Source organism: Octopus bimaculoides, chromosome 6 (assembly GCF_046866305.1).
Source record: "Octopus bimaculoides isolate indiv1 chromosome 6, ASM4686630v1, whole genome shotgun sequence".
In the NCBI taxonomy this organism is placed as follows: domain Eukaryota; kingdom Metazoa; phylum Mollusca; class Cephalopoda; order Octopoda; family Octopodidae; genus Octopus; species Octopus bimaculoides.
Window position 1 is genome coordinate 93,024,764 of NC_142933.1, and position 144,179 is coordinate 93,168,942.

At 36.0% G+C, this 144,179-nt stretch overlaps 2 protein-coding genes across 11 annotated transcripts in view; one reads left to right on the forward strand and one right to left on the reverse strand.

The window, feature by feature from the left end:
* LOC106881821 (nonsense-mediated mRNA decay factor SMG5) overlaps window positions 1–41,496 on the reverse strand; it is a 1,052,345-nt gene extending 1,010,849 nt beyond the window's left edge. For all 6 annotated transcript variants that reach the window (XR_016242357.1, XR_016242356.1, XM_089354248.1 and 3 more), the window contains exons 1-9: window positions 41,257–41,496; window positions 15,817–15,915; window positions 13,925–14,048; window positions 12,561–12,717; window positions 12,050–12,157; window positions 8,641–8,730; window positions 6,611–6,689; window positions 4,631–4,756; window positions 1,071–1,142 (exon numbers count right to left, since the gene is read on the reverse strand). Coding sequence is in view for 4 of the 6 variants with exons in the window: in XM_089354248.1 (XP_089210374.1) it covers window positions 1,071–1,142; window positions 4,631–4,756; window positions 6,611–6,689; window positions 8,641–8,730; window positions 12,050–12,157; window positions 12,561–12,717; window positions 13,925–14,048; window positions 15,817–15,915; window positions 41,257–41,324 (923 nt within the window). In the remaining 2 variants the exon portion in view is untranslated. The remainder of the gene's footprint in view (window positions 1–1,070; window positions 1,143–4,630; window positions 4,757–6,610; window positions 6,690–8,640; window positions 8,731–12,049; window positions 12,158–12,560; window positions 12,718–13,924; window positions 14,049–15,816; window positions 15,916–41,256) is intronic.
* A 19,758-nt stretch (window positions 41,497–61,254) lies between these two features.
* LOC106881822 (uncharacterized) lies at window positions 61,255–114,741 on the forward strand. Of its 5 annotated transcripts, none has more exons than XM_052968665.2 (23): window positions 61,255–61,295; window positions 68,262–68,326; window positions 77,918–77,992; window positions 78,450–78,557; window positions 80,062–80,120; window positions 80,337–80,424; window positions 85,167–85,196; window positions 85,884–86,029; window positions 86,561–86,738; window positions 88,403–88,531; window positions 89,485–89,596; window positions 90,416–91,008; window positions 95,914–95,955; window positions 96,643–97,299; window positions 98,379–98,507; window positions 99,628–99,726; window positions 101,551–101,995; window positions 103,229–103,303; window positions 106,677–106,945; window positions 110,494–111,360; window positions 111,489–111,569; window positions 112,943–112,990; window positions 114,378–114,741. In XM_052968665.2, exons 6-23 carry the CDS (start codon window positions 80,381–80,383, stop codon window positions 114,592–114,594), a joined length of 4,161 nt encoding a protein of 1,386 aa, XP_052824625.1. In that variant the 5' UTR covers window positions 61,255–61,295; window positions 68,262–68,326; window positions 77,918–77,992; window positions 78,450–78,557; window positions 80,062–80,120; window positions 80,337–80,380; the 3' UTR covers window positions 114,595–114,741. The 5 variants fall into 5 exon arrangements, with proteins under 5 accessions (XP_052824625.1, XP_014787820.1, XP_089210379.1 ...); XM_014932334.3 differs by having other exon boundaries at window positions 80,062–80,106; XM_089354253.1 differs by lacking the exon at window positions 95,914–95,955.
* The last annotated feature ends 29,438 nt before the right edge of the window (window positions 114,742–144,179 follow it).

Below are 144,179 nucleotides of genomic sequence, written 5' to 3' on the forward strand. Positions count from 1 at the left end.
TACACACATGTATACATATCATCATGTCTACTTTTTCGTGCTTGCATGAGTCAAACAAGAGGGTGCTGGGAAACTGTTTTCCAACTGGATGCCTTTCCCTTTGCCGACCTCCACTTGTTTCCAAGTGAAGTAATAATCTCCCAGTCTACTGAACAACAAACAGCCCAGAAATGTGTATGTGGAGAACTGGAAACAAATGACACTGGATGAACAATCCTTTTATTTACAAAGATCATACATGTCAAGAGGCCCAGACATGTTTTTGTGTTGAACTAAAGCTAAATGACACACAAGTGAAGCCATTGTTTACAATCAGCAAACCAACACATGTGAACAAGGAAATGCACACATATACAATGGGGTTCTTTCAGTTTCCCCTCAACCACATGCACTCACAAGGCTTTGGTTGGTCTAGGGTTATGATAAAAGACATTTGCTCATGATGCCATGTAGTGAGACTGAACCCCAAACCATGTCGTTGAGAAACAAACTTCTTAGACATACAGCCATGCCTGTGCATACACCTCTTCCTCATTTATGTATACACTTGTGCATACATCCTCTTCTTCATTTAACATCCATCTTCCATGTTGGCATCAGATGTATGATTCAACAAGAGCTGACAGAGGTCAGGCGATTGTGTCAATGTTCCAATGGCTGCATGCCCTTCCTAATGCCAACCACTTTGCTTTTCTTGAGACACCAGCACTAGTGAGGTCATCATGCAACTCACTAAAGAGCCCCTTCAACAGAGTGGGAATATGACAGCGAGGTAAGCAGCTTTATGGTAGATGTTGAGAGATTAAAGTATGACCATGCATGCAAATCTTTCCCTCTCTACACCACAACATCATAGTTGCCTAAAGGGAAGCCCACCAAATTAAAAGCCAATACAGCTTGGCATTGGAGCTGTATCAGACATCATTTTCATAACACAAAGCGCTGGAACAGATAAGGTAAGGCAGACTGTCCAACACTAACATTTCCACCAATCTACCAACTTGGATTGGTACATTTATAATTAATAACAATATGAATAGTAAACAATATGAAAAATATTCAGAACTTACTTTCGAGAATTGTTGTAAAAGATATCCAACAAATAAAGAAAGTAGACAAAGAATCTTTTGATGTCTCGTGGTCTGTAAAGAAAGAAAGAAAGAAATTATAAAATTTACTGAAAACTAATTATGTCAGCCAGAATGGACAAAGGAATAATATTATATCAGATTTACATGGAGGATCAAGAAATTCTATCTTTTCTAACCTGAAGCACTGGTTGTACTTTTATAATTAAATACTTAAGGCTTAACCTTTTTAATATCAACCCACCAGAGACCACCACAGGTTCTATGGATACAAACTTCTTGGTTTAAAGATATCTTAATTAAAACCTTCCATCAAAATTCCATACAAATTTATAATCTAACCATCAGCTTATCATTTAAAGTCCATTTTCCATGCTGGTATGGGTTGGACGGTTTGAGAGGAGCTGTCCAGACTCCAACTGACTGTTGTAGCATTGTTTCTACAGCTGGATGCCCTTCCTAACGCCAACCACTTTACAGAGTGTGCTAGATGCTTTCATCATTTTAAAAATTAACTGAAACAAAGGTAGTAAATTTCAAGAGAAATATGGTAACATAAGAGTTAAATAAACATTCGATTAGATTTGTAGTCAGTAATCCTGGTACTAGATTCCAGAATATTAATTACTTTAATACAATTAAAAAGAGGAAATGGGCTGAAACAACTGACTCGATCCAATATATAACTGGTACTTATTTTACAAAGTCCAAAGATGGCTTTCACATAAGGTAATCCAGCCTGAGATAAATGTATAAATAAGTAGATCATACTGACCCCTGTACCTTGAGAGTATGCCCTGGCACTTTGCCACCATCTATCTCTCTCTTGGTCTACTCTACCATCCCATTTATATTATAATCCCCATTTCATGAGAGTATGCTCCAGCACATTGCAACCATCTCCCTCCTGCTCTCTCTCTCTCTCTCTCTCTCTCTCTCTCTCTCTCTCTCTCTCTGACTGGTTAACCATGTATCTCCTCCTCAGCAATACACCTGTTTTTGTTCTCAATCTTGATCACTCTCTTTCTTTCTCTGACAAGGTAATCATGTATCTCTTCTACAGCAAGACAACTGTTTCTGTCTCTCTGTCACACTCTGACCATTCATCACCTGACCCAAGATCCCCTCTTCCAATGCTCCCTCCCCTCTCAATGGATCTTGTCTTACAAGTTACTTGGTGACCCTGCCAGGGTAAAAATCATCCAGTCCACACTGCAAAGCAGTTGGTATTTGAAAGGGCATCCAGCTGCAAAAAAAAAAAAACATACCAAAACTGACCTCACTTGCTGGTGCCATGTAAAAAGCATTCAGTCCACTTTGTGGGCTGGTTGGTGTCAGGAAAGGCATCCAGTTGTAAAAACTATGCCAAAACAGACAGTGAAGCTTAGTGCAGTCTTTTGCCTAGCCAGCTCCTGTCAAACTGTTCAACCTATGCCAGCATGGAAAGCAGACATCAAATGATGATGATGAATTGTTACTGTGGTAGTAATATTTACTTTCAGATATACCCTATACCTCAACATCTGTAGATTATGTCTCAAGAAAAAGATTTACTCTATTGACTCAAGAGGGTAGAAATGGAGAGAATAGTCAAGCTTAGCAAGATTTAAACCACAAAGCTTGGAAACCAAATGAAATACTGCAAAGTATCTACTTTGATTTTCTATTGTTTGTGTGATATCCAACACATGCCATGGCATTGAAGTATTATCAAACAGTAGTTATTTTACTTAATATACAATACTATATTTTCTCTATTTTAATATTTAACTAACACCTACAACATAAATTTTTTTTAATAATAATTAATTATTGATATGAAACTTATATTTAATAAACCAAAATAGCTTTAGGGAAAAGAAAGAAAATTTGCTTTTGGAAAATGATTACAGAATTAAAAATTATATATATATAGAAGTAAAAATACCAAGCAATATGTCATCTTGTTTCTTAATAGAAAATTTCTTTTAAAATGTAAATAAGACAGAATGACTGTTGTAAAACCAGATTTAAATATTTCTAGTGTCAATGTTAACAATACAGAGAATAAATAAATAAAACATTCTTATAAACTGAGAAACTATTTACAAACAGATGCACACTAAATTAATCCTTTAACATTTAGATCACTGTCAAATGTAACACTTATTTATTCATAGTTTTGAATTACGCATGCATTATCTCACAGCTTTGAGATTTCAGTGATGTGATTGTTTATTTTTAAAATGTCATTGTTGGGTATGTGTGAGAGGCCAGGTCTGGTTGGTTTGAATATAAAAACCTGAAGAATATTTTTGGCCAGATATGACCAATTTAAATGCTAAAGGGTTAACTATTAACTATGTGAAATAATTAAGCATTACATTTGACTGAGTAATCTGAATGCTAAAGGGTTAAAGTAAATATTCAAGATTGATACAACATTTGTTTAATGACTGTTTGTTTTACCATGCTAGAATGGATTGGACAGGACTTTATTTGGAGAAGTATTTTACAACTAGATCCCATACCTGTCACCAACCCTCACATATCTTTAAATTATAGGTTTTTTTTTATTCCACAGGTCTTTGAAAGAGTGTAGAGTAACTAGTTATAATGTCACCATCAAATGCAAACATCATATCATCATTTCACTGCAGACATGAGCACATAAGACAAACTTCCCTATAGTTTCAGTCTATCAATGCCAATCACAAGGAATTGGTTGACCCAAGGTTTTATAGTAAAAGACACTTTCCCAAGGCGTCACACAATGAGATAGAGCTCAAAACCATGTGGTTACAAAGTGAATAACTCAGATAACAGGTGCCAGTATGGTACCTGTTATCTAAGTTAATGAAATAAAATTGTTATCTGATCATTAAAATATTTACTGAGTTTTCTAACATTTTACAAACTGCTTTATGAACGAGTGTCTTAGTTAAAGAACACACACACACATATATATATATATATATATATATATAAAAAATATATATTTTAATTTTTTAGAAATTGATTTTAATTGAGTTTTTTGCCTGTAATTTTGGATTTTGTCCCTAATATTATTATTATATATATATATATATATATATATATATATATATATATATATATATATATATATATATATATATATATATATATATATATATGCAGGGATATAAAAGTTCTTGACAGTGTACAGGATAGTATGTTATTAATGATACAAAGAAAAATTAGTCAAAAGAAATTCAGGTTTATTTATTTATATACAAAGATAAAACGTCTAAATTTTTCCTAAGGAAATTCAAAGATATTTTATAGCAATATATAAAAATATCTCTATTACTTCTGGCTAATTTTTTTCTTGCTATCATTAATACACATACACAGTTCCAAACTATTTATTCCTGTAGAAAATAAGTGTTTGTATCACCAAGGCTGACAGTTTCTAGAGGGAAATGATTATTCAAGAATAGACTTGTCTCTTCTGATATTAAATATTCTCTCAGTTAAACATAAAAGTAAGTATCTCAAGTTGACTGAACAGTTCTGTTTCAGAAAACAAATTTCTTACTTACCTCTGTTGTTCAGGTGGCAGATCACGGGGAGATTTTTGAGATAATTCAGTGAATCTTTTAAGATTTTTCTCCAATAGACGTTTTAAATTCCCATGGGCACCATCAAATGGCTTTTGGCTTACCAAACTGTTTTGGTAAATAAGATATAAAATAAGTGTTAGAGTCATTAAAGTATATATGAAAACATTAAAGCACATATATATATGGAAACATTAAAGAATGGGTTACATAAGCTCTTGATAATTATTCAGGTTGTGATGGTAAGTTAAAACCTAGCACCAGCCTAAGTCCAATCCTGCCTCTTAAACGAGAAATGAAATTGTTTACTGCAAGATCAACCTTGATTAAATGAACCTATGATTAGATGTCCCAACACCTCTCTTTTTTACATATATCTACAACAACCTTGCCTAATGCATCCTTTCTGTTTTTAAGATGATAGGGTGAGATTTGAGGAAGATTTGACTACTATTTTTAAGAATGTCACAAGAGATGGTAGACTTGATCTATCATCTATTTGAAAAGAATCTGGGATATCTTCAACAGAATTCACTCTAAAGCAAGCATTCAGACCAGGTCTTCAGTCAGAATGCTTTGTCTCCAATCAGAATACTTGAGATATCTTTCTCTCTCCTTCCCGCCCTCCCACCAGTCTCAGATACCCTGTAAAGAGTCATAGGCATCCTGACTAAATTTAGAATAAAAGATGTAAAATTCTGTCTGTCCAGGACCCCTGTGTCTCAGTCTACATTTACTCTACACAGACATACTTTTTTGAAATTAGGATGATCCCAGGATTGAAAATGAGCCTTTCATTTGGTTCTTGAGCAAGCATTGGGATCAGCTCTGGATGAGGATTTGTTATATGCTAACAGTTGAAAATTCAGATTTTAAAAGAACTCCCAAAATTTGTGAACTTAGAAGTTTTTCATTTAAATTGAATTTAAAGTAATTCTATATTGGTAGGGTAATACCATATTGGTAGGGTACCAATAAATGCTTTATTGTTATTGCTCTCTTTAGTTTTAGGCCACAGACCCAATTAGCCCTCCACAAGAGCCAGCTTAAAAGTCTGCACAGAGTGCAGCTTTTAAGCACTTGTGATCAAGGAAGATTACTCTGCTTACCTTAGATGTAGTACCTACACCATACAATTTTGTGGTAAAGTGTAAAAGAACAGTTCTAAAGACACATAATTAAATGAGTTGTATAAAAAGCATCTAAATTAATTTTCTATCTTGTGAAATATTCCTTACCTATAATATGAACTAGTTCACCATATACACACACACACACACACATACATATGCATGCATGCCGCTTATATAGAGACAGTGTAGAAATTTTAAAATAAAAGATGAAGTTATTTTATCAATGGGTCAATCTTGATCAAGTGCACCAATGATTAGAGGTATTCCAACCATGACAAAACCATATTTTAAGGGGTTATGTGTCCTTCCCCTTTTTGAAAATAGTAGGGGGAGATCTGAGGGATATTTGGCTGTTATTTCTAAGAACACTGCTAAAATAACAATTCATTTGTTCTATAGTCTCAGGTCAGCAATGACTGAGTGAACATATGATGAAAGGCATTCCAGTTGTGATTATCGCATCTAATTTTCAGCATATCCAGCACCACATTATCCAATGTGTCCTCTCTTCTTTTTAGACAGTTGGGTATGATTTATGGCAAATTTGGCTGTTATTTCTAGCATGCTGCTGTAGAGGATCCCTCATTAGTTTGCAAGAGATTGCTTAAAATTTAGAAGCAGTGGGATAATTTTATAACACCCCACCGTTTTATCATAAATTATATAAATAATATAATAAAATTATAACAATTAAAATTTATCTTTAATATGACAACAACATGCGAAGGTGCTAATATATATTCTACAGACAGGTAATTAATCTTAAGCGAAAGGTTAATGAAAAAGATAAAATATAACCAGTATAATCAACTCCTAATCATTAACTTACCATCTTATATAATGGTAAGCTGCTTCTGTGTGGAAATAACGTGACGCAACCAAACTTCCCAACTGGTTGTGAGGTATACCTTAAAAATAAAAAAATGGAAAAATAGATTACATAAATCACAGATTATCCTCAAACAACTATTAAAAATGTCTTTCTTTTTTTTTCTTAATTCCAGGCATTAACAACATTTGTGAACAGATTTACTTGTAAGCATTAAAGATTTGTAGGCACGTGGTACTTTGTTATGCAAACACAATATACTATGAAGTATACTAAACGTTTTTATAAGTCAGTATCACGTTCTACTGCGTCAGCAGTGCTTCTTATATTATTTTTGTTAAGGCTGTTTCTACAGATATTCTATAGAACTTATAGCTAGCACTGTTTTTTGCTACAACAATTTTTGCATTTCTGTTGACAAGTAAAGGCATTTATCGCGTTACAAAACATACAAATATACCAAGGGAGATAACTGCTGACTATGTTATGATGCCATGTTATCTATTATAAAAATTGCTAATACTTCAGAAAAAAAGCTATGAACTTCACAGCACCATATTCCTCCTCCGCAAGTTCGAGAATATATGCATAATATGACACATCGTTGTTAGAATTAAAACAGCTTATGCCATAGCAACAACAATGAGCTCTCGGTAAAGAGATTCCCTCTGAAACTCAATTTCAATTCCAATTTAACATAAGGCTTTTTCATTTATTTAAGCAATTCATAATACACCTTTCCTGTAAAAATTTTCATAACTATGTCATCATCATCATCATCATTTAACGTCCATTGTCCATGCTGGCATGGGTTGGACGGTTTGACTGTGCTGGTAAGCTGGAAGGCTGCACCAGACTCCAGTCTTGGCATGATTTTTTATGGCTGGGTACCTTTCCTAATGCCAACCACTTAGAGTGTAATAGCTGCTTTTACATGCCACCGGCACAGGTGCTATTTGCATGACACCAGCATGGGTGCCAATTTGTGTGACACCAGTATCTGCCACAACTGCAATTTTGCTCAGCTTGATGGGTTTTCATCTCAAGCACAACATAATGCTATGAAAATACTTTTGCTTAAAAATTCCTCAAAGGTGCAGGCATGGCTGTGTGGTAACAAGTATGTCGCCCAACCACATGGTCCCTGGTTCAGTCCCACTGCATGACACCATGGGTAATCAAAGCCTTGTGAGTGGATTTGGTAGACAGTAACAAAAAAAAGTCTGTTGTATGTGTCTGTCTCTCGCACCGCAGCTGGACAACTGCTACTGGTGTGCTTAAATCCCTCATAACTTAGCAGTTCAGCAAAAGAGAACAATAGAATAAGTACCAAGCTTTACAAAAAGTTACTGGGGTCAGTTCATTCAATTAAAATTCTTCAATGTGGTGTCCCAGCATGGCCAGTCTAATGAGTGAAACAAGTAAAACGGGGGCGGGGAGACTTCAAATCATCTCTGGTGTCTTTAACAAAGATGGAAGATGAAATTCTACCACATGTTTTAGTCTTTGAGGAGTGGTGACTTGTGCACTTCCATGACCCTAAAAAGCTATGCCAGTAAAGTGCAAGCTCTTGGTAGGACCTTCCATGATGGACAGGTCAAAGGATAGAAGCCAGACAAATAAAGATCACCTCCATGTAGAAGTTAAAGATGGGTTGGTGTAAGGTCAACACCCCTACCTAAAAGAAAAATCAAAGTTACGGAGGCATTGATGACAATTCAGAACCAAAAGGACCTGAAAGAGGAAGGCACCTTCATGATGCCCCATAATCCAAAAGGAGGAACCAAGATCCTGCATTACCTGTCAGGTTCTGACCCATAACTCACAAAGGAGGGAGGGGAGAGGATGCCTTAAAAATAACTGGAGGCAGGATACCAAGGTAGAGCTGAAAAGAAGAGGATTCAGCTAAAGAGAAGCAGAGTCGTGAGCAGTGGAGGAAGGTCATCAACAGCCAATGCTGCATAGGGAGTGAAGGGCTTCGGTAAATAAAGAAGATGAAGTTACTAAGAAATGAAGAGTTCAAAACTTACCAACATCAGGAAGGAGGCAAAGGGCTTGGTAATAAAAACGTTCAGCTGTGCTATTACTCAGACTATGGTCAAAGTCTTGTTGGTACCGGGCTGAAAATATAAATACATTTCATAATTATTTATAAAGAAATTATTTCATATTGAGAAATAATAAAGGATAGAAACTGAGTGTCTAAATAACAAAGGTTAATGTCTTAACCAGTTTTACATCCTATGTTCCAAAAGACTAATAGGATTGGTGTTTCTTATAGAGTCCATTAGGATCCCTTCAAGGATGAGCTGTGAGAATTTGGGCAAATAAATTGTTGTGTTTAACTCTTTAGCAATCAGATTATTCTGTCAAATGTAATGCTTGTTTATTCACATTACTTTGTATTAATCATGCATTACCATGAAGCTTCAAAGTTTCAATGTTGTGGTTGTTTATTTCTAGAATAACAATGTAGCTTTTCAGGGTAGATAAAATAGATACCAGTTGCGTACTGGGGTCAATGTAATCGAAAATGCTAGCTTTGTGCCAAAATTTGAAACACGAAATTGAGTGATTGCGTATGGAAGTTGATTTGTTGACATAAATTTGCCCAAGTTGTTATATAGTTCAAAGTTCTTTTTACACCAAGCATTCAACCCGAATGAGAGAAGGGATATCGTTGTTAAAACTAAGCCTCTGATTTACGTGACATAAGGTTAGTGCCTGACTGTATATTAAATTAGCAATAAATAGTAACAAGAATTCAATTAAGTCTCTAAACCATCAATCAATAAACAATTCCCAGCAATCGACATAAGTAGATTAATTTTTTTTCTTTTACTAACACCATTTTTAGTTCTATAAAAAGTTGCCTCCCTTGCTTTAGAAACCGTGTTACAGCTTTGTGCGCGCGCGCACGTGCGTCTGTGTCTGTGCGTGCGCGGTTGTGGATGTGAGAAGAGATTTTCTTTTTTTGTATTCCTTGTAGTAATTGACAGAAACAAATTGAAAATTGCAACATTTTGTTTACAGGCAAACATTTCTTCAATAAAGACCTTGTATACTACCTCTACGCTACCGTTGCAAAATACAATTTTCCCATCTACTGCAAACTAATGACCAATGTCGCTCTCTTAAATTATGTCCAGGGTGAGTCTAATTGTCTTATGTTGTTATTTAGTATGTCCCAAGACAAAATAAATTATTTCAATAAAAGACCAAAATGAAAGACTTGAGTCAGTTAAATAAACTGCTCTCTCTCTCTCTCTCTCTCTCTCACACACACACACATCAATAGAAATCAATATCTGGGAAATTCCTTTAAATGATGTATTAAAAAATGTTACGGCAGCAAATTAATAGAATCTTTAGAATAATGCCTATCATTCATTCCATCTTTCCAAGAGTTTTCTCTGAGTTCAAATCCCATGGCAGACGACTTTGCCTTTCATCCATTGGAAGTCAATAAAGTACTAAAAGAGCACTGAAGGCAAATATCTCTCTCTCTCTCTCTCTTTCTTTCTTTCTCTCTCTCTCTCTCTCTCTCTCTCTCTGGTTTGTTTGTAACTTGTGATTAAAAGGTCCAGGCTTGTCACATCATCATGTTGGTTCAGCCAGAGAATTGCACTAAGCTCATACATGTCTGTGGAATACTCAGCCGTTTACATGTTAACTTCATGAGTAGGAATTCAGTTGGTCGAACAACTGAAAGCTCCTTGTCAAGAACAATGAATAATCCACCATCAAAAGGATGTATTTTATCATATTTATATTTATTTATTTTATATAAATTTTTAACGGAAAGAAAATGAGATGAACAATATTCATGCCTTACTCAAAAGGAAAGAAAGTATGAGTGTCACATCTTTATTTTCCTTTTTCTATAAAAGCTAAAATGCTGTGGCTATGATCTTCACCCATCAAAAAACTGAAGCTAAAAAGCTTTTAGCTGACTGAAGATTCTAATCAAAGATACTGTGTGATAATGAGGACACATAGAATAACACTTACACACGTTTGTACACACACACACAATGATCTGTGGGATTTTTCTTAGTATGTAGCTGCCAGTTCTACACACAGGGCACTGTGTTGGCCTAAAGCCAAATCTGATGGAGCCCTACTCTCTTACATCATTGTGGGTGACATCTAGCCATAGATAATCTCCTTCTATACACTCCATCTAGTGGATGTTACAACAATTATAAAATGAAATTTGAAAATTCAGATATTTTACTATTTCTTGAAATGTATATTTTTAACTTTTCCATCACTACATTTTTGTTGAAATCCACTGCTTATATATTTCAACTAGCAGAGAAACCCGGCCTTGCTCGAGATTAAAATAGCTTATTATTGTTTCCCCTGTTTCGGTATTATAACCAGATTTCATTCAGTTCTACTCAGGCCACATTTTAAAAGATGAGGAATTTTGCCCAAGAGGGTTTTGTTGCCCTAGTAACCACAGCTTCTGAGATGGACATTTCTAACCCAGTCCAGTCACTTCCTCGCCTCATTTTACATGTCCCTGTAAATTTTCACCACAATCCAAGCACGCCTACTGCCACTGAATCCTGCATAACCACTAAATGAGACACGCAAACATACAACTTTCAGCTGTTTCACTTTTATATATAGAGATAAATTTTGAAAATAACCAACAATTTCAAGGGATTTACAAAAATAAACAATCTTATCCTTATTAAGCTTATGTCTAGAACAAAACAAAATATTTCCTAAAGGAGATTATGCTGAAAGGTTTGACTTTATGAGCACATATCTTTTTAAATAAGGTTACCTCAGCCAGGACGGTATCAAAAGGGTTTACACCAATTTACATTAAGAACTCTATGATATGTATTTTCCAGGGAGATTACAAAGCACAGTAGTATCATTTAATGTGCGTTTTTCATGCTGGCATGGGTTGGACAGTTTGACAGGAACTGCCAAGTCAGAAGAAGGTAACTGTCAAGTTAGAAGCCCTGCTGTCTGCTTTGACATGGTTTCTACAGCTGGATACCCCTCCTAATGCCAACCACTTTACAGAGTGTACTGGGTGCTTTTTGATGGCACCTGCAGCAAAAGTCACCAAGTATCTTGCAGGACTAGACCCCTCAACTAGGCTGAATAGTATTGGGTGACAGAAAACGGTGTCTTGTGCAAAATTCAGTGCCAGTACTTGACTACATAATTTTAATTTCAAATTTTGTTACAGAGATCGAGTTCCTTTGCTAACAACAGGCTACCCATATTTTACGGCAACGTATTTATTTAACAGTATGAAAAGAATCCACAGTAAAAATAAATCTGCCTACATTAACCAAAAAAGAAAATAAAACATCTCCATATGTGTATGATAGAAAAAAAGTCCTGAAAACTGCAATTTAAGGGATATAAGGTTACCTAATGATTCAAGCAAATTAGATGTCTTTCACTTACCAATATCTCCAAGGTAAACCAGACAACGATGGCACGCTCCTAATGCCCACTCTTGAACAGTAATGCTCACCTCTTTCTTCTTTGAGTTATGTAATTGACTCTTTTTCCCTGTTAAAAAAAAGTGGACATTCAGCTGATGATGATTCCTAACAAATCAAAAATTAAACTAATGGCTCTTAAAGACTATGAGCTACATAGAAGGTACATTTAAAGATTAAACAAATTTATTTAACCCCTTAGTATTTAAGCCAACCATATCCGGCCCAAATATTCCACTGGTCTTATGTTGGAACTGGCCATAGTCAGCCTCTCACACCTACCCTATAATGTCGTTCTAAAAATAATCACAACACTAAGATTTAAAAGCTAAGAGATAATGCATGGGGAATTCATAACAATGCAAATAAATAAGCATTACATTGGATAGAATAATCTGAATACTAAAAGGTTAAATAACAATTTACAAAAATTAAATTCCAGTATTAGAAATGCTTAGTATAGTTATTTATACCTGTGCTGTGATCAGGTACAACAGGGAAATCCAACTTTCCATCCAACTGTAGACAGAACTCAGTCTGTAGGCGTAAAAGGAGGTGGTAATAGTATCCAGTAGCAGCAGCAAGGTGAGTGCGGAATGCTGTCTCAAGGGAGCCATGAGGGCGAATATGCTGAAATTGAAGGAAGGCAAAAAAAAATTTTAAGTTATATTGTAATCATTCGTAATTGTTTCTTTTGTAAAATTCTTCAAACTTTGATATGAGAAATAAAACAAAATAATGGAGGCATAGGAGTGGCTGTGTGGTAAGTAGCTTGCTTACAAACCACATGGTTCCGGGTTCAGTCCCACTGCGTGGCACCTTGGGCAAGTGTCTTCTACTATAGCCTCGGGCCGACCAAAGCCTTGTGAGTAGATTTAGTAGACGGAAACTGAAAGAAGCCCATCGTATATATGTATATATATATATATATATGTATGTGTGTGTGTGTGTTTGTCCCCCCAACATCGCTTGACAACGATGCTGTTGTGTTTACGTCCCCGTAACTTAGCGGTTCGGCAAAAGAGACCGATAGAATAAGTACTAGGCTTACAAAGAATAAGTCCTGGGGTCGATTCATTCAACTAAAGGCGGTGCTCCAGCATGGCCACAGTCAAATGACTGAAACAAGTAAAAGAGTAAAAGAGAGACATATGTTTGAAGAACTAATAAAAAGACAGAAAAGACTATTGACCCTTTTGATGAAATAATTAATAACTAGAGTCATTGAGCTCGATATTTTGACTCAATACATTTGAGCGAGATCGTTGCCAGTGCCGCTGGACTGGCTCCTGTGCAGGTAGCACGTAAAATACACCATTTTGAGCGAGATCCTTGCCAGTGCCGCTGGACTGGCTCCTGTGCAGGTGGTACGTAAAATACACCATTTTGAGAGTAGCCATTGCCAGTACCGCCTGAATGGCCTTCATGCCGGTGGCACGTAAAAGCACCCACTATATTCTCAGAGTGGTTGGCGGTAGGAAGGGCATCCAGCTGTAGAAATTCTGCCAAATCAGAATGGAGCCTGATGTAGCCATCTGGTTCGCCAGTCCTCAGTCAAATCATCCAACCCATGCTAGTATGGAAGGCAGGCGTTAAACGATGATGATGATGATGAGTACACTAAATGAGAACAGACTGAATACATTAATCTTTTACTAAACTGTCAAAGAATCTAATAATATGAATTTAACATTATGGGTGATAACTGTTGTTTTGCAATTAAGCACAGATTCTTTGAGAATTTGTTTAGATACTTACTATTATTTATGATACTAAGAAATAGAAAACAAATTGGGATTTTGATTTTGTCAATGAATAAAAAATACCAAATGATTACCCGTTTGTTGCGCTTGACAAGTTGGATGATATCGTAAAAGACCTTCCGCCACAGAACTTCTTCTGCCTTACGTCCATAGTCAATAGGGTTGTAGAACATCAAGCGCTCACAGTAGTATTTCAACCTACATCCAGAGAAAGGAAAAGTAAAAACAGAAAAAGGTTGAATAAAAAAAATTCAACATCAGTTTCCCCAACTATTAACATTAAATCTTGCAAATAAAGAAAAAAATACTAATTATCACAAAGTACTAGTACCAAGATGGAAAAAGGAAGAGTTATCAAACAGAAAATATATAAGGGTTGAATGTAAATCCACTCTCCCTGCACCCCCAAAAAATAGCCACAATTAATTTTAAATATTTTGTTTTAATATGTTTATTTTTTAATATTTAATATGCTTATTTTTTAAATGGTGACTTAGAAATCGTACCACAAATTCCAAGCACTAGAAGCCAGAACAGAAATAGAAAATGCTTAAAATATATCAGACCATTTTACTAGTGTTCCAGTACTTGTGTAGATACCAGAGAGCAAGACAAGAGAGCCTCTAGATGACCATTCAACCTGCTAGAAATTATCAGCTAACTCCCCATTAAATAGGAACAATACATTGGAAAATACAGCCATAAACATAAAAAAGACAAGATAGCTACTCAGTAGGATAATGTAATCCTAGATAAAATAAAACAAAGGAATGGTCATCTTTGAAATGTCTGACTGTAGATCTGTTTGGTCAGAGCTAATCTGAGCTAAGCAACAACAACAGCAGCAGCAGCAGCTGCCATCATCATTATTTAATATCTGCTTTATACAATATGAATTACACACGAAACATTTGTTTTACTTCTAGATATCCTTTCTAATGTAATCATTGCATTATAAACATGGCAGTACAATATACAGGTTGTGTGGGCTACATTTGACAGTTTGCATAAAAGGAGGAGAAAACACAATATTCCAACCCAATCTTTTTCTTTTTTTTTTTTAAATCATAAAGTATCAATTAGATTATAGCTGGGAGATAACAGTTTACTCAGCTTCCACCACAGCCTCAGAAGAGTTCCAGAAGATGGCACAGGTGTTCCTTACTGTGTCCCTGTGAAGATCTCCAAACACCTCCAGCTCAGCCTTAGTGTTGCAGGCAGAGCAGTTGATGTCCTTCAACAATGCTCTAGACATAGTAATCAAAGGTACTACAATCAGTAGGAAGTTAGAAAATTAAGGCTGCTGAAGACACGGGAATTCTCTGACAACCATTTCTGACACTTTCCAGGGGTATGGAAAGGAGCCAAATCCTGCTGCAACACACACAGCTTTCCAGTAGCAACCCTCTCGAGCCAGGGTTTGACAATAGTCTCCAGAGCACAAGGCCCTGTTCCCAGATGAGGCGGGGGGGGGGGGGGGGCATGAAGTCACCTTCACCAGAGACACATACAAAGAACCAGTACAGTTTCAAGGAACTTGGTTTTCATGATGCCTGTGTCCCATTATAGAGCCTTTACAGTGTTCAGGGAGCACTGAGCAGCAGTTATGATGTTGGCATTTTAATACCCAACACGAATCACTATGACATTTAGATGGCTTCCAGTCTTCTGTGTCAGCTAACTTTTTCTCAACCATAACTGTAATCTTTAATCTTTATGCTCTCTAATCTTTAATTTTTATGTTCTCTAACATCATTGACTTTTCGCCGAAACATCAAGCTGTTCTTGAAAAATGAAGACATAAAAAATCATCAAGTTTAGTCTGAACACCTTGTACTTTGTCAATTTTTGTCTTTATTATTATTATTATTTACATGGGCTTAATGTTTCCAATCAAAGGCTACAGGAACAAACAATTACTTGAAATAGTGATATGATTAGAAAATATAGTCACAAAGTTGCCTACTTGTTTCGTAATCCAACAGCATCTTGTGTAAATACATTTCTGTAGGCACGTTTTTGCTGGAGGAGATCATCAAGTCTACGAATAGCATCCAAAGCTGCCCTGTAATTTGAAAGAGAAAGTAACATCAACGTTAGTGGAACAATGTTAGAATTCTCAACATAATAAAAAATGGAAACAAGAAAAAGGAATGAAATCTTTGTAGGAGAACAGGATAGATTCAAATTGAAAAGAAAGTTGCCTGGAGCAATGATTTAACTTTTTACTATTCAGACTCCTCTGTCAAATGTAATATTTATTTATTCACACTGTTTTGAATTAATCATACATTATCTCATAGTTCTGAGATTTCAATGTTGTGATTATTTTTAGAATGACATTGTAGGGCAGATGTGAGAGGAGCCAGCCAGTTTGAACAGGTTCAGGCCACATGTGGCCCATTTAAAGGCTAAAGGGTTAAAATTATTATGCCTTCAGCATAAATGTGACAAGTTTCCCTACATTTAAGTAGCTCACCATCAACTTTGAAAAATGGTCTCAGACAAGTTGGTATCAAAAGGGTTAAATAGACAAAAGAGTAGAAAACTTCAACTATTTGGGTTCATGCATAAAAATTACAATTAATTAAAACAAAATTCTGGGCCTAGTTCTACTGTAAGGGACTTTGAGTAGTTGTCTTCTACAATTCCAGATTATCCAACTAGTGGGTGAAATTTTATAGACAAAAAATGTGTGAAAGCCTCTTGTGTATGTATGCATATTGCATTAGGTGTATCTTTTGCCAATGTACAAATCCACAAAAAAAAAAAAACAGCTTGTTCAAGCAAATATGTCACTTTGCCATAAGAAATGCAGTGAACCCTTGACTGACTCATTGGAAGTGTATAACCAACTGCTATTGTTCATAAAACATCTGATGATGAATTTGATGATGAAGATGCTGATGATGATGATGATGATATAAATGTTGACAAGTTTATGAGGTTAAACAATTATCACATATATGACAACTTGTCGTTACTTTGGCAACTATTGACCCATCTTCACTTCCAACACCACAAAGATGGAGAAAAATCATAAACAACCGTTTCCTTCATTACCTTTAGTCTCACTGTCTCTCTCTCTTAAGGACTGCCAATACAGATTCCATAGAGATCAATCAATATATCATAGCCTAGCATTCCTAAGCTATACACTAGCAGTCTCTGAATTTCACAAAATGCAATGGCATTGAGTTCAGTGAAGCCTTCAACCATGTCTGACCCTCCTGAGCTTATCATCTAAAAGCTCCATTCATATAAATCCCTTGGATGGGAATTTCGTTATCAAACCATTCCAATACTGTATGGTGCAGACAGAATTCATTTCAAATCACTCTATCAACTCTAGGTTCAGTTATGTATCCCACACTCCTTTTTTTCCGTATTAACGACAAAATTACTGCTACCTTCTAATAACACACACTCTAATGTATGTCATGCTACCCTTACACCTCCTTAACCTTCTGCATACACGTATCAATCATGATCAATCTAGATCCATGATGTCAGATAATCGCTACCTACATGAACAGACACCTCAAAATATCAAGTGCAGGAGGAGACCTGACAATCTAGAAATGTGCCCTCAGAGAAAGCCTTCAAAATCACTATGAATGTTAACTCTCACAATCTCTGATCTTACATTGTTACCTCACACGCATGACATTACCTATACTGCGTCTTGAAAAATTAACTACCTCTTTAGGACTGAAAAAATACTTCAGCTCTGTTGACCTAACAAAACTTAACTCAAGCAAAAAGTACATGGAAGTACAGCTCATCTACCTGGAATGGTGCTATTACTACACATAAACATCCTACACTATATCCAAAGTAGTTAATTCAGCTCACAGACAGGGATTCATTCATCTCCAAACTATACTCAGTCTTACGCCTGCACTATTTCTTCTCTCTGCTTCAGCTGCCACCACAGTAACAATCTCTACTCTTCTGAACTACCTAGTTATTTGCACCTGCTTTTCTTTCAAGTTCACTTGAAACATTTGTCTCTTCTCTCATCACCTTTGCTCTATCTCACTAACCAGATTCTGTAGGAAACACTTTTGTCAATCAGATCTCCCTAGAACTGCAACTTTCTGAAATTACCTCACTCACCATCCACAGTTTTCCGGCAACCATTAACCTACAAACAAATACATTCTAACTGAACAATCATCATCATCATAATCATCATCGTTTAATGTCCGCTTTCCATGCTAGCATGGGTTGGACGATTTGACTGAGGACTGGTGAAACCAGATGGCTGCACCAGGCTCCAATCTGATTTGGCAGAGTTTCTACAGCTGGATGCCCTTCCTAACGCCAACCACTCAGAGAGTGTAGTGGGTGCTTTTACGTGTCACCCGCACGAAGGCCAGTCAGGCGGTACTGGCAACGGCCACACTCAAAATAGTGTATTTTATGTGCCACCCGCACAAGAGCCAGTTCAAGGACACTGGCAACGATCTCGCTCAAAAATCCTCACACATGTCACGTGCACAAGTGCCAGAAAGGCGACGCTGGGCACAGGTGCTATCCCGATTTCGCTTTCCCCAATAAGTTTTCGTAAGCTGAGTTTTGTGTCCAATGAAGGAGATGACGTTGAATCATGCAACAATAATGAGTAGCACCTATCCCTTATTGTAACGGTTATAAGAAATAAACAGAGTTATGTAACTCTGCCTTATGTAGAGTTTGAACCAGAAGAATTTTGGATAAATATTATTAGTGGTCATCAAGAAGGGCATCCAGCTGTAGACAAAAATCTGCCTCTACAAATTCTGACCACCCCACACAAGCATGGAAAAATGGAGGTTTAACAAAAAAGAGTATGACGATGGTGATGATGATAATGATGATGCCATCATATTTCTCATGCATAAATTCTATAAAAATGTCAGTATTTACTTTTAATTAGATAATGCTCTAAGAGAGAGAGAGATTAGCATCATATTGATCCATTATATACTTGCTAAAGACAAAAAGTGCATATGTCACAGAAATCATGAACTATTTTACAAAACGGTATCATGAGTTACCATTTAACAGGAAGACAATCCAACATGTCATCTTTGATAAGCTCAAAATGTCATAAATTGCAAATTAGCAATATATGTCTGAGAAGGAGAAAAAAAAACCCCACCTAAAACACAGAAAAAAATATAGTAATATGAGATATGATTTGACAGGTCAACTTTAGTAAGCTCAAAATGCCACATATTCTTCACAGAACCATGACAAAACTATAAAACTGAAATATATGTTGGTAAAGGAAGAATAGTAAATAGTAAAGAAAATGGTAAATTAATCAATGTCTTTATTAGTATGCCAAGATGCACTAGTACAGCAATAAAAAACATGATAATTATAATAAGAAATACTAACTGAAGTAGTTTTTATTGTTGAGCCACACTGCAAAAGCACACATATTCATTATTATAAATTTTCTAAATGTTTCATTTCTTCTCACAAAACATAAGAAGAATTGCAGGAGATTCTGAAGTTGTCTAGAGGCCGTGGTTGAAGCCAATGGCAATTTTATTGAATAAATTTACTGTAGTATTTCAGGATGTTTTTATGAAATTTTGGTAAATATATCTGTTAAAATGAGATGTTAGTATTCTTTTCATTTTTGTGTAATTTAGATGACAATTTATTCACCAGACCCTGTACACACACACACACACACACAAATATGCTCTCTTTTTCTCTTTTACCAGCTTCAGCCCAAACATTTTGGCCATGCTGAAACATAACCATTAATACATGTGTATGTATAAACAAATGAAAAGAGTACTCAATACATGAAGTAGAACACTGGCAGTGCTGCACTTCTTTACTCAGATTCTCAAACACACACGTGTACCATTTTTCAGAAGACGTTGCAAAAATAAAGAGAAAAATGGTGAAAGGTAACATGCCCCTCCCCAACACATGCACGCACACGCACACACACACATACAGTATCTACTCCTCTGCCCACTCAATGAATCCTGCCTTTCTGAGCAATCATAAAATCTCCAGATGTCATTGAAGGGAATTATAGACATAACTGCAAACACTTTCAAGGGTCATTGCCTTCAACATTTGTACTCATTCAGGTCAAAGAACAGGAAAAATACCACATCGCTCTCTATAATTCATCTAAGAACTTAGGAACAAGAATGCCCCCCCCCCCCAGTAACAAGGAATATCATTGAAAGTGCAATCCCATACTTTAACAGCTTATGGAACTGTAGTCATTACCTAACCAAAAAGTCCCAAGGCTTGAAGCAACAGCAACCTACAACATCTCTTAACTGGAGATCAGAAGAGCAATCTGATTCCTGCGACTGGAGGAAGTTCCATTTAGAAAATTTCCAACCACCTAATCTTTAATGGATCACTGGACTGGGTTTTATCTTACTGAAAAGTTCCAGATCCTTAAGTTATGTGCAATATTTCTTACCGGAGATCTCAAGTACGATCTAATTACTACTGTCAGGGAAGGATCCTATTAGAAAGAAAAATTTTCATAAAATTCAGCTTTAATAAATTCCAGCAAGTCTTGCGGATAACTTTGAACTATACTGCCTTCCTCTATATCACAATAACACAAGAATATAGAAAGCGCTACCATCTCTAAACTGGCAACATATGCAATCATATGACCAACCGTAAAGAATGATAACTGATGTTACACATGCCCTATGGACATATTACCTTCTGCTAGTTTCACATTTATTCACAATATCATTTAAAAGACTACAAGTATAAATCCCATGTGTGTGAGAAACTGAATAAGAATAATGGAATGAATCACTGTTTTCCTATATATATATATATATCATGTGTACACACTCATTCAAATATGTATGTGCATATGCACTCATCAATATAGTTGTAGTTTACACTGTACAATTTTTATTGTTTTCCCAAATTATTCATGCTTGTTTGGAAGAGAAAATAATGATTGCATTATTATTAATGCCTGAATGACAGCTGAACACTGCTACTTTAACAGTTGGGTGCTGAACGAGAAGAAAGTTATCCAATTATAAAAACATTTGCTCCAATAAATAGGAATATGTGGAGGCTTGCAAAGCCCACTGTACCTAGAAAAATGATGCAAAAGAAAAAAAAACAAAGGATGAGGGATTTTCCTTTTTTTTTTTTTTTTTTTGCTTTTGCCTTTGCTCCTAGTTTAATATATACACTAATACAACTGACAACTATGAAAATATGAAGCAGATTACATAGCAGCTCTTCCTAATTTTAAACACCCACCTTAGCTATAAAGTAGGAGTGGTGCCAATTTTAAATAATTAGTCTTAAGTGATATAAACATTTAAATGTCAGAAGAAAGATTCGATCTAATAAACCTTTTCAGTGGGAAGTAATATCTCAGATTTTTCTTGCAACTTATTTGCACATTGATAAAGTTACATTGCAATACATGGAAACACACACACACACACACACACACACACACAAGTCATGATTCTTGTAAATCATGATTCTTGTAAATCATGATTCTTGTAAATCATGATTCTTGTAAATCATGATTCTTAAAAGACTTCCACTTCAATGAACCATCAATTGCCTGCTATACTAGCAATGTAATGATGTTCTCATGTGTCAACTTGAAACAAATTTCACTGCTTTTGCTCAGGTAATCTATCAAATTTTAAAATATCTCTTTTGTAAGCATCCTACACCTTGTCAAATAATAGATAAGACAGGGGTAACGTACGTAATGCATGAAGCATCAAAAAGCCATATAGAAATAAATATACAGTGTATATGCATAAATTATGCAATGACTAATATTAAAGACATCTTTCCAACAAATATGAGAAACAATTCAGGACATCAGCATACCACAGTTTTTCCAGATACTTGCTGATACAGAGATAGCTGGATTGCTAATTATTTTCCAGGATTTCCTAATTAATTATTAATTTGCTTGATTGCTACCTTTAGCCAAGGTTTCAATGGTCACTTAACCTCCACAAAGACTATTTCATTTCCAAACCTCCCTAGAATCTAGCTATGCCCCAACTACACTTTATATATTTTATCATTCTAAATATGGTACTCCACCCAACCAGACTCAAATATGCAACACACATATTTTCAAGATATTATCCCACCTATGTGCATGCATACAAACATACACACTGTACTGAACCCTTCCTCTAAAACAACATATTTTGAAATTATTTTCTTGTACCTGTTTTCACTAAACTTCCAAGAATATTAATAGTACCTCACCATTCTAATCTTTGTATCCATACAACAGTTAGATTAGCTTTGAATGTAACTCCATAACTGAAGTAACTGATCAATAATAATTCTTTCTAATTTTGGCACTAAGCCAGCAATTTTGAGGTGTGGGGGGGGCAGTTGATTACATCAACCCCAGCACTTAACTGGTATTTTATCTCACTGGCCATGAAAAGATGAAAGTAAAATTGACCTCAGTGGTATTTGAACACAGACTGTAAAGAACTACAAGAATGCTGCTAAGCATTTCATCTGATGTGCTACTGGCATGCACAAGGCCACAACACTGTGAGACTGAGGCACAATTGAGTGAAATGATCTCAATACATGAATAGTGATTTACTTTATTAACCCTGGAAAGGGTGAAAGGAAAAGTCAACCTAAGTGCAGTTGGAACTCAAAATGTAAAAAAGACAAAAACTAATTACTACTGCAAAAACAATTAGTCTGAACTCTATTGCCCTTTTATTAATGGCCTGTCAGCCAGTACACAATTGCCACCCAATACTATAACAAGACTCACACAGCACATACTGAATATAATCACCCAACATGAAATACAACTCAAACAACAAATATAAAAAAACAATAACCACAAATAGAGAGATGACACTAAAATAACAACAGAAACAATAAAACGAAATTGATATACCATACAAATAAAATTCTACACACCCAAAACAATGCTACACACATATCAAGAAAACAAAGGTGAAACATAATAATGGTGATAGTGATAATTTCTTGGACACAAGATCAGAAATTTTTAAGAAAAGGGTATAATCAATTGATTACTACATGACTTGGCATTTATTTTATCAATGCTGGAAGAATGACAGGCAAAGTTGACTGATGAAATTTGAACTCGGAATAAGGAGGGCGAAACTAAATGCTGCATGACATTACTGCTGCAAATTCACAGCTGTAATAAAATAATAATTGCTTCTAATTTAGATAAAAGGCCAGCAATTTTGAGGGAAAGGGGTTAGTCAATTACATCATCATCATCATCATAGATGTAGCATCTGCCTTTCCCTGTTCACATACGTTGGAAGAAATTCATAGAGGCAGATTTTCAACGGTTAGCCACCCTTCCTGTCATCAACCCTCACCTGTCTCCAAGTAAGGTAATAGTTCCCATGGTCTCACACATTTCCATGGAAGACTGGAAATGAAGAACACCACTTACATGATGGTGACTCTCGTTTACAGCTATCATATGATGTCCAGATAAGGAGACTCTAACATACTCACACACAAGCACATACACATGGTGGGCTTCTTTCAGTTTCCATCTACCAAAATTCACTGGAAAGAGTTTGAGCAGCTTGGGGCTATGGTAGAAGACACTTGCCCAAAGTTAATTAGGGAACCAAAGGTAGAAGACAACTTGGCCAAAGTGCTGTGCAATGGGATTGAACCCATAACCACACAGTTACAAAGTAAACATCTTCACCACATACCAATACCTACTTAATGGAGTATTATGACTGAAAATATTCCAAAGAGAGTATAGGTCTCATTTTACACCTTCAAAATATAACTTACATCTTCTCAGTAATGCTATAGTATAAAGGACACAGAGTAGGAAGTGTTAAGTACCCCCAACATCACCAACACAAAGGAGAGAGGGATGAAAAATTTGGGAAACACTCAGTTAAAAAGTTTAGTTTATTCATTATGCATCATCCATTTCCAGCATATGTCCAAACTGCTTTGTTGTGAGTGCATTTGTATTTTTGTTTTGCTTTTGTGCACATTCACCACTTAACACTGGAAAACTAGGCTTCAATATCCATCTGTATGCCAATCCTCCTTCAAGTAAACACAATACTTCATTTCACTACCGAATGTCTTTACAGCTGTAAGGCATCAAACGTCAGGCAAATGCATCAAACAAATTAACGAATTCATTAACAACAAAAGAATTCTCTTTCTCAGTACATGGAAGAGAAAGAATTCTTTTGCTGTTACTAAATGTCTGAGTTCTCTGCACAACTATTTTGAATTGCTATGAATTTAGGCCACTTTGACATTACAGATCTAAAACTGATTACATTGTCATGGTAACCAAACAAGTCTAGTTGTCAAATAAATAAACTTTTGTGACACTTTGAAGCATTGTCAGCAAACCATAAAGCCTTCAACTAATATCATTTCTACCTTTTCTCCCTTCCTTAACACCAGATATGGTCTGTTGCTATTGAGATTGCCGGCTGACACCATCATTACCAGATCCATCTGAAAACCCAGTCTCCATATCATTCTTACTAAGTCTTAAAAATTATTGTACAGCTGGCAGAGAGCTTTTGAATTTAAGAACTAAGTTATCTATAGTCTTAACTCAATATGCTACTAAACTAAAATAAAAATATGCAAACAGACTGTACAGCTAACCGATAAATTTGAAAGCAGAAAAAGTACTGACTATCAACAAGGCATTCTGAGGCCTAAACTATTTAACATGACTCCTGAGCTTCAGTTCTCATTTTGTCCCAGGGTTTCAATAGTTAGTCTGCATTACCTCATAAGGAGCATAGGACAAGTTTCCCAGTTTTTCACAGGAATCTCATTTTTTACCAGCTGAGTGAACTGGAGCAATGTGAAATTAACTTTTTGCTCAAGAACACAACATATTGTCAGGTCCAACAACTGAAACTACAATCTTATGATCATGAGTCTAACACCCTAACCACTAAGCCATATCTTAATTTTGATATGAGAGTCATAATATTTTTTTTTCATTATACATGAGGCAAGATTCACAGTGTTTTTTACTTATGACCCTCTGGTGGATCACTTGGGACTTTCCATTTTGCTAATTATATTTTGTTTGCACAGTCTTCCATTTTACCTCTTTACATGGTGAAATTCAGTATGAAAAGCTACTGTGTAATATCTTGGATTAACTTACATAGCATGGGACACAGATAATGACATTTGCATCAAACTCTCACTGATTCAAACACACACACACATCTGTTATAATCCAAAGGTGTACTCAATACAAATGTAGAGCGTAATAATTTGGGCCACTGGAGTTTCCATGGTGTGTTGCCTCTTTTCTAGACAAGTTAAACTGGGCAAAAAGGGGCATGTTGTATCACCCCCAATAGTGGAAGCATTGTGAAAGGAGAAAAAAGTACAATGGACAAGAACAAAAGTGAAAGTAGAAGTAATGATAACATTGATATCCATAAATTCTAACTAATGAAAGCATGGGAAACTGGACATTAAAATGATGATGATGATGATGATGATGGTGGTGGTGGTGGTGGTGGTGATGATGATGATGATGATGGTGTGTGTGTGTGTGTGTGTGTGTGTGTGTGTATGTGTGTGTGTGTGTGTGTCTCTCATTTTTTATATATATTTGATCATCATCATCTATTGTATGTTGTTTAGCCCCCAAGTCAACCCTAATTAAGCAGACCTACGATCAAAAGCATTCCACCCAGTTATGTTTGTTTTTTATCATTATTATTATTTTTAGGACTACATTACCTAATGTTTCTTTGCTGCTTTTTTTTTAACAGTCGGATGTGATTTGAAAGTTCATCTTCCATTTCTAGCAAGCTGGGTGACCACACAGGTACTCCCTCATTAGGTTGTATGGGTATATGTGCGTGGGTGAATGCACAGGGGGTGTAGAACAAAGATTATCTGTTCACCCACACACTCTCTCTCAGACACTTGGGGGTTTTTTTTTTCAAATGAATACTCTCATTCTTTTACTGCACATACATATATATTATCAATAGTAGAGTTATTTCTGTCCAGATATAGATTTTCTTTTCCAAATATATACAGACAACCATTTTCAGAGTCACGAATGTATCTTCGTAATGTTTAAAATTCATCAAGATTTAGATTTTTAAAAAAAAAAAAAATTTTTTTTCCTTTATTATTTCTTTCGTATGAATAAACATATACAGATAAAAAAATGATTACCTATCAAGTTATGAGACTTTTAAGAGGAGCACACATTGATATAACACACTTTTAATTTGAATGGCAGCATATATTTGATTAAATCTGAAAGTAGGTAGAAAATATTTTCCACCTCCAACAATCCACAAGCTTACTGAAGTATATAGCAGTGCAGTTGCCACAACAACCTGCAGTACAGTCAGTCAAAAGTAAGCCAAGGCCCTCCACAATGATGAGATCAATGAAGTTCATGCTCAGCTTAATATCTGTATTACAAGTCCATATATCCTCTTTTAGCACAGAGTTTTCGTTCAGAGAAAAAAAAAACTCAGTGATAAATGGATCATCTCTACACACTTTATAAATGGAAGGAATGGTAGATTTTTGTATCAAATTCACAGCTTACTGCAGTAAAGCTTCCACCATCACATATTATCCAGATCATCTCTATCTTTTCCTGATCTGCATTGTTTGTTAGGATCAAGCATCTCCATATTTTTTCTGTTCATCGGTCCCATGTTGATGAGTATGAATACATAAAGCCATATAAAAAAATATGTAAACTTTGCAGCATGGTTATATAAACACAAGCAACTGTTAGAGCATTCTGGGTAGCTGAGCCTTGCGGGTGGTTGCTGAGATGTGTTTATGCAGTACAAACAGAATCTTAATTGATCTCCAACTCATGTTATCACAAATTAATCCATAAGTGTAACATTGTTCACAATGGATCATACTGTATGATCGCGGATCAGTGATAAATGAGGCTACATGTGCCAGGACATTATAGTTCTGAAGAGGAAGAATTTGATGATATATTTAGTATGGGATTTGGCGAAATATAACAGAGGACGAGGAAATGAGCATGTCAACTGGGCCCCAGTGGAATAAATGCGCAGATTCCTACTTTAGATAAGCAGAAACCATTGTAGAAATAATGCGAAAAAAGTAAGACTGAGCTAGTGGTTGGTATTGCTTAATTCTGGTTCAGTCAAAGAAACCTATGATTAAAAGGTTCAAACTGTAATCATCACAGTTTCATTTTAAAGTATATTCTAGCTAAGTTAATATTATTCCACATGGCCTTTCCTATGGTGAGATTTGAGGAAGGTTTGGCTGCTATTCCTAGTAGCAGTTCTCTTGTTAGTATGGCTAGTTAGGGATTGAGGCATATCAATCAGTGAGTATTTGTCAATCAGTTGACTGGCATTTTTGGATGTGGTGAAGAATGTTTGTACATGGTAGCCTCAATTAAAAGTCATTCTGTAAAAAAATCAGGACTGAAGTCTTGTGGGCTTCAAGAGGAAGTCCTGTTATACAGTTTGGTAATAGTGAGAGAGAGAGAGAGGTTTCCATGAAAGATCATTTGTAGTAACTTTGACAGTCTTAGCTGGCTGTTTTGTACAGAGAGAAGCTATTTCCTTATACTAAATTTTAATTGCTTTACAAATATCTTCACCAACCATGACGAACAACCATGTTTAAGGATTTCATAACAAATAAATAAAACTTTACATAACTAGTGCACCCGTATCACCAAAGCTGATGACAGTTTTGTTAATTATAGAGAACAGTGCACCTGTTCAAAATGACAGGTGACACTGTCGTTAAAATTCTTCTCTAAAAACTTAGTACTTTTGTATTTAACAGTAAAATATTGCTAATAATTTACAAATGCAATAGTGCATGCCACCTACCAAAAATATAGGTCACCAAAGTACATAAGCACATAGCAACTTTTTTATGACAGGTTTTTTTTTATTTACATTTTTTTTTTTTAATGACCACTAAATTGTTTAACCCTTTAGTATTCAGATTACTTTGTCAAATATAATATTTATTTATTCACATCATTTTGAATTAATCCTGCATTATCTCATAGCTTCAAGATTTCAATGAGATTATATATTTTCGGAATAACATTGTCGGGCAAGTGTGAGAGGCCAGTTATAGCCAGTTTGAACATAAAATAGGTAGAATATTTGGGCCGGACATGGCCGGTTTAAATACTAAACTAATTATAAAAATTTAATTAAAAAATCTATCATATATTTACAAAAATATTACAATATTATTAAACAAACATCAAAAGGTTTACATGGAAATATTATTACAACAGTTCTATTTGTCACAATACTCCATAGTAAAACTGCAAGGTTCATTAAAATTTTGTTATCCATCATTGCCTATTATACTAAGATTCTTCCTGTTTTTCATCGTATCTAAAGCAACATGAAGCTAAACATTTCTCATCCATTCATTTTAATTCTTTCACTCACTTTTCCTGTTTACAATTACAGTTGTATCACATACACCTCATCCTTGTATTCATTTTCATTTTACTTGCACTGTTCTTACCTCTTCATTTGTGTTGTTTTGACAACCTCCTACTTCCAGAATATCTCATGTGTGACAACAAGCAAATGTACATTGCTAATTGGCATATTAGGATTTTAAATAAATAAATGTATGTGTGTGTATATATACTCTACTCTTTTACTCGTTTCAGTCATTTGACTGTGGCCATGCTGGAGCACCGCCTTTTAGTCGAGCAAATTGACCCCAGGACTTATTCTTTGTAAGCCTCATACTTATTCTATCGGTCTCTTTTACCGAACTGCTAAGTCACGGGGATATAAACACACCAGCATCGGTTGTTAAGCAATGTTGGGGGGGACAAACACAGACACACACACACATATAAACCACAGGCTTCTTTCAGTTTTCGTCTACCAAATCCACTCACAAGGCTTTGGTCAGTCCGAGGCTATAGTAGAAGACACTTTGCCCAAGGTGCCACGCAGTGGGACTGAACCTGGAACCATGTCGTTGATAAGCAAGCTACTGCACCTATATATATATATATATATATATATATATATATATATATATATATATATATATATATATATATTATATGGCTGGAACATCATTTCTCCATGTTCCTAAAAGGGTTCACAGTGTGGAAGGGGGGTGTAAACTGTTGTAGTCTAAGGCAGATGAGCAGATGAGCCTGTATTGTTTTTGTAGTTGTGGCTGGTCTAATAGAAGTGCAGCATTGCAATTAGAGTTAAAAGCCCTTCTGCTACTTCCCTTGAGTTGTTCCTTTCATAGGTCGAGTATATTTACGTTAGTAGGTAGGATTAACTATGTAATGGAAGAGATGTGGGATATTATGCAGGTGATATTGCAGTTTGAACATACATTGAAATCACGATCCCACAACTGTGAGTCCGCTACCTTAACCACTGGGCCATTGCGCCTCCACATTTTTCACACACACATGTATGTAAATATATACATATGCACGTACATATGTGCGTTTGTTTACATTTGAGCTTCTCTAAAAGCTGCTAAATTATGGGTTGTGACATAGCCATCATTTTCTCCTGCAAATGGGTCATTTATAGGACTTGTCCCTCAAAAACACATGGTATAAGGTACATCTTGCTTGAAAATCAAGCAGGTAAAAGTTAATGACAAGAAGGGCATCCAAGCGTAAAACACTGCCTCAATAAAATATTTATCTAATAGAAGAAGCAAAAAGCAAAAAAACACAAATGAAAATTATACAAAACGGAAATAAACAGCGGAAGCTATGATGCAATATCTCTTTAAAAGAATCCACGACTAAAGACAAATTTCACAGTGTTTATCCTTTTCGTTTTGTAATGAGCGAAGATAAAATGAAAGGATGTCATTACTTGGAAGAAACATCTGGGATTTCTTTTCAAATCAAATGACATAGAATGGCATTGTTGTTGTATGAGAAACGTCAGTTTAGATTTGATTAATGTCACTTCTTAAGCAAGTCAATTTACAACACGGAATGAGTGAGTGTAGTCAATCAACTGACAAAGAATACTGGCAAACTTCCATGAAATTATATCAACATCTCAACAAGCTGACAAGGCAGCCTCTACATGCTCACTCAACCTGCTAGAAATAGCAACCAAATCTCCTTCAAATTAGGACTTACTTGAGAAAAAAATTAAAGACACACTGGTCAATGTAGCCTTAGATTAGAAGTAAAAATAGGAATGCTACAGCAGAAATAACTAAACGGCTTTGATTAAAAACCTGCTTGTTCAAGGCTGACCTGGGGCCTAAAGAACAACAGCTCAAATGTTATGGGGCTTAAGAAAAAATGTTTTTAAAAGTAAAAAATATCAAACAAATACGATGGTTAATCATTTATGTATTGTTTAATTCCGCTAATGTAAACATGGAAAAATGATTATCTCTCTTGTTCTTTCTTGTCTTACAAGTTACCTGATAACTTCACTAGTGCTAGCGGCAAGAAAAAAGTACCCAGTACACAGGCTAAAGTAGTTGGTGTTGAGAAGGGCATCCAGCCGTAAAGACCATGCCAAGGCTAGCATGATGCAGCCCTGTGGCTCACAAGATCCTATCAAATTGTCCAACCCATGCCTGCATAAAAGAATAGAGATCAAATGATGGTGATGGTGGTGATCAGAATGATGGCACTGATGATGATGATGATGGGGGAGGGGGTAATGGTAATGCTGGTGTTTATGGTGACAGTCGTAGTGATGGTGATCATGATTATAATGCTGGGCATAAGGAAAGCAGCTAAGATTACTGTTTCTATTACCAAAGACTACGTAACCAATTAAAACTTAGTTCTGTTACATCAAGAGATAACAATCTTTATCTCATTACAAAGCAAGAGTCAATAAATCTATGATTTAGTCAATCTGCAGCTGTAACATTACACATTGTTTTCACATTTGTTCCCTCTCGATGGTAGAACAACTAATTTATCAGATCTTCAGAACAAAAACAAAAGAAGAAAAAAAGATGATTGATCAACAGATTCTCATCTGAGATTCTGTGATCAATGGTAATAGAAAATATAGAGAATGATAAGAGCTACTGCACATGAGTGCATTACCTTCATAATTGTAAGAGTATTGCTACTTACATCATCACAATCTCCACTTTTAGAAGCTAACTCAGATAATACTTATTCCATAATAAATAAATTTTCAAAAAGGCAGGATTAATCATTTAACGAAGCTGTTGAAATAAATTGTATACAAGTGCAAGCACGGATATGCGGTTAAGGAGTTTGCTTATACAACCAAGCAATTTCAGGGTCAGTCCCACTATGTGGTACCCTGAGCAAGTGTCTATTGACTGACTAGTACCTTTTGAATGAATCTGATAGATGGCAACTGTATGGAAGCCCATATATATATACATATATATCATCATCATCATCATTGTTTAATGTCCATTTTCCATGGTGGCATGGGTTGGACGGTTTGACTGAGGTCTGGAAAGCCAGAGGCTGCACCAGGTTCCAGTCTGACCTGGCAGAGTTTCTACAGCTGGATGCCCTTCCTAATGCCAACAACTCAGCTGTACCTGTGTTTAACAGCAATACAAAGTCAAAAGAATTTATTGATACCAACCAGAGACAAAGAATAAAGAAACATGAGGAAAGGATTTGTCAGTTGCTGACAAGAAGATTGCATTGTTCTAAACACAAGACTAGTAATTCAGGATTCAATCATTTTTAGGTGTTTACACAAACTTTTCTTCAATTTATTTCTAACTAGCTTTAATTCCCACCACAATCAAACTATAATGCATTTCATGACACACATGGTTACTCCATTTGCTGGAAATAATAACTAAGCCGCCCTGAAAAACCTACCATTAAAAATAAGATGAAAAAAATAATGGATAACGCTGTCTGGACCACTATGCCTTCGTTTTAAAAAAATTGGGAGGTGGGGGTAGAATAATTACAACTGAAATACATTTGATCATACATTTGCTCAATTAGGCTAACCTAGGGCTAAATTGTAGCATTTTAAAGTCTCAGATATTCAGTTAATTTTGTAAGTTTTATTTTGATAAACAACTAAATAAATCTTGAAAATGTTAAGGAAAAAACTATTTTACCAAATGGTTTGTTATATAATAGTTTATACAAATTCATTTGCTCATCTGTATGTATTATTGAAACAATCAATCAAATATTTTGCAGTTTGATCAACAAACGCCAACACAACAGGTGTAAGACATTCTTTCATATTGTTTGATTTTGTATCTAACAATACAGGCCATACGATACCCTTTTTAAGAAACCTACATATGTATGACCTCAATATTTGATAGTGAAAGTAACAGAGACAAGTGAGGACATGGCACTCAGATAGATTATATTTATTCTAGATCTATATGAATGAGTTTGTAACCCAGCAAAAACTTTTCACGATAGTTGTCTTTAATTTTTTTTTTTTTTTTTTTTCGTTAGCCAAGTAATTTCTGATAAGGTTATTTGTATATGTGTGTATGGTTGTTAGGAAATGATAGGACATGAAACTGTATAAGAAGTATTGGGAGTGTGGGGGGTTGAACATTAACTGTTTAACACATTTGATATCAGCTCACTTGAAACTATCTTTGGTTTCAGGATACGGAATCTCCTTTTAAAGTGTGTGTGTGTGTATATATATATATATATATATAGACAGACAAATAGATAGTTGTGCGTGTGTGTATTATATATATATCCAAATTATAACCTTCTGTCATCAATATCATCATTTAAACATCCATTTTTCCATGCTTGCATGTGTGACAAACAGAATTCATTGAGGCAGATTTTTCTATGGTTAGTTGTCCTTGTTACTAACCCTCACCTGTTTGTAAGCAAAGTAATATATCCCCATGGATGGACATGTTCCCAGAAGATTGTAAATGAAAACCACTTGTGTGGCAGTGACATTCATTTACAACTGTGACATGTCAAAACAAAATATATATACACACACACACAAATTTGTTTGTGTCTATACATATATATCATCATCATCATCATTTAAAGTCCACTTTTCATGGTGGCATGGGCTGGACGGTTTGACAGGAGCTGGCCAAGCAGGAGTCTGTATCGGACTTCTGTGTCTGTTTTGGCATGGTTTTTACAGCTGGATGCCCTTCCTAACACCAACCACTCAGCAGAGTGGACTGAGTGCTTTTTACATGGCACAAGCACAGGCAAGGTCAGTTTTGGGAAAGTTTTTTACAACTGGATGCCCTTCCAACATATTTTATACACACACACACATATATATATTATATATATATATATATATATATATATATATATATATATATATATATATATATATATATATATATATACACACACACACACACACAAGCTTCTTTCAGTTTCCACGTACCAAATCCACTCACAAGACTTTGGTCAGCTCTTACTCAAGGTGCCACATCATAGGACTGAATCCCAAACCATGTGATTGAAAAACAAACTTCTTAACCACCCACCCATTTTATGCTTTTATTTTTAATTAATTATGTTCCAAACATCAGTTACTTAATGAAAAGTTAATCACTCAACTAAATCCCTTGATATTCTTGATTATTTTCAAAAGTAGTTGAAACACAAAAGCAGACCATTTCATTAATAGTCATGAAAGCTGAAAATATTTTTGAATGGACTGTATGATAGGAAACACAAATTTTTGATAGGCATTTGCATTAAAACATTTGTGTACAGCGCAATGGTGAAGCACTAGAATAAATTAATAAGTGACAAGTGGTATGGTATTTTACATTTCTCCAGCACAAGAATAAGCAGCAAAGCAAAGAGTAAAAACAAATGACTGTCAATTAAGTCCACTTCCTTGTTAAAATACGACAGATGTGGACGAGATTTTTCTGAGTTAAAATAACATCATAAAAGGAAAAAGGCTGAGATGTGACATCTATTAGCACAGCCAGTGAAATCAACACAATTATATAGGAACAATAGAGGTGGTGAGAATCTATGTGGTGGCTTGACCAGCTAGAAATAGCAAATAAATCTTCCACAAAAATCACACCATATCAGTATCATCAGCATTTTAATATCCCTTTTCCACAGGTCAGATGCCCTCCTGGTTGCCAATTCTTGGAAGGTAATACTTTCCTATGTTCAGATATGTTTTTCATAGAATACTGGAAGTAAACGTATGTATGCATGCATGCATGCACATACACTCAACAGGCTTCCAGACAGTTTCTGTGTTCCCATCTACCAAATTCACTCACAAGGGTTTGGTCAGCCCAAAGCTATAATAGAAAATACTTGCCTAAGGTGTAATACAGTGGGACTGAAACAGTGACCATGTGATTGGGATGCAAATTTCTTTGAAAAAAGACACATTAGACAAAATAGTCTTTGAGATGCAAAAAAAAAAGGAAAAAAGTTAAAAAATGAGGCTCATGATCAGAACACTTCTGATCATAGCTCAATCAAGGCTGACCTGTAGTTAAATAACAACATGGTAAAATATTAGAGAAAAACCATGTGAGACAACAAAAGCAGTTTAGAGTATGAGTCCATTAGAAACTCAAGTAAAAAGGTATCGAATGTATTGACTGATACACATTAGATGATAGCATTGTTTCAGATATTACGTGACATGAATGGCACAAGCATGGCTATTTGGTTAAGAAGCTTGATTCCTAACCATGTGATCTTGGGTACAATCCAACTGTGCAACACCTTGGGCAAGTGTTCTCTACTATAGCCAACCAAAGCCTTGCAACTGGATTTGGTAGACGGAAACTGGAAGAAGCTCCTTGTGTGTGTGTGTGTGTGTGTATGTGTGTGTGCCCTTGTTTTGATATCACATGAAGATTATAAACAAGCACCATAGTCATACAAGCAATGTTGTTTGTTTCCTGTCTTTTGTGAAAAACATGTCTGGCTTCGGGAAATCTTACCTTCCTTAGAAACAAGTGAGGGTTGGTGACATGAAGGGCATCCAGCCAGAGGAAATTTGCTCCAACCAACAAATTCAGTCCAACTCACATGGGTATGGCAAAGTGGATAATGAATGCATAATATATATAGAATGAAAACCTGCCACAATGTTGGTATGTATGGTAGAAGTAGATTCATAAAAAAAACCTAGCTTAGAAATAGCTAAATCAAATTTCAGGACATTGTTCATAATAAACAAGGGATGATTCATGATGTATAAACAAATGCTTGTATTACACGTGTATAATCATTAGCGACAGGCAAACAAGAAGATTAATATAAGAATGATGTAATGACATGGGGAGAGATGAATTAGACTTTGAAAACTGAGAGAAGCAATGAACACAGATCCATATTTTGAATACAATAAAAACGGATGAATGTACAAAATCATAACATAAATACTCAGAAGGATCTGTTTGTAAATAAAAATAACATTTTTCTGTACAACATTCAAATAGTTGTTGGTGATAAGAAGAGCATTCAGCCATAGAAACCAAGTCAAGTGGCATACACAAGCACTAGTCTCTGGAAGCAGTATCTTCCAATAAGAAATAATTTAGACCATAATGATCCATCCATCCATCCATGCCAACATGGAATACAGATGTAAAATGATGATGTAGAAATATCTAATTCTAAATGGGAACTACTTTTTTTTCAGGGTATCCATAAATGGTGGCCAAGAAGGAAGAAGATATGCTCAAACCAGATGCCTCAACCAAATGCTAGCAAGAGAATGGACTCTGTTAAAGGGATCAAAGAGCCATGCAGTAATGTTAAATGGGGCAAGAGATTAAATCTCCCTTACAAGAACAGGAACTTCTCTTGAAACAGACTTTACTAAAACCCTGTGAGGGTTTTGGTCAGCCCAAAGTGCCATACAGTAGGATCAAAATAGAAACCACTTAGTCTGAGAGAATCATATTGAAATGATCACATTACTCTTTTACCCGTTTCAGTCATTTGACTGTGGCCATGCTGGAGCACCACCTTTAGTCGAGCAAATCGACCCCAGGACTTATTCTTTGTAAGCCTAGTACTTATTCTATCGGTCTCTTTTGCCGAACCGCTAAGTTACGGGGACGTAAACACACCAGCAGCGGTTGTCAAGCGATGTTGGGGGGACAAACATAGACACACAAACACATATATATATATATATATATATGACGGGGTTCTTTCAGTTTCCACTTACCAAATCCACTCACAAGGCTTTGGTCGGCCCTGAGGCTATAGTAGAAGACACTTGCCCAAGATGCCACACAGTGGGACTGAACCCGGAACCATGTGGTTGATAAGCAAGCTACTTACCACACAGCCACTCCTATGCTCCTACACCCAAATTGTAAACTATTTGTGAGAATGTTCCACTGAAACATCAGGAAAGCCATGTTAGAATTACTGTATTAGTCCCCTAAGCAACACAGTACAGTACTGGTCTCAAAATTGGCGTGACTCTCATTTTCTGGCTGAAAATGACTGGTCAGAGAAAGGCATGAAGCAGTAAATATTTTTGCTCCAATAATTCATATCAAAATACCTAGAACCATGGTAGCATGCAAGAATGTAATAAATAAATAATATTTTCTTTTGTGCTTGTAAAAAGCAAGTTTTGTAGAGGGGAAGATAATTAAATAAACATCAATATTTCATGTTTTATTGATCTGGGTGAGTTGAGAGACAAAAGTCATTGCCACAGGAATTTATATACGATGAAAAGTAAAACACCTCCCTAATTATATAATCTCTAGTTTGGCCCTCTACATTTGTTTGATAAATAAATAAAAATGAAACTGGGACAGAGTGAGTGGAAAATGTGACATTAAAGAGTTGTGAGATAAAGGATTTGTGGGAATTGGAAAATAAGCAAGTTCAGAATGATCTGTTGGATATACAAGCATGTATTTGTAAATAAAGAGTACAGATGGGTTGTGAAAGTGAGAGAATGCCAAAGGCACCAGGAATTAATGGTATGCAAACCAAATAACTGTGCTAGTGTAGATAGATAAATGTAAATGAATGATTCACATGCTAAGTGAACAGAGCTATAGAATGGAAATAAAAAACAAGACAACTAATAAAAAAGGCACTGAGAAGATTAGATCTCTCTAAAATACATGGAAATATGTTATTGTTCTTATCCAAACAATGATAAACATGGAGAAGGAACAAAAATAAAAATCAATCACTAAACTGCCGAAAGCATTTGGAATAGACCTCCTCACTTACGTACAGCATTTGTTTTAACTACAAACATTGACCTGCAGATGTCTGGGATGGTCATCAACTATATTTGCTTCAACTTCACCAGTTTAATAGGACCTAAAGCGGTTATAGACACTACCCAACTCCTCTTTTACTCTTTTAATTTGTTTCAGTCATTTGACTGCGGCCATGCTGGAGCACCGCCTTTAGTCGAGCAAATCGACCCCGGGACTTATTCTTTGTAAGCCTAGTACTTATTCTATTGGTCTCTTTTTGCCGAACCGCTAAGTTACGGGGACATAAACACACCAGCATCGGTTGTCAAGCAATGCTAGGGGGACAAACACAGACACACATACATATATATATATATACATATATACGAAGGGCTTCTTTCAGTTTCCATCTACCAAATCCACTCACAAGGCTTTGGTCGGCCCGAGGCTATAGTAGAAGACACTTGCCCAAGGTGCCACGCAGTGGGACTGAACCCGGAACCATGTGGTTGGTTAGCAAGCTACTTACCACACAGCCACTCCTGCGCCTATAATGATACTTCCTATGAATAACTTTTCTTTTGTTTTTTTTAATCACTTCGTCATCTGCGAAACTTTACGTCTTTGAACACTCCGTTTCGATCGATCAAAAACGATATACTACCAGGGTTTTGACATACAAATCCCCAATACATTGTGCTATTACAATAAATAATATTTGTAGGCTGATTCCTCCAACTCTTTCACACAACAAATGTAAAGTAAAACGAATGTGTGGACAAAACAATTTCTATAGCTTAGATTTCTAGCTTTTCAAATTTTAACCCTAACACAACAGGTGTGTGATAACACTAACCAGGTCAAATCAATGACTATTATAAATATAATGAATATCAATTCCACAAAGCTGAAGGCACTAAAAGTCCCAATTATAACAATTCGTATATTTTAATTGGAAATTTAATCAGTTTTGATGTAGCTTTCGCAGTTTACGTGCTTTGATAAATGAATTAAATTCCTTCCAGTATGCAGACAACAATTTCATTCCCATTGATAAATCGTCATTTGCCAACTCTAAAGATAGGAAAAGTAATTTAAATATTAATTAATTTTGCATATAGGCGCAAGAGTGGATCTGTGGTAAGTAGCTTGCTTGCCAACCACATGGTTCCGGGTTCAGTCCCACTGCGTGACACCTTGGGCAAGTGTCTTTCTACTATAGCCTCAGGCCAACCAAAGCCTTGTGAGTGGATTTGGTAGACAGAAACTGAAAGAAGCCCGTCGTATATATGTATATATATATATATATATATAATGTGTGTGTGTGTGTGTGTGTGTGTGTGTGTGTGTCTGTGTTTGTCCCCCCCAACATCGCTTGACAACCGATGCTGGTGTGTTTACGTCCCTGTAATTAGCGGTTCGGCAAAAGAGACCGATAGAATAAGTAATAGGCTTCCAAAGAATAAGTGCTGGGGTCGATTTGCTCGACTAAAGGCGGTGCTCCAGCATAGCTGCAGTCAAATGACTGAAACAAGTAAAAGAGTAAAGAGTATATACACCGTTGTCCAGTAATTTTACAAAACATTCTTCAGCAATGTATGTATCATTGTATATATGGTAGACTTCACCCTCCGCATGGAATCCAACCACAAACTGGTACCTTGGGTATCTTTAGCAGAGACAAGTCTCTTGCAAGTACTTGGATCAGGTTTCCCTGTTTGAAAATAGCTCCACACTGGTTTCAGAAGCCTTGCAAGGAGTCATGGGCACTGCCTTGCCCACTGAGTAAAAGGAACATACACCACACGTGCGGGTTTGTGATAGCAGAACAGACGACATAACGTACATGTATTACATATCAAAATTATCACAAATTTAGGGAATAAATGAATTAAGTATCGAAAGGGAAGCATTTATCATGCTATCAACATCATCTCTTGTCCATTCTCACGGTTCCAATAGGTAATCTCCGATTACCTTCCACTGCCAAGTGTCTACATACAACTCAGTACGTAACACGAGTTTTTAATTGCGAGAAACATTATCGAATGAGCTGAGATAATGTGCTTATGTTGCTAGAACAAAATGTGGGGAAAATGAGAAATGTTTTACCCCCCAAAAAAATAAGTCGGATTTCTGAGGTAAATAAGATAACGAGTAAAGAACCGACACGTTGTGAAAAAAAGTTCAGATGTGAACCAGCTTTTGGTACAAACAGCACGCAGAACATTAACAATAATACTGTTAAAACAATATTTGTTTACACAAGATTTCACATTTCAAGAGTGACATTTTAAATAAAATCGAGTTTTAGTGAAACAGGATAGAGCAAGAATATGATAGTGCTAGCTAGAGTGTTTCCATAATATAAAGGTAAATATATATTAGCGGGTTCGAGAACAAATCAGCTACACACCTGTTAGTATAAATTGAATTGTTGACTTCCTTATACAGTAATCTGATTATATACAATATATGGTGTGTGTGTGTTATACATACACACACGAAACGATTTAACTCATGTTGGCAGACGATATATTTTAGATACCAGAAGAAAACGGCGGGACTGAACTGACCGCGAGGGAACAAGACGTCATTCAAGCGAAATGCACACAGACTTCAAAAAAGAACAGACACTGGTTTGTGAGATATAAAGCGAGTACACACACACACATATATATATATATATATATATATATATACATACACACACATATTTGGATGTACAAAAGGGAGAAAGCATATTCAGTACAAGTAGCGGATTTTAATTGTTCGAAGCTAAGGATTCACTCCGTCCTTAATTTCTTGCTATATGCGATCCTTCATGTGACTAAAAGATATATAAGGATATATATGCATGTGTATACACAACACAGAGGCATTAGTAAGCCTTTCCATTTAAATTTATAAAATATTTTGTATAAGAGAAATTAAATGTTTAAAATACAACATACAAGCATATTTCGTTAGGATATATATATATATATATATATATATATATATATATATATATATATATATATATATATGAGTGAGTATCAAAATTGAACTTTCGTTACATAAGTTAATATGAATTCAACAGAAACTAGCCAATGGTCCACTGTATCTCCCATGGGACACTCATACATATGGACAGTTTTAGCCGAAATTAGCCATGTCCGAATTTTGTTTAAATACATCGACTACTTCCTCCAACCTGCACCATATTATAGGGTATATCTTGCACCGACATACATACCATTCCAAAAATACATGCAAAGCCAAAAATAAACAAATGCATCGAAGGTGTGTATATAAAGGTATATTGCAAAATGGTCAGAAACAATACAGAGTTCATCCAATGAAAGATTTTCTGGGATCTTAAAAATAAACACTAACTTATGTTTTCATGTGAATTTGTTTTGGCTGTGGCTGTGTTGCATTGATGCATTCAATGGCGAGCAAGTGGCAAAGCAACAACAAAATACTCTCAGTAACGAAGAAGAATAAAATAACCTGTGGATGGATGGATGTTGGATTGGAGAGATTTAGGGAGAGCAGAGACTCGTATATCCGATTAAGAAATCTTGCAGAAGAAACGGAACGAATATTAAACTTAGCAGCTCGATTTAGTAGCAGTGCCAAAAAAGAAAAACAAGAAAACTCTCCATTTTCGAACTCAACAAATATTCTAGCTTCTTTCGGAATTTATCCAAGAACGGATAAACAAACACTAAGCACATTATTATTTTTTATTAAAGCAAATATATTCTTAGAAATCATTTCAATGTCGATCAGTTGCTCTATCTACCTCTCTATCTACCTATCTATTCCTCAGTTGTGTTTATTCGTTGTCCAGGAGTTCCTTATTTTAAACTACATAAATAGAAACTGGAATTATCCTCGGTAGACTTCTCATTCTCAAGAGCTGCTGGTATCAGCCACGTGGAATAGTAAAGAATAACAGCTGAAGTGGTCAGTGACAAATGTAGAAATGTCTTTGAAAGTGGGGAAAATACAAGACAACCAGAGAACAAACACCTCACTTGTTATATTTATTTCTTTGTTGTTGTGGAAACTACCGAGAACTCAGACGAAAGGAGATAAAAGGAGTGAGGTTAGGGGACTATCCCATGAAATATTTTATTATTATTATTATCAATATTCTTTTAACAGAGAGCGAAAGGGTCGAAGATGATCGGAGAAATTCCTTTTTTACCTGTAGACTCGTCTGGCTTTGTCGACCTCAGGTTTAACTTCATCTTTCTTCTGCCCGGCTTTCTTCATCCCTTTTTCGAGAATTACACACAGAGCCTACCATGTCAATGTGTCAACCAGCTACAGTGCTGCGTGTGTTGGCAGTCATCGACTGTGTACGCTGTCGCGGTGTGAACAATGATGAGATATACCTATCCGACAGACGTTGTGCGACATATTTGTTTCCATAAACTCATGTGTTACTTGTCGCGGGAATCGACGAGATTCGGCGAGATCAACAAAATAAATGCGTGTGTGATGGTTGGAGTGGTTATTGTGTTGGTTCTTTTATATTCTTCCTAATAAATACAAACAACCTTCACTATAACGAAACATTTCTTTCACCAACACCTTTATGTACCCTCACAGATATTGTTGAAGCTTTTTTTTTTTCTTAACTAATTTCTGAGTTTGTTTTAATCTACACTTTGAAGTTTTGTTCAGCATAGGCTAGCTCTTAGACCACTTTTCTTACTTTCATTTTAGTTTCGCGGCTTAAGTAACGTGTGTGAATACACATACCACCCCACCGCACGTATATATATATATATATATATATATATATATATATATATATATATATATATATATATATACTCTTTTACTTGTTTCAGTCATTTGACTGCGGCCATGCTGGGGCACCGCCTTTAGTCGAGCAGATCGACCCCAGGACTTATTCTTTGTAAGCCTAGTTCTTATTCTATCGGACTCTTTTTGCCGAACCGCTAAGTTACGGGGACGTAAACACACCAGCAACGGTTGTCAAGCGAAGTTGGGGGACAAATACAGTCACACAAACATACACACACATACATATATATATACGACGGGCTTCTTTCAGTTTCCGTCTACCAAATCCACTCACAAGACACTTGCCCAAGGTGCGACGCAGTGGGACTGAACCCGGAACCATGTGGTCTGGAATTACAAACAGGGTAAAACTCAAAATATAAATATATATTTATTTAAATGTTTTTTTTAATGGCCAGAAGTTACGAAGTGACTCAAGGGCAGATAGTTCCGTACATAGTACTTATGAAACTAACTTGTCGATTAAAAATATATGTATTATTTATGTGTATATTTGTGCATGTGTATATAATGTATTTGGGTGAAATTTATATACATTTATAACATACAATTGTTTATACATACATATGTATACATGTATATGACGTGTGTGTATATACACATATGGATATAAAGATAATTCTTCGAATACCTGATGAGAATTTTTAAAAAGAATGCAAAGGACATTCAATTCTACATGCAATTATTTAGCTGGGGCTACTTGCTGGAGCCTAGCAGCGGGAAGTTTAGACAGTGTCATGTGACAACTTGCTGGGGCCTAGCAGCAGGTATAAAAAGGGGAATTTGACAAGACAGTCAGTCGGACGCTGATACTCGTTGATGCTGCATAGAAGAGGCCAGGGAATAGAAGAAAGAAAACATACACCCAACACCAGAGCTGAAGACACCTCCGAAAGGGGTGGGGGGCGCCACGTCAAAACGGTAGAGGAGTAGGGGCCGAAATTGGACGTGGTTCCTCCTGATGATGTCTTGAGCTAACTGGATCCGGTGGAGATGGAGTATATGTAATCTGGGTATACCCCCACTTTTAAATTTTGTTTTTTTTACGGAATCCTATGTTTCAGACCATGGAGAATCCGATTCTGGAAAAAAAATTTCAAAAATCTCAATTTCAAAATTTCGATTCCCCCCCCCCGGATTTTTATATAGATCCACAGGGTAAACCTAACCCTAACTCAAACCCTAACTCTAACCCTAACCCTAACCCTGACCCTAACCCTAACCCTAACCCTAACACTAGTTTTGTGAGATTTGGCTGTTATTTCTAGCATGTAAATAGCCTGCTTGGGGGGGGAATTGAAATTTTTCAAAAATTTATTTTTCAGAATCGGAATCTCCATAGCCTAAAACGTGGGATTCCGTAAAAAAAATTAATAAATAAGGGGGGGAAAGGTTCAGATTACATATAGTCCATCTCTACCCTGGATCCTATAAAGGAGCTGTTGTGGTAGCAGACCACGAAACATGGTTGAAATTCCTCAACGAACATGTGTGTTGATTGATGCCAAGTCTAAACAATTTGGCGCTTTAACTGTTTTTTTTTAATCGATGTAGAATATTTAATACGATTAAAAAACAAGAGGTACTTATTAATTTAAGCATGGATTTTCAACTTCTGTTATTTTTGTCTTTTGTTTAAAAAAAAAAATTCTTCAAATATTTGTTTTGAACGAGATTCAGAATCGACATACCAACACGAGTGTGCTACACCGATTTCATTTCAGAAAAATAGATGTTTGTTTAATGTAATTTTCAACAATTATGTTCAGATAATGATTTTGTCGGAAATTGTTGAGAAATTTTTTTTCTTCGGAGGAAGGGGAGAGGAGTTTCGGATAATTCGCAAGAGTTAACTTTATAAGTTTCAGGGGAAAATTAGCATTTTTCAATTATTTTTTCAACAAATTCTTTTCAGAAGGTGTAGATTGTGATTACATCGGAATTTAATGAGAAAGAAAAAAAAAAAACTGGAAGTTCCGAGGAAACAAAATTGATTGGTATATGTGTGTTTGCGTGTGCCTTCTTTCTGTTTGTGATCACCAAATGAAAGTGGAAATACTGACAATTCAGCAATGTCTTGACGAACTTGTCACCCATCATCATTTTTTTTTTTTTTAACTTTCTGAAAATTTCTGCTTTTTACAACGGAGATCACGATTTTGGGACACCCCCACTACAAATAATGGAACTTTTTTTTTTTAATTTTTAATTTTTCAGCCACACCCACAGTCAATTTTTAGGGATTTAAAAAAAAAAACTTTACTCGAAATTTTTGCTGTGGCTTTCACTTTAAAAAACAGAGATTATGATATTACATTCGTGGGGGGGGTGCTATTTTAAAAATAATTATCATTTAAAGCTGATTGCTTACTATTATTCTTTTCCATTTTAACTTTCTTATCATAAACCGAATATATGACAGCAATTTTTAACATTAAAGTACTTTTTCAAAGTGGAGGCGCAATGGCCCAGTGGTTAGGGCAGCGGTTATCCTCACAAGTATTTCAACTCTTCTACTTGACTGGCACCTTATTGACCCTGAAAGGATTAAAGGCAAAGCTGACCTCAGCAGGATATGAACTCACTACTACATAACACTATAGATCTTTCCTGCAATCGGACCTGGACACAATGCAACAAAGGATCACAGACTGGCAACTCAAGCTGATTGTGGACAAGTATACTACCATGCATGTTGGGAGGATAAACCCAACATCCACATACTCTGTCCACAACACTAATATCAAGAAGTGTTCTTGTGAACGTGACCTGGGCATTACTGTCAGCAGTGATCTGAGCTGGACAAAGCACATCTCTAAAATTGTTAAGAAGGCCAAGGGTGTCTTGGCACCACTCAGCAAGACCTTTATCAGCCGCTCTCCAGCAATCTATTTAAGTCTGTATATGGCTATGGTGAATTTGCGTCACCAATCTGGAACCCCTATCTTTCTCAGGACAGTGACCTCCTGAAAACTGTTCAGAGACGTGCAACCAAACAACTGTTAGCCTTGGATCACTCAATGCCTTGTGAGTGAATCTGATAGAATAAAATTGTGTGGAGGTTCAGTGTGTGTATGTGTGTGAGTATACACATACATATGTGTATGTGCATATTGTGGAGTGTGTCCCACACCACTTGACTGCCAGAATTGGTTTGATGCTGTTTCACCAAAAGGAAAAAAATAGAATAAGTGTAGCAGACTCAAAACAGAATAAGTACTTGGGGAAATATGTTCAACTAAACATTTCAAGTCAGAGAACCAACAAGTGGTTCAAGATTATCTACCAGACTCCTCCCTGATCAAAACTCGCACAGCTCTCAAATTCTGAAAGAACCTGAAAACTGTCTTGTTCCATCTTGCCAAATTTCTCTTGAAGACCCCAGTTGTATCATGTATTTCTTTCAAATGTTAACAAGGAATTACATGATACCTGTTTGGAAAATATCATAGCTAAACCTTCACCTAGATAAACTCTTTAATATCTTAGCTGTTAGTCTCATGTTCCAAATTTTATGTTATCAATGACATCGTATAGTCATTGAGAAATAACAAAACATGAAGATTCCCTTTTGAGCAGCAGGATAATGATTCTGTTGTTCCCACTAAGTGATAAGCAATTTTATAGTTTATGAATCTTAGTTCAAATATGGCCAAATTCATTTTAACCCTCCTCTCCTAGGTGTAAAATAGAAGTATTTGCCTATAACATTTAGTGGCAAAATAGTAAAAGAAGTATATAGTTGGACAATATATCAGAGCTGTCCAACTGTATTTCATTGAAACTATGAAAGCACAAAAAACCTTTTCTCTTCTATGACATATACATCTATTAACTCTATAGTTTTCACTGATGAAATATTATAGTGTAGAAACATCAGCCTGGGAACTGATAAGTGTGGAAGACTGCGTACATACCAAACCCGGGAGCTTACTGAGATACCTATCTCAAAGTAAGGAACCCTTGCTAGCGTCAGTTAGGAATAAAGGCATAGTGAAAGCAGAGAAAGAGAGAAAAACAAAGCAAGAAGTACAAAAAGAATATGAAGAAGGTGGTGCACCAGCATGACCGCAGCCACTTGGCTGAAACACATAAATAAATAAATACAACAAGGGGCTACATAATCAATTCCATGTAGAAGTTGCTGGAAAATATAGGTAGGACTGGCTGCACAAGACCAAGCTTTGGCTCACTGTGCCGCATCTGTAATAGAGTGGATGAAACCATTGCCCATATCGTGAACAAATGTCCTAGACTTGCTCGAAACCATTACGAGTTGTGGCAACGATGATGTAGTGAAAGTGTTACATTGGAAACTATGCAAAAAGTGGGGTCTAGAGAGAGAGGCAAGATGTGGTAGGATTAGAAACCGGAGCGTGGTGGAATCAGAGACCTGCAAAATCCTGTAGGATTTTCCAATCCAAACAGATCAGATGCTAGAGCATAACAAACCAGACCTAGTGGTGATGGATAAGGTGCACCACATACGTTATATAATTGATGTTACATGCCCCTTTGACCCACAAATAGTTAAGAAGGAAGGTGAAAAAATATATACAATCCTCTTAAGTATGAAATAGGCTGGCTATGGAAAATAAAGAGGGTGAAGATAGTGCCAATTATTGTTGGATCCTTTAGGATAGCATCATAAGGCATCAAGAGGAATATAAAGGAAATTGGAATAAAATGTCCAGTAGAACTGTTACAAAAGGTGTGCCTTCTTGGCACAGCCAGAATAATCAGGAAAGTATTAGTTGAAAAGAACAGATCGCATGGTACTGAAGGTTGTAGGCAGCAAGCCTGCTACACATACAAGACTCCAGGAGTTCCAATAATAAAATGAAAGTCAATGCAACAATGTAAATAGTTGTTTGTAAAGGAAACGTTTCTTCTGTTTAGAATGTTGTTCTACAAATATGCAACGCTGTTATTTAAACGTATAGCATTAATTCATTAAAGAATATTCCCATGCGTTTCAGTACATTGCTTCTATGCCCACCTGTGTCACTAACTTATCTTTAAAGCTAATCCTGTCATGAATCAGAAAAATACATAGGAGTAATGCGCGTCTTCAGGTTCCTTTGGTTACGTTGATGACAGACAAGTGTCTTTAGCAATGTTACACCTTTTCTCACGAGAAGAATTAGAGTAATTCAGTACTACAAGCCACCGAATTATATTTCCAATCCACAGCACTGCTGCTGCAGTGAATTATACACCCTCGTTCTTCGGCGAAAGTAAAGAATACGCACACCCGGTGTTTAGGGTTAGGGTTTTTGTTACGCCGAAAACGAGTGGTGTACGTATTCTTTACCTCTGCCTCGTCTTTTCCGTATCTCCATTGAGCTATGTCTACATGACAATTTAAAGTTGAATATCTCACAAATCTTTAACATACTCAACAGTATTAAATGCGTGATTGTTTTCCCTAAAAGAATGACCGCCTATCTGAAACGTCTCACGTCTCCTAAACGGAATACGAACTTATTTATACTAGCAAACATTTACTGATTCCACTCCATAAAGTTTTAAAGGATTCTAGTCTTTATATTCCACTCCATAAGTTTAAAAGGATTCTAGTCTTTATATAAAATATAAAACAGTAATATATCGGAATTTATTTATTTTATCTATTATCTTCTTGCAGTTTGTGTTTTCCTGGTGTAAAAAAAAAAACCTTATGCAAATGAGCGCCAAAATTATTGACAAATTTGTATTTCCAAACGCAGAACAATAACATCACGATCACATTTCCATTTCAAAAGCTAACTCAAATACAATTCTATAAATCGAAAATAATTTTCGGCACTGTCATGCTATTAGCTGTCAGAAGTGAAAGTGCTCACTGCTAGTGAAGTATCTGCCTGTCTGCCTGTCTGTTGCTGGCCTGTCGATTCTTTGGCTACTGACAGCTAATACCATGACTGGCCGGAGCGAGCTATATGTCTGTCTGTCTGTCTGACTCTCTCTCTCTCTATCTATCTATTACTCGAAAGTTCGCGCGTCCGCGCTAGCTAGTCGTGAGTAGAAAATACAAATTTAATATAAAAACATATTTCCTGAAATTGCAAATTATTTAAAATATAAAAATATAATTTTCAACAGAGAGAATTTATCAAAATAGAAAACAAATGAAGTTTGAAGTTTTAAAATAATAGGATCGACCACTCACGACTAGCTAGCGCGGACGCGCGAACTTTCGAGTAATAGATAGATAGATAGAGAGAGAGAGAGAGAGACAGACAGATAGCTCGCTCCGGCCAGTCATGGTATTAGCTGTCAGTAGCCAAAGAATCGACAGGCATACAGGCAGACAGACAGACAGATACTTCACTAGCAGTGAGCACTTTCACTTCTGACAGCTAATAGCATGATAGTGCCTAATTTTCTTTTTCATTGTAATCTGAAATTGTTTTCTGATTTCATAAAAGAAAGTAACAAACAAAAGATATTTATTAATCGGCCTTATTAGCGTGTAATTTAGGGTTGTCTCCCCTAAATAAAATAATCTCTAGAGTTAATTCCCTTGCACTATAAACTTATCGTAATTTTGTTTCAGCAACGCAATTGTTTGAATTTGATAAATTTATTGTTTTTACACTGATATTTATCAAATTATTTGTTTGATTTTTAATTTTGGATTTAGAAAGGGGAGCAATATATTAAAAAAATTAGTGGTTAACATGTTTTCTGTGTGATATTCCCAAAAGTCTCCTGAAACATTCATCTCCGTAGCTTGAATTCTTCTTTCTCTTTCTGCTGTCAGTGTCCATGTCTCACAGACGTACAGAAATATTGAGATCATCATCCTAATTTTGGAGCTCAGTGAGATATTTCTGTCTTTCCACAGTCTTCTGAATTTGGTCATTGCTGCGGTTGTTTTGGCAATGCAGGATATTACTTCAGGCTTGGAACCTTGGATACTTACTAACACCCCAAGATATTGTATCACAAACGAGGAAGTGAAAAGAAAAATAAAGCAAACAATAGGGCCCTATAAGGAACTTCTTACCACAGTAAAGAAATACAAGCTCAGGTGGTTTGGGCATGTCACCTGCTCATCAGGGATGGCCAAAATAATCTTTCAGGTAACAGTAAAAAATGGCAGACAGAAAAGGTGGTAAAATAACAATCTGTGAGTGGACAGGTTAAAAATGAGAGGCAGAAGACAGAGATGGGTGAAGGGATATGGTTGCAAAATCATTAGTGGTACCCCAGCGGTCAGTGAGACGATGGGATAGGTAATATGAGGCGGTGAATTGGCAAAGTTGTAAGAGCATAAGGAGAAATGCCTCACATGTTTGTTCTGGCTCATTGAGTACTAAGTTCAAATCCCACTGAGATGAATTTTGCCTTTCACCTTCACTGATTGGTAGAACTGTTTGAGCCTCAGACAAAATGGTTTGTAGTATTTATTCCAGTTTTTTGCCTTTTGAATTCTTGGGTAGTAGACTTAATCCGTTACCTGTTTTAACACCATCGCCTGGTCCTTAGGTGTCTTTAAGCAGAATTCACTCTGTGGCTAGCATTTAGGCCAGATTTAGGGTTTGAGGATAACGCCTGACTCCCTCCTGGCCTACCACTAGCTTAGAAAGCACTGAAATGGGGGTCAAGGACACCGATCTCCTCCCTTTCCTGAAGAAGTTTTTTTTTTAAAGGCGTGACTGTGTGGTAAGAAGCTTGCTTCCCAACCACATGGTCCTGAGTTTAACCCCACTGCGTGGCACCTTGGGCAAGTGTCTTCTACTATAGCCTCAGACTGACCAAAGCCTTGTGAGTGGATCTGGTGGATGGAAACTGAAAGAAACCCATCGTTGATACACACACATATATGTATGTATACATGTATGAATGAATCTATATGTGTCTATGTTTGTCCCCCTACCACCACTTGACAACTGGTGTTGGTATGTTTACATCTCCGTAACAGCGGTTTATCAACAAAGACCAGTAGAATAAGAACCATACTTTAAAAAAAATATTAAGTCCTGGATGAGCAGGCGACATGGGGTTGATTTGTTCAACTAAAAACGCTTCAAGGCAGTGCCCCAGCATGAACAGTCACTCAAAAGTATCCTCAAATGGAGATATACTGATCTTATCTCTTTCAAAAGCAACAAAACACAAATGTTACTCATATCAAGAAAATATCATCACACCCAAACCTCATTTAAGCATGGGCCACACTCAGCTAGAACCTACACTGTAACTCCAATTGTTGGATCTCACAATTGGATCTAAGGTTCTCTCTTAGTAAAAAGAAAATCCTGAACATAGTTAGGACTGGATGCATCCAAATGGCTGGCCCTTCTTGTCAGGATCAGAAGATACTTAATCTTCCAACAGTTATTGATACTCTACAAAATTCAGATGAGGATCACAATTGAATATTGGTGTCTTGGATTCATCTGGTTGTTGCACATACAGACACTTTACACAGCTTCCAGAAAAGAGCCACCTGAATGACTGGCATAAAGTCATTCAGCCTCAGGCTCACAAGCATAGGCTAATCATATTCAGACAGTTTAGACTGGAAGAATCCAAACTTGTTTCTCTTCAAAAATTACCATTTAGGAGAATTGAAAAGCAAGTAAAACACTTCTCAACTTCCTAAGACTGCTGCTGTTTATCCTTTTACAGGTTGATGTGCTGTGCCAATGAAAGTTAAGAGCCATGATAATGGAAGCAGCACTGAAGATATGAACACTAAGGCTTTGACTGGTAACCTAGCAACCTATTAGCATGGTTATCTTCATCAGTTTTTTACTGATTCCACAGAGTTGGCTGCATTCATGCTGTTATTATTTCCTCAAAATAATTCACCTGGTGCTTTAAAAGTTAAGTGCCTGTCACTAAGTATGTAATAACATAAAAAGGATGATTTACAAACGAATGAGACTGTGGGATAAAATTAAAATATTTTCTTTGTAAAATCTGTTTTTTTTTTATTATTATTCATTCATCCGATTTTCCAAACAAATGTTTTGAATATCATCCTGAATCTCATATGCAAAGTTGAACCTATATTACATGCTTCAATACACTAAAAACATTTTAAGCATATTTTCTTGAGTTTCTGCTGATGATATTATGGTGTATCTAATTCATTTGTGCATCTTATATGCCGTCAAATATGGTTTGTTTAATAAATTGAACAAAAAAATTTTGCAGGCACGTGCCATTTTTACTATAAACAATTCAGCAATGAAGTTGGTGAGAGAAATGCCATTATTTCAGTAAACTGAGGCAAAGTAGTTTTATACACCATTCTATCTTTTGTTGAGGAATACTGTGTTTGAAAATATTTTCTGTTGTGATATGTCAAATTTACTGAGCAACATGGCTTTAGAAAATGCCAAGTGGTAGGTATTTAACATCATCACTGGAATAAGCATGAATTTTAATTTCACAGTGAAAGAGTTAAACAAGTTGTCATCTATGCATCTTTACCCAGTTTCACACAACCATCTTGTCCTTGAACAGAGGCGTATCCAGATTCCAAAGTTAGCAGGAATAAGCACATAAAAAAAAGCACGATGACACATACCAAAAATATAAAATTATTTCTTTTATTTTATGTGAAATATTTCATTAGTTACAGTGTATGTAATTGTATTTTACTTTCATTAATTTCATGTTTCAGTAACAATGTCATTATGTATAAAATAGGAGATAGGAAGGAGAAAATATGATAAAACAACATCTATTTCCTTCTTGCCTTTTGTCGTATTTTCTCACAACCTATCATCCTGTTTTAGCTAGTTATGCCATGTGGGCAGAGCCTGAGGATTGTGTAAAGGCACCAGATGTGCTATAAAATGCTGAGTTTTAACAAATTGTTAAAAAGACACAAATTTTGAAATATGTGTTCGGTGGGAGTGGTCACTCCCCTTGCTCCCCTATTAACTATGTCAGTGCCCTTGAGTGTCTTTAGCAGAACCCCCACTACTGCAAGCACTTCAGCTTTAGGCTAAATAGATATCTGGATAGTAATCCACGAGCTATTTTTACTGTTTCTTTCATTTATGCCAGTCTCTGAAGCTCTGCAAAGTTCAACATTGTTGTTCTTTCTCCCCTGACTACATTTTTATGGTTTAGTCAGAGAAGAAAGGATATCAGACATGAATTTAAAAAGTCACACTATAACAGCAGCAACACAGTTTGAACTAATAACATGGATCAAATATTGGGGAGAAATCTAAGGCAAGTCATAAAAAAGTACGCCAAGTCACCAAATGCAATATAGAAGGGAATGTTGCGTGTGAGCTTGTTAAATAAAAAATATATATTATCATTATCATCATTGTTTAATGTCCACCTTCCATGCAGGCATGGGTTGGATGGTTTGACAGGAGCTAGACAGGTAGAAAACTATCTCAGGCTACTGTGTCTGTTTTAGCAGGTTCTTATGGTTGCATGTCCTTCCTAACACCAACCACTCAGAGTGGACCGAGTGCTTTTTACATGGCACCAGCACAGGCGAGGTCAGTTTTGGCAAGATTTTTACAGCTGGATGCCTTTACAGCGTACTGTTCCATGATGGCAAGACAACAAAAAAAGTACTCCATCTGGTGAGAGATAGATATTATTTGATAGACACAGTATGTATACTTTTATGAGCTACTAATAGTTTCATGCAATGAAAACAACTCAGACAGCATTTTATATAACATCTGGTGCCTTTACACAATCCTCAGGCTCTACCCACATGGCATAACTAGCTAAAACAGGATGATAGGTTGTGAGAAAATATGATAAAAAGCAAGAAGGAAGTAGATGTTGTTTTATCATATTTTCTCTCCATCCTATTGTCATATTTTAGCTTGTTATGCCATGTGGGCAGAGCCTGAGGATTGCATAGAGGCACCAGACATATAAAATGCTGTCTGAGTTGTTTTTCATTGCATGAAACTATTAGTAGCTCATAAAAAATATATACTATATTTCTTAAATAATAATTAGATTTATATATTTGAAAGCTGTTAAAATGCATTAGAGATATGTTTGTTATGAATGAATATAAAGATGAGCATATTTAATACAGGTGTATCTCTGTCATCTGTTTTAAGTGCTTATGTGTAAAAGAGCTATATATAAGAATTGTGTGTTTGCTAAATATATATCAGTTTTGCTGTTTCCTATGATGTACATGTGAAAAGGAGAATTAGCATGATAGTAAATGTGAATATGAGAGAGAGCTAAGAATATAGAATATATCCTTTATCACCTTTGGTGAGGTAGAGCTTCAGAAACATTAAGACAACTCTGTATAGAAATCCAAATTGAAACTTATTTATCAAAGATATGTTGGATGTTCCTGAATGTTCTGTTTGCATTTTTGTGTGAAAATAAAGGCAGGTCTTTGAAGTTAACCAACAATTTACCACAACCATTACAAGATATGATTGGTTGAAATAAACATCAGAAAGTGTTTGCTGCCTGCGAAGGTTGCTTAGCACATGGAACTTTGGCTAAAAACAACACCATAGTCTAGATCAGTGATCCTCAACTGGGGTCCATATAAGATTTTTGGAGGCCCAAGCAACAAAATTATAAATCAGGGATCCATAATAGTATTTTAAGGACCTCTGAAAAAATTCTGCTTTAAATGTATCTATTGGTGTATATTGCAAGAAACAGCTATGTTCCTTTCTCTAACATTTTATGCAGTTCAACCTACATAAGTTAATGTGTGAAAAACAAAATAAGAATTTTGAAAGAAGTATCTATAAAATTAGTTTTTATACATTGAATAGCTATGGGTGTCCACCAGAATAAAATAGTAATCAAAGGGGTCCATAGATAAAAAAAAAAAAAAGATGGTTGAGAACCTCTGATCTAGACAGAGCTATGAGAAGTTTGATTTGAATGAAACTGATGACAAGCTATCAATAAACTGAAAGTAATCTGAGACAGCATAACAAACAAGGTTTGAAAATATTAGGAAACTTTTTATCTGACAGTAAAACGTTAAGTGATACATTAACCTAAATCCTGCTCTTAAACACCACTGAAGCTTACTTGATAAATGATACATAACATTGTAAAGCAAAATAATATAACAATGCTTTATTGAGTTATATTTAAAAGTGTAGAGTCCTTATTTGTATGAAATGAAATACACATTGCTAATTGTTTTAGAAGTTATGTCTGACAGAGCATAGTATAAAAATCTAGACAACATGGAGATATTCATTAACTTAACTTATTATTATTTATTATTATTATTATTATTATTATTATTATTATTGTTCAGTAGTTTTATTTTTATAACGTGCTTTCACTTCACTACCGAGCGCAGCTCTGTGCGCCTTGGGCATGTGCTGTGGTTTGCTGTGGTGCTCTTATGTTTACTGTATTGAAAGTGTTTTGCGTAGAATGTGTGCAGTACCCAGTAGTGCAATTTTCTGTATGTTATATATATTTGTAAGTCCTGGTATTTTTGTTATGTATTTGTCTGAATATTTTTTTATTATACCTAAGGCACCTACTATGATAGGAATTGTTTCTGTTTTTCGATTCCACATTCGAGTTATCTCTATTTCCAGGTCTTTGTATTTTGAAAGTTTTTCCATTTCTTTTAGAGAAACGTTGTCATCTGCTGGTATTGATACATCAATTAGAAAGCATTTTTTTTCTTTTTCTTCTTCTTCTTCTTCTTCTTATTATTATTATTAATATTAATAATAATAATAAGGTGGCAAGCTGGTAGAGTTGTTAGCATGCCAGACCAGATGCTTGGCAGCCTTTCTTCCAGCTTTAGTTCTAAGTTCAAATTCCACCAAGGTCGACTTTGCCTTCCAAGGTTGATAAAATAAGTATCAGTTGAAGTGTTTTTAACACACACTTTGTGTATGTGTGTTTGATTTTGTTTATATACCTTGAGCTGTTTCTAATTCATATTGAATGGAGACGTGTAGATTTGTGCTGCACCCAAGAAGTAAGGTGGAGAGGAAGTTCTGCTAAGTTTCTCACAGGCAAAGAACATAGCTATAAGATTTTCTGGGAAGAAAACACTGATGGGGTTGAGGGCGTGGGTATACTCCTTGCAGAGAAATGGGTTGATAAAGTAATCGAGGTTGTCAGAATCTGCCATGGAATACTTAAGCTTAGACTAGTGCTTGAACATGGATTAGCAAACAATATCTCAGCCTATACCTCTCAGCCAGGGCTACCTGATGAATAGAAAGACCGATTATATGACAAACTACTTTGTTGACAAATGACAGGGACCTTCTCTTTGTGGCTGGTGACTTCACCGGGCATGTTGGACAACATCCAAGGAGCTTCCATGGAGTACATGGTGTACATATGTACATGGTGGCAAAGGATTTGGTTCATGCAACGAGGAGGGAACCAGGCTGCTGGAATTCTGTGATGCAGTTGATCTTATGATCTGTAATACTAACTTCAGGAAACCTGCCAGTCACCTGTTCACCTACTAGTCTGGTGGGCGCACTAGTCAAATTGACTACATTCTTACCAGGAAACGGGAAAGATGGCTACTCATAAATGCCAAAACTTTCCAAGGTGAAGAATGCATCCCACAACATAGGTTAATAGCAACTTCAGGATCTGGGCTAAATGGTTGCCCAGAAGATGACCAGCATAGAAAAGAATGATCTGGAAGCATAAGAATCTTCTGAATGGACAGAGATTTAGAGAAATATTACTTGAAGCTTTTGATGAAAAAGAGGAGGATATAGCATCATGTAATGTGGAGAACAACTGGAGGTTCCTATGGGACAACTTGTTGAGGGCTACTGACCAGATCTGTGGCTGATGCAGAGCCCCTTCTTGACCTAAGGTAACGTGGTGGTGGAACAATGTAGTTGACAGGGCCATTAGGGAAAAGAAACAGGCATGGAAGGCCTGGAAGTGTGGTGATAGCAGAAAACTGTATCAGATCATCAGAAGGGAGGCTAGGAGACAGGTTTACTTAGCCAGTGGGGAAGCAGATAAGAAAAAATTTACCAATGTTCTGCATCATGAGGACCAGAGACTTGAAGTGTTTCATATTGCAAGATAGTGTATGAGAGAGAATTGTGATATCATAGGAGTCCTCAGCTCCCTCTTATTCATCATAGTCCTCCAGGCAATAACAGAGGAATTCAAGACAGGCTGCCCCTGGGAGCTTCTCTATGCTGATGACATTGCTCTAGTAGCTGAGTCACTTCCAGAACTATAGTAGAAGTTTCAGGTATGGAAGCAAGGTCTAGAATTGAAGGGCCATAGAGTCAATCTAGCAAAAACCAAAGTCTTAGTAAGTAGGAAGGCAAACACATCACATATCTCTTCAGGTAGATGGCCTTTCACAATCCCTTCAGGTAAAAAAGGCGTATTTAAAAATTCTATAAGATGTACCAGGTGAAAGCTATGGACACATAAGAGGTGCAGCAGTATCAAAGGAAGGTTAACTGGGAAGATAGCTTTTGTGTGTAATAGATGTTACAGGGGCAATAAATACTGAAGATGTACAGAAAACAGATTCCATCACATGCTAGGGGGAAAAACTAGAAGTAGTTGATGGTTTCCATTACCTAGGTGACCAAGTCAGTGGCAGAGGTAGATGCTCTGAGAGCATAGCTGCTACAATAAGAATAACCTGAGCAAAGTTCAGAGAGCTCCTACCTCTGCTGGTAACAAAGGGCCTCTCACTCAGAGTGAAAGTTAGACTGTATGATGCATGTGTGCAAACTGCCATGCTACACGGCAGTGAAACATGAGCTGTGACTGCTGAGGACATGCATAGGCTTGAAAGAAATGAAGCTAGTATACTCCACTGGGTGTGTAATGTCAATGTGCATACACAACAAAGTGTAAGTGCTCCGAGAGAAAAGTTGGACATAAGAAACATCAGATGTGGTGTGCAAGAGAGACAACTGCGATGGATGGTCATGTGTTGCATATGGATGAGGACAGCTGTGTGAAGAAGTGTCACACCCTAACAGTGGAGGGAACCTGTGGAAGAGGTAGACCCAGGAAAACATGGGATGAGGTGGTGAAGCACAACCATCGAATGTTGGATCTCACAGAGACAATGACAAGTGACTGAGACCTTTGGAGATATGCTGTGCTTAAAACCCGGCAAGCCAAGTGAGATCATAGCCGTGGCTGATGCATAACCGACCTGTTTCAAAGTACCCTTGAATTGTCAGGCAATATGCTGTGCTTGAGAAGAACTGTTGAATCAAGTGAAATTGTAGTCGTGAGCAATGCTGGTGCTGCCTGACTGTCACTTGTGCAAGTGGCACATAAAAAGCACCATTTGAGTGTGGCTGATGCCAGTGCCACCTGACTAGCTCTCATGCTTGTGTCACGTAAAAAGCACCATTCAAGCATGGTTGATGCCAGTGCCACCTGGCTGGCTCCCATGCCAGTGACATGTAAAAAGCACCCACTACACTCTTAGAGCAGTTGGCATTAGGGAGGGCATCCAGCTGTAGAAACCTTGCCAAATCAGGTTGGAGCCTGGTGCAGCCTCCTGGCTTGCCAGTCCTCAGTCAAACCATCCAACCCATGTCAGCATGGAAAGCAGACGTTAAGCAATGATGTTGATGATGATTTATATATATATTAGATTGGCGGAGTCACATATTATTTATTGCTAAATGACGATATAACATAACAAAATACCGAAGTGACGTACTACAAGAATAACAAATAACTGTCAATTTCAAACCTTGAACTCTGTAGGTCAAGTGACCTACTAGATGTAGCAGCCAAATCTTTCATATGTCACATTCTGTTATCATAAACAGGAAAGTCTAAGTCTGAAAAAACAAGATGGTCATGATTGGAATGTCTTTGATAATAGGTTTATTCAATCAGGTCTGATTAGCAGTTGAACAACAACAAATAGAACATGAGCCATCAAGAAAGCCTCTATGGGTCATGGGTATGAAACATTTTGGCTTCATGTGTCTAGCATTGCTGATTTGATGCTGACCTATTTGACATCAGATATTTTAATGTTTCTCTTGTTCTCTCCATCCTTTTCTTAGAGTCTGTCTCTGTCTCCCTATCTTTCTCTCTGTTTATGTGTACGAGAGTATTTCTCTTTACGTGTATGAGGAGAGGGAAAGTGTTAATGTTAAGCTTGTTCATTTAATAAATTGTAATGTCTTTTTCTCTCCCTCTCTTTCTATTTGCATGTGTACATTTCTGTGCATGCATATGCACGTGTGTTTGTTTCTAGCAACAGCAGTAACAACAGATCAAGAAAGCAAATGATAAACAAAATATATTCTTTTAATTAGCTTATGGGAATGTGTGGTGCTAGTATGACCTATGCAGTGGCAGCTCGTGTATAGGCACAGCGGAACTGCAGCATCCCCTATTATCACTCGATATTATTGGTAATATTCAATATAAAGAGTCCTTTTTTCTTTAATTCTTTCTTTATAGTTGTACAATATATAATCCTTAAGCTTAATGTTAGTAGCCATCCCCCTAGTTTATGAAAAAAATACAAATATCCTTTGTATAGGACTGTGTGCTTCACAGTTCCAGTGACATGGTGTTTGACTGTTGTACGCATGCTCACATGTCCAAGATAGGAAACTTCATGCTAGGGAGAGAGAGCACTGTCGTTCATGCAGTGCCAGTGAAAGGTAGTGTTTCTTTTTGACTCTGCATGTGTTGTGCTTAAAAACATGTTTATATTCTTGAATGTGACAAAGTGTAGAATTAGATTATTATCCTGCTTCCAGCTTCAGTGTTGCAGCCAGGATTTGAAAAATAGGGCAGATTTTCCCCCCTTATTTTGTAATTTATGGGGGTGTTTTTTAAAAACAATTCACGGTGGTGTTCAGTGGACAAATTAAACACACTACCCATCAGTGGCTAAAACGCGAACCAATCAAATTTATGTATATGTATTTGTTTTATATGTTTGTTTCCTTTTACACAATATTAAAACAACGGCTAAAACTTTTCTAAAGCAGCACCCCCACTAATTTTATCTACAAGCCACCACTGGATCTATGTAACTTCATAAAGATATTATATTGGTCTTATTGACATAATATTTACATACCTTCAAATTATGTACCTGCAGCATTGATGTTTTGTAATGTATCGTTTAAAAGAGTATATGACAATCAGAGAAAAATTAAGATTCTTGAAACTGTATTATTACTGACTTTTTTCTAACATTAAACTGGCGACAGATGATTCAAATTTACCAGTGAGGGGTAACATCTATGCTCTTCCCTGAGACAATAGTGATTTGCACTCTCAGCCACAAATATGCCAAACAGATGCATTGTTATATAAGTTTACAATACATATGTAATTATTTCTTCATTCAAATATTTATTTATATCAGTGGTTCTCATCCTTTTGCATAGAAAGACTAACATTTTCTAAATAAAGTTGTTGTTTAGCCACATGTTAGGCAATCCAGATCCACAACTAAGGACTGGCTGAGCTGATCTATGAGGAAGGACTTCCAAAATGGGACTACCCAGCCTTTTCTCAGACACAGTGTATGTCTTTTACATAAATTGATTGTAGGGAGTGAAATGAGGGAGAGCTGGCAGCTACTTCTAGCACATTGACAATCACATAGATACTCCCTTGTTGGTTTGTTTCAAACAAAATATGAACGAAGGTAATGCCAAGAATAATTTTTAAATGTTATTATAACACACACACACATCTGTAGGTATTACATTGCCATGATATCAATACTTCAAATTCAGTATTGACTGGGCATAAGGTGGTGAGCTGGCAGAATCGTTAGCACGCCGACCACAAATCTTACTGTCATTTCATCCATCTTAATGTTCTGAGTTCAAATTGCGCCGAGATTGACTTTGCCTTTCACCCTTTCGGAGGCGATAAAAATAAGTACCAGTTGAACACAGAGGTCCATAGAATTGACTTATCCCTCCCCTGAAATCGCTAGCCTAGTGCCAAAATTTGAAACCAATATACCATCTAAACCTCATTCAATTAACTACACCGGCTTCCCAGAACCGAATCTTTTACAGCAAGCAAGGAACGACTTTTAGAAGAGTCTAGAATTTAATTTTCATTCTCATCAATCTCCTTTAACTTCAGCTATGTCCGTATGAAATAATTCCCTCTCTTTTTTCAAGTAGATCTAAGTTTTTTTTTTCAAGCCACTCGAAGAAGTATTTGTGTAGATCAGTTAGGGGCAACCTGCGGGCATTTTTGAATGACACGCCTAATGAAAAATTACCTTCCATTTTCTTTGTGGTGCGACTTGCCTGATGATGAACAATGTTTGTGACCCGCTTCTCGAAAAATGGTTGCTTATGCTTGGTATAAGATATTCTGTGTTCGTTCTCACTTAAAACTGTTTTAGTTGTGTTGCTAACGCCCTCAGGAGATGTGTTACAGTCGCCTATGGTTCTTCATTTTAAGTCTGACTACTCTGGCAGAGAATCTAATACCTATTTGTTTTAGCAAGTCACAAAACCAATTTTCGAAGAGCATTAGCTCTAGTTTGACCTAACATATTACTAGTTCATGTTTTACCGAACCGCCCCACCCCAGACAGCTGAGAATCAGAGTCAACGCTATAGAGATTTTGGAGATAAAAATATGACTACATACTACATAGCGTTCAGTCAGTTGCTCGTTGTCAACAAGTAATAATAATAAATACGACTACATATTTATATATATATATATATACATATTACTGAGAGAAACAAACGATTGTCTTTGCTCTCTAGAAAAATTTAGGTTATGAACAAGTAGTAGCAGTGCTAAGATGAAGCTTGCTAAATCCTATTGCAGAACGAACTATTACAAGATTTTATGTGGTTAAAAGCAATATTAACGTTAAATAAAAACTGAAAATATGCTATTATTTCTGATATATAATACATTAATTTTGCGACCTTTAGCGGAAATAAATAATTAAATTATATATATATGTGTACATGTATGTATGTATATATATACACATATATTTCTGAAAGTGTGTATGCATGTAAAAATGATCAAATCACTAATTTGTTCGGCATCATACGCGTTTTATGTTGGGATAAAATAGGTTTGTCCACTTGATGTTCCAGTACTGTAAAAGTGGTATAAAGAGGCACGAAAAAACTACAATTATCATAGTTGACGTCACATGTCAAAGCCTTCTGGTTTAGTCCATTATAATGTTTAGGGTTTATTGAAACTTACATCGTCATTTCTATTATTTCTTATTTTAAATGCTTTGAAACAGATTAAAAATATTCGTGCTATTTACTCTTGATTATGTTTTTCATTTTATTATACATTAGCAGAATTGATTTTATTTGAATACAAACATTTGTTTTTATTTAGTCTAAATTTATAGTGCGAATCTATCGCACCTTTTTTTAGGTCAGATCTATAAACCGCCATTCCTGAAATCTTTAATGATGTGCATGAAGCATTCTTGAGGTATTTTTTTATAATTTCTGTTATATATTGACCCATGCTTGCCCAACGTTAAATAGCTATTATTAGTATTTGTTAACCTTTAATACTTTTATGTTTTAGTTTTAAGTAATGAACATCGAGTCAATTTTATTCTCAAATCATTGTGTACCTTGATCGTACATGCTTTCCCTTTTGCTTGCAGTCTGAATGTAATGGTTAGGCATATTTTCCCCTTGTTTTTCCACCCCCGCTGTCCACATCTCACTTGATTTTACTATAAAAAGAAGATGCCCATTTCTCGATAGTTGTACTTATATATAAATATGCACATTTATATATATATTGAGAGGAAGAGACAATCTTGCATATGAAATAGATTCGGTTTCATTGACAATTAACACCTGGCACCGAGTTTTTCTTTTCTTTCTATGATGTGTTGTATCAGTCCTAAATATTGCTTCCGCTTTGAGCAAACCTTCGATTCCACTTGATGACAGAACACTACTAAATGCTTTCTTCCTCCCATATTAAAATCTTATTGCCGCACTAGTCTATCGTTTTTAATTTCCTTCCTTAATTATGTGACTACTAATTAATACATTTATAAACAAAATTATATATAATATACACACACACCTCCGCCTTCTACGGGTATATATAGATAAACATGCCTATATAATACACAACTTATATAATATATATATATATATACACACACACATACATATATACACAGTCTTATATTAGATGGCTGAGGAGCGTATTGGATGTATATTTGTAGCAATAAATTTTGAAACCATTTTGTTTTTGTAATGATATTTACATTGTTAAAGGTTGTTGCGAAGAGCTAAGTATACCTGACATTTAATAAACATTTGAGAAAAGAAAGGAAGCTATACTAAAATTAACTTGTGTATACATTGCTACATGCAAATTGTTATCTACTTGTTATGACTATATATATATATATATATATATATATATATATATATATATATTTATGTGTGTGTGTGTATGTATATATAGTTGTACGCATTTTTTTGTTAGGAAAATATCTCAGCCAGTGTTCAACAAATAAGACGAGGAGGTAGGCAGCAGCAGTCGTACCCTTGTTGTTTGCTTTATATAGCGTACTGTACTGTATTCCTCCATGTTCCGCCATTATACATGTCGTTTGTTTCATCGTTTTATTTCGTCTCACCACAACAAATCGTCTTTAAACCGCAAATAGAAGAAATGTCTTGCAAATAGTTTTTAGTCTGCTTCTTCGAAATTCAAAATTAAATTTCCTCATTGAAAAATATTTTCTTCATCGTGACTGTGTTCATAGCAGCTGATACATAAATACATGTTTGTATGTATGTGTGTGTGTGTATATATATATATATATATATATATATATATATATATATATATATATATATATGTATAGCGAGAGGTCAATTCTGCCTTGTAGGCAATTGTATATATTTTGGCATGATTGAAAAGAACTCGCACACACACACACACACACACACACACACACACATATATATATATATATATATATATATATATATATATATATAGTTTTTCGTTACGAGTGTTAAATTATTAAGGAGACAGCCTGCAATAGAAATATCTAGTTACAAATATTTAGTTACATTGATCTAGCTGGTAATATTAACTAACATATCAGAGCAGTTGCTCGGATTTAAGCACTATCGTGTCTGTTGGTTGACGTATTTTAATTCGGACAATATTATGTATGTTACATTAGCAATATAAACCTATCTGTGGATAGTTCCTTTGTCTGCTTTCGGTATTGATTGGCATCGGAATAATTATAACTTATCGATTTGAGGATCTATTCGTAATCTGCTATCGCACAACTACTATAATCGGCATCCACCCCTCGTCTCCAACATATTGATCATGTTGCTAAGCTTCTTCTTTTTTTTTTATTTTCTTTTCTTTCTTTTCTTAAATTCTACAATTTACTTATTCATGAATCGGTTGATGATCATGCATGAGCATATAGTCATCTTCATCCATGTAGCAGACATTAAAAAAAAAAAAAAATCTTGTAAACTCAAAATAGTTGCTGTACGTCATTTGAATGAAGCTTGCTACCCTGGTTGCTTCCTGTGCTAATTTTGTAATACACGTTGTTAAACCAGAATTGCTTCATGTTCTTACCAACAGGTCACTCCTAATCGCGCAAGCCTTACTATCAAAGGCGCTCTCGTCAAGACCATCCAATCTTTTGTATATCTGGGCATACATTGTTTTTCTTCGAGAGAGATTTAGCTGTTATTTCTAGTAGGTCCCTTGATCGAATTGTTTCATGATGTTTTGCTGCAGGTCAGTTTTGTCCAAGTACATATAGGATCAAACGCGTTCCAGCCATAACAATATTGTCTTTTACAATATCATCCAATGTGTTCTTTTTAAAGATGGTTAAATGTGATTCGAGTGAGATTCAGCTATTATTTCTAGCAACCTGAGGCTTTGCTCCTCGTAGGCTCGACGAATGCTTTCTGCATTTTGATTTAGTTCAAATCTATTGAACCGTCTCATTCCTTACTGACAGCATATCCACCCTTCTACACGTTATTGGTTAACTCTTGACATTTTTAAAACGACTGTTTTAAGTATTTAGTACGCGTAGACCAGCTAACGTGTGAAAACTTATCCACTGGGTTTTCCATCACAAAATAATCCTTCTTAACGTTTCAGATTGTGAAGTTGGAAATCCACAAAGCTAATTATTAATTAACAATCAAACGATTTTTAAGAAATGTGTTTCATTTAAAATAAATCTGTGGCAGTTAAATATAAAGTATCTTTTATCATTTACTTGTTTCCCGGATTGGACTGCGGTCATGTTGGGGCACCGCTGGGGGAGGGTTTAGTCAATCAAATCGACAGCAGTAATTTTTTTAAAAGTTTGTTACTTATTCTATCGGTTCTTTTACTGACCCGCTAAGTTACGGGTAAGTAAACAAACCAACACCAGTTGTCAAGATGTGACAGGAGTATAAACACGTATGTGTATATATATATATATATATATATATATATATATATATATATATATATATATATATATATATATAAACAATTGCAGCGTGGAAGGTGTTTATAAGCCATTTAAAATAACACACAAAATCCGTTAGATTCACTTCAACATTTAAATTTAATTTGTCAAAATATTTTCGTCGCTTTGAGACCGCGACCTGTTCACTGACAAAATTGTGTGCTGCATCTGAGAAAGTAATAGTTAGTTCATGATATATATGTACATGTGTATGTATGTATGTATGTGCGTGTACATGTGTGCGCGTATGCATCTGTGTACATGCGTATGCATGTGTGCATGCCTATACACATGTATGTATGTATGTGAGTATGTACTTATGGATGTACGTGAGTAATAGGGTAAGTGTGTAGACGTGTTTGTGTGTGTGTGTGTGTGTGTGTGCGCATACATATGCACACACACACACACACACAAACACGTCTACACACTTACCCTATTACTCACGTACATCCATAAGTACATACATGCATACTCACATACATACATACACATGTACATATATATCATGAACTAACTATATTACTTTCTCAGATGCAGCACAGAATTTTGTCAGTGAACAGGTCGCGGTCTCAAAGCGACGAAAATATTTTGACAAATTAAATTTAAATGTTGAAGTGAATCTAACGGATTTTGTGTGTTATTTTAAATGGCTTATAAACACCTTCCACACTGCAATTGTTTTCGTTCCAACACACGATCTCAGATCAGGTCACTTGCTATGCAAGTGCATCTCCTAACACCTCGTTCAGAGATTTAACATATATATATATATATATATGTAAACGACAGGCTTCCACACAATTTTCAAATTCACTCAAGGCATTGGTCGGCCCAGGGCTATAGGAGAAGACACTTGCTGAAGGTGTTGTACTGTGGGACTGAACCCGAAACCATGTTGTTGTAAAACGAAAACCTAGTTTAATTATTTCTGCTTTAGTCTCTTTAGGTTGGTGGCTTGAAATTTAAAGACTAACCATCACTGTATTAAGAATCTATTCTCTTGATTTTTATCATTTTTTTTTTTTTTTTGTATCCTTCACCCTCATTTAATCCTAATCAAGCAAACTTCTCAAAAGCATTCTTGTTGTGACCTTTCTGTGTTTTTTTTTTTATGTCAAGGCCACATAGTCCAATGTAATGTCTCTCTTCTTATTTTTAATATGTTAGGGCGTGACCTGAGAGAAAATTTAGTTGCTATTTCTAACAGATTATCAGCATAGAGGGTTATCCCTTGTTTCATCATCATGATTTGACTTCCATGTTCCTTGCTGACATGGGTTGCACACTTTGGTGTTCCATGGTGATTGAAGTTATGGGGTTATGGGACCATCTCTAACTACTGCAGCTTTAAAATCCTATTTAGCAACAGATTCAGCCTTCAATGATTATGTTTCTATCTAGGGAAGTATAAAACTAGACAGTAATGTTTGAACTAAATTATTTAGAGTGTTTAGTCTTCACTATTAAAAGGTCATTTAGAGAGCTGAATTGTAGTATCTTTTAAGTTATTTGGCCGTGTCTGTTTGCAAGTATTATTTCAATCAACCAAATTTTTTTGTACTCTGTTTATGCAAAAGCATCTCTTGGTGATAGAATGGTTATTCATTTGTGAAAAAAGAAAATCCAAAGCATGACATCTACAAGAGAAAATGCTTAGCACATTTTATGTCAGGTAATGTGTGTTGATTATCCAAGAACTGTGTTAAGTGGTGAGATGCTGTGAAAGCCTTCCAGCTCCAGTTAACCCAGATATACAGACACTAAATGAGACCTATCTGTGTATGTGAAGGTGCATGGCTAGTGGTTAGAGTGTTGGGCTCACAATCATGAGGTAGTGAGTTTGATTCCCAGATTGGGCTGTGTGTTGTGTTTTTGAGCAAGACACTTCATTTCACGTTGTCATTGCCTCGGTGAGGCCCAATGTTATATATAAAGGTGAGCTGGTAGAATTGTTAGTACATTGGGCAAAATGTTTAGCAGCATTTCATCTATCTTTATGTTCTGGGTTCAAATACTGCCAGTGTCTGCTTTGCATTCCATCCTTTTGGGGTTGATAAAATGAGTACCAGTTGAACACTGGGGTTAGTTTAATCGGTTTAGCCCCTCCCTGAAATTGCTGGCCTTGTGCCAAAATTTGAAAACAATTATTGTATATAATGTATGTATGGTCCTTAATAAGGTTTGATTTAATGCACCACTCGACAAATTGTACAAGTTCACACCCTGTAAACAATTTTGTGTGGAAACATGCTGATGAAACAAAATTTATTTGAAACTTCAGAAACAGGGAGTGCTTAATGATAGTGAAAATAAAAAAATATAAATTTTTATTCTTAGAGAGTTGTAGTTTACAAAACTACAAAAATTGGTGGGTCAAATTTTATGATGATTTTCAAAATCGGTAGAACCACTGTTGCCCAACTATTTATGCAGCAAACTTGGGACCAAAGATGGTCAAGATTTATGGCTAGAAGCTAAATATATATATTTGAAATATAAAATAATCAATGAAGAGCAAAGCATGAAACTATGTTTATCAGATAGCAATTAATTTACTCCTTAAAATAGGTCTGTTTAGTCTTAATTTAGTTAAAGAAAAATAAAAGGAAAGTAAAGAACAATTACATTTAGCAAAGGCAGGTGCAAATTAATACTCAGTATTTTCATCATCCATTCTGAATCCCTGTGCTTCTTATATTGGTCTATTCATAGCTTTGATTAAATGCATGTTGTAGAGCAGTCATTTTTGAACAAAACCATTCCAAAAACATTAGGTTATGACTAAAACAACAAAAGAAATTAAAAGCAAAGTTATCAGAGGGGTAACGGATATCCTGCATGCAGATAAATTTATTCGTGAATCGTTGCCAGTGCCGCTGGACTGGCTCCTGTGCAGGTGGCACGTAAAAAACACCTTTTTGAGCGTGGCCGTTGTCAGTACCGCCTGACTGGCCTTCGTGCCGGTGGCACACAAAAGCATCCACTACACTCTTGGAGTGGTTGGCGTTAGGAAGGGCATCCAGCTGTAGAAACTCTGCCAAATCAGATTGGAGCCTGGTGTAGCCTTCTGGTTCGCCAGTCCTCAGTCAAATCGTCCAACCCATGCTAGCATGGAAAGCGGACATTAAACGATGAGGATGATGATATAGTGTGGTTTACAATGTGTTGCTTACCCTTTTTAAATGAACTGAATTAAGCTTTGTAAGTGTTTGACTGAAAGAAGATTAGAAGACTAAGAATGGTTGAAATTAAGAAATCAACTCATAAATAAAAGAAACCCTCGAATCCATCACTGTACACACACACACACAGTCGCACATCTATGTATGTATGTACCCACACGTCTACATACATAGGTACACCATGATCTATACACACGCAGATGACGGTCGATTCCTATAAAAAACGTAAACAAAATGAAATATAGAAATATTGCATAGCAACATCTTTTGATGATGTCAGGCGAATCAAACATACTGTAGTTCGTTGTAGGATAAAAATAATATGTGCACTTGCTTATCAGGAAATCTGTAAGTTTTACTTTAAAAAAAAAGTTTTTTTTTTTTTAAGCATCACCATTATAGGTATTTATACTCTGGTGAAATTAAGAAATCAACTTTTATGCCAAAGAGGATGAAAATTAGGTGAACTTAATTGTGGGAAATTTAGAAGGCTTTGAAAAGTCTGGACTTGAGAGTGTGATGATGATGACAATAGATCACATTTGAGCAAACCCACCCAATCAGTGTTCAAACTATTGAATAATCTTGATAGTTTTTTTTTTTTGTATTTAGAATTTTGTTTTTAACTTTAAATATTTTCTGGATATCTTTAATTTTGTTAAATCATTTATATTGACTTTCATCCTATTTATTAAAATTCTTTGGTTCTTTTTTTCTTTCCAGCATGACTGTTAACGGAACGTACCGTCCTCGGTGCTTTTTTGATGTGGAGACCAATGGACGTGCATGTGAGTTTTAACTTTTTTAATCCATTGTCAGATTGATAATTAAGCATATTGTAAACACATTATAATTGGTGTTTCATTGTCCCAGTGGATGGACAAGAGTGTTGTTACTTTTAATTAGTCTAGATATCTCATTTGAAACCAGTGTGGCATTTTATTCTGTGCATTTTCAGGAATAAGACCTTTGATTACAATTGGAGATCAGACTGATCAAAACAATGTAGATGTACAAAGGGGTGCTGAAAAGTTCCTGGCTTTGGGTAAAAGAAAATACGATAGGATCAGTTAATTATGATTTGATTCACACACTTATTGCAGTGTTCCTTCAGATTTTCTAAGCCCTGTAAAAGAACTTGGAAGGTTGGGCCTCCAACCAAGCCTTTCGTGATACCCTTAGAGCCAAGAACTTTTCAGCACCCTCTCGTAAATGTTTAGATCTTTCATCTTTCATGATGGGATTAATAATTTGAAAAATCCTAATGGGCTTAACAGTTGATTTCAAATGCTTAGATATTTGCTAAGTTTTGAGTCTCTTAGATTTTATTAAATTTCTTCAGTTTCATGTAGCATCTGTACTTTATTTTCCTAACTGCCATGGCTCAAGAAAAGAGAATATAATTGACTAACTGACTTAGGTTTGTGGTTATTTTATATACCGCGGAGAATAATGGGTATAGTTGATTTGATGAAATTTGTAGCTGAACGAGGTAATGATCTAAATACTGTAAAAAAACACTCAGTCTGAATCAATCCCTCTCATTTTCCATGCTTGAATGTGTAAGACATTTTTCGCAAACATTAGATCAAATGTTTTTTGCAGCCTCCTATTACTAACTAATCAATCATAAAGTAGGCAGTTAACAGAGTAATGTATCTTTCGAGGAGCATGAAAAATATAGCAAGTTTTTAGCTCGTAGTTGTCCAACGTTTTAGCACTACATTCACTATAGTTATTAAGTAAAATAGTGTTTTCAGTAGCTATATTTTACTTGATATTTTTGAAATAGTATTTTCTCTAATGTTATGTGTTATTTCCCTTGCCAGACTTTATTATATATCCTTACTATGATTGTATTGTATTCATAGAAAGTCTATCATATTTATAGTATTCTACATTGTTGTTTCTTTTGATCTCTAGTCTGTTCTTAATATGCAAATGTATGCCAAGAACAAATAGTTTTTGTTTCACTCAATTGGCTTAAATAGGGCAAACTGACATTGGTTTGGATGAGGACTAAAAAAAAAAACAAACAATTATGTGCATTAAATACAACCAGTAGTCTTTATTTAGTCAATAAACATCAAATGGAATTGAAAAATAGTCGCTCCATTTCCAACATTGCAAGGAGTCTATATTGAAACGAATTGATTATCAGGATTACATACTTTGCAGTGACTTAGAATAAACTGAAGAAACGAGAAAATTCAGTTGTTTTTAGATTGAAAGGAGCCAATGTATTGATTAACCAGAATAAACACATTAATCATGCATCTTCCGTTGATTTCCTTGAAATAAATATTTCAAAATATTGGATCAAACCACATTGGCTGATAGACAAAATCCAGCAGATTACTGTTCCTAAATCAAAAGATGAAATTGAAAAGTATTTGGAGTTTATAGCTACTATTGCTGGTTTGTATCAGAATTTGTAGACCTAGTGGAACTTCTTGTGGTAAAAGGAACTGTCTTTATATGAGGAATGCTTAAAGAATATGCATTAATGTTAAACAAAAGAACTTCTTACACAATACCTTATTTTGGAAACATTCTCTACCGAATGTGAAACAACTTTTATTGATGTTTCTGAATATGCCAAAGCTAGAACATCTCATAATGGAAAGCCCTGGATATGTTTGTCTATTTTCATTATCATCATCATTTAATGTTCATGTTCCATACTATAGTATTTAGAGAAACTGGAATGATATTAAATGTGAAACTTGTTATGTGATAGGAAGTACTGAAAAAAAAATCCTTCAAGCTTGATGCTGGTCATTAGTTGTAATTCATTTTTTCAAAGGCTCTTGATGTTTTCGGGCTAACTTCATAGTAGACTGCTGAGTGAGTTGTCATATTATCACTACAAGACAATTGCATTTTCATTCTTCATTATCGTTTAATGTCTGCTGGCATAAATAAGCTACTGATAAAATGGCAAAATTGTGTTGATAATTTAGGTGCATACATTGATTAACTGCATTGTTTTTTGTTGAGATAAAGTAAAATAAACTTTTAGTTCAAAATCGGACATTTCATTCTTAATGACCTGATATTTGCAACCATCTGTCTGTCTCATCATTTCCTTGGGAACTTGAAGTCCTTCTGTCTTGTGTGTTCACCTAATTGGTAGGTGATCAGGCTGCTCCAGGAGCCTTGATCTCTCCTCATTCTTTATACCATATTGATCTCTTCCATGTAAGCAGGAGAAGCTAACATGGTGTTGCCTCATATGTGTTCTAAAACTACCGTCTGCTAATCTGCAGGATCATAAACACAGGATTTCTCTTCATCTGCCAGCCTTGATGAAAGTTAATATCAAATTGTCATGACAGCAACTTTCATCTCATTCTGTCATGTTGTCCTGATTAGCTTAAGCTTAATTAATCTATTGCACATTCTATCTTCCTCAGTTACCTTATCTATTCAACTCTCTTCTAATAATATACCTCCATTACTGATCCCACAAGAATTTATACCTATGCTCTTTGCCTGTGAGGAGTCTAGCTGAGGCTCCCTTCCATCTTGTCTCTTGTACACAACACACATCTACCTACCTCACCTCTGGTCCAGCATCTCTATAATCTCACCTGACCTTCAGTTTATTTTTGCTGATGTCCAGACAGTTGAAGTTATCAGCTTTTATTTTAACACATATAACCTTCATATTCACTTAAAGAATCACATTACTGGAAAAAACTAGTGTAGACCAACTCCTTTTAGAATGTCAGTTTGTCAGACATTCTTCTGAAATGATTGTAGATGATGATCTTATCTTAAATAAGATTATTATTATTCCTGAACTTTATGCAAAAGTTCTTTTCACAACTTATCACACATTTGGATGTATAACAAACATTAAAGAAAGCAAGGGATTGTGTTTGGAGGTCTAATCTTGATAATAGAGATAATGAATAATTTGTGAAATGTGCTCTAAAATCAAATTTAAAGGCATCACTTGTACTAATAAGTGGTCTGAATCTCAGCTGGAAAGATTACATAGATACGATTCTATCACTTAAATCAAAGCCTTTTTATATTCCAGATCAATTGAAAAACAAGGAAATGTTTATTTCTCATTTTCTCTAAACTTGGCATTCCATTGACTTACAGTCTCAGACAATAGACCAGAATTCATTCAATTAAAGGTTTGATTAAATTGGCTTTGTTGCAAGAAAATTGAAAGTCCTTCCTATAGCATTGTTTTTCGATTGATCTCCTCCTGAAACATAAAAAGGCTTTGATTTGATTGATAGAATCCTATTTGTGTAATCTTTTCCAGCTGAGATTCAGGTCACTTATTGGTACAAGTGATGCCTTTAATAGTGCAGCAGTAAGAATTCTGCAGCCAATCGAATCTGCATTAAAAGTTTACAGTTCATGAATAGGAAATTTGATGAGTGTTTGCCAAAAGTTCTTTTCAACCACCACTGTTTCTCTGGTGTATGCAGGTTATCTACAGCTGAGAAATTACTGGGCTGATAATTAAGTTGCAGTAAATCTTTTTCATGAGGTTGGACATGTGCTTCATTACCTGAACAATATAATGAAATTTCCTGCATATGCATTCCTGCTGACAAGAGCACAGCCTAAATTAAAACACGAAGATGAAAAAGCTCAGCATAATTTCAATCACTTACCTTCTAATTAATTATCCATCTTCAAGCAATTCTGCTCATCATGAACTGACATTATTACTAATTATACCATTTCCTGTAGGGTTGCTACTTGATTGTATGATCTCCTGTATTAATGTTTATGACAAGTAAACATTGTGAATTTCTCTTACTACTGTCAATATTCAATCTTCAATGCTTTCCATACTGCCAACACTTCTAAATCATGTTAATCCTTACAGAAACTAAATAGGATAGTACAATATCATGACATAAGAGCTATAGAATCACAAAGGAAATTCTGAAGCTGCAAATGTGATTTAATCTTTTGCTGCTGGAGCAATAGTATACTTATAGTATTCTAGAAAGTGGCTAGTTTTATTCTCTAATGATCATCATTATTTTTGTTATTGACACCATCATCACAATTAACCCTTTAGTGTTTAAACCGACCATATCTGGCCCAAATATTCTACGTTTTATATTTGAACTAGCCATATCTAGCCTATTACACCTAACCTACATTGACATTCTAAAAATAAATAATCACATCATTGAAACCTCAAAGCTATAAGATAAGGCATGATTAATTCAAAACAATTTGAGTGAAAAAGCATTACATTTAGCAGTGTAATCTGAACATTAAAGGGTTAAGCATTAAAATATAGGAGTGTAGATAGTTCTCCCTCAACATTTTATTACTTTGACTAAATTTTAATATTCAACAACAAAGTCTACTTAGTCACTTTAATTACTGGCCTTTATGGATTTTTACAGATTAAAACAAAACAGGTAAATTAGATTTTCTTTTCATAGTTCATATGGGTAAAATTTTCTTTTGGAACTATATGACACTGAAGTCCCTTTTGTACCAGTTCTGCAATCCTTCATCTCTTTCTCTTTTTTATTATTAATCTAATGACTTAAAATGAAATAAATCCTTCAATGACTTTAAATAATTCAGGTTAGATATGTTATTTGTTTGAAGAACTATAGATTGTTTATTATTCTAAATACTGTTTAGAGCGGTGGTTCTTAACCCTTTTCTTTTTGTAGTACCCCTCTCCATCCCCTTTTATGTAGTTGTTATGCTAAGCGCCCACCTAAGTGGTGAGTGAAGCATCATGACTAACTAACTTAACATGGATGATAATTTATAAATTTTACATTTAAAATGGATTGTATAAGCTTTTAAACAGTGAAATGATAAATTAATGAAGACAAAAATTTACTTTATGCATTGCTAGTTAATGACTTCCTTGTGCCTGATGGGATCATTTTATTTTAATAACCATTACTAGTTTTATCATATATAATATAATTACTTCTATAGGTAAAATTCAGTATGTTAATTATGTTACCTCACCACCTTGTCACCACCCCCTGAAGCCTAACACCCTCTTTGATATGCCCATTTGAGGGCAGTACCGCTTACGTTGAGAACCTCTGGTTTAAAGTAACACTAAATCAAAACTTTTGACTTATTTTTGATAATTATTTAATTGGTAAATTGATATTGCACTGATTTTCATTTACACTAATTTTTTACACATGAAATTTATATCAGTTTAGAAATGGGAAGTTGTAATGATTGTGTCTTTCTGAGAAATATATCGGCATAGAGGAAGTGAAGTGGTATGACTGGGAATCTAAACTGGGTCATGGGCTCAGCTCCTTAGGGACTTAGCTCTACTATACAGTACTTGCCATAGTCTTTGATCACACAACAAAAACAGTGCTTTTTTTTTTTTTACTCAAAAAACATAACTAATGTTAGACTGGGAAACTGAGTGAATGTTAACATTTACATAGCTTTGCCATCATTGTGCTCCAGTGCCTGTATGATGTAGTTCTTGGACCCATCAAATCCTGTCAAACCATCCATCTCGTGCCTGCATGGAACATGGATGTTTAAAGATGATGATGATGATAATTGTAGAAATTTAAAAGACAATTTATTCAGCACTCTTGTAAAGTTTGAACTAGTGGTTCCTAAATAGTTTGGTGCCATGAACTCAATACCAGTGCCTTTTAGGCTCATGCTATTAAAATCATCCAGAATAATACTTTATATGAAGATAATTTCACAATAAATTAGAAACCAATAGAAATTTCTTAAAAAAGATTGATGCATGTACTTGCCTCTGCTCTACCATCTCCAAAATATCTCCAGACTTATCTTTCTTTATGCCATATTGTTAAAAGATAAGTCTGTTAACCAATGTTAATAGTGCCAGCCTTAAAGACTTGTGCTTGAAAGAAATGGAAGAGTTTTTATTAGCGATGGTGATAGGTAGATTGGTTTATAGTCATCTTTCAGATACAGAAAGACAGATGTCAAGCGATTTACATGTCCACCACCACTGGAAACATTTATTCCTTTCAGATGCAAAACTTGAAGGCTGCCAATGTTAATATTGGTGTGATGAAAGGATTTCTGGAAAGATTGCAGAAATATTAGAGTACATGCAATTAAATGTGTGCTATGATGACAAAGTATATAAAAAAAGGGGGAAATGAAAGGGAACCAGTGTTAAGAGTTCTTCTGATGGGCAAAGAACACTGGTGATGCAAATTCTTTTGTGTAGATAACAGCACTGGAGTAGGTAGAGTAGGCATCTGATGATAGAGAAATTGTGGTAGTTAAAGAATATGTGACAGAATAATTAAATTTAGGCCTATCACAGATGACACGACAGTGACGGTGATTTTGTGCATGTTCCACTATCAGGAATGACAGACGAGTAAAAAGTGCATTTCTGTGTGGCCCTCTTCTAAGACTACCTCAGTAACAGATGGCATCAATCTTGTTACAAGGGTTAGTGACTTCAATAAACATGTTGGGTAATAACATACTCTGCTATATGTGGAGGCCAGGTACAAGGAATGAAAAGAGATCAAGGCTCATGGAGTCCTGTGAAGCAAATATCTTAATTATTTGCAACACAATTGTCATGAATCCAGGCAGCCATTGATCACTTGAGCATGTGAGCCAAGTGGACTTTATACTCACCAGGCATAAGATAGACAGTGTTTTGTGAATATTATGTCTTTCTCTGCTGAAGAATGTACTATTCAACATAGATTAATGACCTCAGGATAAGGGCTGAACAGACTCAAAGACAAACAAAGGAAGGAAGGTATGGAAGCTGAAAGATCCCTCTACTATATGTAACTTTTTGGGAGCATTATGTGATGCCTGTGATATGAAAAAAGGGAATTGATAAGCTTCCATTAATGGATGATAACAAGGAGAGAAATTGAAATTACAAGATGTGTTATGTTGATGAGAGGTTTGAGGTGTTCCAGAGTGTGAGGCACTGTACCTGCATGAATCGGAACAACCAAATCGAAAATGAAAAGAGTGGCACTGTGCTGGAGATGACCTATCCAGTCCATGCTGGCATTGGGATGGGGGTAAAATGATGATGGTGATAAAAATTCTTCCATCCCATTCCAGGGATTGGCACCAGCTTCAGATTGTTTCTGTGTATTATTATTCAATTTATTCAGTATTTAGCAAAGAATATTTTTAAAATGGACCAAAATGGATGAAAGAAATTGTAAAGGAAAATAAGAAAATAAAGTAGTAATAAGAGAAGATATGTAAAGGTTTCTTTTCAAATATACATTGGCATAAGGGTTGGGGAAGAGAATGCATAGTTGATTACATTGATGCTAGTACTTGGCAAGGATGGAAAGGAAAGTTAATCTCAGCAAGATTTGAAGTAATAACATACAGGATGTAACTGAAAAGTGCGCTTTTTTTTTTTTGCACTTCTAACAGTTCTGTCTCCTCATCATGGCCATAAAATATAATTTGTGTTAATTAACCCTTTTGTTACCATATTTCTGTTAAGATGCTCTGTGTTTCTTTCAATTAAGTTTAAATATAACAAAGAATTTTGTAAAATCACTTAGTTATCATTAAGCTAATGTTAGGAACATAAATTGTGACTAAGGTTTGGTGGAAGATTTTAATTCAGAACTTATGAAAACAAGACATTTGTACTTCAGAGCCAGAGCCGGTTTCAGCCAGGTTGGTGTCAAAAAGGTTAAATCTCGAGAAGGTCAAGCATTACTAAAAGTTGGGAAATAAATCCTTTTTAAAAAATTTTTTTTTTTTTATCGTTTTGTCAGATGAAGTGGAGAAGCACACATGGCTCCTTTTTCAGGGTTTTTGAGACTTCTGTGGGGAAGGATGATATCTTCCAATTGGGGTTGTGGCCCAAATAATTGCAACAGAGTGAACTTTGCTATAGTTACCCAGGGGCCAAAATGGTGATGATAGTTGATGTTTTATATCTGCCACTCTAATTTTTTAGAATAGTAATTCTATTAGTAAGAATGCAAGAGAGCAGATTAATATGTGAATCACTTGGCAATTTACTTGCTACATAACATTGTACTCTTGGACTATAAGTTTGATCCTTATTACTTATATGAAGGTATATCTTGAAAACAGATATTTAAATGTCCCCGTAGGGTTTGTGCCTCTGTTTGTGCATGTATTTGTATGTTTACATGTGTAAGTACAAGCATTTTCTAAACAATAACTTTTGAGTGTCAAATGTAAAGTGCAAGAAACTTGATATATTAAAGATAACAAAAAAAAAAAATAATGGTAGGAAATTATTACAAAAAAACCGTTTTAATTACACCACCATTTTTTTTTCTAATGTTAATTCCATACTGGTGAATGATGTTTGTATAATACTGTGTGAACCACTTTAATCCACATATGGTCTTTGCAGATGTGTATGTATGTATACAGTACATATAACAACAATTTTTTTTTCATGTTTCCACAACTAGGGTTGTTTATGTTTTGCAAATTCTACACTCATATGCATGCATGTGTGTTTATATACACACATATATACATACGTGTGTGTGTGTGTGTGTGTGTGTGTATTGAAACCGTTTTCTAACACTATCTACTCAGCTGTGAATAGAGTATTGCACTTAAATTTTAGTTTGGCAGACTGAAAGAAGTGGGAGTAATGTGCCAGCAGCATACATAATAGTCTGCGTAATAAGTAGACTAATAATGTGTGGTATTTATGTGTGTGTGCTAATACTGGGGCATCAATATGTCTTTGTACCCGAGAATATCGTGTGTGTGTGTGTAATATATATATATATATATATATATATATATATATATATGAATATTGCAAGCTTTGTAGTGTTTTTTTTTCTGCTTGCTGCTTTGTAACATAATATGTACTATCTGAAGTATGGCTATTTGCAGAATGAGAGAAGATAAAGCAAAAGGATAAATTTAGTGTGTCTATATTGGCCTCAGCGTACAAAAAGTTTTATCAATATTCATTAACAAGAAAATATTTTGTGTATGTTTGCAAGATGTTTTCTCAAATCTTTGAGTTTACTCCTACATAACACGATGTTATAAGAATTGATATCATTCCATTCACTTCTTGCTCTCTTAGGGTTGAAACTCTCCAGGATCTCCTATATCTGACTATGTTAGCTTCTCACAAAATCATAAAAAGGCAAATGTTGTTATTGTCTGTTACAAGACATTATTTTTAGCAAATGGTGATATACATCTATTCATAATTGCAAACTGTGTCTTTATATTGGCAATAGGAGACAAAGGTTTTAGTTCAAATAGGAGGATAGAAACTGATTTAAATTGTAGTTTAACTATATACACTTGTGGTTTAATGTTTGTTTTGTGACTTATTTAATGAGAAGTAAAAAAGAAATTGAGGAATGGAAATTTTTATTTTGCAGTGGGTCGCATCGTGGTGGAGCTTTTTTCTGACATCTGTCCCAAGACATGTGAAAACTTTAGAGCCCTCTGTACAGGTAATTGTTTCTTTTTTTTGCTTTCCATGTTATTTCATTATCAATGTTCATTACACGTTCATAGAATTGTTTATTGTCTTGTACTTCTAAAGAGTCCATTGTCATTCATTTTGTTTGTGTGTTTTAATCATTTCGTTTCTAGTGTAGTTATTGTATTGGGTTGCCAGATAAATTCATTCTATTTTGAATAACTCTCCATCATCATATGTCTGAAAAGAGGTAAAATTTATTTCAATTTCAAAAATAACAAAAAAAAATAAAGGAAGAATGGAGATTCAAAAAGAACCATAAAAACACTACATACAGTAAGATTATTTTTCACATTAATTCAAATAACATTGGAAAAGATAAAAATAAACGAAAGAAAAACTGATTAAATTTATTTCACAACACAATATTATAAAATATTAAACATATGTGGTGTTTTCAGTAATTAATTAACTTTATTATTTTTCAGGGGAAAAGGGTTTAGGGCAGAAGACTGGAAAACCTCTTCATTATAAAGGAATCCTTTTCCACCGAGTTGTTAAAGATTTTATGATACAGGGAGGTGACTTCACAAAAGGTAAGAAAACGTTTCACCATGTTCACCATAAATTTGTTTTCAGCTTACACTAATTGTTTGTGAAACTCACTCTATGTTGTTAGCTTTTGATCTAAACTAATTATTTTATTAAGCATTGAATTTTTGCAATACATGAAAATATGTAATATTTTTATAGTAACCATTAATACTTGGAGAGAAAAATTGTCACTCTCATTTTCTTATTTATATTTTACATAATATCACTTTTGGAAATGAATATAAATTTTAGAATTTCTGTGGTTTACTTATTGTAATTCTTTCATTACTTTTGTGAAAATACTTTCGTTTTAGTAATTAGAATTAGGATTAGACTGTAAAATTCCTAAATATCAGCAACTTTTAGGGTTCAAGATGTCTTTATAATGAATTTTCCATTGCTGAAGAAGCTTATTTTTTAATGCATTTATTATATAAATGTGTACATCATCTAATGTCTGTTTTCCATGCTGGCATGGTTTGGACAGTTTGACAAGTGCTCATAAGGCCAGGAACCACACCAGGCTCCATTGTCTGTTTTGGCATCATTTCTAAGGCTGGATGCCCTTTCAACACTAACCACTTTACAGAGTATATCGGTTGCTTTTTATCTGGCACTTACACCATTTTTTTTAACGTGGCAACAGTGCTTTTTGCGTGGCACCAGTGCTTTTTACGTGGCACCAGTGTTTTTATGCAGCGCCAGTGCTTTTTACGTGGCACTAGTACTTTTTACGCAGCACCTTCTATTTATTCACATTATTTTGAATTAATCCTGCATTATCTCATAGATTCAAGATTTTGATGGTGAGATTGTTGGTTTTTAGAATGACATGGTAGGGTAGGAGGGAGAGGCTGCATCTGGCTGTTTTGAATGTCAGACAGAATATTTGGGCCAGATATGGCCATTTTAATTGCTAAAGGGTTAATCATGGTTCTGCTTGATCAAGGCTAACATGGGACTAAGCAGCAACAAAATCCCATGCAATAGCTGATGTATTACTAGCAGATTTATTGGTAATAATTTTGTGAGTGGTAGATGGAAAAAAAGAACATTATTTATTTTATCAAAACACATAAGAGGCACCTGTGCCGGTGACACGTAAGGGATACCCATGCGGGTGACACGTAAGGGGCACCTGTGTTGGTGAGACATAAGGGGCATCCGTGCCGGTGACGTGTAAAAGATGCCCAGTACACTCTGTAGAGTGGTTGGTGTTAGAAAGAGCATCCAACCATAGAAACCACGCCAAAACAGATTGGAGCCTGGTGCAGCTCTCTGGCTTACCAGTTCCAGTTAAGCCATGTAACCTATGCAAGCATGGAAAACAGGTGCTAAATGATGATGAAATTTGAACAAATTTAAATTAGACACTTATATAAAATGGCCATCTTTGTGTTAATATAAATTTAGCAGTTTATAACAGCTATTTTACGAAGGAGTTAAATATGAATAAATAAAAATGGTGGTGTTAAGTTCCTAAAAATCTGTTAACTTTTTGTTTAGGTGATGGTACTGGTGGAGAATCTATATATGGAGGAGTGTTTCCTGGTACGTATTTGCTGGTATGTAGTTTGGTGATTTAATATGGCTTGCATTGGCCTGGTAGGTGTGCCTGACTAACTAATATATATATATATATATAATTTTAAAAGCTTTAAAATTTTTGCTTTTATTTTCATTTTTTTTTTTGTGTGTGTGAGTGAGCACATGTGAAAAATAATTGAAATATAATCAAGTCAAAGTGAATGGGTTTTTTTTATATTTATTATTATTTTCAGATGAGAATTTTATCCTGAAACATGATCAGAAATATCTTCTTTCTATGGCTAATCGTGGAAAAGATACAAATGGATCTCAGTTTTTTATGTAAGTTTCTAATTTCTATTTTACAACGATATATTTGCACAAATTAAGGGAAGTGGCTTTGGCCAAAATATATTTGTTGTACCATGGTGTCTTATTAAAAATATATAGAAACCAGTTTGTTAATGTTATATATGCCTGTTCATGTATATATTTAACTGCTGAAGATTAGGTCTTGGTTATTAATTAGTTGTAAGACAAGCAAATAGTTTGTGTGCAGTTTAAGCAATGGCAAAGTAGGAGTAGTGGGAGAAGGGGAAATGTTTGATGGAAGGCCTATGTTACCATCTAGTTCAGAGAGACAAAGACTATTACCAGTGGTTGAAGCAGCAGTGTATTTATGACATAGTGGTTAGAGTGGTTAGTTTTATAGATGTGTTGAGAAAATTTCTGTGTGCATATAGCAACAGCACCACCAGGTGTGTGAGGTATACATTAGCTTCACAGAAAGCTAGCAACTGATTGGAGCTAATTTTCTAGCTGTGGTAAAGAATCTTAGTGTTACAGATGTAGTTTTGGCAGTGTTTAAATGTAAAAATCACCAGCAGAGATTGTGTGCCCTGACATTGGCAGTGATTTTAATGGTTTGGAACTAATGATAATGAAGTAATAATTGTTTACCTTTGTGATGAAAAATCAAAGAAGTCCTTTCTTGGAAATGAAATACAGCATTGCATGTTTTCATAGATTTGGATAGGTTCTTGTAGTGTGATGAAGATTGAAAAGTTTTGTAAGGGAGGTGCTAGTTCTAGAAGTTAACAGAAGGGGCAGTTTGAAGTTAATAGAAGGGATTTTCTTAGACCAATCACATTATTGGGTTGGGTAATTGGAACTTTCCAACTTGGTGACTATGTACATGTGAGGATGAAAGAGATTGAATGAAGGAGGGTTTGGGAAGACCAGTGTGTCAAGTTGAAGGCAAAATTGGTAAAATATGTAGCAACTTTATCAGAAGACTTCTTGCAGAGCCATCATGGTTCAGAAACGACAGGTAGGACAATTCTGAAAAGTTAGTAGTGGCCTTAATGAAATGATTCTAGAAAACCCAGCTGCAATTTGGGAGGCAGGAGAAATTGCAGGTTGTGCACTGGCATCTTTTGGTTTCCTAATAACTATCTTGCATGTGTTTGTAAATGCCTCATGTTGAATGCAGTAGTGTTGTATACTTGTCCAGCTGGTATGTGTGAATTATTTGAAATGTTTTGATTTATATGTTGTATTTGGTAGTATCTTAGTTGGAGTTTTTTAGAGGGACAGTTGCTGATGTTTAACTGCTAGACTACTGAATGCATGATCATGAGTTCAACTCTTATGATTGTGTTGTCCCTCTGATCAAGGTAACTAATGCTGTTTGCTCCAGTTTGCCTGATAAGATAAAAAATTGCACACCTCTCCTACCTCATGGTAAAAGGTTCACAGTAAATTGAGCATTTAAGGGTGCTAACATTAACTCCAACAAATAAACTCTCCTATCATCCATGCAAGCATAGAAAAATGTATGTGAAGCAGTAAAAAATAATTCTATTTAAATATACAGTAGAGTTCCACATACATGATACACTAGGTCGAAAAACATTAACTGAGCTTATCTAATTATAACGGAAATATAAAAGAGCAAATATAGCAAAAGCAGTTACAACAATAATTACATATAGTACAATAGATATATCATACAATGATCACAGTTCCAAATATAAACTTGTCTCCTCATATATATATATATATATATATATATATATATATATACATACACATACACACACACACACATATAGTTTCAATTAGAGTAGAAGGCTCATATTTATCTATTAAGCTGCTCTAGGAAAAACTTTTCTGAATCTGGTTGTGTAGGTTTGAATTCACCTGTAGTGATAACTAGATAACAGTAAAGACTTACAGTTACATTTTCTCCATGTGTTTTGTTTTTTTTCTGTTCTTCTAAGTACATCTACTGCCTCTACTTCTCTGTAACTCCCTCCAAACACTCACAAGTAGATGTTGCAGTATCTGTCATCTAGCAACTATCTCATCTCGTGTTACTTTTCTCTGAAGTTATCAGCTTCAGTGATCCAAATATATTTAATTCCTCTTCGCTCTCACATTCCAACCACACAATCACCATTGGTGTAGAGGCCAAATTGTTAACCATTTTTATTGTCCACACCAATTAGTTTTATCATTTACTTATATCTCTATCTCTGAACAGTGTACATATTTGTCATTCTTTCTCACCTCTCAAACTAACTTTTGTCCAGCCAATACAATCTTAGTCCACATTAAAATCTAATTATTACCTAATCAAAGCAGCCCACTCTCAGTTCTAAACTTTGGTAGTATGTGTGCATTGCTTCTGACTCATATGACAGCTGATATCACTTGCTTAGATATGCCCCTCCATATTCTTCACACGCCCAAAGCCCACAATACCAAAACCCTGCAGTAGTTCACTTGCAGCGATACAGAGGAAGAACACTGCCTACAACACTTGAAGGAAGTAACCCACCGTTTCCACCTGGAATGAGTTCATCCATCAGCGTGAAATCTGCAAGATAGCCATCAAGAGAGCAAAAGATGTCTTTGCACATCACATGGCCTGCAAGTTTCCTATTTCCTATATTGCAACTGAGCTTTCAGGACCTTGGTCAAGATGATCTCTACTAACTTTGCAGAATCTCCTACCTGTTACTCCTCAACCAAGATAGCTCTGTAAGTAGCTCTCCTTCTGATGAAGCCACAATATTTGCTGCCCATTTTGCTTCCACTTCCACACCGCACATGCAACAAGGCACCTCCCTAGACAATAGCTGTGACACAGTATTTTCAAATATTCTCAAATCCTGCATTCCTCTGCTGGCTCTTTGTTTTTTTTGCCTGAATTATTCAGACTTTCTGTTACTTGGAAATTGCCCCTTGTCTTATAGAAAGGCATGGCAACTACTGATGAATTGTCTTCACTTATAGCATCTCTAAAGTGATAGGAATAGTTGTAAACATAAACCTTTTTCACACCTAAAATCTCTTTCCCATTCAGTGACTACCATTACAGCTTTTGTTGAGCTACATCTACTGAAGACTCTCCTAGCATATCACACGCCACTGGTCTCTCAACCTTGAAAACTTCCAAGAAGACAATGTTGTTGTTTTTGACATAAGCAAAGCCTTCAATTGTGTGGCAAGCAGACCTCCTGAGTTGTCTGCCTATGGCCTTTATCTGTCTTTCATTGCTTAGATTGAAGGTTGTAGTTCAGATTGCTTCATTGCAGGATGCACTAATGGATCTCTTTACCTGAAATTTTTTTCATTTCTGGTTTACCTATAAAGTTTTCTGTCACTGCTCCATTGCAGCATATGTTATGGAAGTAACCCACGTATGGATCCCATCTGTTTCTTTTCTCTTGCATCTGTTCCATGAATGTATGATCTACATTTTATGAACCCTGGTGGGACCCAAAGTTCAGGTATTATTCCCATAATTTTCTTTCCATGCATTAATTAGCTCCTTAACACAAACTCTTATGCATATGTTACCACCATTAATTGTTTTTTAGCCTTCCACACTCACAGGTGCTGTCACATGTAACCTAAAACATTTCAGGTTCTGCATGTGCTGCTTCGATGAACAAAGACTTTGAAATCCTTCTCCATTGGGTATACGACAACTTGATCTCATTATCCATATTGTCTCACTGCCCAAACCTTATACTGAATATTTTACTCAATTTTTCCTCTGTAATTGATTTCCTGCTCCTATGTATATTTGTCCTTTATATCCCATCATCTTTTGTCAATGTGTAATCTGTTTCTTGGTTGGTTATAGATCTTAAATGTCTTCTAAAGTGCCCAGGAGGAGTCTTAATTTAAATAGGGATTCATACACAGTATGAGTAATCGAGGAAGGCAAGATGATTGGAGGAGGTATATAGGTATCTAGTTCTTAGCAGCAGAGGCTGTCAAAGTAGCAATAGAAGAGGCACAGGGGAGGGACAGGTATCAGTAAAAAATCCTAAATGGAGCATATACACAAGACCTGTCAAGTCAAGTGATATCATAGTCATGGCCGATGATGGTGTCATGTAACTGGCGCCTGTGCCTGTGGTATGTAACAAGCACCCTTCGAACATTGGGCCTTATAGAGGCCATGCTTGAGATGACCCGTCAAGCCAAGTGAAATTGTAGTCATGGCTGATGCCAGTGTTACATAACTGGCACCTGTACTAGTGACATGTACAAAGCACCCATTACATTCTTGGAGTGGTTGGCATTAAGAGGGGCATCCAACTGTAGAAACCATGCCAAATCAGATTAAAGCTTGATGTAGCCCTGCAATTTACCAGTTTCAGTCAAACCGTCTAACCCATGCCAGTATGGAAAGCCGACACTAAATGATGATGACACCAGGCTATAGGGCCTATCTTTGGCCTCAAATCTGCCACAAATTTGTGAGACAGTGATTGAAATTGAATAGTCTCATTTAGAAGTGGTCTAGGATAATTTTGTACTAAGTACTGTCAGTATCCAAGATACAGGAGAAGCATCCCAGTTGAATTGCACTTAAGCTTTGTAGAAGTTCATCGACTTGATCGAAGCTGAGAGATGAGGCTATTAGACCTTTTGGTGAATACTACTTTGGTAATATATCATTTCAGGATTATGAAGATTTGTTTTTGTATTTGTGTGTGTTTGTGTGTACATGTGTTAATACTCAGTTTCATTGTCTTCTCTTTTTTTTTTATTCATATTTCCAGAACAACAAGAAATTCACCACATTTGGATGGGTAAGTTTTCTGACCTGTTATATTCAAGTAATGAATCTGTAACATATATTTTGACATGTAAATGAGCATTTTTACGTTATTAATTTAATTCTTTATGCTATATTGAATTACAGTTGGACAAAAGCAAAAACGTTTGTATCAACTTCAGCTGTTTATTTAGAACATTTTCATCATAATTCTTGCAAAGGTTATTACAGTTGTCTCTAGTTTTTCTTTCCTCAGATAATTAGCAAGTAGTAGCTGAATGTTAAATGTACTATAACATTTTATCTCAAGCCTAGTCATTAATATTTTATTTTGACTATCATTGAAGATGTGTGCTTTTTCTACTTGATGGTTGATTGGTTAGTATTAAGATGCATCCATGTTTTAGATACTGCAACCAACAATTCAAGCCAATATCCACATTTTGTAAAATCATTCAATCCGTGTTCACATGAAGCAAAAGACCTGTAAAAATCTCTTGATATTGCGACAGGAAAATGACATCAAAAATAGATTCTCTAAGTCTGTGATTTTCTTTTTATTTAATCATAAATTACAAAGTAGTGTAATGCCTTTATGATAACTAAATTTGATAAGGTTTTATGTTGAAGATTTAAGAATGAAAATAGGATTTGTGCATAGACAATGAATCATGATTTAGCTGAAGTTTCTACCTTCCTTTTTCTCCTTCTCGTTTTATAGGGTTCATGTTGTATTTGGTCGTGTGATTAATGGAACGGACGTTGTTTGCCAGATAGAGAATGAGAAGACAAACAGTCAAAGCAGTCCTTTAGAGCAGGTCAGAGTGGCTAACTGTGGAGAATTGGTGTTGCAGATGAAGCCGAAAGGTAGTGTATAATACTACTATTCTTTTTAAGATTTGCTTTTTAGTAGAATGATTCTTTAGGTTATCTTTGAATTTATAATGAATAAATTTGTGTGCTGTAAGTGGAGTGTGAATTTTGACATTTCAGGCACACAGAGTTAACTTCTGATTTTGAATCTTATAAACCAGGGGTTTTCAAACTTTTTGACTTGCGGACCCCTTTATATTTCAGGCTTTACCTTAGGGACTCCCTTATAAACGCTTAGGAAATTTATACATAAATATTTGCTTAAAATAACATATATTTTTACATTTATTTATTTAACAGTATTTAACAAATAGGTTTATTGTCAATTAAAAGATTTCGATTAAAAAACATATATAAAATCAAATTGCCCATAAAAAGTATTAGCTGTCCAAGGACCCCCTGTCTTGTCCTTGCGGACCACAGTTCTAAAAGCCCTGTTATAAACTGTTTCTAAGATATTTTTCTGTTTCTGTACAGCCCTTTGTCAGCTATTCTATATAATATTCTTTGTATTTCTGTGATTAGCTAAGAAGAGACGACACGAGTCAGAAAGTGAATCAGTTTCCTCATCAGGATCCTCTTCAGACTCTAGCTCTTCAGCTTCAGAAAGTGATACTGAAAAGAAAAAGAAGAAATCAAAGAAGAAGAAGAAGAAATCAAAGAAGAAGAAAGAGAAAAAAAAGAAGAAAAAGAAAGACTCAAAGTAAGTTTCTTTTTATCCCCCTTCTCCTTCATAAAAGAAATAATAGTTTCTTTTTTCGTATTCTTCATGTCTGTCTTTATATCTTTGTAATAGTTTTGAAATTCTCGGTGTTTATCTCCAATGGTATTTAAAGACTTAGTTTTCTGTTGGGATAGTAAGAAAATTGCCATAACTTCCTAAGATGATTCATTAAATGAAGTTTTTAATATCCAGATAAGCATTCTAGGTTTTGAAAGGTAGAAAATTTTTCTGTTCAAAAATGGTTCTTTTGCTTGATATATAATTAGGTGAACTCTTATTTGACAACCCTAATATAGTTTTATTTGTCATTTGATTTTGAACAAACCTGATCAATTGGCAGAGTCTTTAAAGCATCAGAGTGTTGTGGTATTTGTTCCAGCTCTCTGCATTCTGAGTTCAAATCCTGCCAAGGTTTTTCTTTGCCTTTCATGTTTTTGGATTTCATAAAGTATCAACCTTCTCTTTGCATTGTAGGTGTTTTACTGATGCAATTCTCTCTCCTCACATTCTGTCTGTTTTACTAGATCAAGTGTAGAAGGGCTGAGAAGGTGTCTATGCCTCCTTGCCAGTACATGAGCACCTAAAACAATCAATAAGAGCATAGTATGTGATACCGAGTCATCCTCAGTTGTGAGTGATAGTTGTAGTCTAGGTTATTTTCCAACAATAATTACTAGCAGTTTTCAACCTTTCTACAGCTGGAAATGGGTGCTACAGCCCTTCCCTATAGCAGCTGAATAATACCATTTCTGTCTCTTTAAATCGAGGGATACATAAGAACAGAGAGCCGTGTTATTTACATAGAATTTCTTGCATGCAAGAATTTTATTAATGTATAAGTTCTGATAAAACAATATCTAAATTTGCAGAGCAATTGAACCCATTCTTGTATGGAATAAAAAACTTAATTTTTTGTCTGCATAATTTAACATTAAAAAATATATTAGAATGATTAATGTGAAATCACTACTTGTAGCAATTTTTATTCATTTATTTCTATGTATTCTATTCCTTTGTATCTTCAAAATCAAGAAATACACAGGAATGAAGGGTTGTCATCCACTGTTAAACCAACTGTTGTCACCCAACATCTATTTTTTTTCTTTTTCTTCAAAGGAACTTCATATGAATATGAAAAAATAGATGTAGCTGGTTTTAAACTAATGACTGTATAAGTGCTTAGTAATTCAGCTCCATACTAGAATTATTTTTCCTAAAAGATAAGTTCCTTGAAGTAATGGAAATAAAACAACTTTTGTAAATATATCCATCAACATCAAAAGTTTTCAACATTTACTTCATAGCAGAATTGCTAGCATGGCGGGCAAAAAAATGCTTAGCGGCATTTCATCTGTCTTCACATTCTGAGTGCAAATTCCACTGAGGTCGACTCTGCCTTTCATCCCTTTCAGGATTGATAGAATAAGAACGAGTTGAGCACTGGAGTTGATGTAATCGACTTACCCAACTCCCCCAAAATTGCTGACCTTGTGCCAAAATTTGAAATCAATATTGATATCTTCAGTTGATGTTTTGTTTTCCTTTTGTTAGTCACTCATATGCTATTGAAATACTAGATAGGAGGGAAAGAGAATATAAAGATGTAAATTATAATGTAGTGACAATTTTTCTCTTGTTCCTAGAAATGATGCTGAATCGGATTCGAAAAAGGACTCTGCTCAAGTTTCCTCTGTGCGGCCTGAAGAGATACCTGATGTTCCAGCACCCAAATTTCTCTATCGAGGCAACCCTCAGTTGCAAGATAAATCCAGGTTAGTATTTCGTTATCATCATTGTATTTACGTAGTTAGTTAGATGTCATTACATTCTGAGATCAAATCCTGCCAGGTCAGTTTTCCATTTCATCCCTCCTGGTTTGATGAATTAGTCATGATCACATTCAATTCCCTTTCAAAATTCTGGCCTTTTTACCAATTTAAAAAATCATTATTATAGTGTTTTATTATATTTGATATGCATAAGGCTCTGAGCTGGCAGAATTGTTAACACATAGGACAAAATGGTTAGAGGCATTCCTTCTGGTTCTTTACATTCTGAGTTCAAATCCCACCAAAGTCAGCTTTGTATTTAATCCTTTCAGGGTAAATAAAATAAAGTACCAGTCAAGTACTGGGGGTGAGAGTAATTGACAAACTCTTTCATCTAAAATTGCTGGCCTTGTTCTAGAATTAAAAAGAATTACATCTGATATATATGATATGTAAATTATTACAGTACTTCATCTGAGTTAGCTAATTACTGTTCTAACACTTTGGCACCACCTTCAATTATATCTGATTCTCATTCTTATTTTGTTCTATTGCATCAGTACGTTTTAGAAGTATTGGCATTTTGCCCAATTTTATCACACTTGGACAATGTAATATCTCTTCAGAATTTCTTTCTTTTCTCATCTTGAAAATGGTGAAATTGTTTATCTAAGTGTTTCTACATCTGTTAGAAGTAGAAAGTGATCAACTTCTATTTGGAAATAATGCAATTGTCATCGACAGAATACCTATTTGAAATATGAAATTTTGCCTGTTTTCAAGTAAGAGTTGGTCCTCTGATTTGTTTAGGATTGGAGTAATTCCAAATATGATCTTAGAACGTGAATACCTGCTCAACCCATGTCAGCATGGAAAGCAGATAGAAGAGTGATGATAAATGTGATGATGATGGTGTAAGTGGTTGTGGTGTTGATGATGAGTGTACTTTATTTCAGGAATTCTCCAGTTCGTGGAGAAACACACAGGAAATATCCAGATTCCAACTACAAAGGCAGAGGCACAAAATATTCTAGCACTGGTCGAAAAATCAAGGGTCGTGGAAGTTTTGTAAGTTCATCCTTTGTTTTTCTTTTTTTTTTTCTTTTTTTTTTTTTGTGATTTCACACAACACCTGTTTCTAATTAGTTCAAAATTTTAATCACCTGAAGATAATCCTCTATAATTGATAAATCATATCTTTTGACACATGTAAGATGATCATAGACTAGATATATTTTGGAACTTTTTTGATCTAATCAACGGAACAGCTTGCTTGTGCAATTAACATGCAAGTGACTGAGCATTACACACACATGTACTCTTAAAGTAGTTCTCAGTGAAATTCAGTGTGCACAGAATGTGAAATGGTGGGCCCTTTGAATTACAGGTACAACTACAACTCATTTTTGCCAGCTGAGTGAACTGGAGCAATGTGAAATAAAAGCATCTTGCTCAAGAACACAACTCACTACTGGGAATCGAACTCATGACCTTATGGTTGTTAGCCAAAAACCCCAACCACTAAACCAAGCATCTTCATTCACAAATTTACATACTCCCTCACTGAATATACCTTCAGCTAAGGAGTGAGAAAAGTTGTCTTGCTTAAATCAAATGATAGCGTTAGATTTAGATTCCAAAGATAGGTAAGAAAATTCACCTGTTAATCATTTAACCACAACTGGCCTTCATGTAATCAGTTCACATGAATTAAGGGATGAAAATATTGACTATTACTCACAAAAAATTTATATTGATATTAACTGTTTGCCAAAATGCAGTGACTGTAGATTTTGTGTTACTAGAATCAGTAAAGTACATTATTTTTTATTGCATGTTTTTGGATCACGGTATCTTTATTTTGGTTTAATGTTATATTTCTTGTAGCGTTTCCGGTCTCGGAGTAGAGATGGTAGCATTACTCCGCCACATTGGCGTCGGGAACTGGATAGAATCCGCCAGGTAGATAATGGTGTGAAGACTGTTGCAGCTGCTAAAGAGAACACTAACAGTGCTCGTTGGTTGAAAGGAGATAAATTGGATTCAACAGGAAAGGAAATCAGCAACTCCACCCGCTGGGTGAAGGGAGATACACTAGAGTCAAACCGACAGAAAAATTCTGAGAATCCAAGCCGGAATCGTGAGAGCACTGATCACGATGGTTGGCGTGTTCATAGCGAGAGTAAGGACAGAGACAGGGAGGCAGACGACTGGAAGAAAGACAGTCGTCGAAGCAGCAGCAGAGATCGTCGGAATCGGAAAAAAGAGCAGAGTAAAGAACAATCAAGTCGAGACAGAGACAGAGATAGACAGCGTGAGCGTGAATCTGATCGATCTAAGAGACAAAGTGTAGAGAAAGGCAGTGAGTCCAAGAGGAGTCATTCACCATTGGAGAAGGAACGTACAAAGGATTCTCATTCTCACCGTGATGCTGCCCATCCTGATTCATCCAAATCTAATAAGGTTGCTGAAGAGAGCAGGTTTGTACTTTTCTCATATTCTTGCACATCATCATCATCATCATCATCATATCTGGTTATAAAATATAAAAAAAAAGTTGTCCGTCCTTTTCTGGAGGAACCTAATTTAATACTTAATACAATTATCTTAATTCTTTAGTTTATCCTCATGTTGGCATGCCTGCATGATTAAGAAGTTTGCTTCACAATTATAGGGTTTGGGATTCAGTCTCATTGTGTGACACCTTGGGTGGGCAAATTGTTTTCTGCCAGTGTTTCACATTGACCAGAACCATGTGAGTAAAATTTGGTTGACAGAAACTATGTAGAAGCCCTTTTAAAGGGCTATTGTTGTTCTTGGACAGAAGACCTATTTTAACACCACAACTGGTACTTGGGTACCTTTAGTGGAGTCTAGTCAAGCTAGGTCTCTGTCCTGAGGATAACTTCTTCACTTCCTCTACCTAGCCTTGGAGGCCCTGAAAGTATCACGGATACTACCCTTCCTCCTCTGAGTTAGTCATAAAAATATTTTAAAATGTTAGCATGGGAAAATGGATGGTGTACAATCTAAAAATGATTGTAAAACATTTAACTTTGTTAATAAGATGGAATCACATTGCATGACTTATTTTAAAAAGTATAGTTTGCCTAAGGTCTTTTTAAGTCTATAAAAAAAAAAAAAAGAAATAGTGCTAACTAACAATATTTACTTTTAAAGAATCAGTGATTCTTTTCCAAATCCCTAAAGCCTTTTTGAATAGATAATTTTCATACAAATACATACATCAATACAGCATTCTTAATTATATGCACTGTTAGATAAAACTTGATCATACCTGTATTGCAGTCACTACTGTTGAACAATACTGATTACTTAGTGTATTATACTAATTATTACTAAGCCAACTATTTAACCCTTCAGTATTTAAACCAGCTATATCCGGCCAAATCCAGCCAAAATATTCTACCTGTTTTATGTTCAAACTGGCCAGATCTGGTTTCTCAATTCTACCCTATAATGTCATTCTAAAAAATTAACTGTTGCCTCATCAAATTCTCAAAGTTACAAGATAATGCATGCTTAATTTGAAACAATGTGAATAAATAAGCATTACTTATGACAGACTAATGTGAATTCTAAAGGGTTAACATATTTAAAAAAAAATAAACTGATTATTTCATTGTTTATCATCATCATTAAATTTTTGTTTTTTTCCGTAGTTGCATTAGCTGGATTTTCAAATTTTGATAGTTGTTTAGGAGAGTGGGTTATATATCTTTAGATATACACCTAACTTTCCTACATTAAATTGGAAGAGAACTGAACGCAGAAACTCCAAATTGATCAACAACAACAAATATTTATTGTTCGGTGGAAAATAAAACAGCTTCTAATTGTCCGGTTTTAGAGTAGCCTGAAATGTAGATGTACGGTTCTTCGAGCTGGTGTCGTTATAGAGACAACTTGGTTCAACCACACTCAAAAGGGAGAGCTTGCTTAGACGTCTTGCTTGGTCGCTGTCTGCCTTGGTAAGAGACAGTCTAATAGCGGGAACGCTTCGATGTTGAAACCCACGCATGCGTCGTTAAGGATTCAGTAGCGGTGCCTATGCTTTTTGGCGCCAATATGACGTCACTACAATGGCTCCCCCTTGAGTGTGAAACACGAAATTAAAAAATTTTGGAGGGACGTCTGAGGCGAGATGGCCATCGAAAACCACGCAGAAAATGCGGCACAAATATATATCAAAACACTCGGTTTTATCTTCACTGTATGAGTGGGATTTATCCATTCACGCACAACAGTCAGAGCTAGCCGATTTGGATATTTAATACCAGGTAACAGGTCGAAACTGGCATCGATGCTCAACCACAGCTCCGCAACTGACCACGACTTCCTGAGTACAGACACTCCAAATCAACACACTCGGTTTTGTCGACTCTGTTAGAGTGGATGTTTTCCACTCACGATCAACAGACCAAATTTTCCTTGTGTAAACTTTCATAGAATATTCCGTACCAGGTAAACGGTCACAACTAGCATCTGATGCTCATCTATAGCTCTGCTCACCGACCACGACCTCCCGCGTATGGACATTCCAAATTTCCTTGTGTAACTTTTTACGAACCGGATACATAGTTTTTTTTTTTGTAGTGTGTTTAGTTGTGTGCTTGTACTGTCTGCGGGAAAAAAAAAATTTTTTCTTTTTTTTTTTTTTTTGAAACCCACCTTGACGTGCCTGAAAGGAAATGGAAAATAATAGTCAGAAAGAAAGAAAAAAAACGTCTGTGTCAGCTTGGCACAATGTGAGTTCGTATAGTCGGAAATGCTATAGAGTCAATATCTCACTGTGAAATTGTTCAAAAAGTCGTTATGATGATGATGATGACGGCGGCCGGAAACTCGTGTTGCTCATACCAATGATGATGCTGATCAGTCCAGATTGTCGTGGCTGCAGTCGTTCCTTAGTTGGGGTCACCACTTTAGGAGAGTGGGTTATATATCTTTAGATATACACCTAACTTTCCTACATTAAATTGGAAGAGAAATGAACGCAGAAACTCCAAACTGATCAACAACAACAAATATTTATTGTTCGGTGGAAAATAAAACAGCTTCTAATTGTCCAGTTTTAGAGTAGCCTGAAATGTAGATGTACGGTTCTTCGAGCTGGTGTCGTTATAGAGACAACTTGGTTCAACCACACTCAAAAGGGAGAGCTTGCTTAGACGTCTTGCTTGGTCGCTGTCTGCCTTGGTAAGAGACAGTCTAATAGCGGGAACGCTTCGATGTTGAAACCCACCCATGCGTGGTTAAGGATTCAGTAATGGCGCCTATGCTTTTTGGCGCCAATATGACGTCACTACAGTTGCATTTGTTTTAGTGTTAAATTGCTTTCCTAATACCAACCATTTTAATACAGTAAAACTAAGGTTATGCTACAATGTCTGTGGTGGGGATTATACTGCCTTGGAAAAGGAAGGACATATTGGATGATTTTGTCCTGGATACACTATTCCTGAAAACCATGTTTAGATTGTCACATCTGGAATGTCTTTAGGTCAGCATCATCAAGGCTGTACTGGGGCAACAACAATATTATTATTATCATCTGAATTTATAAGATAAGTAATTATCATTATTATACTCTGATATATTCAGACTAGTGTCTTATAGTTTTAAAGTTATGGTCATGTACACTCTAGCCTTTTTCCAGATGCCTGTTGTTATTTAGTAACATATTCAGTAACATATTTAGTTAGTTTTTAGTTTCTTTGCGTTGCAAAGCTCACGGCTGTCAAACTTGTATGATCTACGTGCTTATTTTAATTATTATATTGTTTATTTTTGGTCTCTTCTTGTTATTTACTAAGACATAAATGAAATATAGTTTTATTATTATTAAAATAGTAAGAATTTTGAAAAAAATTCATTTACAATGTACAAAAGAATTTATTGTAAAAAATCTAGCCAACATGTTAAGTCTTTTTAGAAATTGAAAAGTAAACTAAAAAGTAACCTGAAGTAATTGCCCTTTAAGTTGTAGATCACATGCCAAAGTAGCACACACACACACATGCACAGGTGTGGTTGTGTAGTAAGAGGCTTGCTTCCCAACTACATGGTTCCAGGTTCAGCCCCACTGTGTGACACCTTGGGCAAGTGTTTTCCACTTTTGCCTCAGGCCAACCAAAGCTTTGTCAGTGGATTTCATAGACAGAAACTGAAAGAAGCCCGTCATATATATATATATATATATATATATATTCGCCATGATAGATCGCTAGCCACTACACATTCTTTAGTTTCTCTCCTTGTTTCTTTCTGTGCTCCTTTCTGTGTTTTCGTCCCTGTACTTTGTGGTTCAGCGAAAGAGGCTGATAGAATAAGTACCAGGCTTACAAAGAATAAATCCTGGGGTCGATTTCTTTGACTAAAAGGCAGTGCTCAAGCATGGCCACAGTCAAATGACTGAAACAAATAAAAGAATAAAAGAACACACACACGCACAACTGAGTGGACAAACAATTCTAAGTGGTACTCATCACATTTGTAGGGGTTTACATATAATTTTATGGTTTAAAGTTTAGTGAGCACTGCAAAATTTGAAGTCCTATGGAGTTGAGTTAAACTATAATTAAATTATAAGCAATATTTTATTGAAGTTTTAAACTTCACAAACTAGTGTTCAGAGTTTTATGTAACCACTCATCAGACACTCATGAGTAATACTCACAACTGATGACCAGTTATATGGAATTACAGTTTGTGACAGCTTCAATAAAATACTATTTTACTCTACCTTTGGTATCCAAGTACTGTTTTTACTCCCTTGTTTTGCAACTGTGTGTGTGTGTTTACATATATATTGATTGTGGAATTGAACTTGTATCAGCCAAGTAAACTGCAAGAAAATGACATACGTAAGCACTGATTAATTATTGGGTGTTAATTGTTATAGTGACTTCATGAGCATGAGTTCAATTTCTGAGGCACTGCATCTGTATGTGCTCTAGTTTATATGGAACAATTAAGCTGACTCAATAAGCACACAAACAACTAATACCAGAAACCATTCCTGGCTTGGACAATGGAATATTGTCACAATCTTATCAAATATGAAAAGCTCTTGAAGAAGGCCAGAGGATGCAATATCCAAAATATTGTGACACAACTGAGGATGCCAAACCCAAAATATCTGTATATTTGACAATATTGGTGTTGAAAATTAATTGAACATGATGCTTGTGGAATAATGTGCTTCTAATGAATGGTAAATAAATAATCTCTTTGGAAATAATTTACATAAAATTCATTGCCCTCATTAAAGATAGCTACATTTAGTAAAAATAAAATTAAGGTTGATGATTTTTTAAAGATTTCTTTAACAGGCTTGATTGATTTTTTTTTTTCTCTTTCAGAGACAACCACAAAGATGATGCTAAAAAGCATAGGGAGAAAAAGTAAGTGCCTGTTTAACCCTTCAGTGTTCAGATTAACCTCTCAAATGTAATGCTTATTTGTTCACATTGTTTAAAATTATTGTCTTGTGCATGTGTGCACACACATTTATATGCAGCCAGCTTCCATACAATTTCTGACTACCAGTTTCACTGAAGGTATTGATCAACCTGAGGCTATCACAGAAAACACTTTTCCTTGGTGTCACACAGTGGAAGTGAACTGGAAACCCAATGGTTACAAAGAAAACTTCTTAACCACACAGCCAATGTTGGTTTATATCATATTAATTCTTTGTTTTACCACAAATATTTTTTCTAATATATTATTAAAAAAAACTAACTTTGCCTGAGTTGACCTTTGTGAAAATAATTAAAACAGTGAAGTCATCATCAGCATTATCATCAGTGAATTTGAAAGTTCAGTTGTTGTACACCAGCTGGGAAAACGAATTGATGTTGATGCTTTTTGTTTTGACCCAGCGTGATTTATGAAATCTTTGTATTGCAAAAAAAAAAAAAAAAAAAAAAGCCTTCCAAAATGATTGTCACATTCGTTGTTTCTGTCACCATCACCACCACCATTACCATCATCATCACTGTCAATAATAATCATAAGGTTAAATTATCAAAGTAATTTTTGATTTTGTTGCAAATAATTTATCTTTATTTTTTTTTTAATATTTTTAGGCACAAGAAGCATAAGAAGCACAAAAGGGGAGGGAAGTCTCCGAAGGATCGAGAATCTCGTTCCAAATCACGCAGCCGGAAAAATGCTTCGGATTCTGATGTAGAAGTTCAGAGTGCAAAGACAAAGGGGGAAGAGAATCACGAAACAAAAGCCAGCAAAGATGATGGGGAAAGTAGTGGAAAGAGGAGCAAACCATCAAAGCTGCGAAGTCATGGACAAAAGACGGAAGAGAATAAATCCAGACACAGCAGCTGGTTGTCTCAGCAAGTGGGTCCAGATCACACTGACAAACACAACAGCCGATATCGGCGTTCTACTCGTAGAAACAGTAGATCTTCTTCAAAGTCCTCACACACTGATTCAAGGCATCAGAACAAAAGCAGAAGACGCAGTCGTTCGCATTCCAAATCACATGTGCCCAGAGACCGAAGGTCATGGTCGAAATCAGCACAGCCATCTCGATCACATAAATCCCATTCAGCTGATCGGAGTCGTAAGAATCGGTCCACTTCAAAGTCAAGACCAAGATCTAACTCTCCTGAGCACTACAAGAGGAATAGAACAACACGGCGTTCTCAGCGGCAGCATTCTTCTTCGTCCTCTTCTTCATCTCCATCACATCATAGAAACAGGAGTTCATCTCGTCACCAACACAGGTAAAGCGTTTTTGAAATATTTAGGCTGTGTGTAGGAATCACACAATTGTATATTGGGCTGGGGAACTAAAGGAAAAAGATCTTAAAATGGTTTACTTATGTAAACACAATTTTTGTCCTTGAGTAGAAATTGTTATTTCCTATTTGATTACCCCTAAAAAGTATGAAAAATGACTAATATTTCCTTCAAATTTTGCTTTTGTTACATTTATCCAAGCCCCCAAAGAATCCCTCTCAACACATGGCTATGATGCTCTCCCCATATACTCCTGCTCATGATCAGAGATGCACATATTGTCAGCCACTAAGGAACATGCTCGTGTGGTTGAGGTCAAGCAACGGACAAGCAGATTTGTGGTGTTGAGCAGAATATTTGCTATAACAATATTTCTACTTCAGCAACTCAGTGCTGAATCTGTCTGAAATGTAATGGAAAATAGGTCAGTTTCAAAACATTGATGTCCAGGTGACAAAAGCACATTTTGAAGGGAATGGTAGTCATTTCTTTTTGATTTCAAAATAGAAGCAAATAGGAAATAACACTAATCAAAGACAATGAAAAAAATAAAATTTTTGTTACACAATGTTATTTATCAATAAGGTTATAGTCTTTATAAAGGAAGGGTTGTTAATTTTACTGAAGGATTTGTAGTTAACGTTTTATTGCAAGATTTTGATAGTTTCTGTTTAACTGTCATTTTGTCTTTTCTTTGTCTCTGTCTCTGGACTGTGGCCACGTTTGGATGCTGCTTTCAAGAGTGTAGTTGAACAAATTGACCTCAGTACTGTTTTATTTAATTTTTAAGCCTGATACTTATTCTATTGGTCTTTTTTTTTTTTTTTTTTTTTTGCTAGACCACTAACTTACAGGTATATCAACAAACCAACACCAGTTGTCAAACGGTGGTGGGGGACAAACACAAGAACACATACATTGATATATATACATATATACATATATACAACTGGCTTCTTTCTGTTAATCCTTTGTTTTGTTGGTCAACACCCCAACAACTTAACTAACTGCAACTCTCCTCATACATTTGTAAAAATATTTTCTTTTCTTTTTTTTTCTAAAGTCGCAGATATTCACATTCAAGTTCTGGTGGACATCACAGTCCACCAAGAAGGCGATCTAATGTGGCTGAAAAGCGGCAGAAACTTTTTTCCCGAGATGCACTTCAACACCAGTTACTTACATTTCAAAGGTAAATTATTACATTGATATATTCAGTTTAAAGCTTTAGAATTTGATAGGGTCTTCACTTTAATGTTTTATTCCATACTTTTTTTTGCTTTATTTATACTTGGGTACAGACTAATTTCTGTTTTATAGCTCACTACAGGCTCCCATACTTGGGATGATGAGCTAAGAATAATTCTAATTAATGAAAAGGAAAATACATTGTTAGAGTTGGGCAAGGGAAGGAACTTTCAAAAGTTTATATGAACCAAAAATAAATCTTTTATGGAAATAAGCAAAGTGACAATTGAATGTTTTGGTTTCATTGTCCTCAGTGAAGGGTAGATCACTCAATTATTGCCAGGAGCTTAGAACTATTAATAGGAATAGAACTGTATATGAAGAACATTAATTTGTTGATCAAATCAAAATAATGGTGGTAGTAGTAGCAGCAGCAGCATGGGGGCATGCGCTGTAACAGCGTGTTGCTGCATCCCCCGTTTGTTGGTGATTTTCCCCCTCTCCTGGCAGATGATGCTTTTGCACCACTCAAGCAACAACCCTCCAACCTAGGGGTCTGTTTGGGTAGTCATTGCTGGTAAGAGTTTATGAGGTTGGAGTACAAATCCTTACTCAACCTCTTAGTTGCCCTTTATGACATGCAGAGGAAACATTGGGTCTATTCTTTGGCATGCCAATCCCCACAAGTAGGGGGTCTTCTATTCCATACAGCTTCAAAGACACAATGTGAGCTGATGATTTGCTGCCCAGATTAACTGACATCACCACCAGCACTCACTGCACCCTGCAGGTGACTGTAGATGTAAACGCACGCACGCACGCACGCACACACACAGTAAGCAGTCTTCTTTCAGTCTCCATCTACTAAATTCATTCATATGACTTCAAAACTGTGTTAGAACATACTTACCCAAGGTACCATGTAGTGGGACTGAACATGACACCATGTGGTTGGGGAGTGAATTTCTTAACCACTCAGACATGCCTCTGTCTTGAGAATAATTATTATATTGTATCTTATATTTTTGATTATATAAGCACTGCTTTCTATTTGATATATATGTTATGCATATGTAATTGTTATCACTAGGTTTAAGTTCTTTTTCATTCTCACTTTTTATCAGAATGGAACGAGAGAAGTCAGAGAGTCCACCTCCTACTCACTGGAAACCAGGGCAGAAACCATGGAGACCTAAATCTGCGAGTACAGAGAACTTGATGACGTGAGTACTGTGAATTACCTCGATAGCTAAAATATCAGTGCAGCAACTGATTTTTCAAAGTTAGTTTCTATTTTACTTTAATATAAATTCAATCTGATGATATATTTTATTACCTGTACATGTTTATTTGTGTTTATGTTAGAACTTCTGTACCCTCTTAGATATTGTTTCATTTTCATCCTCTAATTTTATTTTAATGATTTACATATTATTTAAGAGTTGTCGTAGCAACTTTTTTTTTTACCATTTTAGTCATCTGTTTGTTAATACTATTGGCCGTCCTACTGTTAATTGTAAAATATTGTGCACCCTGTTGTTTTGGGTCTGACAATTTTGAGCCAACATAGTTCTTATTCTTTGCCTAAGTGCCACAACACAATAACTGTTATAACAATTGTATGATTATATAATCAGTCCATCATCTAAAACCTCTCCCCTTAAAAAAACATGTTAGCATAGAAAAACATGTAAAAATGAACAATATAGCATCATAGCAACATCCAATTTTCCATGCTCCCTTTCCTATCACTCATTGACATCTATCATGCTTACCCTCTCACTTTCTCTTTCTCTGTCTCACCTTTTCTCTCTCTCTCTCTCTCTCTCTCTCTCTCTCTCTCTCTCTTTCTCTCTCTCTCTCTCTCTCTCTCTCTCTCTTGTGCATTACTCCCCATCTATCATTAATTACTGATATATAATTCTCTCCTATTATTCTCTTGAAATTTCAAATTTCCTCTTCCATTGCCTTCTCTCCTTCCTGTCACCCCCTCTACCCCTATCATACTGCTCACACTAGTTTATCTGTTCAATTCAGTCTCCTTGTTACTATCAACATGTAGTTATCAAATGTACCTAACACATGGATGTTGTTGTTTACATTTGATTCCATTGTTCAAAGAAACCTCTAGCTTTTTTGAGACTTGATAAATGATAAAGTTTTGTTTTTCTTAAGTACTGTGTAATACATGAATGGGCCTGTAATGTTAAGTGTACTTTAATATTGTAAATTGTATTTTATTACTGAACATAGAAGACCAAGCATGATGAAGTAAACAGGGATAGAAACTAGTGTGATAGAGGAAGGGCAATGGAAGATAGATATATTTCTATCTTCTTTCTTGGTCGTTTTACCTTGAACATGCAGAGTTAGTATAAGGTAGTGAGAATTCTTCAGCATTGCTAGGACCCCTCTAGAACTGGTGCCACTATAAAATGCAGCCAGTACACTGTAAAGTGGTTGGCAAATGGATGAAAACAACATAAGGTAGAAAAAACTTGTTAGTTTTGCTTGGCACCTAACAACTTTAGAACTGGTACCAGGATGTAATACACTCAGTAAATTTTGTAAAGTGGTTGGCATTAGGAAGGGTATCCAGCTCTAGAAACTATGCCAAAATGGAATGTACAAACAAAATGTGGACCCTTGTTCATCTAGAGCTCGAATAAGAACTGACTTGAGCTGAAGTAACTCATTCAACCCATGCCAGAATAGAAAAGCAGATGTAAGATGATGATGATTTTGAAAATAGATGTGTTTTCTTTTGTGTTATGGATGTTTGTGTAGTGTTGGTAGTAAAGTAAGATTTTATTGGTAGATAATAATGTGATTTTAGTATTATATTCCAACTGGTGTATCACTTCACCTGCCACCTGAACACCACATTTGGGTGGGGATTTAGGTTTTACTGTACCAGGTTAGCCCATTGCATGTTGGCACAGATCAGAAGTTGATAAATTGCCCCAACGTTTGATTGGTACTTTGATGTGTTTGTACATGAGTATACAGTTATACTGATTAATTTTTTTTTACTTGCTTTTTTGCAGTGATAATCTTAGTCCAAATAAAACCCTACCTAAAACTGATGAAGATAGCGATGCAGAGCAGAAGGATTCTGCTAGTGCAGTCACTCCAAAATCACCCAAAAATTCATTGACTCCTGAACTGCCATCATTATCACAACTTCAGCCAGCAGCACCCATTGTAGTTGCCAATGAACCTACTAGTGGAAAGATTCAGTACAACCTGGAGGATCAGCCAGAACCATTAGTGGCCGCTGTGATTAAACCTGATGACCGAAGTCAGCTTAATTCAACTGCTCTTTCTTCAAACATGAGTAATTCTTCTGGTTGCTCAGATTCTGATATGGATTCTGATGGTGATGGCCCACGGGCTCGACATGCTACTCTTGAATCTAAATCCAGCAAGTCCAAGCATTACTCTCGTCAGTCAACATCTGGTGCTGATAAGAAACCTAAAGAGAAGCTAGAAGTAAGTATTTTGAATCTGTAATGTTAGAAAGAGTTTACAATTGTATTTGTTGCTTATGAATTACTATCCAGTATAATGAAAGAGCCAGCTACCCTTTGTGACCAGTAAGTTTCTAGGTTGACTATAAAAGCAAGTAGATTATTGTGACTTGCATTACATTACGATATAATTCAATTTTAGACATTTAATGTTTTGATCTTTAACTCAGTATCTTATTTGTCTACTGTTGATCTTCTGTGGAGGCGCAATGGCCCAGTGGTTAGGGCAGCGGACTCGCGGTCATAGGATTGCGGTTTCGATTCCCAGACCGGGCATTGTGAGTGTTTATTGAGCGAAAACACCTAAAGCTCCACGAGGCTCCGGCAGGGGATGGTGGCGAACCCTGCTGTACTCTTTCAGCACAGCTTTCTCTCACTCTTACTTCCTCTTTCTGTTGTGCCTGTAATTCAAAGGGTCTGCCTTGTCACACTGAATATCCCCGAGAACTACGTTAAGGGTACACGTGTCTGTGGAGTGCTCAGCCACTTGCACGTTAATTTCACAAGCAGGCTGTTCCGTTGATCGGATCAACTGGAACCCTCGACGTCGTAAGCGACGGAGTGCCAACAACAACTGTTGATCCTTTACTGTTTTACTTATAATATGTTGTTTTTAGATCTAAGTTGTAGAACAAATTTAGACCATGATTCTTTTCTGTTCATGAATTTCTGCATCCAAACACTGAATGCTGAAACTGGCCTTTAGATATGCTTTTGTAAATATTGACTAGTTGTAGTTAAAGCAAAGACAATTGTGTATCGTCGTAAGAACATAATGCAATATTTTATTGTTGATGTTATTGTTAGTTTCCATATCAGCCCTGATTAAGCAGATCTATGACAGAAATATTGCAACAGTAACTATTTAGTCTCTTCCCCCAAGACATAGTGTATTTGTGACTGTATTATCTAATGTCTTTCCTTCTTTTTAAGATGGGAGAATGTGATTGGAGAGGGTTTTGTCTGCTACTTCTGGGAACTCTGTAACTGTGTAGATTCCTCATTGGCATTATGTCTATTATATGAGTATGTCTAGTTAGATAGGTACAGTAAATTCTTTGTAAAATGTGCAGTGAGTTTGCTTATTTGATTTGAAAGAAATTTTCCTACTTCTATATTTGAAATTGTCAACTACCTTTTGTTAATTCTAATAATGGTTATATTTGACTGAGATTTTAAAAATGTTGTATTTTAGAAGTTCAAATGGCAACCACCTCCTGACCCTGAAGATGTTGATCCTGAAGAAGAGATGAATTTACAAAATATTCAGGTAAAGTTATTTCTGCCACTTAATTTAAATATTTGTTCAAGTCATTTGTTAAAAGTTTCACTGTAAAGTAATCCAAATAAATGCCACAGTTATACGAGTTTTTACACCTTTAGAAGCCTTAAAATAAATCAAACATTTCCAATGTGAGGTCCTTTGCTTAAATTTACACAGTAACATGAACTCCTACTTCTGTGTTTCTAATGCAGATTGTTGTCTTGACTATTTTAGTAGTAAGCCACATGAGACTGCTTCCCAGTCTGTGATACACAATTGTCTATTCTGAAATGTTAGTGTTTTATGAAAGAAGTATTTATGTTCCAAACAACAGCTTAATAATGATAAAGTTAATTAGTTTTACTAAAACCTTTCAAGTGTTTAATTATTCTCAAAATTATTGAAATTCAAGCATGGCTCTGTGGTTCAGAAGCTTGCTTTGTGACCATGTGGCTTCAGGTTCAATAAGTACCAGACATAGAAAGGTGCCCCAGCATGACCACAGTCCAATGATTGAAACAAGTAAAAGCGTATTTCATTAGAAATATGGTCATGAAATTGTTAATACAAGCACCTAAGAAATGGATGGTTTTGTTTACAGTTGATTCCATTGTTCAAAGAAGTTTCTAGCTTTATTGAGACTTGATAAGCGACAAAGTTTTGCTCTTTCTCAAGTACTGTGTAATACATGAATGGACCTGTAAATGTTAAGTGTACTTGAATATTGTAAATCATATTTTATTACTGAACCTAGAAATGTAATGTTAATACACGTTTAACATTGTTTATACATTTTATCTAGTCATGGTCATCACATTTGCATTATTTGTGTAGTACTTATGAGATGAGAACACGTTTCATACACATAATGGGAGTGATTCAAATGATAACTTGGTTTTTGACTGATTTATGTAGATCAATTGTTGGGTTATGGTGCTCTGTTAATTAGGCTCTTCCACATAAGCATTCTATTCATTTTAAATTGAAGTTTATGCCTGAGATATCTGGTGCCTGACAAAGGACTGAGATATCTGGCACCTTGTACTCAAGAAGACCTGTCCACCATAGCAGAATTGATACCAGTGCTGGTACTCTGTAAAAAACACCCAGTACACTCCGTAAAGTGGTTAGCGTTAGGAAGAGCATCCAGCTGTAGAGACCATACTAGAACAGATGATAGGGCTTGGTGTGGCCCCTCGCCTGACCAGCTCCTGTCAAACCGTCCAACCCATGGCAACATGGAAAATGGACGTTAAATGATAATAATGATGATGATGCAAGAAAAGTTGATTATTTTAGTGACTAATGTAGTCTATCCACTAGTTTATGTGTGGTAGGATTGGACCCTGTGATTTTTTTGAAGTTCTTGACATTCCAGAAGTTTCTTTGTTCTGCTAGTTTTTCTAATTGTACACTGTTTATTTCTACATAAATATGACATTGTATAATTTGGTAAATTGTGAATTGTCTGCTACTTTTGTATAATTTTATTCCCAACAGTTCAGTAAGCACACTTTTACTACTAAAATGGTTATGTGAATAAAGCATTGAGCTACTTGTTCATTGACTGTTAATTCAAATTGATTACAGCTGTTTCATTGTGTTTTGGGGTATAGCTCTTTATTGTATAATACCTTATTTCAGCTAGTAGCTACCAAGAAGAGGTACCTTATCATTTGAGAATGTTACCTGCTATAGACAAGTGTCTAGTTTTGGAAAACTTTATTTATCTGACACTATGCATCAACTAACTTTTAAATGTTCTTTTAGTCTTGCTCAAATTCTGATGAAAATCCCTACTTAGTGAAAAGTAATGCTTCATAACAATAAACAAAAGAAGTTAATGCAAGGATCTTGTACTGATTGAAATGAGTGGAGTGTGTTCTGAGATGTGTATTGGGAACATGAGTGAATTGTTGAACACAAATTAGTTAAGAAAATATCTGGACATTAAAAGAGGTTAATGTATACAGGAGAAGTAACTGATATAGGTATACAATGCAAATGGAAGACACGTGTTAGGTTATAAAACAGGCAATGAGTTGATATACTAAATTTGTAGGTCAATGAAAATTTGGTTAGTTAAAGGTCGTAAAAGCAAACCATAAAAAGTTTGGCTATGCAGATGTGATGACACAAGGTCATGATACAGGTAGATAGATGTTCCATTGCAGATCTACTCTATTGCAACAAGAAGAAATAATGGTGAGAATGATATTTAGAATTATCTACTGAATGAAGAATGTCCTTCAATCATTATCATCATAACATTGACCTCACTACTGCTACCACCAAAACCTCCTTCTCCGCTATCGTTGTCATCATTAATGCCTCCATAATTGCTTCCTTCTTTCATTATCATCAATCATTATTGTCAATCACCATCATCATGAACAGTAAAATTTATATTTCATATTGACATGCACCAAACAGTTCTCTCAGGTTACACGAGAAACTGTTTTAAATGTTGATATTGGTTTTACTAGGTTGGTAATATCCTAGCTCTACAACTGGGTGTGCTTCAGGTTACCAGAAAAAGGGACCTCCTACCAAGGACAAATGGTTTTAATGTTTCCAGCTGTCATCAATTATTGAATCTCTTCATTATATGAGTATATTGGTATACTATTCTGTCAAAACGACCACCCTATCTCCTGTTCTCTCTCTCAGGGAAGAGGACTGTTTAATCTAGCGAGTTACAAGGCAACCTCACTAGTGCTGGTGTCATGAAAAAAAAGCAGTCTGTACACTCTTTAAAGTGGCTGGCATTAGGAAGGGCATCTAGCTGTAAAAGCCTTGCCAAAACACAACACTGGAGTGAAACATGGTTAGTCTTCTGACTTATTGGATTCTCACCCAGCCCATGCCAGCATCGAAAGTGGATGTAAAAATTATATGCTGTAAAAACCTTACCAGAACTGACATTGCTTGTTCTTGTGCCATGTAAAAAGCACTCAGTTCACTCTGCTGGGTGGTTGGTGTTAGGAAGGGCATCCAGCTGTAAAAATCCTGCCAAAACAGACACAGAAGTCTGCTGCAGGCTTCTGCCTGGCCAACTCCTGCCAAACCATCCCACCCATACCAGCATGGAAGGTGGACATTAAATGATGATGATGATATATATCTCATAATATATATCATAATATATAAAGCGAACTATTATACAAGGTAATATATATTCTAATTCCACTTCAAGGTTGAAAGAGAATCCTTTCAATCATACAAAAATGATAGTTTTTTTATTTATTTCTCTCCTTTCCTCTTTCTCTCATTTTAATAGTAATATGGTTGGATAGTTTTTCCAAATTAAGTGATTTTTTTATAGGACTAGATAGAACAAGTCTGTTTTATAATGAAAGCTATAAATCTACATTTGCAGTTGCCTCCTGAAGTGAACCCTCCTTTGTCTATCCGTCTTCCATCGGAAGGAAGTCGGGAAACTGTGCATTTAAGCTGTACTACTTCTTCTGGGCTGACAACATCAGCAACAACATCAACAACAGTGCAAACTACGACTACTACTACTACCGCTGCCGCCTCCACCACCACCACCTCTACTACCACCACTCCACCACCACCTCCTCTTCCACCACCACCATTAGCAATTGCCGAACAAACAGCCATTGAAGCTACAGCTCAGTTTGCAAAGTTGGTATTTTCTTCTTTTTTCACCAGTTTTTAATGAGTTAAATGTCTGTGGTTGCCAGATACATTGAAGCACATTTTTGTTGATAAACATGTTTTGACATGAAAATCATTTGACTTTTTTTTTTTTTTTTTTTAAGCATTAAAAATCATAAATGTCCTTGTTTATTATCATTAAAAGGAAAGAAATGTGCCATATTACAAAGTTTTCTTTGGTTCTCCAACTTTTTTGTATAAAATTGATTCCTGTTTGACTTTTCTCCATAGAATATACCAAAAAGTGGGAATGACAAAAAAGTAATTTCTATGTAGTTAATTGCAATGTAGAAATTTCCCTTCCTCCCTAAGCAAAATCTTTCATATATAAGAAAGGACCTTAATGTTATATTTAGATCTTAAGTATTTGGATAACATGTCTTTTGTAATAAAGGTAAGATGATCTTGACAAGGGGTCAGCTACCTCCATATTGCACAGCTGACCTGGATTACCGAAGAACATGAAAGACAATGTAAGAGATTAGTTAACCTTTTCGATACCTACCTACCAGAGACCACCCTTAGTTCTAGGATACAAATTGGTTACCAAATTTCTTTTGAACAACATGCAGTTGCCAGTACCGCCTGACTGGCCTTTGTAGGATTTTTGAGCGAGATCGTTGCCAGTGCCCCTGGACTGACTCTTGTGCGGGTGGCACATAAAATATACCATTTTGAGCATGGCTGTTGCCAGTACCGCCTGACTGGCCTTCGTGCGGGTGACACGTAAAAGCACCCACTACACTCTCTGAGTGGTTGGCTTTAGGAAGGGCATCCAGCTGTAGAAACTCTGCCAAATCAGATTGGAGCCTGGTGTTGCCATCTGGTTTCACTAGTCCTCAGTCAAATCGTCCAACCCATGCTAGCATGGAAAGCGGACGTTAAACGATGACGATGATGATGATGATGAACACTGAATTTGAAAATAATGAAGAATTAAGTAAAATAACTTTATCGTTATTAAACTGATATTTGGAACAAAAATCAACATGAAACTTTAATGGAAGGTTTTAATTTAAGCCTTTTGTTACCAACCTGGCTGAAACCGGTTCTGGTTCTGTAGTACAAATGTCTTTTCATAAGTTTCGAATTAAAATCTTCCATCAAATCTTCGTCACAGTTTATGTTCCTAACACCAGCTTAATGATAAGTGAGTTATTTTATGAAATTCTTTGTTATATTTAAAATAATTGAAAGAAACATAGAGCATCTCAAAATAAATATGGTAACAAAAAGGTTAAATCACATTAAAACATGAAGTTTATATCATAGAAACCAAGGGTGGCCTCAAATGTGTTGGTATCAAAGAAGTTATAGTGATCTACATAAAAGCAGCTTAATAATGATTGTCATTTTACTAAATTTTTCCTTATTTTTAAAGACATTATATTTTAACAGAAATATGGTAATAAATAGGTTAAATATCCAGTTGTCTCAGAGAAGAACTTCATTCAGCCTATAGTGACCTTAAGCACTTTGAGGAGAATTTGCTTTGGTTGAATTTAAAAAGAATTTATTTCTGTTAAATAACTCTTAAGAATATACTGGGATCAATTTTCAAACATAGATTCTATCCCATGTGAAATTATGGAATTCCAACATAGTCAACTGAAGCTTTCAATAAGAGGGCCTCTATATGGTTGCTCAACCTTCTAGAAATAACAACCCTCAAACTGCACCTTACTATATTAAAGATTGAATGCATTGACTAATGTAGTCTTGGATACCCTTAAAAAGATGGGGTGGTCACAAATGGATTGCTTTCAATTGTAGGTAAGCCCTTCCAGACTTGCCCTGCACCTGAACAGTAACAACAACTAAGCCCTCATTAATTTCCAGGTAGTTTGGCACTGGACCACCAAGTCATTTTTTCGTTCTTTTTTTTACACTTTTTATTCTATCTTAATTGTTTTGCATTTAAGATAAATGATTAATTGGATTTGATATTTTATTAATTGAAAAGTCAGATTGCTTTCATACAGCAATGTAGGTACAGAGATGAACTTCATTCTGGCTGATTATAATGTGTATAATCTATTTAATTTTCAGGTTTGTCTCTAATATCCTTGAGAAAGATATCAACATTACAAATTCATTTTTCTGTCATTATAAATCTGCAGCCTTGTGTTAAACAATCAGTTTCATTGACCCTAAATAATTATGCGTGTTCTTTAATTGTTCAAATTATTGATTTAAGATAAGACCAATTCCCAAAGATTTTCTTATTCATTTTTAGTTCAAGACCGTCTATATAGTTACCATTAAATAAATATTTGTTCTTTTCTTTTTATATTTATCTACTGATATGATTTAGGTCATGTGAGCTACAGTCATGCTTTAGTATAATTGAGAGCAGTATGGTTTCTAAAGAATCATAATAACTTGTAAAGACTTGGCCTCTATCATGGAATTTTATCAGAGGAAATGACTAGCTTTTGTCATTATTTGAAACATGCACCAACACGATTTCTTTGTGTGTCTGCAGAAGCATGCATGTCAGCTATTGGTAGAATTTCAGTTGAATATTTTTAAGAATGACCACAGAAAGATATTCTCCCAGAAAACTATTAGAGTAACTTTGATTTTATTTTTGCAACAATTAATTTGGTATTTATTTAAATACTCTATAATGACTAGCTGTCTATCTAAGTTTTATTTTTTATATTATAAGCTGATGAAGGGTAGTAAATATGGAGAGGTTAATAGAATGACAGGCTTGCTGTATGGTTGTATTTGATATTCATCTCTTGAATCTGAGTTCAAATGTTAATGGGGTTGTGTTGCCTTCCATCTTTTCAGAATTAATAAGTAAGTAGAATAAAATAAGGTAGAAATTTGCCTTGATAAAGTGGTATACAGACTATAGCAGTAGAATGCATCTACTACATATTTTATGGTCACAGGTTTGGAACATTGTGTTTCTTGGTTTAAATTACATTAAATGCAACTTTTTCAATCTCCAAAGTTGATAACATATTGGAGTTAAGAGAATCAATTATATTTCCTTTCTTGTACATGACAGTGAAATTGTTATTGATTGGCACCAACTTTTAGTATAATTTTTTTCCAGTTTAGTTAAAATGCATTTATCTTTAAAAATGGTACTTACAAATATTTGAAAAACTTAGAATATCAAATTTCTTTTACATGAATTTATCAAAAATCAAAGTGGTCTGAGTTAGAATATTAGACGAGCTAAGATAATAAAGTAGTTAGGAAATACCAATCTTTATAGAACTGGTTCTTTTACAGACCTTTGTGTATATTGTTGAAATAAATATTTTTTACAGCTTATCATTCCTAAGCACTCAACTTGAAGTGGAGTGCTGCCACTTGTCAGCTAAGGCAAACTAAGGCTGAGTAATGATTGCATCTTGCCTAAGGATATGTTGCAACAGCCGATCAGCTTTGATCAAATAATCAAATGGTCAAATAGTCCAAGCCTTTTAGCTTTAAAATTTTAATATTTTTTAATTACTAATTTTCTTTTTATACTTTTCATTTGTTTTCTCTAGAATCAATTCTGCAGCATTACTAGCAAACATCCCTACCCCACCTGATCCTGTAGGAGGTGTGAAATCTGTACCACTTCCACCTAGTTCCACAAACACTGTAGCTTCTGTTTCCATTGACTCTTTGACTGCAGTTCCATCAATGACAGATAATTGTGCACAGAACATCTTCTCTTCCACTTTGAAACTTTCTGACACTAGCAGTTCTGTTTTGGCCAAAGCTGTAATCACAACACCTGCTGTAGCGGTCAGTTCTGAGACAGACCAGAAAGCAGTTGTTGATGAAGCAGTAATATCCATTAACTCAGATGAAGTTACAAAAGAGAGCATTGAATTGTCTGATGTCCCTGTGCCTTTACCTTCAGATACAAAAGCAGGTGATCTTAAGATGCAACCGCCCTCGATCTCTGAAATAACCAAGGCTGTAGTTGAGAAAGACAATGCTGAAAAGAGTGGCAAAAAAGAAATTGATGTGATAAGCATCCCTTCTAAGAGCACTGAAGATAATGAAAAACACCATTCAACTCTGTCTTCATCCAAACACTCGTACACGCGGGATTCAAGTCCTTCGCCAAAGAAGTCATCGGGCAGACGGCATACCAGTCACAACAGTAGCAAATCGAGAAGCCATTCACGGTCTCCAAAACGCTACTTCAGGTCACCCAGCCGAAATTCTCCAGTGCGCGGTGGACGTTGGAACCATTCACCGACATCATACTCTTTAAACAGGTATTCGCGTTCGTCGTCCTCTCGAGGGATCCGATCATCAAGAAAATATACTTCACCTCGTTCATCACGACCTTATATGAGGACCAGTAACTACTCGCCCCCTAGATGGAAGCAACGTAGATCAACACGCTCTAGGAGTCGGTGTGTAAACAGTTTCTATTTTTTGCACGCTTCTTTGGAATTATCATTTTTTATCATATTCAGTAATGTGAGAAGTCTTTATGAATTTGGTTTTGCTTTTTCTAAATTCTGATGTTTCCTCTTTCTAGGGGTCCTCCTTATCGTCATAGATCCCCAATATCATCATCAACTTCTAAGTATAAGCGCAGCCCTTCTAGAGACACTTCTAAGTAAGTTAAGTTTTCATATTTTAAATCATTTGTCTTTTACTTGTTTCAGTCATTGGACTGCAGCCATACAGCTTGAAGGGTTTTAGTCGAACAATTCAATCCTGGTACTTATTTTTTTTTAAAGTCTGACACTTATTCTATTGGTTTCTTTTGCTGGACTGCTAAGTTATGGGGAGATAAACAAACCAACACCAGTTGTTAAAAAATGGGGAGTGGCACATAAACACAGACACAAAGACACATATACAACAGACTTCTAAACAGTTTACACTTACCAAATTCACTCACAAGGCATTGATTTATCTGGAGCTATACTAGGTGCTATGTAGTGGGATTGAACCCAAAACCATGTGGTCGCAAAACAAACTTCTTATGTAACTTTTATAAACTACCATTTGCATGGGGGTCCACAAAAAGCTCAATCTCATAAACTATCTGGTTTAGGTAGCACTTAAGAAGCTTTCAGCAATTAGAACTTTACTCATCCCCTCCCCCACCTACCACACTTTCAAGTTTGATTTTTATATTTCAACAGATTGTCCTATACCAGAAAACCTGTTCTTTTAATAAAAGTATTCTATTTGTTAATTCTTCAGTGATCACTCATAAATCGACATGGTTTCTGATGCTTTATTCACTGCTAACATTAAATACAGCAGTTTACAAGGTTAACTTGGAAAAGCAGGATTATGATTTCAGTGTTGTTGAAAGACGCTTAAGCTCTAAATTTTGAACCTGTGTAACTTTCCACAGTCAATTTGCTTACTTGAACTTTACATTTGACCAAATCCAGAGAGTCTCTGTTATGAATCAAATTTCCAAATATGAAAATTCTTTTTATATATGTGTTGCTGTGTGGTAAAATGCTTGTTTCTCAACCACATGATTCTGGGTTCAGTCTTTCTGCATGGCACCTTGGGCAAGTGTTTTCTACTATTGCATTAGGCCAACAAAAGCCTGAAGTATATAGATATGTATATATTTATGTGTGTTTCTTTGTGTTTGTATTTGCATGGCCATCATTGCTTGACAACTGGTGTTGGTGTTTTCACACCTCCATAACTTAGCAATTCAGCAAAGAGACCAATAGAATAAGTACTAGGCTTAAAAATAAGTCCTGGGGTCAAATTATTTGAGAAAAACACTTCGAGGCAGTGCTCCAGCATGGCTGCAGTCAAATGACTGTGAAACAAGTAAAAAAAAAAAAGAAAAGTGTGTGTATATGTATATATTTATATGTATACTAATTCATTTTAATATTTTTAAAATATTTTTTTTGCACTTAAAAAAAACCGACCTAGACATGTTTTATGTTAACATCAAATCATTTTAAATAGAAAATTTGATTAATTGAAAATTGTATATTTGTGAAGGAATCGTCGCAGGCGAGATTCTCCCAGGCGTAGTAATTCTCGAAGACGGTAAGTTTTTAATTTCATCTTTATTACATTCAAGTAAAAAAAGAAAAAAAAAACCCCAAATGTTATTGGGTCACCTGCCTTTTGTCCTTGTTGATAAAATTAGTACCAGTCAAGTAATAAAGACACTTCAGTTCATACATATACGTATGAACTTACGGTTGTAAGCCGAATACCCTAACCACTAGTGGCTGTGTGGTAAGTAGCTTCCTTACCAACCACATGGTTCTGAGTTCAGTCCCACTGCTTGGTACCTTGGGCAAGTGTCTTTTATAACCTCGGACTGACCAAAGCCTTGCGAGTGGATTTGGTAGATGGAAACTGAAAAAAGCCCATCGTATGTATGTATATGTATATATATATATATATGTGTCTGTGTTCCTCCATTATCGCTTGACAACTGATGCTGGTGTGTTCATGTCCTCATAACTTAGCGGTTCGGCAAAAGAGACTGATAGAATAAGTACTAGGTTTGCAAAGAGTAAGCTCTGGGGTCGATTTATTTGACTAAAGGTGGTGCTCCAGTAGGGTCACAGTCAAATGACTGAAATAAATAAATAAAAGAATATGATCACAAGGTCGTGAGTTCAATTCCTTGAACAAGACACTTTATTTCACATTGCTCCAGTCCACCCAGCTGGTAGAAATGAGTAGCCCCTATACCTCAAAGGGCCAGCCTTATCACACTCTGTGTCATACTGAATCTCCCTGAGAACTATGTTAAGGCTACATGTGTTTGTGGAGTGCTCAGCCACTTGCACGTTCATTTTGCAAGCAGGTTGTTCCATAGGTCAGATCAATTGGAACCCTTCTCGTCATAACCGACGGAGTGCCCAGAAATATATATGTCTTGCCCAAAATTTCTGATCCTTTTAGAAATGAAAATTATTTCCTCATAACAAAATGAAATTCTTTTAAACCTACAAATTTTGAAAATTTCTTAGCATTATCTTTGTTAGTGTAAATACTACAATATTTTGTGTTGTTAGATAAGATATGTTTATATTCTAGTTTCTTTAAATTTGTTCTTTTCTTACCATCTGACTTCTAATAATAAAGATAGAATTAAATCCCTTAGCTGATCTAGAAAAAAAAATTTTCCATTGAGCTACATATAATTTACAATTTATATTGTAAAAGATGAAGTAGTATGTAAATCATAATTCTTTACTATCATTTGTATATCAGGTTGCCATGTTGACATGTTAGATAAGTTATATTTTTGCATCTGAATTTATTGCAGGGTGTCATTCTTCATCATCAAAAAAAAAAAAAGTATAATTTTTGTTCGTTATTTTCACTTAAATCTTTTAAAATTGATTAGTTTCACCCCAGCTTTTTAATAAATTGCAAAACTTATTTCCTTTATTTATATATTTGCGGCTCACAGTTCAAGTCCTTCACGAAGTCGGTCATCCAGCCATCGGCGCTCCTACTCGCGAAGCAGCTCTCGCAACCAACAACGGCGAAACACTCGGGACCGCCGTAGTAGCAGCAGCAGTCGTCAGCGCCGTCGAAGCAGTAGAAGGAGCGGAAGAAGATTGAGTGGTCGCAAGAGAAAGAGCAGTAGTTCCAGTCGCAGTCGCAGTTGGTCATCAAGTGATTGAAGAATGGTTTCAATGGAACTGCCTACCATTGTAGTATCCTGTTGATAGTACTTGTAACTTCAATATACTATCTGGCTTGCACATTACAAGGGGTGTATGGAAATTCTCATTGAAAAATAAAACTTTATGTTTATTATTATACTAAAACATTTGGTAGTTTTCTTATTTCTTCCTACTTCTTCAGCTCAAATTAATTCCTTTAGTTATTTTAATTCTTAATTCAGGCAAGTCTAAGTAGATACTACTTAGACTGAATGTTTACAAATGCTAAATCAGCATATATATGACAAGCTTTCTTCAGTTTCTCTTTACAAATCCACTCACATGGCTTTGGTTGGCCCATGGTTTATAGTAGCAAACACTTATTCAAATAAAATACCATTCAGTGAGATTGAACCCAAAACCATGTAGTTGGGAAGAAAACTTAACTACACAGTTATTCCTGTGCACCGATACACACAGCTAGGCATGTGCCTATACATACAGTCATGCATGTACCTATACATGGCCATTCCTGCACTTATGGTCATGTCTGCATCTATACACGGCCATGCATGTGCCTTTACACAACCATGCCTGCACCTATATACAGCCATGTCTGCATGCCTATACACAGTCAAGCTTCGGCCTACACATGACTGTGTTTGTGATTGACATGATGTTGAAATATTATCTTGTATGAGCTACACGATTTCATCTTTTACTCATTGATTTTTTAAAAAATTTCTCAGTAGTACATGTATAATGCACCTTGAGTACAACTATTTTCCTGATATATTTAAGCTTTGAAAGTCCCTGCTACTTGTCCATACTGTTGGTTCAGTACTTGTACCATACAGACAACATACTTCAGCTCCTAACAATCATTGACACTCTACAAAGGTCAGATGAGGCCCTCAGTGGAGTATTGTACCCTTAAATAGGGCTCAATGCTGCTCTTACAATACAAAGCTATCCAAGACCATATCCAGAAAAGATCTCTTAACTGACCGGCATAAAATCACAGAGATGTACTCCAGCTTGTAATCCACAGCTTTGCATGTCCCCTGCCTTTGCTATTGTTACCATATTGGCCTCTACTTGCACCACCTCTACTCGGGCATTCTTGACCCACTTGTTTTTATTCATCATACTATCCTTGTTGTGTTCAAATATTCAGGCCCAGCACTGACCACCACACTCAGTCCTTTCCTAGAATGTTGGAACTTTCACACTTGCTTGTATCTTTTCTATAAGTGTTGGCTAAAGTTCAAGAGGCATCTATCTCATTGATCTTGGAAGCCCTGCTAAGGTCACGGACATTTCTTCTTCCAGATCTAACAACTAAAAGGAAAAATACTAATGTATATTTTTGAAATGAGGAATTATGTACTTTATTTACAATTGCCAGATAGGTGTCCTCACCTTGTTTGTTGTTACCACAACGTTTCGGCTGATGTTCTCTATAATCCTCATCAGGTGTTCTGGTGGAATTTTGAACCCAACCCTTTATTTGAACTAATGGGGTACTCTGTTCTGATTCCTAAGATATTCTTTTTTGCTGATGATTATTTCCTAAGTCCCTGCCTGGGATTGAACTCAGAATTCGAGGGTTAGTAGCTATATGCCCGTCAGTAAAAAAGAATACCTTAGGAATGAGAACAGTATCCCATTAGTCAAAGGGTTGGGTTCGAAATTCCACCAGAACACCTGATGAAGGCTGGAGACGTGGTAGCAACAAACAATTGAGGACACCTATCCGTCCATTGTAAATAAAACGAAAAAATGGATGTAATGTGTGTGTATGTCAACCCACATGTCAAAGGATGAACAGCCTTAAATGACTTTTCAACCTTGATTGGAGTTTTAATAAAGGTGTCTACATCATTTGACCAATCCCAGAGAAACAAGTAGCCAATCTATTTATATGCTCGTCAAACCTGGTAGCTTCAAAGAACTGGAGCTTCTTATTTGCACATTATAAGTGTTTAATGCTTTTGAAGCTGATGCTTCACTGTGTTGTTAGACTTGAGTTTCCTGTTTCAATTCTTATATGAATAAGTACTTTAACCCTGGTCTGAGCAAAGTCTGGTGAGTGAATTTGTGAGACAGAAACTGAAAGAAATTTGTGATGTGTGTGTGTGTGTGTGTATATATATATTTGTGTGTGTGTGTATGTATTGTGTTTGTACACATCTCTTTGTATTCATATCTTGTTATAGTTGTAAATGAGTGACACTGTCAAACGAATGGTGTGCAAAAGTCCTTGGCTACTTTAAACTATTGTAAATTCCTATTAATTGCCAACTTAAAAGTTGATGTTTCGCATTGCGTTTTTACAGATGAAACATTGGCCCGGTTGGAGTCAGTTTCAATACTTAATCATTATGTTTTGTAGTAGGGGTTCTGAATGAGAGGGGAAGATGACAAAAATTCTCATTTATTAGAAAGCGAAACTATCCACGTTACACGACGAAAACTGATGGTTGGAGGTAAGAGCGATGCTTTGGGGATACGTAAAAAGTGATGGTTCAAGAAAGTTGGTTAAAATTGACAGTAACTTCATTAGTGGATGAAGGACAATTTCATATCGGACTTGGATGAAGGTGAGATCTTTCAGCACGACGGAGCTCCATGTCACAGATCGCGTGCAACACAACAGAGATTCTGTCTGAGGAAGGTGATACTGTATTAAAAGATTGGCCAGCTCGGAGCCCTGACATAAATATCGAGGAAATGTGGACAGAACTGTTGAGGAGTCCGTCAGAAGAATACACGCAATCTTGGAGAGTTGTGGGACCTCAGCCACAGAGAATGGCACCTCATACCTGTGAAGATGATGAAGGCTTTGTATGCATCTCTTCTCAGACGCATTGAAGCAATTGTTCAAGCTAAGGGCGGCTACACGAAATATTAACGATGTACAGTAACTTCTCAAAATGAACATTATGGAATAAATTTTCATTATAGACATTTTCCTGTTTTAAAACACTGTATCTTGATAGGCTTATGTGAGGTGGCCGAAAACTTTTGCACGGCCATTTTTGGTGATCGTCTCGCATCTTCCCCTTTCATTCAGACCCCCTACTACAAAATGTAATGATTAGGTATGGAAATGACTCCAACAGGGCCAATGTTTCATCTGTAAAAAACGGAATGCGAGAAATTTACAATAGTTTAGTCACCGAAGATTTTTTCACGGTACTGTATATATATATATATATATTCGTTTCAATCATTAGACTGCGACCATGCTGGGGCGACGCCTCGAAGGGTTTTAGTCGAAGGAATCGATCCTAGTACTTATTTTATCGGTGTCTTTGGCCGAACCGCTAAAGTTATGTGGACGTAAATACACCAACACCGGTTGTCAAACGGTGGAGGCGGACAGACAGACACACACACACATATTTACGACGGGCTTCTTTCAGTTTCCGTCTACCAAATCCACTTGCAAAGCTTTGGTCGGCCCAAGGTTATGGTAGAAGACAACCAAGGAGGTGCTATGCACTGGAACTGAACCAGAAATCTTGTATTATTAGTTGAGATGTCAGTCTCTTGCCACGCCTGTGCCTATATATATATATATATATATATATATATATGTTTAACAATCTGACCATACTGTTTACCAATATTTATGAGCTATAAGCATTTGTTCTGCTCTATTTCTGTAACTGTGATATGACAGTAGAAGAAATGGTTCAGACGAATTGCGTTGTAAAAGCAAATATGGACCTAAGAATACGTGAAGTGTTATAATTGAATAATAGAGCAGATATATATGCTTGTACTTGTTATAAACCTTGGCTTGATTGATTGCGTAAAGGTTACGCGACAGTATGCTGTCGTTGTTAATAATCTCAAATGATTACTGACTTCCACCTCCTACCGCTGAACAAACAATGCTATTCAATTGGAAATTCACACCATTTAGCCTTCAGAACACACCTGTATGTATGGATGCCTGGTGTGGGTGGATCGGTTGGTGTTTGTGGTTGAGGTGGTGCTTGTGAAAACTAATTGAATAATGAATGAATGCTTATTAATTTATAAAAAAAATTCGACTTCGTTTGTCAATTGTTTGCACATCATTCTATATATGGCATAAATTGTTTGCACATAATTCTATGCATGCATAAATTGATATACGTGTACGTATAATGAGGACGATGATGATGATGGCTGCGAGTTAGTTTCTATGAATGATGATGTCCTTCGGCTGGTGGCTTTTATTCACGATGTATGAAGTTTTGGTTGTTTTTCTTGAGTGTTCGTAGAATGAATACCTGACTGCATTAGGAATGATGTATGCTCTGTCTTTTTTTCAGTTACATTCTGTCTCTGTTCCTTGTTTTATTATTTAGATGGCTGAACAATTCTACAAAGCAGATAGATTTTATTATCAATAGCTTAAAGACAAATCATGTGCATAAACTCCAACCTGCTCTTATCATTACTAACAGTGAACCACTCTAGACTATGCTAAGGACTTTATATGTATTGGAAGCCTTATCAGTAAAGTCAACAGGGCAAGGCCTATCAAAGCTTATGAGGTAGTCAAATGATTTCAGTTGATTTGGCAATCTTAGGATTGAAGTTAGATCCTGTAAACAATAATGTTTACTGGATCCAAAGCTGTTCTTATGTATGGGTCAGAATGCTAGCACGTAGTAAGAGACGTGAGATCGATGTTTTCTATAATGGGTGCACGAGGAAATTCCGTGTATCTTCTAGTCCAGTGATGTGCTAAATGAGGAGATGCACTGCAAAATTAATTGTAATAGTGTGGTTGTTTTTCTGCTGGCGGCTCAAAATGCTTATCTACATATTCGGGATGAACCGGGACAGGGTAAAAGGAGGCATTTAAGATGGATACTTTGTGGAAAGGACAGTCAAAGAACACCAGATGTAGAACAGTTGAAAGCGAATGAGGAAAATGGATCTTATATGGCTTGAATAGCATCGAATCGATGAAGCCTTATTTCTCGACTGGCAACTAGATTAAATAATAATGGTTACAGATTTTCGTAGAGGGCCAGAATTTTTTTTTTAGGGAATGGAGTTAGTCGATTACATCGATCCCGGTACTTAACTGCTATTTTTTTTTTTTGTCGACCCTGAAAGGATGAAAGCAAAGCTGACTTCGGAAGAAATATCGCTGAGCATTTTGTCCGACACGTTAATGATGCTGCCATTTCACCGGCTTGATGGTTTTCAATTTTGGTAAGGGCCAGCAATTTTGAGGAAAGTGGGTAAGTCGATACCACCAATCCCAATACTTGACTGGTACTTTATTTTATTGAGGAAAGGCAAAATTGAGCTCAGCAGGATTTGAACTCAGAAGGTAATGAGTCAGAAGAAATACTTCTAGGCATTTTGTCCGGCGCTCTAGCGATTCTGCCAGCTCTTGGCTCAATGCCAGCAATTTTAGGGGAAGGTGCTTTGTCGTTTACATCAACTTCAGTACTTCAACGGTACTTCATTTTAATTGTCTCTGGAGGGATGGAAGCAAAGTCGATCTACGCGGAATTTGAACATAGAATGAAAAAAAAACAAAAAAAAAACAAGTCACGTTATTGATAAGGTATAAGAAGGCCGAAATGCATCTGGCGTTCTTGCTATATGCTGCCGGGATAATTTTTCGTTTCCTTCCGCTATATATCGTCTTTTTTTTTTTAAATACAGAACGTCTATAAGAGAATTTATACCGGACAAAAACCGTTATATCTTGCCTGATACCCGTGTATATACATTGCATTAAGTACGATAAATAAATCAGTCTTATGGCTAAGATCAAGATTTAATATCTGCTCTAAATAGTTATATATATATATATATATATATATATAAAGAAAGAATGAGATTAACAAATCCTGGCAGATATCAATTAAGCACCCAGTAGTATAAAGGTATATGGTTAAATTTCTAACAATCAGATACCAGTAAATGTAAGTGGAATACAAATCTCAGGTAAATCCTCATGCATGACAGGTAAATCCAGCAATCCTTTTGTAGAATTTTTAAAGAAATTCAGAGCATGTGTGTGTGTATGTATATGTTAATGCAACTGAAACAATTGTTGGTTTTTTTAAGGTGAGATTTGTTGTTATATATATATATATATTCCGACGAAGAGCTCTGCTCGAAACGTCATTCTCTCTTTCCTTTCCCAAGCGTCTAGGAACACAATCTGTATCACGTCCTCACGTTGTTGTTTTTTGTCTTTTTCCTTTCTTTTTTGAACTTATATATATATATATATATATATATATATATAAGAAAGAGAGAGAAGAGGAAAGTCAGACCATTTCTACGAACCAAATCAGTTACAGTCCTTATTTTTCTCCAAACAAAAAATTAATTCTACCTATACTCTATATCAGCACGCTTTATAAATCTCTTTATCTTTGAATAATTTGTTTGGTATTTGAAGACAAGCACAAACAGGCTACAATCATGCAAACGCTCACCTTGGAAACAAAATGCCCCCGTATTTGTACAATCAATAAATTAAACTCTCACTGCCAAGTCCGATTCCAGGAACGAGTAACTAGGAGAAAAGAAAAGAAATAAACCCTACAAACGGATCAACAAAGAAAATCCAAGATTAATTGAAAGGAAGAAAAGAACGTGTATAATGAAAGAGAAGCTATATATATTTTTCTCCTTTTAACCAGTCTAATTTTGCCAGATTTTCCCGTTAATGAGAAGTTCTCTGTGTGTGAATGGGAAGTTATGTGCATGTGTGTCTGTGTGTGTGTGTATGAATGCACACACATATTTGTATATATATATATGTGTGTGTGTGTGTATATATTTATGTATGTGTGTGTATATATAAATTTATGTGTGTGTGTATGTATATATATATGTATGTCTGTGTGTATATATATGTGTGTGTATGTATATATGTATATATATATATATATACATATATATATATATGTATGTGTGTATGTATATATACATATATGTGTGTATATATACATATATATATGTTTGTGTGTGTGCGTGTGTATGTGTATGCATACACAGGATGTCCATAAAGGCTCTTTACAATTTCAAAAATGTATTACAGGGGCAATTGATGGGGTATTTTTTATCAGATATGTTCTATCTACTCAGTGGTTATTAAAGTTTTTAATCACATTGCATTTGTGATTTCAGGTACCTTGTTAACGGAAAAGGTTCTGTTAAATGAAACCCTAAAAAAATTTGCTACTCCTCAAGAAAAGGCACACCGTATATCGTGTGTTATTGAAACAAAATCGGACACGTAGATCCAGCGAAACTACAGGCTTAAGAATGGAAGACATCCACCGCAATGTCTGTCAATTCGTTCATGGCAAAGAAATTTATGGAAACAGGAAGTGTTCGATAAAGGGAGCAGTGGACGACCAAACTTATCTTAGGAAAACATCGATCGTGCAAGACAAGCATTTGCTATTCTCTCACAAAGTCCATACGTACTGCTGCCAGACAGTTAAAACTACCACGTTCAACGGTGCACAAAGTCCTACACAAAAACTTGCGATTTTACTATTACAAAGTGCAACTCTTACAGGCACTCGAACCAAATGATAAACCAAGTCGAAAAAAGTTTGCAGTCAACATGCTGGAACGAATTTCTGAGGATGTAGCGTTCCTCACCCGAGCTTGTTTTAATGATGAGACAACCTTTAATGTTTCAGGGAAACTGAACACACATAATGTGTGTTCAGTTATCAGAACATTCCTATGTGACTAGAGAACTTCAGTGAGATAGTCCAAAGGTAAACGTCTGGAGTGGTATGATGTGCAATTGAATCATTAGTTCATTTTTCTTCGCAGAGAGATCAATTTCTGCAAATGTTTACCTTGACCTTTTAACTATGGATGACCAACTGGATGGCCTTCAACCAACCATCATTTTCCAACAGGATGGTGCACCACTACATTGGGGACTGCATATTCGTGGCTTCCTAAATCAAACATTTCCAGACCGATGGATTGGAAGGGATGGTCCAATTCCCTGGCTACTTCGTTCCTCGGATATCACTCCCTTGGACTTTTCTAAGGGGTTATATTAAAGATATTGTGTATCTGTAAGGATTTTATCCTATATATTCTGTTCTATCAGTATTTGCGCGTTGAAAAAATATATCTTTCTACTTGTACTACAATGTATGTATGTATATGTACGTGTGTATGTATATGTGTATGTGTATGTATACACGCGCGCGCATACACACACAAACACATACTCACACACACTCTTACTGTGTTGTATTTCTGGTAAAAGATTTATTGCACAACACACTTATTACAGCAGGATTTCTTTTGTAGGCTTTGTAGAATCTCGTGAAAAAGGAGATGAGGTAAATGTTCGTGATTTTTTAACGCTCTCCCAGACTGGTGTGATTAATGCGGTTGAAGTCCAGTTTAAGCAGCTGCAGATCGATGTTTGGCATTAGAAATATGTAAGTGAACCAAGAAGGACATACTGTAGAATTGTTCTGGGGCTAGCGTCGAAGGAGTGGGTAAGTATTGGTGCAGGATCAGAGGAGAGTGGTGAAATATTATAAGGGAGATGGGAAGAAGAAAAAAATGTTGGTGTGCCGGGTGGATGAGAGTAGTTAGTTGACTAGTTGGTGTTTAGCTAATTTAGATGAATAATGGTTGTTTTAGTCGTGATAGAAGAGACAGAGGAAAGAAACAACAGTGAGTGATGAGTGTCGGTGATGGATTTAAATTATCAAACTTTAAACCTCTATAACTTTTTAAAAACATTTTCCTGGAAAAAGTGAAACACCTCCAGTGATTTAGCGTGAATGTTTTTAAAAAGTTATAGAGGTTTAAAGTTTGATTATTTTCACCCAATGAGGAAACCGGATTTGGAAGCTGTCATTTTGTGCGTGACAGTATATGTTGTCGACTGTAAACAAAGCAAATAAATTGGCGGGGGTGGCGGGTTGATTATAAAAAAAATTCTTCTTTTGCTAAATCGTAATCTCCGATATCGAAAACATAATAAAATGAAAAAAAATTAAAAGAAAAATTACTGGTTCAGAAGTTATAGGGTGCTGGGGAATTCCGAAGAAGTACCCAATATTTTACACTTCAGCATTTCAAAGAAGAGCCACCTTCTGCAACGGTAATTCTACCACAAGGTACGTCCGAACAATTTTCTAAGTTCTAAGATAATAACTGAATAGCTGTAGAAACATCCCGAATTTTTCGCATTTGATCGAGGACTACAGCAATTACTGTTTCCACTCTTAGTTGACGAGTCGTCTTAAATGATGAAACCAAATCAGATCCGATATGCATATATATATATATATATATATATATATATATATATATATATATATATATATATAATATCGGTTTCTAGTTTTGACACTAGGCCACCAGGTTTGGTGGAGGGGGCTGAGTCAATTAAATCGATCTCAGTGTTCTATTGGTATTTATTGTATCGAATCCGAAAGGACGAAAGGCAAAGTCGACTCCGGCAGAATTGAACTCAGAACGAAAGACGGACGAAATGCTGGTAAGCACACCTCACACACACACACACACACACACACACACACATTTGGGATATATGTATATTCTACACATATTTTTAAATCACTGCATTACATTATGCATACACTCATATACAAATGTATATGTATGTATGTATGTATAGATATATATATACATACATACGTATATACATACAGAAATACATACATACACATACACACACATAGATATATATGCACATACATGTAAATATTCATATATATATATATATATATATATATATATATATATATATATATATATATATATATATGTATGTGTGTGCGTGCGTGTGTGTGTGTGTGTGTGTGTATACGCACATGCACGTGTGTATACACACATATGTGCATGCATACATACGTTCGTGTATGTGAAGGAGAATGAGAGGGATAATAATAACAATAATAATAATAATGATAATAATAATAATAAGAAGAAGAAGAAGAAGAAGAAGAACTGTTATGATTGATGAACCGACAAGTAAAAGAGTCTTTTAGATTAACAACAGAACAGATGGTGATGGGAATAATGCTTGACGACCATCGATGATTTTGACAAACTGATCAGAGGAAAAGAGAGGAAAGATAATTTGTTTAGTTCACTGATTAATAACACGTTCGTGTGAGTGCAGAAATCTTGAATTTTGAGATTATATACTTAGTAGGCATAAGGAAAGCTGATTACTAGTTTATCAACATATTAAACAATTAAGTAAGTATAAACAAATAAGGCCGCCACAGAAATCTAATTTAATTGCTTACCCACTCACCATGTATACCACTAACTGCTGTTCTAGCGCCAATCTTACGTTATTATATGAGATTCAGGTATCAGTTCGAAGGAGCATACGTACATCGCCATGCTTATTCAGCATAAGTCTGGCTACAGAAGGAGTTGACTCTTTCGGAGAAGTATAAAGAGAGTATGCTTATTATTGTTGTTGTTCTTGGAGGCGCAATGGTCCAGTGGTTAGGGCAGCGGACTCGCGGTTTCGATTCCCAGACCGGGTATTGTGAGTGTTTATTGAGCGAAAACACCTAAAGCTCCACGAGGCTCTGGCAGGGGATGGTGGCGAACCCTGCTGTACTCTTTCACCACAACTTCCTCTCACTATTTCTTCCTATTTCTGTCGTACCTGTATTTCAAAGGGTCAGCCTTGTCACACTCTGTGTCACGCTGAATATCCCCGAGAACTACGTTAAGGGTACACGTGTCTGTGGAGTGCTCAGCCACTTGCACATTAATTTCACGAGCAGGCTGTTCCATTGATGGGATCAACTGGAACCCTCGACGTCGTAATCGACGGAGTTGTTGTTCTTACAAGCAAGTATTCACTCGGTGTATGCATATGGTGTGTGTGTGTGTGTGTGTGTGCGTGTGTGTATGCGCGTGCAGGTATGTATATATGCATGTATGTATATATGTATGTATGCGCGTGTGTGTATTTTAGATTTATATAAATTGTAGTCCAAGAACTGGATCTTGTTCAAAACGGGAGCACCAGTATTTTCTTAACGAAACACTTTGAAACTTGGGACACTGGTAGAATGTGTCATATAAAACATCTTTTTCTCTTAGCCTTCTTAACAAAAAAACGTACATCGCAAGTTATTTCATGTTAAAGTTGTCGTATTTCTGTAATTTCAACCAATGACTGACGTCCATTCAGCCGCAAAAATTAAGTGCTGACTACGTAAACAAACGATTCGCGGCGGTGATAAAATTATTATTTCCTTGTCAAAAAATGGCTGAAGCATATTGGCAGTAGCTAATAAACCTTTCTATTATAGGCACAAGGCATGGTTTTTGAGGGAAGGAGCAAGTCAATTAGGGTTAGGGTTAGGGTTAGGGAAAACGAACACACGTGTGTTGCCTCTGCAAAATGTCAGAAGTAATGGAGATTAAATACGCTTTACACCGCTTAGGAGTAACTGTAAACAGCTGAATACTTGTCAGTGATTGGTTGAAATTATCGAAATAAGACAATTTTTTACATGAAATAAATCCGAATACAAAAATTTTTTTCTGTTCTATAACACAAAATAGATAAGGGTTAGGGTTAGGGTTACGGTTACGGTTAACAGTCTAGTTAGGGTTAGAGTTAGGGTTAGGGGATTAATACGATATACACCGTTACAGCGCTAACTGTTTTCAACTGAATAGACGTCAGTGATTAGTAGAAATTATCGAAATAAGACAATTTTTTACATGAAATAAATCCGAATACAAAAATTTTTTTTCTGTTCTATAACACAAAATAGATAAGTATACGAAGTTTGAAAGTCTTTCGGTACCAAAAACACTACATAAAACATTAATGAAAAATGTGGCCCCCGTTTTGAACAAGATCCTCGTCCAAGAACTGAAACATGTGAAAAACGTGAATGGAAGAATAATAACAGCAGGAAATTTACTTATAGGTAACTCAATACTAAAATAAGAGTAAAATTTGTTATAGAATTCGGTTTCAGTAGTATCACTTTTATTGAAGCTGTCGATCTTATAACGAGCACTTTATCTTTTTACTTGTTTCAGTCATTAAACTGAGGCCATGCTGGGGCATCACCACCGTTGAAGAATTTTAGTCGAACAAATAGACGTCAGTGCTTATTTTCTTAAAGCCTGGCACTTATTCTATCGGTATCTTTTGCCGAACCGCTAAGTTGCGAGGGTGTAAACAACAATACCAGTTGTCAAGCGGTGGTGGCGGACAAACAGAAACAAAGACACACACACACACTTACACACACACACACACACATACACACGCACGTACATACACACACACGCACGTACATACACACACACTTACACACACATGTATATATACAACGATCTTCTTTCAGTTTCCGTCTATCAAATCCACTCACAAGGCTTTGGTCAGTCTGAGGCTATCGTAGAAGACACTAATCCCAGGTGTTACGCAATGGGATTGAACTTCTTACCTGGATGGTATTGCTATTATAGTAGAAAGTGGGTTATACATCTTTAGATTGTATACCTGACTTTCTACTATGAAATTATAGAATATAACGGAACGCTGAACTCCAGACTAAACAACTTAAACAACATTTATTCAGGTGGTAAACATATAAACACATCTTTAGTTCTTGTTGTTACAGCTTCTGTGTGTATGAGCATAGTTGTTGGGACGTTGTTCTGTAGTTGTGAGCGAGCTGTCGAGTGTAAGTCCGAAAGATGTAGAGAGACAGCTTAAACACACGTCCATGCTCAATCGCTGGCCAGCGAGAAAGAGAATAAATTGAGCGGGAAACGCTTGCTTGTTTAATTCCACGCATGCGCACGGCGTTACTACACTATATTTTAAATCTCAGAATGGGATTTCAATGGGTTGCGTCTTTATTGGTATCCGTGCTTATGGGCTTAGTGAAGGTGCATAGCTTAGTGGTTATGGTATTTCAATTCACGATCGTAAGGTCGTGAGTTCAATTCCCGGCGACGCGTTGTGTCCTTGACCGAGTCACTTTATTTACGTTGCTTCTGTTCACTCAGCTGGCAAAAATGGATAGTACCAGAATTTCAAAGAGCAAGCCTTGTCGCATTCTGTGTCACGCTGAATGTTCCAGTGAAATACGTAAAGAGTAAATATGTCTGTGGAGTACTTAGCCACTTGTACGATAAGTTCACCGGAAGGCTGTTTCGTTGATCGGATCGACTGGCACACTCGTCGTCGTAACCGACGAAGTGCCAGTTTATGGGCTGATGATCTACTTTGTGAAAGGAGCGAATATAAATGTTCATATCCGGTTGTTACTTTAAAGAGATTTTAAGAATGATAAGAAGTTCTTTCAGTAACTGGATAGCAGCCATGATTGGCCACAATCTCGAAGGGTTTAATCGAACAAACTGGCCATAGTACTTATTCTGTTTGAGTCTGGTACATAGTCTATTTCTCTGCTAAGTGTACTAAGTTAAACAAACCAACACCGGTTGTCAAGCATTGTGGTGATAGATACAAAGAGGCCCACACGCACACACAGAGATATTCTCACAGGGTATTGCTCTGCTCGGAGCATAGCTCTACTCAGAGCAATACTCTGTGAGTCTGTCTGTGTGTATAAGCATACCCTGTAAGTATAAAACACTTGTTCAAGGGGCTGTACATCGGGACTGAACCCGAAGCTACGTGATGGCGAACCGAACTGCGAAAACATTGTGTCATGTCTGTGCTATCCGAAATGTACGGTTTTATATATCCAACACGGCTGATCTTACCAATCGGTTTCGCGTTAGGGGTACAACGTACTGTTAGGTAACAATGCGATTATATAATGCTACGCTCATCAGAGGTAGCCGATATGAAATGAAATATGGCGACTGTTCCTAACACTCCATTGTACATCTAGCGCGAAACCGGTTGGTAAGATCAGCCGTGCTGGATTTATAATACTATACATTTTGGATATTATACCCTCTATTGAAAGATATACGACTGCATCTTTCTCCTGACTTATGCACCATTAGATGACTTATATATATATATATATATATATATATATACATACATACACGCACACATACATTCGCATGCATACATATACATCTAAATATAATTGTATGTTGTATGTATATGTATGATGCAAGTATGTATGCATTCATATGATAGGCAGTCCATCGATCGACGAGACTGTCCATATAATATAACACGATTCATATTATCAGTAGCGAATCGATCTCCACAACAGCGGTCCCGCTGTTAGTATCGCTATCAAATCCCACCATATTACATTAAGTCACATTGTAATATCTTGCTCGAGTGTCTTCTTTAACACACACACACACAGACTAACACATACTCCTGTGTGTATGTATGTATGTATCTCTCTCTTTATCTCTTTCTCCTCTCTCTCTCTCTCTCTCTCTCTCTATATATATATATATATATATATATATATATATATATACACACACATGTAGATGTAAGTATGTACATATATGTGTGTATACATGTATATATATTCTTTGTATTATTACATTATTGAACGCACACGTCCTTTTTTGCAAGTAAGTCTACTTTATTATTCTGACGTGACTCTATCTTTCTATCTATCCCTCTGTCCTGGCCTCTACTTCACTGCTATACCCTTCTGTCCCTTCCTCCTTGTTCCACTTCCTCCCTCCACCATCCTCTCTATCTATTTATCTATCTGTCTTCCTCTATCTTTCTATCTATCCCTCTGTCTTGGCCTCTACTTCACTGCTATACCCTTCTGTCCCTTCCTCCTTGTTCCACTTCCTCCCTCCACCACCCTCTCTGCTCTCGTGTGACCTGTGGTCAGCTTTCTTTTCACTCCAGCCGCTGTGAATGCAAGACGAACTACTAGCGTTCTACCTCAGATTCGCGTTTGGCCGTACGGTTTTTGAATGTTGTTTTCACTGTCCAATTTTTCCTGTCTTGGTTTGTGTTTGCCACCTTGGAATCCTCTGTGTAGTGGGTTGATCCACTACTCAGGAAGAGACTATCCTAGAGTACGTTCTGTCTTATTTTCGAAACGTCAGGTTAGAATAGAGACAGCTGATGAAGGAATATTCCAAGTGGCTTTCCGTTTTCCTATGTGTTCGTTCCGTTGTTTGTAGTTCATTGTTCTAACGTCCTGTACCCTGATATGCATATATATACACATGTAGATGTAAGTATGTACATATATGTGTGTATACGTGTATATATATTTTTTGTATTATATATATATATATATATATATATATATATATATATATATATATATATATATATATATATATATATATATATATATATGCATATATATGTATATATATATTTACATACATACATACATACATTTAAAGTGTGTGTGTGTGTATATATATATATATATATATATATATATATATATATATATATATATATATATATATATACTAGCAGAAATACCCGGCTTTGCCCGGGTTAAAGAGAATAATGAAATCTAAAAACGCCGTCTAGACTACGCAACCCTCAACTGTTAGTAGCTACGATACCATATTTCTACATTAATAACTCTCCAATCCATGCCAGCATGGAACATAGACATTAAGTGGAATGCCAGTCTCTCATCTAGGAGGGCCTTGAAATCAATGTTACCAACTGGGGACTATGTGTGTCGTAGTGATAATAAAAAGACCCAAAGGAGGTCTGTAACGAAATAATTTTACTCAACACTTTGCAAGTGAATCAGTGGGGGCAAAGATGCGTCTCATTTACTTGACAATTTATGCACCACATTGCAGAAATCACAATGTAAGTATATCTGAAAGGGTAGTCTTACACTGTTGTACCGTTGAATTACAAATAATGCTCATCTGTTATGTTCGGGTTAAAATTTCATCAACATCAAAAATATATGAATTTTCATGGGAGTTATGGCCGTTATACATAGAATATAATTTCCAAATTTCATAAAGATCCGTTCAGTACTTTTGACGTAGTTTTGGATAAGAAAACAAATGACTAATGTGTGTGTTTGTGTGCATGTGTTTGTGTGTGATGGGTGTATATATGTATAGATATCTGTATGCATGTATATATATGTATATATGTGTACATATTACATGTACATCTATATATATATATATATATACATCTACACATGTGTATACAAATACATGTATGCATGTAGATCTATATCTATATATATATATCTATGCATATACGTGTACATATACATGTATATGTATACATATACATCTCTTTCTCTCTCTTTCTCTCTTTCTCTCTCTTTCTCTCTCTCTCTGAAAGTATCTGTCATTACAGTATCGAAATATGATTGTTTCAGTTAGTGGAATAACGTGTACATATACATCTATATGTATACATATACATCTCTCTCTCTCTCTCTCTCTCTCTCTCTCTCTCTCTCTCTCTCTTTCTCTCTTTCTCTCTCTCTCTTTCTCTCTTTCTCTCTTTCTCTCTCTCTCTCTGAAAGTATCTGTCATTACAGTATCGAAATGTGATTGTTTCAGTTAGTGGAATAGTTTCATTTTTAAAGTGAAAGTATTTGACATGAGTGTTTTTGTTTCACTTTTGACACGTAATACTTAAATAGTGGAGGAGATATTATGTTGCCGTGGGCTCGAACTCTGCAAGAAGTTAAAATTTTTTTTGACTAAAACACAACTGGAACCCTAAGTAAGGCATCTGTAAAATTTGAATGAAATTGGTTGCGTAGTTCTCGAGTTTTAGGGATTCACACAGACAGACAGACAGACAGACAGACAGACAGACAGACAATCTCATTTTTATATATATAGATATATCCGTTTTCTATCCTTATATTGGATATATAATATAACGAAGCAGGGAGGAAGAAAGTATATCCACGACGCACTACTATTACTATTACACGAGACTCAATGCTCTGTATCAAAGGCTCGCAGTAAACTGCTACCATCATGTCAGTCCACCTTTAGTCACTTGCGGGATAGTTGGAGTCCTTCGACAACATCTCCCCTTTTTAAAATCAGTCTCCCCTATCTTCTCCTCTTTTGAGACTTGAACTCCGCTACGAGTTTTAATATCTCTTACGCTAAGGGTTCCATTCCCAGCAACAAAAGCCCAGCAACGATACATTCTCTGCGACAAGCAACACCTCGCGGCATTAATTTTAGCAGATTTGGGAAAGGGAGATTTGAGACTTCAATGTTTTGGGCTTGGATTCAATGCTGCACTGGTAATTTAGATTCGAACCAGCGTTCTTCGATTCTTTGGTAGTAGACTTAATTCGTCGCCTGGTTTATCCCCACCTCCTGGCCCACAAATCCGCTTTCTTTCAAGCATTCTGACCAAGTATTCAACCAGAAGATAACTTTCTCTCATCAGTCTTAGAGGATTCCAAAAAAGTATCATGAGCGTGGCGGTTTCTCCCCTGGTTCAGGGCTAGATTCAGACCCATAGAGGCGCTAAGCACTTGAAAGATTTTAGTGCCTCCATATACATATGTAATTCAAAATATAAACAATGATAAACCATAAAATAAAATTTTATTTTTCAAAATAAGATGAAAAATTTAGAAATAATACATTTCTAAATCTCTCAGAGAGATTTATGCAGTAGTGATACGATGGAGTAGTTGTATGCTGCCAACTTAATGTGACAGTCCCCTGAAGGGAATAATGCTCTTGTTGGTTAGACCTAGGAAGCTGCACCGCTTCCTGTCGGCCTTGACACATTTCCTGTGTCCTTATGTTTACAAGGGGGAGACAAGCATTATGGGTGGTGCTTGTCTCCCCCTTGTAGACCCAAGGACACAGGAAATGTGTCAAGACCGACAGGAAGCGGTGCAGCTTCCTAGGTCTAACCAACAGTAGTATTATTCCCTTCAGGGGACTATCACATTAAGTTGACAGCATACAACTACTTCAAGATGAAAAATAATATTTATTTTTGTATACTTCTACTTCATTTATATTTGAAAAGTTTTTTCCTACATTTTTTTTTTCAATTGCAATATCTTTGATAAAATCCTCACTATAAGACCATGAACATTTCGAAATTATATTTCCGATCATGTAAACCACTTCCAATATTATTTTAGCAAGCTTAAAGTGATTTCTTTTGTACCGTAAATTATTTACCATTTCTGTGTCCCTTGATGCTCTAAACACATGCTTATTTTGCTTAATGGTTAATCCAACACTGCTCTGGCTAAAGCAGTGTCCGGCAAAGTGGTCAATATTGACCCCTCAGGAGGGGCTCAATACCCAAGGGGTCGATAAACACCAGAAACGGTTTTGTGCAGGAAAAGCTCAGTAATTTAAGAAAAAAACTCATTAATTTCTCGGCACGTATCAATGCAATAACTAATATTCACCAAACGTACTTCAGATGAAATATTCCGACTATATCAATATGACTGAATTTTTATCAATTGTTTTTTATCAGTTTCATTAAGTGTTTCCATTAAATTTCTTTAAATATGTCTTATAAAAAATAGCAACGACACAAAAGAACAAAGGAATTGTTGTTTTTAAGTCAATAAGTTGTTTGTTAATCGTACTTTCAATTTTATTTTAGAAAATTTACATGATTGCCAGCGATTACGTAGAGGGGTCAATGACAGACGTTTGTCGATCCCATAACGTATTTACTCAAAAATTCAACAGCTCTTTTACTCTTTTACTTGTTTCAGTCATTTTTGACTGCGGCCAGGCTGGAGCACCGCCTTTTAGTCGAGCAAATCAACCCCGGGACTTATTCTTTGTAAGCCTGGGACTTATTCTATCGATATCTTTTGCCGAACCGCTAAGTTACGGGGACATAAACACACCAGCATCGGTTGTCAAGCAATGCTAGAGGGACAAACATAGATACACACACACACATATATATATAAATACATATATACGACAGGCTTCTTTCAGTTTCCGTCTACCAAATCCACTCACAAGGCTTTGGTCGGGCCGAGGCTACAGTAGAAGACACTTGCCCAAGATGCCACGCAGTGGGACTGAACCCGGAACCATGTGGTTGGTAAGCATGCTACTTACCACACAGCCACTCCTACGCCTGTTTAAGGAATGATCACTTCCTGTTGGAAATACGCCACTTCTAATGTGACGTCTTGTTTGTGTATTTCCAATCCGTTTACTTTTTCTTCTGTATCTTAAAATAATAACTCCTCAATTACGATGTCATCGATGTCAGTCTTTGAATTTCCATTTTGTGTCAAGGATCAGAATGTTACATTCATGTTCTTTCATTGTTATCATTGTCTAAGCAGATGATGTTTATCTTATCTATTGAGGGCTCGTGCAGTCGGTTTTCTTAAACAATCACGCGCACGCGTAACCACGTGTACGTACGTACGCCCATATGCCGCGGACAGATTAATACTTGAAAGAGTTACGAAATTGTTTTACTGTTTGGTTAAAAGCAAAATAGTTTACTCCCTTTATAGATACAAACATGCGCGCTTACACACACACACACACACACACACACACACACACAGCTGTAACGACGGTATAATTAATTAACATTCGAGGTTTCTGTTCTGTTTTGTCATTCCATTGTTCTGTTACTTTTGTCTTTCTTGGTGTATATTGTAAGGAGACATTCGGACCTAAGCTTGTGGTAGAAAGTAATTAGAATTACTTTTCTTTACCTTTTTTCTCACCTACTCACCACGTTTTTCATTTCACTTACCGCCCTCCCACACATACACACACGGAGGCGCTCTCTCTCTCTCTCTCTCACACACACACACACACACACACATACACGCACTCTCTCTCTCTCTCTCTCTCTCTCTCTCTCTCTCTCTCTCTCTCTTCTTTCTCTCTCTCTTTCTTTCTCTCTCTCTTTCTTTCTCTCTCTCTTTCTTTCTCTCTCCCTACTTCTCTCAGTAACACACATTTTCATGTCACCAGCCTTATTTTTTTATGCATTCTCATTTATACCTCTTTTTTTTCTATCTTTCTTTCCTTCTTTGTCTACCTACCTACCTGTCTGTGTCTGTGAGTGTCTCTCTCTCTCTCACACACGCGCACGCACGCACGCACACTCACTCTCTTTATCTCTTCCTTTCTAATGTCCTGTTAGTATCGACTGTCTATGTATGTATTATCCTTCGTGAATATACTTCTATGTGACTCCCTGTTTACATGTCTATGCTGTCTGTCAGTGCCTATCTCCTGGTGTGTCTCTCTCTGTCTATGTGTAAACGCCTTTGAACGTTTCAGTGTATACCTTTCAACGTGTACAGAAAACTGCAGCAAAAAAGAGTCAGAAGACAGAGACAGGCGAGGAAACAATAAACAAGGCGTATTAGTCTGACGCTCTGGAAAAATGGAAGTGTTTTTACCATTTCGAGTCTATGTTCTTCTACAGACAGGAATGAGGAAAGAAAAGAAAAAAAATATTGTGTGTGTGTGTCTATATACATACATACATACATACATACATACATATAGACACACACACACATATATATATGTATATATATATGTATATACATATATATATATATGTGTGTGTGTGTGTGTGTGTGTGTGTGTATACATATGTATACATACATATACATATATAAATATCAAAATGGAAAAAGACGCAATAGAGGGCATTAAAACGTTCGGACAGATAGGCGTTACAAAAGGCGGTGAGCTGGCAGAAACGTTAGCACGCCGGGCGAAATGCTTTGCAGTATTTCGTCTGCCGCTACGTACTGAGTTCAAATTCCGCCGAGGTCGACTTTGCCTTTCATCCTTTCGGGGTCGATTAAATAAGTACCAGTTACGCGCTGGGGTCGATATATACGACTTAACCCGTTTGTCTGTCCTTGTTTGTCCCCTCTGTGTGTGTGTAGCCCCTTGTGGGCAGTAAAGAAATAAGATAGACGATACAAAGGCGGACAAGAGAAACAGCAGTTAGAAGGACAGGCAAAAAAAACGGGTCATTTGTGGCCTTCTTTCTTCAGTCAAGTACCAGAAGTCACGACCATTTCGGGCAGTTACATTTGAGATGGTTCGATCTGGTTGCCTCCCCAAAAGACCAAGCTAAGAGCATTAGACCCCATTGTAAGAAAGCTAGCAAATGTGTACAGCAACAAAGACAAAAAAAACAAACAAACAAGCAAACAAAAAAATGGAGAACATGGTACACAATTACGAATACAAACAACAAGAAATAACAACAGGCGTCTTTCGACTGGGAACGAATCAAGTTGAGCTGGCGTGTATGAAGGAACATAGAAGACAGACACAAGATGTGTTGACGTAGAGACCATAAACCACAACAGACATAGACCATTTCGGGTAGTTACATTTGAGATGGTTCGATCTGGTTGCCTCCCAAAAAGACTAAGCTAAGAGCATTAGACCCCATTGTAAGAAAGCTAGCAAATGTGTACAGCAACAAAGACAAAAAAAAACAAAAAACAAAAACAAAACAAGCAAACAAAAAAATGGAGAACATGGTACACAATTACGAATACAAACAACAAGAAATAACAACAGGCGTCTTTCGACTGGGAACGAATCAAGTTGAGCTGGCGTGTATGAAGGAACATAGAAAACAGACACAAGAGGTGTTGACGTAGAGACCATTAACCACAACAGACATAGACCAGAAATGGGCCCTAGACCCGCTGGGCCCCCGGGGCAACTGCCCTGTTTGACCATGTATTAAGAGGCTCTGAGTTTATCGTCGTCTAAGTCAGTGGTTTTGAACCATTTATTGCCTATGGACCCCTTCGAGTACTATTTTACTCTGATGGACCGCCACCCCATAATCATTTGATGTTTAAAGGCTAGTTTTACAGATACTTCTTTCAAAATTCTTATTTTGCTTTTCATACATTAACCTGAGTAGCTTGAACTATGTAAGACGTCAGAGAACGAAACCTAAGCGTTTCTTGCAATAAATATATCTAAAGCAAAATTTTTTATGGACTCTTAAGATACTACTGTGGATCTCTTTTACTCTTTTACTTGTTTCAGTCATTTGACTGTGGCCATGCTGGAGCAACGCCTTTAGTCGAGCAAATCGACCCCAGGACTTATTCTTTGGAAGCCTAGTACTTATTCTATCGGTCTCTTTTTGCCGAACCGCTAAGTTACGGGGACGTAAACACACCACCATCGGTTGTCAAGCGATGTTGGGTGGACAAATACAGACACATAAACATATACACACAGAGATACATATATATAAATACATATATACGATGGGCTTCTTTCAGTTTCCGCCTACCAAGTCCACTCACAAGGCTTTGGTCGGCCCCGAGGCTATAGTAGAAGACACTTGCCCAAGGTACCACGCAGTGGGACTGAACCCGGAACCATGTGGTTTGTAAGCAAGCTACTTACCACACAGCCACTCCTACGCCCCAATTTGCTACTTTTTCTTGCGAGGATCCCCCCAAATCTTACATGGACTACCAAGATCCACATGGACTTCTGTTGAGAACCACTGATCTAGATAGTTGTATAAAAGTGAACTCTTCCTCACATCACATCTTTGTCGTCTTAACGGAGTTTGTTCACTTCGATCAGAAACGGACAATGTGTCTGTCGTCTTTTCGCTGCTTAGTTTCCTCCCTACTCTTCTGTTAATACCTTTCTTTTTTCTTTCTTGTTCTTCATCTTTATTCTTTCGTATTTTTCTTCTTCATTACCATTATTATAGTCATCATTGTTATCATCATTCATTTCCTCCTCCTCCATCACCACCCCTCCCACATCCCTTCTTTCGTATCATCCCCTCCTCGTCTCTCCTCCTCGCCTCTCTTCCTCGCCTCCTCCTCCTCTTCTTATGCTTCATCTCCTCCTCACGTCCCTTCCCTTCTCCGCCCCTTAGCTTTGTTTCACGCAATGAATGAAAACCTCTTCGGCAGGAAGGGGTGTTTTGCAGATAGGTGTTGGTCGGAGGTGGTTATGACAATAGTGCAGGCTATTGGAGACGATGGTATTAGTGGTTGCCTCGGCCATTGTGTTCCTTACTGTAGTAGTAGTAGTAGTATTGGTAGCTTGTGGTATTAAAATGATACTACTGGCAGCAGTGATGATAGTAATGATGACAATTGGTAATGATGACAATTGGTGATGATGGCAGTGGTGATGTAGTGGCAGTTATAACTGTGGGATCTATTTTAAAACGGGGGCGCCAGTTTTCATTTATGTTTTATGTAGTGTTTTTGGTACGGAAAGACTTTCAAACTTCGTATACTTATCTATTTTGTGTTATAGAACAGAAAAATATTTTTGTATTCGAATTTATTTCATGTAAAAAATTGTCTTATTTCGATAATTTCTACTAATCACTGACGTCTATTCAGTTGAAAGCAGTTAGCGCTGTAACGATGTATATCGTATTAATCCCCTAACCCTAACACTAACCCTAACTAGACTGTTAACCGTAACCCTAACCGTAACCCTAAAACTAACCCTAATTCGAGAATCCGAACTCTAAAATTGTTACACACATAGATACGCACAGCGTAATTTATTATATAAACAATATATGCGTATAAATTACGATTAAACCGGATGAAATATGTCACAGGGAATAACATTTTTATGACCGCCCAGCAGTAACTCTATTCAGCTGAATAGACGTCAGTGATTGGTTGAAATTACAGAAATACGACAACTTTAACATGGAATAACTTGCGAATTCCTTTTTTTTTTGTTAAGAAGACTAAGAGTAAAAGATGTTTTATATGACACATTCTACCAGTGTCCCAAGTTTCAAAGTGTTTCGTTAGTGTTTCGTTAAGAAAATACTGGCGCCCCCATTTTAAAATAGATCCTAACTGTGTTGGCGATGGTGCTGTACACGCGATTCATTAACGTTAGTAATGATGATTATGATAATGATGATGGTGGTGATGGTGGTGACAACTAATATTTCAGATATGTGGAGTCCCTTAGTGGAAAGATAGGACAAGAGAGATAATCATTTCTTTATAATATTTGTCAGGATTAAAAGTTTGAATTTGAATCAAGAATGAGAAAAGACCGCACGTGAATTGGTTCCCGTTTTAGTTTCTTCTGCGCAACCCATTTCGTAGACTCGCCAACAGCTTTAAATGCCTATGTATCGTGAGCAAATTGGGATACCAACTCAACCGTTCTCTATGTCGAAGATGTAACAGCTGGTTGAACCAGCACTAGGAACCTATTTTCAGCCGAGTAGACTAAAGCAACGTGAAATGAATCGTTTTGCTCATGAACACAAAGCGTAACCCAGTCCAGGAATTGAACCACAGACCTATGTAAACGCAAGCAAATATAGATACCATCACGGCCTATTGTAGGTTGTGATTTGAGATTGATTTGGCGGCTATTTCTTGAAGATGTAGCTATTAAAGACTCTCTCGGTGACATTAATAAAGAAAAGAAGATATTTTGCGAAGAAACATCTATGTTTAGAATACATTTTGATATAATTAATATCTTTGTATTTCGCTTATGTTAAGTATTGTATTCCATTACATTATAGTTACTAGAGAACTACATTTCTGATGTTAAAAACAAGGTTAATGGGCCTATCGATGATCATATCTCTCGATCTAGCATTTTCGATCTGATAACTTAACAATAGAATATCAGAGAGAAAAAAAATGTGGGCGAAAAAAAGCATTAAATAAAGAAAGATATAGATTTATGTTCTGGTTCATTCGCATAGCAAAAGTGTGCAGAGCATTGAGCCTTTAAGAGATAATTATATACATACATGCATGCATACATGCAAACACACGTACATACACACGTGTGTGCATATATATATATATATATATATATATATATATATATATATATATATATATATATATATATATATATATATATATACATACATATATATATGTGTGTGTGTCTGTGTGTGTATGTATAATATATATATATGCACACCCACACGTACACGAACGGTACTTTTTAACGGGGCGAGAATGACTGATTCAGGGTCTGCATTAGAAATGAAGTTTAAGCACCCAGAAACACGTGCCTTACAACTCGACGATGTCGTTCATAGCCCAGCTTGGTGTGTTTTCACATATAGGAAAGTGGGTTATACATCATTAGATGTACACCTGACTTTCCTATATTAAATTAACAATATAACGGAACGCTGAACTCCAGACTATCAACATAACAACATTTATTCAAGGTGGAAAATATACATCTTTAATCTTGTTTGTTGAGATGTCTTCGGTGTGTGAGAATATGGTTGTTGGGACGTTGTTATATTGATGTGAGCTGTCTAGCGTAAGTTCGAAAGATGGAGAGACAGCTAGACACGTCCTTGCTCAATCGCTGGCCAGCAAGAAAGAGATCGATCAAAGCGGGAAAGCTTGGATGTTTAATTCCACGCATGCGTGAGACTACGCATGCGCACAGCGTTATTACAGGGCTCCCTTGCCAGTGCGGAACGCATGATAATATAATTCTGTTGGAACGCCTGAGGCAGGATGGCCACTGAAAACTACCCACAAGATGTAGCACAAACACACACAAAGAAAAATGAAAGAAATGAATATGCACTCGTGAGAACATGCATGCAATGTACAAATGAAAGAAAATGTGTGAGTGAAAACACAGAACATATTAAAAGTGTCTGTAGAGAAAAAATCTAGTTCGTATAAGAGTTACACAAGATTATAGTATGTCCATACGCAGGAAGTTGTGGTCAGTGAGCAGAGCTGTAGTTGAGCGTCGGCTGCTAGTTGTGACCGGTTACCTGGTACGGAATATTCTATAAAAGTTACACAAGGAAATTTGGAATGTTAATACGCAGGAAGTCGTGGTCAGTGAGCAGAGCTATAGTTGAGCGTCGGATGTTAGTTGAGACCTGTTACCTGGTATTAAATATCCAAGTCGGCTAGCTCTGACTGTTGTGCGTGAGTGGATAAATTCCACTCCACAGTGAAGATAAAACCGAGTGTGTTGATCTGGTGTGTCCCTGGTGGTGGGGTTGTTGGCGCACGACATTGTGGTAGACTGTACATTGATGGAGAAGACGTCGGCGCAGGAACTGTAATATAGCTGTGTTCTGTATGTGTGGTGGTAATGGTATTGACGGTGGTAATGATGTCCAGTTTTACAGTGACGACAAGGAGAAATGGTGACGAATGGAAAAACAGAGGACTCCTTTTATTTAAACGTGTCACACGGTCGAACACAAAATATATATCAAAGATGATATACAAATAATTATGTTATACTACGATAACATAAATAGCCAGTAATGAGACGATAGAAAAGACAACCGTATGAAATGAATAACAAGAGATATTTAGTGTGGCATAAAAGATGTATGTGTATGTGAGAGTGTGAATGCGACATATAAGAACATATGTATGTGAGATATCACAGCAGATAGAAAGTCAGCACATGTGAGAGTTTTATACCAAGTTCTTGAGTACACAATTGGAAGTATCGCAGGCTGTAATTCTTGTCTGTTTATTATCGTGGTGAAGCTAAGTCACCTAACAGAATCGAAGAGAGAGATTTGCCGCGGTGGTTTAGTTTGGTGTACATAGTAAGTCGTGTTGACTATGGTTGGAGGTGTTGGTGGTCATCGTTGCTTGGTAGTTCAGTCTCCATGGCCGCATTTGTTCTTTAGTCGGGGTCACCAGTTATAGGAAAGTGGGTTATACATCATTAGATGTACACCTGACTTTCCTATATTAAATTAATGGATTAAACGGAACGCTGAACTCCAGACTATCAACATAACAACATTTATTCAAGGTGGAAAATATACATCTTTAATCTTGTTTGTTGAGACGTCTTCGGTGTGTGAGAACATGATTGTTGGGACGTTGGTATATTGATGTGAGCTGTCTAGCGTAAGTTCGAAAGATGGAGAGATAGCTAGACACGTCCTTGCTCAATCGCTGGCCAGCAAGAAAGAGATCGATCAAAGCGGGAAAGCTTGGATGTTTAATTCTACGCATGCGTGAGACTACGCATGCGCACAGCGTTACTACACACACATATAGCCAATAAGGAGAAGGTCTCTCCACCATTGAGCCTACAAGAACATATTAAGTATAAGTGTACACAGTTCACACGCACTCACACACATTCGTACAATTGACATGACCAGGGAAGGCCGAAACCACGTGACCTGGTAGTTTTAGCGATGCCGATTGGGGGAGATTTATCTCTCGCTAGCGATATAAACAAGTGTGCTAATATGTACCAAAGTATTCTGTGTTCTAACAGAACATTCACTTTTAAGAGGGGATAAACATTACGCTTTGATATTAAACGTACTTCTATCCATAATAATAATAATAATAGCAATACTTGTGAATGCCTTTTTTTAATGAAATATTTTATATCTGAAAATAGACTTAGGAAGACTTTACACACACACACACACACACACACACACACAGACACACACACACACACGCACGCACGCACGCACGCACGCACGCACACACGCATGCACGCACGCACACACACAAGCGCGTGTGACGAATAGCTTTTTAATTTCAAGCCAGGATTTGAAATCGAATCTATATTTTGCTATAATTCCCATCCTTATTGTTTCTCCGCTTTAGCATTTGGAAATTTATTAGAGTCTACTGTCACACTTTAAGTTCTATTGTTCAAGTTAACATTCTTAGATTGGATACAGTCCGAGAGAGGAAAACTCATTACTTTCCATTGTTCTTTGACCTACATACAGCTTTCCAACATTTATAAATGCAGTAACCACAGAGAACGCTTTTGCGTAAGGAACCACTCAGCTCTTACCCTCTCTACTTCTCTAGACCCTCTTATTCTTTCTCTCTCTCCTTTTCTCTCTAAGTCTTCTAGCAGTCAACAAAAGATGAATTTAACAACCTACAGATAGGATAACAGAACGGCAAATTATCATTGTATAACAACATCTCGAAGACGTTGTATCATACATTGAAACGATGAAAATAAAGGGCCATAACAATTAGTAATATTTTCTTTTTCCTGTCATTTATTCGGTGCATACAATCGTTTTATATATATGTATATAAGTATAAGGACTGTCGCAAAAGATAAAGATGTATTTCCATTTAAGAATTAATATTTTCTTCTCGCTCACTCTACTTCTCTCACTGTCTTTTCATCATCAGCACCCTCCTCCTCCTCCTCCTCCTCCTCCTCCTCCTCCTCCTCCTCCTCCTCATCATCATCATCATCATCATCACCATCATCATCTATCTCTTTATATTTTCTGCATCTATCTTTCACTCTGTCCATTTGTCTGTCTGTCTAACACTTTCTTTAGTCTCTGACAAACATGTTTCTGAGTATGAAAATCAATACCGTCGATTGATCTACGACTTCCGGTCTTTCAATAGCTATGGACACGTGCTTGCAGTCAGAACTTCCGGTTCGTTTAGACTTCGGGTCCTTTTATTGATTTTTGTTTGTCATTTTGGAACGCAGTTGCTAAAATAAATAAATAAATAAATAAATAAATAAATAATTACAGGAGATTAATAAAGTAAAGGTGATAATAGACCTTCCTGGTACGATAATTACAACAACGATGATGACAACGGCAACAATAAAAACGATGATAGTTTTTTTTACATATTTATTAGAGAAGTAAAGAAAAAAAATCTTTTTTTACAAAACAAAAGAGGTGAATCAGACAAGTATTATTATAGCAGGAGGTGATGGCGGAAACGATAGGTTGGTTGATTAAATACCTCGTAGTATATGTAGTATATTTTATGTCACCTCTTATCCTAATAAATATATGGTTTTCTTTTAATGAAGTATTTGTAATCTAGACGTGTGGCCTCAATATTTATAATGAAGGCGTGTATTTTATTTTTTACTTGATCCAGTTATTGGACTGAGGCCGTGCTGGAGCACCGCCCTGAAGGGCTTAGTAAAAAAAAAACTTACTCCAGTACTTATGTTTTTTCTGTTTGTATCGAAACTCCTGTGCATGCCTCCGCATCATATCAGGTACGGCAAACCAAACCCTCTATTATCCACTGAGGGAGCTTCTGACTAGTCCCTTGCAGACCAGACTGGAGCAGACGTTCCATCCTGGTATGATGACAGCTAAGCCAAATCATGGCATTCGGCTGGTAATAAATAACGTGGGCGATGTATGCTTTTCTATCGGTTTCGTTTGCCGAGTCGTTAAGTTATGGGGACGTAAGCAAACCAGTTGTTAAGCGGTTGGAGTAGACAAACACAAATACAAAGACGGTAAGGGGGGGGGGGGTTTAAGTCGATGGTATTGTCTTACTTCTCCTTTCAAAACTGCTTGTTTTCTGTCTAAATTACAAACCATAACGTAATTATTATCATTAAGGCGGCGAGCTAGCAGAATCGTTAGCAGGCCGGGGAAAATGCTTAGCGACATTTCGTCCGTCTTTACGTTCTGGGTTCAAATTCCACCGAGGTTGACGTCGCCTTTCATCCTTTCGGAGTCAATAAAATAAGTACCAGTTGAGTGCTGGGGTCGATGTAATTGACTTACCTCCTCCCTCGAAATTTCTGGCCTCGTGCCTAAATTTGAAACCAATATAATTATTATCATTATTATAAAATGTTGATGGGCTTCCCATTCCAACTGGATTGCG

Coding starts and splice junctions, on each gene's coding strand:
- LOC106881822 (XM_014932334.3), top strand. CDS start 68,263: ATGACTGTTAACGGAACGTACCGTCCTCGGTGCTTTTTTGATGTGGAG. Junction 88,532..89,484: donor CAGTTGCAAGATAAATCCAG/GTTAGTATTTCG, acceptor ACTTTATTTCAG/GAATTCTCCAGTTCGTGGAG. Junction 111,570..112,942: donor CCTTCTAGAGACACTTCTAA/GTAAGTTAAGTT, acceptor ATATTTGTGAAG/GAATCGTCGCAGGCGAGATT.